The sequence below is a fragment of the Peromyscus maniculatus genome, chromosome X, assembly GCF_049852395.1.
Source record: "Peromyscus maniculatus bairdii isolate BWxNUB_F1_BW_parent chromosome X, HU_Pman_BW_mat_3.1, whole genome shotgun sequence".
NCBI classification, from domain to species: domain Eukaryota; kingdom Metazoa; phylum Chordata; class Mammalia; order Rodentia; family Cricetidae; genus Peromyscus; species Peromyscus maniculatus.
In genome coordinates this window covers 1958764-2096419 of record NC_134875.1, presented here as the reverse complement: position 1 = coordinate 2096419, position 137656 = coordinate 1958764, and the positions used below count along the sequence as shown (strand labels likewise).

The window sequence follows — 137656 nt, the reverse complement described above, 5'->3', positions numbered from 1 at the left end:
GAACCATCCTCATTGAACTGGACATCCACACTGCCCCCATAATCAGCCAGGCTGTCATCACTGCCTAGGGGTTTGATGTCTCCATTGAGAGATGGCTGGCTACTGCCAAAGGCCTTCTCTTCATTGTCACTGCAGGGATAGAGGGTGGGGTGTAAGCAGAGGTGTTGCAGGGCTCTGACAGGAGACCCCAGCACCCTGTACGTTCTTGCCCTCTTTTATTTGCCTGACCCTGCAGGAAATTCTGAGACTCATCTTGACACACTTCTGGGAAATCAGGCTGTATGCATGATGCCACAGGGCTTGTGCCTACTCCTGGGGCTTCTCTTGAGGTTAAAGGCAGCCAGGAGGGGGACAGGCAGCCCAACAAGTAGGATCTTAGCATGAGAATAGCTAGGCATATTGGCTTCTCCCCAAAAGGGTAAAAATGGGGGTCCCTCCCAGTCCCTGGGCTCTAACTGGCCATCCCCACTGTCCCACCTTACCTCTCCAGGGACCTGAAGTCACCCCGAAGCACAGAAAAGAGAGAGGGGTTGGGTAAGAAGCAAAGGTCAAGCAGAGCTGGGCCACCCCCTCCTCCTTCCCCTGCTCACCTGTACTCGCCAAAGGTCTCGTCTTTCATGGGCCGTGCCTCGGAATCCACCTGAGTGTCCTCCTTGTCTTTCACTACAGACATAACAGGAGTCAACTTCTCCTGCCCACACTCCCAGTTTCTGGGTCCCTTTGTGGTGAGAGCCCCCAGCACTGTCTTGACAGCACTTAGAAGCCTTCAGAGTGACCTACCCAACCCATGTGGGTCCAGCTGCCACTGGCATAGGCCTCTGTGGCCCCAGCCTGGGAAGAGGCAGCCTTGGCCTCTGGCCTGAACCCCACCTCTATGACTATGCTTGTCCTGCCACTCCCAAGCTTGGGCCCTTGGGGCAAGGTGGTTTTTCTCTATCCTCAGCTGTAGCACCCTACCCAGGCCTGTACATTTCCCAGAGTTACCTGAGTACTTGCCGCCCTTGCTGCGCTTGATGAAGCAGAAGATGAGCAGGATGAGGAGCAAGAGAATGATAGCACTGACAAAAGCGATGAACCAGCCCTCAGAGGCGAAGCTACCTGTGGTAGAAACTCGCACGGGGCCTGAAGGCACAGTGTGGGAAGGAGACAAAGCCCAGACCCTGGAATGAGCTATGCCGCCAAGGGCATACTACATTCCTAAGCCTGAGCAGCAGACTCTGAGTTAGGGTCTGGTGCTCAAGACTCACTTGAAGCTATAGGGGGCCCTCTGGGGCCAGAAGGTGCCACAGTAGCAGATCAGAAGGAGACAGGGAAGAGAACCCTCTGTAGATGGTGTAGGGAAAGGCACGCTGGCCAAAGCACACCCAGGTTTGGGGGAGGTAAGAGCTGTGCAATGGGTCATGGCTGCTAAGGGCTGCATGCAACAAACCCAGCAGTGGTGCCCAAGGCTTCTTGGCATTAGATGGTGGCCCCAGTGCCTCACCAGTGCCATTAGTCTTCACAGCCAGATGGTGCAGGACCACCTTTTCCTTCATTAGGTGGATCTCATACTTGGTGTCAGGCTGTAGATCCCACTGTGTATAGGAGCTCTGATTGTAACTTACATACTGAGGCTGAGGTTGGCGATCAGGGCTCACTTTTCCTTCTGCAAAGATCAGATGATCAGATAGAGTGGCAGGGGGACTTAGTTGGAAGATTGGGGACACCTTGAGGTCAGGAACAGAGCCTTGGCTCCCTGCCCCAGGGATATCTCTCTACACTCACCTGGCAAGGCTTTGAACCAGATGTGGAACCTGAAATTGCACTGGCCCTCCCGAGGGACCCAGGAGACCACACTGTAGTTTTCACCTGCTGTGGCTGAGATGTTGCCAAAATCTGGCTTGCCTGGAGAATGTAGGAGCAAAGGGGGACCACAAGGCCCTTCAAAGTCCCACTCTCCTGAGCTTAGCCTCCCAGTCAACCTCCTCCCTGGGTCAAGCACAGGGAAACCCTCAAGACTAACATCCCTCAAACCCTTGTTCCAGCTCACCAAACAGTGCCATGGTGCCTCCTTCACGCACAATGGCCTCACCAGGGCCCTGTTGGGTGGTGGCCTGAAGCTGGAAGCGGTACTGCAGATCGGGGCTAAGGTTGGTGAGATTATGAGTCCGGAGCTCTGGGTCCGAAAGGTTGAAGAACAACTGCTCCTTGCTTTCCCCATCCACTGTGGAAAGAAGCAAGGGGCTGTCTTACCAGCTCAAGAGCCTTTCTGAGTCTCCTCGCCTCCACACCAGGTACAGTGCACGTACAGGGGTGATAAGAGAGCAGGTAGCCAGTGAGCACTCCATTGCGGCTGAGCGGTGGCTGCCAGTGCAGTAGCAGGCTAGTGTCCGACTGGCACTCCAGGTGTAATGCCTCAGGGTGGCCGGGCACTGTGGAAGCACAGAAGGGTAGCAGGTTCTCACCTGAGTCCAAGGAGAAGGGGCAGGGGATGTGGGTATAGGGTGAGGTGTCAGACTCACCTCCCTCTGGGGTGCTGAAGGTCCATTCACTTGCAGGTCCCAAGCCCCGCCCATTAAAGGCCTGCACCTCCACATGATAAGAGCTGTAAGGACGCAAGCCACTGAGGACGGCACTGGTGGTGTTGGCAGGTACCACCATGTGGCTTTTGTGGACATGCCTCTTGCTGTGCTTTCTTTGACTGCCTTTCCACCAGTATGTTACCTGTACAGATGGCCAACAGACCTTATAAGGACAGAAGTCATCCACCAGAACCTCCAACACATGACCCTCACCACTCTTGTCCTAGACCCTTTTCCCCCAACCCAAGAACTTTCAGGAGAGCTGCTCACAGATGACAGACAGACTCCCCACCCTCAATCCTATCATATCCCTCTTTAGCTTTCCCCATATCCTGAGTCCTTACATTATATCCCCTGAGGTGGCCCTTAACCTGGGCCAAGTCCACAGGCCTCCACCTGACCAGCACAGTGCTTGAGTTGAAGATTGTGATGTCTTCCAGCTCAGGGCTCACCTGGGGGTCTGAAAACAGCCAGTTATTTCGAGAGACACAGGCCCTCACCTGAGCCAGCAGGCCAGATACCTTCTCACAGGAAAGTGGGCTGCATGCTACACAAGGGACTATTCAGTGAGGAATGGAGCTCTTCAAGAACAAAGCAGCAACTTACACAGAGAAATCACACAAAAAAACCTAAGTGGGTGCTCAGAATTACTGTTTAGTGATGCTCCAGACTCAAGGAAACCCACAAGGCATGGGAACTTGCTCTGGTAACTAGCTCTTAGCTGATATGCTGGGACTGAAGTGAGTTGCATTCTTTTATATTTTGGAATATTTGCATATACATAATGAGATGTTGTGAAGGTATGTTCTAAGTCTAAATCCACAAGGTTTCTCTCTGTAGTTAGGGCTGTCCTGGAACTTACTATGTATCCCAGAGTATCATCTAATTCCTGCCTCAGCTTCTGAAATTCTGGAATGATACTTTTAACTTTACACACACACACACACACACACACACTTGAGACAGTCTCCTGGAGCCCAGGCTGACCTCAAATTCTATATGTAGCTAAGGATTACAGGTATGCACCTCTATGCTTGCTTTATATGGTGTTGGGGATCCAATCCAGCCTCCATGTATGCTAGGCAAGCACTCTACCAAATGAACTGCATCCCAGCTGTATATATACTACACTATTTTTAGCAAGCCTGTGTTCTCACTGATCCAACACAAAAAATCAGTTGTGGAATTTCCCACTTAGGGTGCCATATTTCAGCTCCAATCTCAGAGTTGGGATTTTCTGATGAGGGATGCTCAGCCTATACCAAATATTCCCTGGACCAGAGAGAGGAAGTGCTGTCAAAGACAGTGCTGGTTCACTCAGCTGGAATAGTGCCTGCTATTTCTGCTAATGGCATAAATGCAGCAATTTGAGCTGTGCAGAATTTTATAACATTGCTATGGCTTTGGGAATGTATGCCCTTGCTGGTAGGAATTATACACTGAAGCACTGAGAGGTGGGAGCTGGCAATGGCAAGCGGGGAGTGAAATACACATGTGCACAAGCTGACATGCATGAGGATTCTGGCCACCACAATGCAGGCCAGGCCCACTCTAGTACTCACAGTCTTCCCCTGAGTAGCCAATGGTGACCTGGGGCTCAGGGCCCTTGCCCTGGTTGTTCACTGCCTGGACTTTGATCTCATAAGGCACAAAGGTGGAAGTGTTAGACACCACCAAGAAGGAGTCGCTCACAGTCTGTTCCTTCCAGGTCTCCTGCTTGCCCTGTGGGCGCCACTGCACACGGTACTGAATCTGGGGAGCATTCCAATCCATCCACCAGAGGGGCTGGAGAAGGCCAGCAGAAAAGAAGTCCATTGGCCAAGAGCTCCCAACTTCTGTGCCTTGTCCTCCAGGCCAGATATTCCCCAGGCATTGGCTTCCTCTTTAGCATAGTCAAGGGACAGCAAAGAGCTGGGTCCTGGCTTCATGTCCATAATGTAAATCAGGGTAGGGACCCTCACCTTCCATGTGATGACCATATTGTTGGTCTCATTCCCTTCCCCTTTCACATCCACAGGGTTCTTCTCTGGGGCTGGAAAGTAATGTGTTAACCTATCAGTGCTGCAGCAAGGACAAGGAACAAATGGTCCACTCTGGCCCCTGAAGCAATAAGACAGCAGCCCCAAGAGTGCAGCACAAGCCTCCCTGTTGCCCCTGAAAGTCTGGAAGAAGAGGGCATGGGCACAGCACCTCTCTAGGCCTTCCCCCACAGAACCCAGAGCCCAGTGACTGGTACCCCTTCCAGGTCATCTGGAAGAGGGTGCTTCCTTGGCTTACCTGCTTCAGGTGTGACCACAGTCTCAGAGACAGGGCTGGGTTCCCCAGGGCCGTATTTGTTGATGGCAGTGACCCGAAAGGTGTAGTGGACATAGGGGGACAGCTTGAGGGTGGTAGAGGTTTGATTTCCTGGCACTTTGCCCAGACTGTACCATTTCTCAGGAGCCATTTCTTTGTCCTCAAATTCAATGTCATACTCTGCCAAGAAACAAATCCACAGTGGGGTAATGAGCATATGATGTAGCTTAGTGAGGAGGGGAATAGGGAGGTAGGTGCTGTAAAGGAACACAAACCCCCTGGAAAACAAGCACGTGCCTCAGTGAGGCAGGCCATCCTGTGGCTATGGTTCTGGAAGAGAGGAGGGTCTCAGAAAGAGGGAGAGTTGTCGGGGACAGTTCAGGGGATACCACCCTCAGGTCTCTTACTCTCGATGGGAGAGTTGTGGTCTTCAGCGGGGCTCCAGGACAAGTGCACCTGGCTCTGCTTCAGCAGGTGGCGGTCAGACAGCTCCAGGCGAGGCACTGGCCCAGGGCTCCCTGAGGGCCATAGAAGGTGGATTTTCATTGAGGGTTCGCTGGTCTCCTCAAGAACCATCCACATGCCCCCAGCCCCAACTCAGAATGTCCAGCAACAGGAGCCTGGCTATGGTAGGCCAGAAGGTAGGTACCCTTTGTACCTAACACTGTATTAGGACTTACCCACCACCAAGAGCTGTGCCCTGCTCTCTACCTCGTCCAGTTCAGTGCTGACCACACAGCTATAGTTTCCCTGGTCACTGTAGTCCAGGCTCTGGATGACCAGTTGCCCATCTTCTATGAAATACCTGCAGAGGGGGCACACATGCCCCTTGGCTAGTGGCAGATGCACCACTTTTCCTGTCATTCCTGACCCTTTTCCTGTCCCACCATGTCCCACCATGTTCTCCCTCTGAGCAGGAGTGCCTCTTGCCTGGACAAGGCCAGGAGGTCTGACTCCCAGTTTTTCTCATTCTGCTCCCTTCTACCTAGCCCAGTTTGGGGCTGGGGCCCTCACTTGTCACTGTCCCCACGTTCCTGGAGGTCTCTCCCATCTCCACGCCAAGTGATGCTGGCCTGCAAAGAGGGGTCAAAGGAGGCCTGACACGTGAACGTCACCCTTGCACCTTTCTTCTCAATTGCACTTCTGGGCCCCTGTGTGATCTGGGTTGCTTCTGAGGGGAACAAAAGTGAGGGGAGGTCACTTTGATGTTCTCCACAGACTTTGTTTTGACCTTACCTCTCAGGAGGTCTAACAGTCATGTGTGGGCATCATCTAACCTTTAACCTGAAGGTTAGCTAAAATGGTCACATTGTTCTGGTCATTGGCAGCCTGGCAGAAATAGCGTCCAGTGTCGTTGGCCTGGAGGTCTCTAATACCCAGGGTTCCATTGGCATAGGGGAAAAACCGTTCGTCCTGAAGCACTGTGGTTCCTTCCTCATCCAGCCTAGAACAAGCAGAGGGCCTGTCTTGAACTAACCGGCCTGGCCTCCATGCCCTCCTGGGATCCTTAGATGAGAAGATGGCTTAGAGGCCTCTACAGGATGGGTACTCACCATTGGACACTGGGAACAGGGGCTCCAAAGGCCTTGCACAGCAGGTAAGCAGTGCTGCCCTCAACTGCCATGTATGTCTGATTGTCTTTCGTTAGGATCCTGGCTGGCAGCTCTAGGAGAAGAATAGTCTCAGGAGACAGGGTAGGTCTAGAGGTCCCAAGTATGGGAGAAGTCAGTGACTCCCCAGATGGCATACACAGACCCTTGGGAGCCATACTCATTGGCTTCCCCATTCCAGGCTGTCCCTCTCAGCCTTGGGTACATGGTCTCTTTATCCTTGCATGCACTCCAGCCACTAGGATTCTATCAATTATTGGAGACTCATAGAGAAGTCAGAGTCTTGTCCAAAGCATCCCTAATCAACCCACAATCTCTCTGAGTCTCTGTGACAGAAGTCATCAGACTATCCTGGGTTACATCTTGTCCAGGGTACATCTCTGCTCAGACATGATGACAAGACCCTGTCTATACTACAACTCCCGCTCCCAACTATTGTGAGGATGGAGGAGAAATGGGGCAAAGGCCTTATCAAGGAGCAAGGCAGGCTCAAGAAGCGATGGCCCCACCAGTTGCTAGCTGAGTAGTTTTGGTGGACTGAAGGGACAGACTGGGAGCTATGAGACAAAGATAGGCAGGTGGGTGGGAGGAAAGAAGGGACAGAGGGAGGAAAGGCAGGCAGAAGATAGGCTACACAGCCTGCTGGCACTGCACTCACGGACAACATAGATGTAGGCATTGGCTAGCAGGAGCCCGTGCTGGTTGCGGGCCTCACACTGGGTCACCATTGTGTCACTTGGCTGCACGTTACTCAGGATCAGAGACCCCTGCTCAATCCGGTACTTCTGGTCCTTGTTCACCTCTATATGCAACAAGCAGGGCCCACAGGCCCAGGTCAGAACATTGAGCTGTGCTGAGACCCCTTGTCACCCTCCTCTTCCTCCCCTTGATGTTTTCCTGTACTCCCCACACACCCGACCACTGCTGAGACCCTGCTTACTCTCCATAGACATTCCGTTGATACTCCAGGTGACCTCTGGCTGGGGCCTGCCCTGGACTTGGCAGTCTAGGCGGGCAGTCTCTCCTGGCCCATACAAATGGCTCTGGGGCTTCTGCAGCCAGTATGGGGCAGCTGAGTGAAAGGAGAGAGCCGCCTGAGCCTGAAGCCTGCTCTGGCTCTAAGTGCAGGCTCTGCCCTCTCCTGTGACAGTGGACATTGCAGGCCATCTGAAAGCCATGCTGAGGAGCCTGTGGTGGCTGGGAAAGGGTGCACCAGGCCCGTACCTTCCACAGTGACATAGTAGGTATGCCGTGCACTGCCCAGTGGGTTCTCAGCAAGGCAGGTATACTCGCCATCATCCTCCTCACCCACATTGAGTAGCTGTAGGGTCTTGTTGTGGTTTTGGTAGATAACACGATGTGCTGGCATAGGGTCACTAGGGTGCAGCCACTTGATGGTGGGTGTCGGGCTGCCCAGGGTCACAATGCCAAAGGAGAAGAGAAGGGAAAGACAACAAAGCCACTCAGTCCTGAGGCCTAAGCTTGCTGGGGCCACCCAGCCCCAGCCCTCCACCCTAGAAGCCCACACTCACAATCCCTCAGCAATGCACTCCAGAATCAATGGTTGCCCCTGCAAGGCTACTAGGTGGCTGCTGGAGTTTGTGGGGAACAGCAGGCGTGGCTTCCGGTCAATCATGCTGTTGGCTAACAGGAGAAAGGGAGTGAGTCACCAGACTTGGAGAACTCGGACATCTCAGTGGGCCCCTAGGCCTTTGTTTGCTCCTATGTTAAAAAGAATGGCTGCAATATGGCTCAGTGGTAAAAAGTTTGCCTAATGTTCAAGAGGCCCTAGGTTCCAGAAAAAAAAGGGGGGATGCCCGATGGGTGTGGTGGCCATACCTGTAATATCAACATCATTCATGAATTTGAGGCAGAAGGAATCATGAGTTGAAGGCCGGCTTGGGCTATAGAGTGAAACTATTTTTTTAAAGTGTGTCTTAGCAGCATATGGTAACACATGACTGCAATCCCAGCACCTGGGAAGCAGAAACAGGCAGATTTCCATGAGGCCATTCTGATCAACATAGCAAGTTCCAGGCCAGCATGTCCATCCCTGCCTTCACCACCTAAAAAGGGGGTCTCAGTGCAGAAAGTTGAGAGCCATGCTGCCTTTGATAATATTTGGGGTTGTGTGACCCTTTTCTTGGGGGCCAGGCTGGAAGTCAAGAAAAGAGTGGGACTCACTGGGCTTGACCCGGAGGTCAATAGGTTCCTTCTGAATGATGGTCCGGGTCCCAGGGAAGTGGGCATTGCAGATGTAGTCTGAGTGATTGTCTGAGGTAAGCACATTGGCGAAATACAGGTCTCCATTCTGGCCCATGGACACCCGCTCATCTTGTTTGATGTGCAAAATCTCTGCAGGAGAAGGGACAAGGACATAAGAGGTGAGAATCTGTCAGAGAAGACTCCCCAGCCCCCAGCCCCCAGCCCCCATGTCCCAGGCAGTAGCTCCCTGTGGCACGCACTGCTGTTCATCCAGTAGATCCTAAGTGGGGCTGCGCTGGGTGGAGGGTTGCAAGGCAGCACTACTGACTCCCCTTCCTCCACTTCCACAGGTTTTACAGTCTCCTTCGGCCACTTGGGGGCACCTAGAAAGGACAGAGGCTGGCACTCTCATCCTTGTCAAAAAAGTTGAAGACAGGAATAAGGAGGAGGGAGAACTGTCTTGGTGATTCACAGGGTGTGAAAGGGCCAAGTGGAAGTTCACATAAAGGGAAGCAAAAATTCTGGATGCCTCTGGGGCTCACAGTGGAGATGGGAACCCCACGACAAAGAGATGGTGAGCAGGAGGCCAAGTGGCCAAGAAGGGTTAATCCACAATTCTCAGCTCTCTCACCCATCCTGAGAAAGGACAAGAATGGTAGGGGAGGCTGAGGTGCAGCAGTGGGGGAGGGGAGCTGTGAAGGGATGCGGGAGTCACAGACCCTTCCATCATCTTGACACGGGAAACCATGGCAACGGTTCCCAAGGTAACTGAAGGGGCAGGGAAGAGAGAGGAAAGTGCTCAGGAGGCAGAAAGCTCAGGGAGGATGGAATGTAGAGAGAAAACCCCAGGGAAAGGGCGACACAGATAAAGACAGAGCCCTAGAGCAGGAGTCGGGAACGAGAGGGATGGAGAAGCCGAGTTAGAGATGCAGTGGAACAGAAGGAGTGGATGGCAGCAGAGACCAAAATGAGAAAGCCAAGGGAAGATGAATGGCAGAGATGGAGAGAGATGAGCTAAGAAGTGGAAGGGGAACCTAGGCAGAATCAACAGCCACAAATGCCAAGCCAAGGAGTGACTCAGACAAAGACAGGTAGGCGGACAGAAGGTCAAACACGACCCTGAGGCAGCCACACACCCATTCAACCAGTCCACAGCCCCCAGTTCACCAGGATCAATCACATGGTAGGCACTGAGAAAGACTGAGAGAAGGGAGGGGCAGTGAGGTGACTAAAAGTTCAGTGGAAAAAGAGAGGGTGAGAAGATGGAGTACACGACTAGAGAAAAGAGGAAGGGGCAATAGGAACAGCTGGGGTAGGGTGAGGGCTATCAGGGTACCAGGAACTTCAATCACCACACAACCAGCCGAGATGACAGTGGTTGCCAGCTAGGCCCCCACCCAGCCCCCAGGATCTAAGGGCCTTCCTCTCAGGTACCCCAAGCCCTCCCTGGCCCTGCAGTGCCTCGCACCCTCAGCCACGAGCTGGATCTCATGGGACATGGCAGTTCCTAGCTTATTGCTGGCATAGCAGCGATAGATGCCCTGAAACCTCTGGGCAAAGCTGTTGTTTCCTTCGATGGTGAATGAGCCAGAATTGGGTGCCTCATGCACCACCACACCCAGTTCTTCCTTGGGTTTGAAGTGGATGCCATCTTTCGTCCAGCGGAACCTGTGGGCAGAGCATGGATGAGAAGTCCTGGCACCCAAAACATGCTGCAATAGGATAGGGCTGAAGGCTCATGAAGCCAGGGAACCCCAGGGGGGGGGGGCAGAGTGGGCAGGGACTCAGGGTTACAATCCAAATCTGAGGCTTCTAGACTTGGAAGTTAGGGAGGCCTGTGGGCTAGAGGCTGATGTCCGCAGTCAGAGACAGAGGCTCAGAGGGTGAGGGCCACTTACTCCACTTGGGGTCTGCCTCTGGCCTCACATTTGAGGCTTATGTCATCTGTTGGGAAGACAACCAGGCGCCGTGGAGACTGTTCTGTGATGACAGGTGGCTCCATCACTGGAAACAAAATAAGAAAAATGGGGAAATTTATGTCTGGTTGGTGCTATGGCCTCAATCTGTCTCATTCTGAGGATAGTAGGTCCCTTAAAACCCCATGGCCAATGAGGATATGGGGAGAAGAAGAAGCTAAGAGACACAAGGAGTCAGAAATACACAGGAGGGATAAAGAAAAGATAGCAATAGAAGTTAGAGAAAGGTGAAAAAAGAAGAGAGAGAGAGAGAGAGAGAGAGAGAGAGAGAGAGAGAGAGAGAGAGAGAGAGAGAAAGAGAGAGAGAGGAAGCAATCATACAAGCAACTAAGGACAACTCCAGTCCAGCTGTAGTGGTGCAAATAATTTATCCCAGCACTCAGGAGGCAGAAGTAGGCAGATCTCTGAGTTTGAGGCCAGTCTGGTCTACAGAGAGAATTCCAGGACAGGCAGGGCTACACAGAGAAACCCTGTCTTTAACCTTCCCAACACACACACACACACACACACACACACACACACACACACACAAACAAAAAACCCAGCAATTCCTAGTGTGAGAATGGCAGAAATTCCAGCAAAAGCAGAGACAGAGCAAAAATTCTAAACTCAGGTGAGAGAAGAAGCCAAGAGGAGCCTCTGGATTGAGTTAAGGGACAAGGGATCTGAGCTACAAAAAGCCCCCAACCACACCCACTTACAGCACTAAAAGAAAGCTAAGTGTCCTCCAATATGCAGAACAGAGATGTGCTGGCTCAGCCCAAGGCCCCTCCTCCTCCCTGTTTGTGGCCTTTAAGCATCTGCTCCCACTCCTCCAACTTACCATGGTGTCCTTTATCTGAGAATCCAGACAGCAAGGGAGAAAAGGGAGAGAAATGCTGAGATCAGTCTCTATAGGGCCTGACGGCAGGAGGAGAAGCAAGCTGGAGCAGACTCCCATGGAGAAGAGAAGGGGAAGAGTTACATGGTTGGTGGTAGTTATAAGAGGGCACATGCTGGACTGAGCAATGGCAGGCCAGACTCAGGGGGCACTGGACAGAATCTCTGGATGGCACAATGTGTAAGAAGAAAGAGTCCACCAGATAGAGCCCCAGTATTTGTAGGTCCAGAACTTTTGCTTTTAGTAAAGAGTGCTCAGGCAGTGGTGGTGGCGCACGCCTTTAATCCCAGCACTCCAGCACTCAGGAGGCAGAGCCAGGCGGATCTCTGTGAGTTCAAGGCCAGCCTAGTCTACAAATTGAGTTCCAGGACAGCCAGGACTGTTACACAGACAAACCCTATCTCAAAAAACCCACCCACCCACTCACCAAACAAACAAACAAGAGAGTGATATAGTCTCTGTCAAGGTTGGGTAAGTCCCACACAACTAACTTCTTCTCCCAAGATGCCTTGGAAGGTTTGGAGGCAGACAGCCTGGCAACTAGCACCCTCCCCTACTCCAGCCCACTTCCCTCCTAATCCAATTAGTGCAGCTCAGTATTTTCAATTAGGAAGGCCCAGCCTTCAGAACATGGCACCCCTCCTCCTCAAGCCCTCCCCAAAGGCCCTGCCAGCATCTGAGTCTCCATAGCCCGCAGGACCTGTGCCAAGCCTCTTTCTCTCCTTCCTTTCTCCCAGGAGGCCACCAAGCGCCCTGGGGCAGAGGAACTTCCCCAACCCCAGGATTCAACCAAGCACAAGAGAGGTGGAGGGAGGGGAGAGGAGGGAACAGGAGCACTGGGTTGTCTCTGAAAGCTTTGTCTCTACAAAAGACTTCAGCTTCAGCATAAGGCTCCCAGAAGAGAAAAAGGATCTCCCTAGGAACAGCACAGAGGTCTATGAGCTGAGAAGGAGCCAATTTGAGAGCAAGAGAATGACAGCAGTGACAGGATGAGGGGAATCAACTAAGTGGAAGAAACAAGAAGAGAGACAAAGGGGCTGGAGAGGCTGGGGAAGGAGAGGTGGAGGTCAGGTCTCAATAGGGAGGCAATATGGCTGCCTTCTGTGTCATATCAGAGTTAGTACCAAGGGCTGGTTATTGCCCAGGGGGCCTAGAGCTGCTGTGGTCTCTAGCCTAGTTATCTGTCCTCACTGCCTCCCTTTTTTTTCTAAATTCTCCCTGCCCCCACCACACAGAGACACACCCAGGCAAGAAGGACCAGCTCATCTGGCAGCAGGGAAGGCTCATATCTAGCATAAGGCTTTGGCATTTCATATTAGGAGGCAGACCTTGAAAAGCAAGTGAAAGGCAGAGAGGGAAGAAAGACCACTACATGTCTGTGAATGTGCAGAAGTTGGGGTCTGGCACATATATGGATGCCCTGGAATGTGCATGTCCAGTGTCTGCTGGTGTATGTATTAAGGCCTTAACAGAGCACACACGCAGACTTGTCTGGTGTGCTTACATCTCAATTCACAGTGCTGTGTATACAGCCCCCATGTCTGTGTACACAACTGCTCCTTTATGTCTGTGTAGATAACTGCTCCTTTAAGTGTAAATCTTCACCTGTGTGTGTTTTTGTTGGCGTGTCCCATTACATTCACATCTCTGTGCCTAGTTGGAACAAGTGTCTGGCTCATATTTCCAACTACACTTGTAAGTCCTTCAGGAACTCTGGTGGATAAGGAATGGGTGTAAGGACCTCTAAGTGAGTGCCTAAGGGAGTAGCCTCAATCTCTGTGCCACCAGTCTCTCTTCATTTCCTCCAAAGCTCACCTCTCTTGGCTCCTATCCCATTCTGGGCACAGTCTTCCCTACCCCTGCTCCGGAGCTTGTCTCTCTTTATGTCCAGACTCAGAGACAAAGACGACAAAGTGGACAGGGATTAAAGCCATATATGGTACTCTCTGAAATGTTCTTCCCTGCAGGATGACAACCACTTAGAGCAGTGTGCCCACAACTCTTGCTAAAACTTTAGAGGAAAATCCCATCACAGTAAAAATACTCCTCATATGCAAACATACTTTGCTCACCCATACACCTGTATACCTAGCCCACTACAATGAAACGTTATAGGCGAATACCTGCACATTTCCACACACTTGACGTCTAAATAAGTTAGAGTGACTCACAAACTTACTCAAATAGGAAATTAAAATCATATTCAGCAACAGTCATCTAGTCAGTCAAAATTATACACGCACAAATGCACAACCCAACTCAAAAGCTTAGCCCCGCTCTACAGTTACACTCCATAATAGCCACACACTTACCTGTGATGATCCCCAAGCCTCACAGACACACGTTCCAGCCCTTGCCCATTGCCTCCAAATAATTACACACCAAAAAGAATCCAGAAGGCAGTTGAGTTGGGACCTGGTGTTTTCAAGGTGTCTTTCCTTGTCTCAGTTAAGAGATAAGGTTACCCAGGGCTCAAGATGGGAAAGAAATGAGATCACCCATTCTCTTGGCTGCCACATCCCTGGGGTGTGTTTGGAGAGAATGGAAGGAGAGAAGAGAGTAGGCGAGGAAGGGGTGTGCATGGTAGAGGACAGCAGGGTTAAAGTTATAGAAAAGAGGTCTTTTGTACTGTCTGCTGTCCGTGGTGCTAGAAGCATGCACATCCCTGTCCACGGTACTGACACGCCCCACGCTTTCTTCCTGGTCATCCCAAAGGACCTTGTGCTAAAGGAGTGAGGGATAAAAATGGGGAGAAAGTGAAGATAAAGAAGGGCTCAGCACAGCAGTGGTAGGAGGTGCTGAAACTCCCTCCAGCTACTCACATTCCTCAGGAATCTGTATGAGCAGGCAGGGGCTGAAGAAGAGGAGAGGCCACACGTACTGCAGCAGCACAACCATCTTCCTGGTAGGGCAATGGCTCGTGCGGCACAACTGGTCGGATTCCACTCACCCTCCCGCTGGAGGGAAGGGGGCTAGTAGTTGACTTACAGTGGTAGCTGCTGACAGTGGGGGGCACTGAGAGAAGGGAGGAGGGAAGGTGGAAGAGGAGAGAGGAAGAGAGTGCATGGAACAGCCATTAGTGACTAACATCTAGGCAAGGCCCAGATTTTGGCCCCATCCTCAGTCCCACCCCCAGCTGGCAACCTTCCCCCACTTTTCCTCCTCCCCCCTCTTTACACAAGCAATTCCACCTTGGAAGGAAAAACCTGTAAGAAACCACCTCAGTTGGGACTCCAGATTCCCTCTCATTCTTTCTCTTGGTCTGTGCTTTCCTGCCTGCTGCCTCTCCAGCACCAACTTGTTGCCCAATTAACTCCCCTGTGGGTACCACAGCCATGTGTGTCTTAATATACTTGTGAACAGGTGTCCAAGGGCATGTGTGTGGATGCAGATCTGCATGTGGGGAGTATTTATGTGGCTATGCATGTGCATGCACAAGCATATGTTGTTGGTGTGTGTCTGGAGGAATCCATGTGTAGCTACTAACTTTTTGTGTGTCTGAAAGTGCCCGTGGAGGATGAATCCCCATGACTCCTACCGAGCTCACACGCATGTTTGTAAAGAACTTTGCTTGTAGTTTCATTGTTATCTTTCCAAGAGCTGACTGAGCTGGCCAGTGGTGGCGCACACCTTTAATCCCAGCCCTCGGGAGGCAGAGGCAGTTGGATCTCTGTGAGTTCGAGGCCAGCCTGGTCTACAAAGTGCGTTCCAGGACATCCAGGGCTACACAGAGAAACCCTGTCTCAAAAACCAATCAATGAACCAAAACAAACAAAATAATAATAAAGTCAACTCCTCATGGTAGAAAATATTATAAAGGATGATATGCATACATTATCCTATTGATGTCATTTTATATAAAATAAAACAAGAGCTGACTGACCCCTAAGAGCTATTTGCACCTACAAGCTGGAGGCTTGGGGAACAGGATAGGAGAAGAGGAAATAGGCCCAAGATAGCTGTATTTCATAGAATAGACTCAAGAAAAAGAAGAGAGGATGAGGAATGAAGGCCACTTTCAAGAACTTGGAGAGGAGAAAAAAAAAAGATCTTAGATAAAGAGAAGAAACCACTACCTTGCTACTCTTCAGCCCCCAGAGGGCAATAATGGGAATTATGGCCTCCTTTCTGCTACATGCTCCAGGCCAGGGTCAAGGCAGGGTCATAGAAAGCTTTGGGACATTTCTAAGACAGTGTTTCTGACATCTCTCATGTCTGGTAGTCTCAGTATCTGGTTCTTTTTTTGTTTTGTTTTGGTTGTTTTTGTTTTTGTTGTTGGTTTTTTTTTTTTTGAGTGAGTCTTCAGAGTTTAACTGCTAGATGTATCCACTTGAAGACAAAATCATTCCAAGTGTATTTCCCTAGATGCAGTGGGGCCCAGAGACTGGGAGTCCAAGACAAGGATCAGGAGAGAAAATAAACTTCCAAAAAAAAACCAGGTCACTTTGACTGACATAATAAAAGGCATGAAAGAGGCAAGGGTGTTGAACAAATGAACATGAGACAAAGGAAAAGCTGGTGTTGGGTGACTGAGCTAGAGACCCTGGACCCCAATCTGGATGCCCTCAATAAATCCATCTAACCAGGATCTTATCAAAGTAGAGGGCCTCATCTAGAACACCCAAATGTAAAAAGCAAGTAAGTGGGGCTGATAAGATGGTTCTGTGAGTAAAGATGCTTGTCAGGTAAAGCCTGATAACATGAGTTTGATCCCTAGAACCCATATAGTGGAAGGAGAGAATTGATTCCAACAAACTGTTCTCTGATTTTCAAGTAAGCATCATGGCATAAACACACATAAATTAATAAACATAAAAGAAAATTTAGAACACCCAGAAGATAGGTCAAGAGTTCTGGAATGCCATGTTAAGGCATCTGAACTACATCCGGACATGCAGTAGTCACAAATCAATTTCACACAAGGGGTGATCTGAGAGTAGCAGTCAGCTTGTAGCTTGGTCCTCCAAAGCTAGTGAAGCTGGCAGAGCACCAGAGTGGGTTAACACAAGTGTCGTGGAGGCCAAGGGAATGACTTAAACACTAGGAAGTGGAAAATGGATTATCAGTCCAAACCTGCACGAGCTGAGCGGGGGCCCAGAATGGAAGAGAACAGTGGTTTTGTTTTACCAACACCTCCCCCAACAAAGTCAGTGCTCGCAGAGCTAGGCAGCCCCAGGAAGCCTTAGTGTTGACTTCAAGGCCTGTAGGAAGCAGTAGGAGACTCAGATCAGAGAGCAAGGGATCAAACAACAGCTTTGGGAGCTAGAAGCCCTGGTCTGAGGGGTGTGTGTGTGTGTGTGTGTGTGTTGGGGCGGGGGTGGGCTGGGGTGGGGGTTGGGAACTGGAGCAAGGGAAGCTCAAAGAAGGATTGTCCTGTCTGGGAGGATGCTTTGATGCTCTGTGTGTTGGACTGGTGATTTCTACCAAGCCATTTCCTCATTTTTCTTCCAAACCTACAATCCCATAATGGAGTTTGGTAACATGCAAAGTGAGAAGCAGGGGTGGGAATATTGTATTACCCTTGCACGTGTCCCATCCTGGATTCATCTTAATAACCGCACATTCAATTTATTTTTATGTCTCCTAGTATTTGTCATCTCTCTTGCCACTGTGCTGAGCACTCAGAGACAGGCAGGAAGGAGCCAGAAGATTGAGAAGCCCTTGACAGATGGGAGGGGGCTCTCCTCTCTCCCTTCCTACTACTGCTGGGTCTCTGATCTCTCACCATTCTTCAGGCAATTACAGAGAGAGCTAAGGTTGTTAGCTCAGCAGGCCCTGATCCCCCATCAGCACAATGGAGGGCAAAGGGAATGGTAAGTGTTCCACAGATGGAGCTAAGGCCCAGTCTTCCAAGGGTGACAGACAGAGTGAGAAAGGGGCAGGAGGGAGCAGGGGAATCTGAGAAGCAGGGATAGGGGGCTGGGAACAGATGACAAAGACAGCTGTTAGAAGATTAGATAGCCAAAAGATACAAGATGGAGAAATATAGAAACAGAGACCTGGGTAGTGAGGACAGGAAAAAGGAGGAAAAAGGAGTATAAAGGGTATCAGACAGGCGCAAAAATCACTGCTGAGAAATGGCAGAGAGAGGAGAGGGATAGGTGTGTGCTCATGTGTACAGGCCACTGCTGCCCCCTCTGCAGCAGTCCCAGTTCCTAGCGGGTGGGGGGACAGTCAAGGGCCAGGGAAGGAATGACAATGAGTCTGGGTCAAGCTGAGTGGAGGAGGAGGGCTGGGAGAGTAGAGATGCTGAGCGCTGAGGCCAGAGAAACAACAAAGCACCACAGTGACAATGGTAAGCCCCTGCCCACTTGTGGCACTGGGGCAGGAGGACAGTTGTAAGACAAGATAAATGGTTCACTGTTGGCTAATGCACATGTGCCAGAGAACAGGTAGAGGTTCCAACAGAGAGGAGGGATACGAGAGAGAGAGCAGCCCCCAGAGGAGCTCAAGATTGCCACTGAGTGCACGCCAGTGCAGAATATGCAGCCGCCTGGCTGGGGAAGGTGCACACAGAATCATAGGCACAACAGTGTGTGTGTGTGTGTGTGTGTGTGTGTGTACCAATCATATGTATCTATCACCATGTACACATACCACCATGCTGTGGAGTGTAAGACAAAGGTGAGTATGCTCCTAAGTGAAGACAGCCCTGAATCATCCTATCCACCTTGTGACAAATGTCATGAGCAAGGAGGAGAAAGGGTGTGGCAAGCATTGGGAGGGGCAAGCCCAAGAGGTGAGGGTCAAGAGCACAGGTGTACAGGGCAGGGCCCAGTAACAGCTCTTGCGGAGCCTCACCTCTGCCCTCACCTTGGCCACTCTGTGCCCTGAGTTCCATGGGGAGTCCACTTGTCTATATCACACCAAGTCATTGTATCAGTACTGTGACGTCATGGAACCTGGCTGAAACCTGGGGTCATTGCTTCAATCCTGAACACACACACACACACACACACACACACACACACACACACACACACACACACGCATGTGCGCTCCAAGGATGCCCTGCAAATGCACTTGAAATACATGCCTGACCACTCTTGCACAGCCATTGCCAGTCTTTCCCAAAGGAGAAGAAACAAGAGGGTCCTTCAAAGGTGGAGCAAATAATCTGCAAGCTTCCTACTCAGTTTCTAGAGGAATAGCAGCAGGCCAGAATGGGAGCAGTACTGGGGGCTCAGTGCTCTGGGTATTATGACAGAGCCAGAATGGGTGGCAAGTCCCTGTCCCTCAGTCCTGGGAGGAAGTAGAAGATTTTTGGTACCTCGTCAATATGGTCATGAGGGTATAGGTGTCACCTAAACCCTATGCACTATGTCCCTTTAAGTTCCCCCACCCCATAGGCTGTGGCTGTGGGTTTCTATGGTGATGGAGCCTGACAGCAAAGATGGGGGAAGCCTTGTTGTAGCCTTTTGGGTTATTTAGATAATACATAAAGAAGGTTGCTTGAGGGAGCCCCCACAGATACCTAGAAGCCCAGAAGTCTTAGACTCTACCCTATATCCTCCCTAAGGGGAGACTGGAGAGAGTACACCCCATCCAGCCTCAGCCTCCCTAATCCCAGCCCCCTCATCCTACCTGAGGCTCCTGTTTCCAAGGCAACTAAGATTCACCTGTTAAGACCATTCTCCTTAAATGATGAGAAGGGAGCGGATGGAGGTTAACCCTTTGTGAGGAAGGGAGGGAGGGTCATCATAATTGACTGGTCCCACCCTACATTCCCTCAACCATGATCTCTATCAGCTCCATTTTAAGTAAACTCATAACACTTAACACCTATCAGGGACTCTTCTAAGCACTTTTCTACAGACTCATTTCATCCTCATTAGCTCCATTTGACATGCAACAAAACAGACCCAGAGCTGAACTGTGTGCAGAACTGCCATAGGTACTCAGGAATGGTGGAGTTTTAAACAGTGTAGAGGCTCCTGAAGATGTCAAAAGCTCTTCTAGCATCCTAATTTATTCCTGCTTGAATCTTAGAGAACCAGAGGCCTAGTCAAGGATGGCCTCCCAGACATTCTGTCTCATGGGGAAGGGCCTATTTGCTAGACAAATGTAAGAGGTGGAGAGTGGAGTCTTGAGAGGGTGGACATGAAGAAGTGCCATGAAAGCAACAGTATGTCTTCATGGAGCAGGCTTGACCCTCAAACAACCTACCTGTCCCTCTACTTGGGTTCCCCTCAGCCTGAAGCCCCATGGAACTCATATGACACCCTTCATCCAAGTACTCCATTTAAGAGAAGGCCAACTGCTTTTCTTGTTGGACTCAAGAACAGGCTGGGTTTCCTTATCCTCTCCCTGATAGCCAGAATCTCAGCCTGATGTTACCTGTCTTGCAACCAAAGGCTCACAAAGGTCCCTCCCTCCAGTCAGAGCTCAGAGATAGCAATGGCTCTGTTTCTGTACTAAGGGGTGGTAGAGACCAAGATCCAACCTTCCAGAGCCCTGAAGGCAGAGCTATGAAGCAACAGAAGGTATCAAGGCTCTCCTGGCCCTGGGTTTCATTTGTCAGATAGGATGAGACATACTGAGGGGCTTCAGGGGCTAGGCCGGAGGAGACAATATGGATCCATTCCTTGGGTGAGGGGCCACCAAACAAGCAGGCAATCTATGTGAGGTAGAAGAGGTTGTGAGTAAATGTGAACAGAGCAACAGCTGACTTATCTCCAGTTCCAAAATGACTCCTGGAAATGGCTCAGACATTGCCAGGCCCCAGCAGACCCTTGGGGCTTCTATTCCCAAAGGGTTAAAGGGCAGAAGAGGCACAAGAAGCCTGGGAGTGGACAATGGTGCTTCTGTGCTCCCTATAGCCTGAGCATTCCTAAGGCATGAACGAAGCCATCTGGGGAAGGGCCCAAGGGAATAGCCCCTTCCACTGAGACCAAAGCCTAGCCTGGTCAGAGGCTTTGCCCGCAAACAAGAACCAGTGTTGCATCTGTCAGCCACCACCCCATCCCACCCTCCCAATGTAGGCCTTGTTAGGGCACTGAAGAGGCCATGTAGACACAGGAGGATATGTATGTGTGCACACTATCTCTGAAGAACATACATACAAATAAACAAATGTGCACAGACAGCCAAATAGGAGCCCAGTGTAGGCAAACAAAAAATACACACATGTGACCAGATACATGAGTCTCACACATGCAAATAAAAATACTAGAACACGTACACACAGGCCCAAAGCTTCCCAGCAACCAAACTCTCCCATGCAAACCTCCACACTAGGGCTACCCTTCCCCCACCCCATTTCTCTCTGGCACTGGATGCTTTAGACTGGAGTTCTGAGGAGGGAGGGGGCTCCTAAAAAGACAGTCCTTATCCCTCAAAGGCCATCTTCAGACCAAAATTGAGACGGACTGGATCCAAAGTTCCCTATGGACAAGTGCATATTCTGCTGCCTTCCTGCCCCACCCAGTCCCTGGTTTATGCAGCTGCCCCTGCTGGATTTAGGGGCCAGGGACTGGCACAAGCTGCTGAATGGAGACTGAGGGCCTTGCAGCTTTTCAACCTCGAAAAGCTGTGGCAAGCTCCTGGGGCCTTGGATGGGGGATAGTGGACAAAGAAAAGCTTCCAAAAGGCCAGCAGAGCAGAGCCTTCTCCTGGCCAAAGAACTCCCCGCCCTCCTCTGACTCCTCCCTCTCCCTCCAACCACAGCCTTTAGGAAGCCACAAAGACCCTGTTGATATTAGGGAAGCAAGCAGGGTGGCCACCAGATGCTCCTCTCCAACCTCCAGTTCAGACAAGGTCATATGGGAGTGTCTAGGCCCAACTCGGGGGCATGGAGACGATTAAGGTACACTAAGGGTCACCCCTAATACTAGGACTGGCAACTCAGAGCCAAGCTCACAGCCATCAGGAGCTCCTGAGAGAGGGCAACACTTTAGGGGAAGTAGGAGGTGAAGCAAAGAAATAAAAGATCAGTAAAATGGCAGGCAATCAGATCGAGCAAGGGGAACCAACTGGAGGTTGAAGGGGAAGTGGGCAGGTGGAAGCAGGGAGGAGGGAAGACAGAGCAGAGGGGAGAAGGAGAGGGCTGCATCTCCACCCTCCATGGGCAAATGAGAAAGAAAGAGAATGGCCTAGTAAGAGGATGACAAGGTGGCAGCAAGGGGCCTGGGAGAGCAGAAAAGATGACCAGATTAGAGCAAGTGACAGACAGAAAGGTTACAGGGTCTAAGGGAGGGAGCCACTGAGGGCCCATCTAGTTGACCCCACACAGGGGCCCAAGCCCTGCCTTCCCCCATCATGAGAGCAGATGACAGGGCAAAGATGCTGCCAGCTTGGGACATGTCCTGGAATTCAGACCCACTCCCAGTGCCCGAACTACAGGGTACCCCCTCACACCTTGTCCACAAAGGGAGGCCTGACAGATCTCTGCATGGGACCTCAATTCTATTTCACAGCCTGGACACATGTGGTTTTGGAATGACTGGCAGTGATAGGATCATTAGACTAGGTCATTCTGCAAGGTCATGTCATCCTCACAGTCCAGAGGAGCACCTAGTTGTTACCATTTTGGGTGGTACTAGGGACCATTTGCCTTGAAAGAGACCTTGAATATAACAGTAAACCACCACCCCTCATGTGATAGCCAGCAACGCTGAAGCTCAAGTTCAGTGTGGTGGCACAGGCCTATCATCCCAGCATTCAGGAAGGCTGAGGCAGGAGGATTGCTTTGAGCTTGAGATCAGCCTTAGCTACATATTGAGTACTAGATCAGCCAGAATTACAGAGTGAAATCCTGTCTCAAAAATCAGAAAGAAATCAGGTGACAAAGGCAAGGAGATCTCTGAGTTTGAGGCCAGCATGAGCTACAGAGAGAGTTCAAGGACAGCCAGGGCTGTTACACAGAGAAACCCTGTCTCAAGAAACCAAAAACCAAACCAAACCAAACAAACAAATACCCAAAACACAAATAAAAAATTAAAAATTTACAAGAATGAAAGGGGCGAGGGCTGAAGCTCAAAATAGGTAAGGGCCTGATTGTCTCAAGTTGTTGATCTGTGCAACAGTCAGTACGGCACGCTCATCTGTCCATGTCACCATTCCTAGTCAATCATGGTCAAGTGCTTCTCATGGAAAGTGCCTATCCTTCAGTGATAGAAGAGTACGGACTTGGGGGAGGCCAAATGGGGAGCATAGCAGGGCCCCCCTGTCTGCTGGCTTTCCTTTACATTGTCTTCCTTTTTCTCTTCAAATTATCATGGAACAAAAAGAAAAGAAAAGAAAATAGAAGAGAAGGAAAGAAAAGAAAGTAAATCTGTATTTCATAGAGACAAGGATGATATTGGTGGCTGGTTACTTACATGTTCAGTCTGGCCCAAGCAGGCACTCAGCAGTGAGAATCTGTCTAGCAAATGGCTACCCACCCATGGTTGCTCAGTTCCTGGGCAGTCATTCTGTAAATAAACCCCATGCCTGGCTACCTTGTGCCATGGTACTCTGCAGAAGGCTAGGGGCTGGGCACTGGAGGAGGAGCATCTTGGGAGTAGGTGGTAGCAATCTAGGAGGGCTGAGCTGTGCTGAATACTGAATGTTTCCCTTTCCTCAGATCACCAGCAATTCCTAATTTCTTTTGTTCTTCTCTGTCTATTTAAAATGTATTTCAATAAGTTGTTCCTATATATTTCAAATATACGGTAACAAGATGTATTGCTTTGGGGATCGTATGCACAAACAAATAAATACAGAATGGGAGACATTGAGATATGGCAAGGAAGCAGAGAGGTGAAGAGTTCCCAGTTGCAGCCTTAGCATCAACTCACCATGTGCTAGGTGACAGATACTTGAGGGTGACTGAAGGCTTGGTGCCTGACAGTAAGCTTGTATACAGTGCTGCACAGACGTACAGCCAAGTGAGAGGCTAGGCTTGGCAAGTCCCACCACCTGCAGCAAGGAACCCACCAGAGGTGAGAGGCCCTGGGCAGGCCCCACCCTAGCCACCCTATTAAAGGACCATAAAGGAGGGAAGAAAGGCTGTTGGATCTTATTCACCATAAGGGCTATGTGAGTCAGCAGAGATAACATTGGGCTGCCAGCAAACCCTACCACTGGAGTTGCACTAACCAGGATCAAGGAATCTACCTGAAAGGGGTGTCAGGCCCTCAGACAGATGGTGGTCCTGCCTCCCTGAGACAGACAGTGATGGGCAGGGGTTCTACATAGTCAGAGGCAGTGGGTTATACCTGCTGTTCTTTGCAATCCCTGTCAACCGATACCCTAAAACTCTGAACCAGACAGAAGGGAATAGGGTATGGAAAGCCCTCCCCTTCTATAATTAAACAGAGACCGTAAGATATGGCAATGGCCAAAATTGCTGCAGTCTCTACATAAAGGGTCCCAGGCAGTTTGCTTCTAGAAGTCCCTGATCCTGAGCCAATGAGGCCCTTCTTCCCTTATTCCTACCTGATGGACCCATGGTCAACACCCATGTGTACTCAGAGGCACGTCTCTCCTAGTCTTTATTGGCTAAAGAACCTAAGGGAAGAGGTTCCCTGCTGCGCCTGAGAGGAGACTGGCTTTGAGAGGATTCCCGGCAGGAATTTGGAAAGGAGCAGGTGAAGAACAAAGCCCCCTCCCCACTTTGGGGCAGAGGGGCAGGCAGCGCCCCGCCCTGTTCCCTATCCTTCCCCCACTGCTGGAGGAGCTTTGCTCAATCTCTCCCACACCATTCTAGCTACTGGGTTTTTCCAGCAAATAGGACCTTAGAATGGGGATGAGGAGCAGCCACGCCCAGAGCCACACCCCACGACGGTCGACTAGGTTAGAGGGACATTCTGCTGGGTTCACATTTCTTTCCTCACACACGCACACACCCATAGGGATATGCCAACTTCAGCCCCACCTTACACACAGAACCTGTCTGACCACCCCTGTGCCCCTCCCTAAGAGTGCTTTTGGGGTGCCGCCCAGTTACCCCTCACCTGTCGGGCTTTGGGACCTAGCCACTTTCCCCTAACCTACTACAGACCGCAGTGCTCAGAGTCAAGTGCCTAATATGGGTGGGGCTCCAGTCTCCCTGCCCTCTACCGAGGCCAGCACGAAAGCTGCTCATCCCTCTGCCCGAGGCAGGGCTGGGTCTGGAACACAGAATGGTCGCTGCTTTGGCCAAGGGGATAAACCAGCCCTCCTTACCTTCGCTGCTCAGGTTGCCAGCCTAGCATCTATGTACGCCGGCCTCGGACCCGACACCCAGCACCTCCGTGATGCCGCTGCCGATGCTGCTGCTGCTGCTGCTGCTGCGGAGGCAGCGGCGGGCGGGGCGGCGTGCGTGGAGGGGAGGGTTGGGGAAGAGGAGTGCGTGGGGGGGGGAGGGAAAAGGAAGAGGGAGGAGGGGGAGTGAGATCACCTCCCCCGCAGCAGGCCCCGCCTCGCCACACCCTCTCTCCTTGTTTCATTGGAACCTAGCCGCAGAGCCCCGCGCGTGATAGGGACCCCTCGGGAGCCCTCTCCAGGAGCTCTGCAGTCCTGGAACCCCCAAGTCCAGAGTGACCCCAGCCTCACCATCAGGAATCCCCGCCACCCTGGAGACTTGGATTCGGAATCGTTGGCAGGAGTATTCTTGGGATCCCGCGGCTGGGCAGTGGGGAAAGGATCCAGGCTATAAACCAGATTGCCCCACCTCCACTTGGCCTTCGAGGGCGCTGGCCAGTGATGGGTACTCATACACAATTAGGTCTGTACTGCGCCGTTGTCATGCATTTGAACGTCTCCGTGCCCTCAGGGAAGAACCCCATATCCTCCGGCTCCTCTTCGAACCTCTGCCTATCCAGGACGCTAGGCCAGGGTCCTTCAAGGATGTGCGCATGAACCTGAGTCCCCAGCCTGTGAAGGAGGTGTGGCGGGACATGGGCTCCTGCACACCCCACAGTCGCTACCCAACCTAGCTCAGAAGCAAAAGGTCGCAGAGAGGGCATTCTCAGACCTGCAACCCCCTACTCCCACTTCCAGCCTGCTCAGTGCCTAATTTCTTTGTCCTCGGGATTGGCCGCTTCCTGACCTTTCCTGCCCTCTCCACTCCCACTTACAACCCTTTGGGGAAAGCTTCTGGAAAGAAGGAGCTCTTCCCAGTGGTGCCCCCTCCCAGGCTCACGGCTGTGACCTCCCAAGCGAGACAAAGTGGAGGGAGCTGGAATTCCAAACTAAGTCCAGCTAGCTGAAGCCTCAGGGCAAGGAAGGCCTAGGGCCCAGATGGCAGATTGCAGCAGCCCTGGTAGCTAAGGTATTTTTATGGGCATGCCTGTTACTCAGTGAAGCATTCCCTAGGCCCTCTGCTCAGCCTGCCAACACTCCCCTAGTGGTGCAGTGCCCTGTTCCCATGAAATCACTTTTGGCACTCTGGCCTGGTCTCCCTCCTCATAGGACCACCTCCTGCCAGCTTCCTTTCTCATGAAAGAAAGAAAACTTGGGGGTTCCCACCAGCGCTCTGTGAAGGTCTTGATGCCGCATTCGATGGAGTCTTTAGGAAGAAGCAGCTGAGTGAAGGTGGATGCCTAGGCAGAGAGCTCAGAGGGTACTGCACCTTCTACAGACCTGCCACTTGGCTCAGACAGATTCACAATGAAGCTGCCAGTGTACTCACGAAGTGCCACTGGTTCACGTCTTCAGGAGACAGCAGAAGAGACTGAGTCTGCCTGGGTCATGAAGCCAGAGGCCTCTTGAGCTGGGCAGAGAAGGGTATTTTCCATGAGGCACTGAGCTGAAATCAGCTTCCTGACTGCACTGATATAAGAGCGATAGGCCACAAAATTGGCCACTCCTCTCCAGCTGCTTCCTCCTCTGCCCTACTCCTAGCCTGCACCCAAGTCCCAGCTCGACCTAATCTAGGGTTGATGCTGTCCTGGAACTCACTCTATAGCCCAGGTTCGTTTTAAACCTACATCCCCCTGCCGCAGCCTGCTGGGATTATAGGTGGTGGTTCACCACACCCAGTGTTACATGCAAAACCTACACACAAATGGTTTTGTTTCACCTCTCAAAAAACTTTGTCATTTAAATATAAGCACTTGGGAGGCAGAGGCAGGTAGGTATCTTATGAGTTGGAGGCCAGCCTGGTTTACACAGCAAGTTCCTGATCAACCAACGCTATATGGTGAGAGCCTGTCTCAAAATATAATCAATTAAAAAATAAAAATCTAGCTGGGTGGTGGTGGCACACTCCTTTAATCCCAACATTCGGGAGGCAGAGCCAGGTGGATCTCTGTGAGTTCGAGGCCAGCTTGGTCTACAAAGCAGATCCAGGACAGCCACCAAAACTACACGGAGAAACCCTGTCTCGAAAAACCAAAAAAATAAATTAATTAATTAAAATAAAATAAAATAAAAATCTGCTTGCTAGACATGATAGCACATGCCTATAATCGTGGCACTGGGAGGTGAAACAGGAATATCTTAAATTTGATACCAGATTGGGCTACTTAGTGAGTTCAAGGACAGCCTGGGATGCATTGCAAGACTCCACTTAAAAAAAAAAACAAAGATTAAATTAAATAAAAATCAGCTTTAGGGCTAGGGCTGTGGCTTACTGAGAGAGTGATTGCTTAACATGTGTGAGGCCTTCAGTTTTTTTCTCAGTTCTTCCATAAAACAGAAAGAAAAAAAAAACATAAAAACTAGCCATGTTAAAATATAACTTATAGTAAAGTTGATCCTTTTGAGGCATATAGTTTCAGGAAGGTTTTTTTTATTTATTTTTTTATTCTGGTTTTTGCGTGTGTGCGTGTGTGTGTGTGTGTGTGTGTGTGTGTGTGTGTGTGTGTGTTAGTGGTGGCGTTTTTTGTTTGTTTGGTTGGTTTCTTGAGACAGGGTTTCTCTGTGTAGTTTTGGTGCCTGTCCTGGAACTCACTTGGTAGCCCAGGCTGGCCTCGAACTCACAGAGATCCGCCTGGCTCTGCCTCCCGAGTGCTGAGATTAAAGGCATGTGCCACTACTGCCCAGCTTGGTATTTTTTTTTTTTTTTTGAGACAAGGTTTCTTTGTGTAACAGCCTTAGCTGTTCTCAAACTCACAGATACCTGTTTACCTCTCCTTCCCAAGTGCTGGGTTTAACATTTGCCACCATGACTGGCTCCTTTTTTGGAGGGGTTGTTTGTTTGTTTTCTGATTTTTTTAAAAAAAAGTTTTAATCCCAGCACTTGGGATTTTTAACCTTTTAAAAAAGATTTTTAGCCTTTAATCTCGGCACTCAGGAATTCAAGGGCAGTCTCAGGTACATAAAATGATTGAACCCAGCCTGGCCGACATGAGACCTTGTCTAAAACCAAAGCTGACAGAGAGATGGCTTAGCAGTTAAGAGCACTTACTGCTCTTGCAGAGGATAAGTTCAGTTTCCTGCACCACACATCAGGCAGCTCACAACTCTCTGAGAGACCATATAATTTCTTATCTCTGGTCTGGTCTCTGCGGACAACTGCACTGACATCATACATATACATACATACATACACACACACACACACACACACACACACACAGGTAATTAAAATTTTAAATAAAATCTTTAAATAAATAAATAAAGAGGTGAGAATGAAGACCGAGAGGAGACCCAAGTACACCTTCTTGGTCATCTTGGATTAAATTTGTTATCTCCTTGCTTTGAAGCACTGTATCAATTTTATAGTAGTTACTGAAGTTACTACCATGCACTCATCTATTTATTTATTTATTTATTTATTTATTTATTTATTTATTTATTTATTTATTTATTTATTTATTTATTTATTGTTTTTCAAGACAGGGTTTGTCTGTGTAACAGCTCTGGCTGTCCTGGAACTTGCTTTGTTGACCAGGTTGGCCTCTAACACAAAGAGATCTGCCTGCCTCTGCCTCCCAAGTGCTAAGATTAAAGGTGTGCTGTAAACGGATTTTTCTTTGGGCCACCAGCTCACAAAAATGACATGGAAGCTCATTGTTAATTATGAAAGCTCAGCCGATAGCTTAGGCTTGTCTCACTAGCTCTTATAATTTAAATTAAGCCATTTCTATTCATCTGCTTGTTGCCATGTGACTCGTGGCTTTTACCTCTCCTCCTGCATAAAAGGCCTGTGACTCTGCCTTTCTTCTTCCTAGAGCTCTCTCTGTCCAGAAGTCCCTGCTATACCCCCTGCCTAGCTATTGGCCATTTAGCTTTTTTTTTTCTCCTGAGATAGGGTTTCTCTGTGTAGATTTGTGCCTTTCCTGAATCTTGCTCTGTAGACCAGGCTCAACTGGAACTCACAAAGATCCACCTGCCTCTGCCTCCCAGTGCTGGGATTAAAGGCGTGCGCCACCACCGCCCGGGGGCCATTTAGCTTTTTATTGAACCAATCACAGTGACACATCTTCACACAATGTAAAGGAATATTCCACAACAGTGTGTACCACCAACACCCAGCTATTTTTATTATTTTTTATTATTAATTATGTGCTGACCTTGAACTCACAGAGATCCACCTACCTCTGGCTCCCAAGTGCTAGCATTAGAGGTATACACCACCAACACCCAGCTTATAACATATATTATGAGATATTTGAACGCTGTGTGAAGATATATTGCTGTGATTGGTTTAATAAAGAGCTGAATGGCCAACAGCTATGCAGGAGGTATCAGTGGGATTTTCAGACAGAGAGAGAGGAAGTAGGAGATAAATCTAGGTGCATGAGATGCCATGGAGACACAGAACAAGTTGGACAAACAGAATGGGAGAGAGGTAAAAACCATGTGGTAGAACATAGATTAATAAATATGGGTTAATTTAATTTATAAGAGCTAGTGAGACAAGCCTAAGCTGAGGCTGAGCTTTCATAATTAATAATAATAAGTCTCTGTGTCATTATTTGGGAGCTGGCTGGTGGGACAGAGAAAGACTTGTTACAAACATGCATTCTTTTTTAAAATTTTTTTATTTTATGTGCATTGGTGTTTTGCCTGCATGTATGTCGATGTGAAGGTGTCAGATCTTGGAGTTACAGACAGTTGTGAGCTGCCATGTGGGTGCTGGGGGTAGAATCTGGGTGCTCTGGAAGAGCAGCCAGTGCTCTTAACTGCTGAGCCAGCGCTCCAGCCCGTAGCATGCACTCTTAACAAAGTGTAAAGTTAATCAATATCTCAGCTCTGGTGGTTAGAATGTAGGTCTACAAATTCCTTGTTACTCTTCTCTCACAAGGTGGCACCTCAAGTGTGGCAGCATATGCCTGTAATTCCAGCACTCTGGAGGCTTGGACAGGTAAATTACAAATTTGAGGCCAGCCTAGGCTGCATAAGGAGACCCTGTCTGGAAAAACAAAGAGAGGTGGTGATGTGAGACGTGGTGATGTGGCTTTGTTAGTAGAGTACTTGCCTATTCTACACAAAGCCCTAGGTTCAAGCCCCAGTACTTCATGAACCTGGTATTGTGGGGGCATGCTTATAATCCTAGAACTCAGGGTATGAAGACAAGAGGATCAGAAGTTCTTGGTTAAGTTCAAGGCCAACTGGATATATATATTTTGTCTTTCAAAAGACAAAAGAGACCAAAGAAAGAAAGAGGTGTGTGTGTGTGTGTGTGTGTGTGTGTGTGTGTGTGTGTGTGTGTGTGCAAACATAGTATGTATCTCTAGAGACTTGTTTTGTATAGATGTGTGAAGAAGGCTTTCTAGGTTTCTAATTTGTTACACAGTCAGAAAGCTAGGGAGGATCATGAAGTGCTGGTCAACCCTTCTGCTATCTTAGAATCTCCCTTTCCTGACCTCTCCTCAGAGCTGTTCCTGGTTATTGCCTGACACATAGCCTCTGTCCTGCCTTCACACTGTGCTAGGTTTCCCTGCCCTTGGTCTTAAATACTACTGCTTCAACCATTGCAAACTTCTGCACAAAGTTCTTCAGACAAATCCAACCTCTCCTTGGAATGTCAAGTGAAGCCTGAAGCCACTATCCTGAACACTTCTCCAGGGCCAGGGATTGTTGTGAAATATTAGTTTAATGATGCAAAGATGTGTTGCATTCCTTTATGTTACATTTGTTTAACTCTGTGAAGCTGTGTTACTGTGCCTGTCTAAAACACCTGATGGTCTAATAAAGAACTGAACAGCCAATAACAAGGCAGAAGAGAGGATAAGCAGGGCTGGCAGGCAGACAGAATAAATAGGAGGAGAAACCTAGGGAAGGGAGGGAGGATCGAGAAAAGAAGGAGAGAGGACTCCAGGGGTCAACTACCAAGCCACACAGCCAGCCATGGAGTAAGGAAAGAAAGATATATAGAATAAGGAAAGGTAAAAAGCCCAGAGGCAAAATGTAGTTAAAGAGAAACAGGGTCATTGAAGTTAGAAAAACTGGCTAGAAACAAGCCAAGCTAAGGTCAGGCATTCATAAGTAAGAATAAATCGAGCCAGGTGGTAGTGTGCAGTTCCTGAAGAAGTCAGAAAAGGACATCAAATCCCCTAGAACTGGAATTAGGATGGTTGTGGATGCTGAGAATTGAACCTGGGTCCTCTCCAAGAGCAGCCAATGCTCTTAACCCCTAAGCAATCTCTCTAGCCCCTTTCTTTGGCTTTTGTTTTGTTTTTGAGACAGGGTTTCACTACATAGCCCTGGCTAGCTTGGAACTTACTATGTAGACTAGGCTGAGCTCAAACTCACAGAGATTTGCCTGCCTCTGCCTGCTGTCTGTGCCCACCTCTCAATTCCCTGTGTCTGTCTGTCTGCTGGCACAATCTTTCTTTTGTTTTCTTTTATCTCTTGCTTGTTGTTTCATTTTGAGGCAGGGTCTTGTTTAGCCCAGACTAGCCTTGAACTCATCATTCTTCTGACTCAGCCTCACAAGTATAGGGACTACAGATGTGCCTACCATGCCCAGCATCCCCAAACTATGCTAACCTCACCTCAGCTTCCTCCTCCTTCTGCTTCAATTGCTCTAATCTGTTCATCTCAAATGCTTACCCTCTGTCCTTAGCCTCATGCTGTTCCTTTCCATTCCTTCTACTCCTGAGTCTGTGTATGGCCCTGGTCCCCCATTTTGGGTAGCTGTTGCCTTGCTTGCTGACCTTGACCAGATTTCCTCCCTATGCTGATTCCCTGCCGGTTTCCTTCTTACTGAATGCTCACCAAAGGTTCTTTGTTCGAGTATCCTGCATTTGGTGTAAACAGCTTAGATGCAAGAATGTAGAACTGGAACTTCTGCCCTCCGGGGATCCTCCATTGTGCTGTAAGCCTGTATTTAAGGTTTCCTCCCTCTTTCAATAAACGGCAGGCATTGGGCATTCTGCTGAGGTGAATGACTCGCTATCTCTTGTCTCTGTTTTTTGATCCACAGCCCCTCACTCAGACATGGTGAACAGGTGGTGGTAGTGCTGGCATTACCAGCTACAAGTCTGGACCAGTCCTTCAAGCACAATCTAAGGGCTAAAAGGATGCTCTATTCAGTGTTGGCCCATTTAGTTCCTTGAGTGCTAGCAACCAGCCTCAGGCATTAGCCTAAAGATCTTCCTTGGGACTAATCCCAGGACACAGGACCTGAAGACAGCACTGAGGAAGGGTGCTATAGATTACTCCTGTGAAGGTCCCTGTATTAAAAGCTTAGAAGATTAGTTTTCAACATGGGATTCTGGGAAATAGTGGTACCCAATGGGAAGTGTTTCATACATTGAAAGCACACACTCAAAAGGGAGAGAGGGCTTGGAGAGATGGCTCAGATTTAAGATCACTAGCTGTTCTTCCAGAGGACCAGGGTTTGATTCCAAGTGCCCACATGGCAGCTCACAACCATCTTTAACTCCAGTCCTAGGGACCTGAAGCCTTCTTCTGGTCTTCATGGGCTGTGCATACACATAGCACACAGATATACAAGCAGGCAAAACATCTATAAATAAATAAATGAATAAACAATAAATACATTTAAATGTTTTAAAATTACTTTTTAAAAGGGAGCGAGAAGTCCCAGACCCTTCCTCTGTTTTGCAACCAACTGTATGGTCACTGGTTTTGTCCCACCTCATGCTCCTGTGGTCTTGCCACAGGCCACAAAGCAATGGGCCAACCAATGAAGGATCAAAAGCTCTGAAACAGTGCACCTAGATAACCCTTTTGTTTTTCTAAATTCACTATCAAGTATTTGTTCCAATGATGGAAAGCTGAGTGACAGAATTCCAAGGAAACAGCCCTGCTGCAGTTTAGCTCAGGCTCTGCAAGCCCCTTCTTCCTAGAAAGCTCTTTAATGATTCTTTTTGGTTTTCTTTTCTTTCATTTTTGGTACTCAGCACTAAACCCAAGGCCTAGCACATTCTCGGCAAGTGCTTTACCACTGAGCTACATCCCCAGTCATCTTCTAAAACATTTTTACTTATTATGTGCATGGTCCAGGGCAGCACACATGCCGTAGCATGCCTATGGAGGTCAGAGGACAACTTTGTGGAGTCACTTCTCTCCTTCCACCTGTACCTGGGTTCTGGGGCTCAAACTCAGGTCATTAGACCCTTGCTGCACTCGCCCCACTGTTTTGACTATGTGTTTGCTTTTGTTTGTCTGTTTGCTTGTTTTTGTTTTTGAGACAGAGTTTCCCTGTGTCACCCTGGCTATCCAGGCTGGTTCCAAACTCCCAGAGATCCTCTTGCCCTGCCTCCAGTGTGCTGGGATTAAAGCCATTCACCATCATGCCCAGCCTCTTTTTACTATTTTATTTTGAGACAGGGGCTCTCTCACTAAGTTGCCAGGTTGGCCTTGAACTTAAGATCTTTTTGTCTTAGCCTCTTGTGGAGCTAGGTTTATAAGCCTGGGCTACCATGGCTAGCATGAGAAAATAGCCAAAGATCACCAGACTTCTGAGGAAAGCCTCTGTCCTGACAGCATGAAAGAGAAAATACAATTATAAAGATATATATTCTTTTCTGAGCCAAGCATGATAACTCACATCTCTAATCCTAGCTGCTTGGAAGCTCAGGCAGGTGCATTAGTGTAAATTTGTTTTGTTTTGTTTTGTTTTTGTTTTTCGAGACAGGGTTTCTCTGTGTAGCTTTGGACTTGTCCTGGAACTCACTCTGTAGACCAGGCTGGCCTCAAACTCACAGAGATCCACCTGCCTCTGCCTCTGCCTCCTGAGTGCTGGGATTAAAGGTGTGCACCACCACCGCCCGGCGCATTATTGTAAATTTGAGGCCACCCATATTTTATAGATTGCATACCAGGATTATATATTGAGTATCAGGCTAGCCAGAGTTATACAAAAAGATCCTCAAAAGAAAGCAAACCAAAAGGAAAACAAAACAAAACAAACCACAAACTCTGATTCCTATCTTAGTTAGGGTTACTATTGCAGTGATGAAACACCATGACCAAAAGCAACTTAGAAAAGAAAGGGTTTGTTTGGCTTATTTATCCAGAGTCACAGTTCACTGAGGTAAACCAAGACAGGAACTCAAATCTGAGAGAGCCTGGAAGCAGGTGCTGATGCAGAGACCATAGAAAGTGCTACTTACTGGCTTGCTCAACCTGCTTTGTTATTAGATCCAGGACCACCAACCTAGGGGTGGCCCAACCCAAATGGACTGTGCCTTCCCTCATTGTAGGGGTCCCAGCAAATGCCATGGCAGGCAGAGGAATGATCTGCATGAGGCAAGAAGGAAATCCTGTTCAATGTGACTTAGTTATTCGGGTTGGTTCAAACTTCTAGAGTCTAGCTGGGTCTGGTGGTGCACATCTTTAATCCTAGCACTTGGGGGGCAGAGGCAGACGGATCTCTGTGAGTTCAAGGCCAGCCTGGTCTACAGAGTGAGTTCCAGGACAACTAGGACTGTTACACAGAGAAACCCTGTCTTGAAAAACCAAAAAACAAACAAACAAACACAAAAACTTCTAGAGTCTAACCCTGAGCAGTTTATTTTTGACATATTTAAACACAGTACAACTTTGGAAAAATGTTTTCTAGTGACAATTATCACAACAAAGCTTAAGGCGTGAATTGAAACTCCTTTGCAAAGTCCCTATCTTTTGTAAAGTACTGGTGTCCTTTTCCATAAGAATGGGTTATATTGACTGAGAAGCAATGCTCAGGATAAGGGGTCAAGAGAGGAAGGGTCTGGGGGCCGGAGAGTTGGCTCAGTAGTTAAGAACACTGATTGCTCTTCCGGAGGACCTGGAACCAGCACCCACATGGCAGCTCACAACTGTCTGTAACTCCAGTTCCAGGGAACCCAACACCCATGGAAAAACACCAATGTACACAAAATAAGAATAAATAAATTTTAAAAAGAGAGAGGAAGAGTCTGGAATAAGCATAATAGTAGAAAGTATATAGGACCTCTTTCTTAAGAACAGGTTCCATTGACTAAGAAACAATGTTCAGGACTCTAGGATAAACATAGTAGTCTGGGGGATTTGGATGAGGACTGGCTCTATAGATCCAAAAGATCACCAGATTATTAACTACATCCAATCCGTTTTCAAGGCAGAAAATAGGTATAAATCATTTCCATTAAAGAGAAAAGCCTTCAAGTTTAACATTCCTGGTTTCCCTCTACACCCCTATCAATCACTAATTTAAAAAGTGCCCTACAGCCGGGCAGTGGTGGCGCATGCCTTTAATCCCAGCACTAGGGAGGCAGAGGCAGGCGGATCTCTGAGTTTGAGGCCTGCCTGGGCTACAGAGTGAGTTCCAGGACAGCCAGTGCTACACAGAGAAACCATGTCTCAAAGAACATTTTATTTTCTCCAGTCCCTGGGAGCAGGTTGCAGTCATTTCCTCCCACCCCACCCCCCTGTTTTTTGAGGTCTCTTCTCAACACCATGGTTCTCAACCTATTTAGGGGGAAATACCATGAACAAAATACAACAGGAAAAGAATCTCCACTATTCTGTTCTAAATTCATTTTTTATCCCTTGTTGTCTCAAGCTGTGGATTCACCACCACCACTGTGCTCTGTGGGAAAAAAGAAAAGCCCTTCGGCCCCTGTGTAGTAGTACATAGACTTCTAGCTTTGTTCCTTTCTCTGTATTGGGCTCAGAGATTACACTGTGTCTCTATGTGAATACAGACAGTTAGCATTTACCAACATGTATCTGTCTACTTTCTCTCGTTTAATAAAAAGAAAAAAGGAAAAGAAAAAAAGGGCAGTATAGAAGGTCAGCAAGGGTGGATTGAAGTGTCTGGTAAATGGGCATTGTGACAACATGGCTTCTTCTTTGGCATGTTGATTGTGATGTTTAAAGGACATCCTTGCAGTTTAAGATGACACCTTTAGTCCCAGCACTTGGGAGGCAGAGGCAGGCGGATCTCTGTGAGTTCGAGGCCAGCCTGGTCTACAGAGTGAAATCCAGGATAGGCTCCAAAGCTACAGAGAGAAACCTTGTCTCAAAAAAACAAACAACAACAACAACAAAATTCTCTCCTAATGAAAAACAAATAAACAAACAAAAATGCACTACAGTTCTGCTTACAGTCCAATCTTATGGAGGCATTTTCACAATTCAGGTTCTATCTTCTCAGATAACTCGAACTTGTGTCAAGCTGACATAAAACTAGCCAGCACATTTGTTAAATTGTGTCAGGTGCTATAGGCCTATAATCCCAGAATTTGGGTAGCTAAAGCAGGAGATGACCAAGAGTTCAAGGCCAGCCTGGTCTACAGAAAAAATTCAAGGCTGTCATTAACTACAGTGTGAGACTTTTGTCTTAAAATAAAATAAAATAAAATAAAATAAAATAAAATAAAATAAAATAAAATAAAATAAAATAAAATAAAATAAAATAAAATAAAACAAAACATGAAGCTGGGAGGTGGTGGCGCACATCTTTAATCCCAGCACTCAGGAGGCAGAGGCAGGTGGATCTCTGTGAGTTTGAGGCCAGCCTGGTCTACAGAGTGAGTTCCAGGACTGTAGCTAGAGTTTTCCTGCCTGGCCCACGGTCAGGACAAATCTCTCTCACCTGCCAGTCCCACAGCCGCTCAGACCCAACCGAGTAAACACACAGAGACTTATATTGCTTACAAACTGTATGGCTGTGGCAGGCTTCTTGTTATCTAGTTCTTATATTTTAAATTAACCCATTTCTATTAATCTACAAGTTGCCACGTGGCTCGTGGCTTACCAGTATCTTAACATCTTCTCATGGCAGTGAGTGGCAGCATCTCTCTGACTTAGCCTTCCTGTTCCCAGAATTCTCTTCTCTGCTTATCCTGCCTATACTTCCTGCCTGGCTACTGGCCAATCAGTGTTTTATTTACTAACCAGTCAGAGCAACACATTTAACATACAGAACATCCCACAGCACCAGGACAGCCAGAATTATGCAGAGAAACCTTGTCTTGAAAATGAACAACACAAAACAAAACAAAAACATGGAAAAAAGAGTCCTGGTATGGTGGCACATGTCTGTAATCCTAGCATTTGAAGTGTGCTGGTTTGAATGAGAATGGCCTTCATAGGCTCATATGTTTGAATGTTTGGTTGCCAGTTGGAGACTGTCTGTGAAGAATTAAGAGGTGTGGTCTTATCGAAGGAGATGTGTCTCTAGGGGCAGGCTTTGAGGTTCCAAAAGACTCATGGGATTTCCAGTATACTCTCCGACTCCTGCTTGCAGATCATGATATGAGCTCTTAGCTGTTGCTCCAGCCACATACCTATGTGACCTTGCTTTGACATCATAAATTCTATCCCCTCTGGAACCATAAACCCAATTATACTCTTTCTTTTAAAAATTTCCATAGTGATGGCATTTTATCACAGCAATAGAAAAGTAAGACCTGAAGGCAAGCAGATAAGGTGTTTAAGGTTAGCCTCTGCTACTTAGCAAGTCTGAGGTTAGCCTGATATCTCAATTTCTTTTCAATTGCTCCGACAAGACACTATGACCAAGGCAACTTATAGAAGAGAGTGTTTAATGGGGGCTTACAGTTTAAGAGGGTGGGCTCATGGCCATCATGGCAGGGAGGATGGCAATAGGCAGACAGACAGGCACAGCCCTGAAGCAGTAACTGAGAATTTACATCTGATCCACAAGCACAAGACAGAGAAAGAGAGGCAGAGAGAGATGCTAACTAGGAAATGGCACCAGCTTTTGAAACCTCAAAGCCCACTACCAGTGATATACCCTCTCCAACAAGGCCACACCTTCTAATCCTTCCCAAACAATTCCACCTACTAGGGACCAAGCATTCAAATATATGAGCCTATGGGGGCCAATCTTATTCAAACCACCACTCCAGTGCTACACGAGACTGTTTCAAAAAGAAAAAAGAAATTTTCTTGGGTGGGGGGTACTATGACTTAGTGATAGGACATTTGCATAGCATACACAAATTCAAATGATAATTAAAATGTCAATAGGGGCTGAGGATGTTGCTCAGAGATAGAACATTTGCCTACTGTGCATAAAGACCTGGGTTCAATCCTCAGCACTGCAAGATAAATAAATGAATAAATAAACAGAAATTCAATAAACAGAAAACACTCAAAGTGTAGCCGGGGTTGTGGTGGCGCATGCCTTTAATCCCAGCACTCGGGAGGCAGAGCCAGGCAGATCTCTGTGAGTTCGAGGCCAGCCTGGGCTACCAAGTGAGCTCCAGGAATGGCGCAAAGCTATGCAGAGAAACCCTGTCTCGAAAAACCAAAAAGAAAAAAAAAAAAAGAATGTCATTGATACTTAAAAAAAAAGACTCAAAGTGTCCCCCCAAAAGCCAAAGATAAATAAAAATGGATCAAACAGAGATCAGACTGTTTGACTTTTGCTGGGGGATGTAAACAAACATTTATTCACCCAAGATAGGGTGCCAATGACAAACCAAAGCAATGAGTCCATTCAAGTCTAGCATGATGAACCAATGAGTTTAATTGTTTATTTATGAGAGCTTGGGTGACTTGAAGGCATCTGAAAAGCCCACTCCAACATGGATGAGATTAAAGAAAGCTGCAACCCCGAGGCTTCCTGCACAATTCCAAGGCAGCTTCAGAAGAGAAAAAAAAAATGTCCCCATCACTTGATTACAGCTTCCATTATCCTGGAGAAGGGTCTTGTGAATCTTGTCACTGTCTGAGCTCTAAACCTCCTAAGTTTACTTAGTTTGCCTTATGGGCATCCCTCCTTCAGAAGGAATGTTTCGATTCAGAGGAACTTGCTATACAGTCAGCATCAGGTGCTAGGATAGAGCTCACCTGAGAGCAAATGGCAACAGCCAAAAAGAGGAAGCAACTAAGCCGCTATCAGCAGCCAAGTAGATAAATCCAACAAAATACTACTCAGCTGGGGATGGAGCTCAGTTGGTGGAGTACTTGCCTATCATGTACAAAGTCCTGAGTTCCATTCCCAGTACTGCACAAACCCTGTGTAACAGTGCACTCCTATAATCTCAAGTAGAGGCAGGGGGATTAAAGCTTCTGACTAGTATGACAGTAGTGATGGCTGTAAGCCCTGTGAATGCAGGCTAGAAAAATGGTTCAGCAGTTAAAAGCACTCTCTTGCAGAGGACCCAGGTTCAGTTCCTAGCACCCACACAATGGCTCACAACCATATGTACTATTGGTGAAATTATTAAGGCCACTCCACGTAGTTAAAAGGGAGATTTATTTAATGGTGTATCCTGATCTCGAGTCTTCAGGGCCCTCCCTTGGCCCCACCTTGTAGGTGTGACAGTTACAGAAGGCTCAATGGGGATTGGAACTTCCAGACCAAAGCTGGAATGGCTACCCACTACAATGTACCTCCAGTTTCAGGGGAATCAGATGCCCTCTTCTGACCTCTGTAGGAACTAGATATGAACGTGCTGCAAAAGCAGGCATGCAGGCAAAACATTTAAACACACACACACACACCAAAGCCAAAAACATTATGAAAACAATTAATACTACAGAACTGAACATTTTAAATAGTTAAAATGTCAAACTATATCTGTAATTACCCATATTATACCAGCTAAATAAATACATAAACCATAATTTTTTTCTAGTTTTTCAAGACAGGGTTTCTGTGTAGCCCTGGCTGTCCTGGAACTCACTCTGTAGACCAGGCAGGCCTTGAACTCACAGAGATCTGTCTGCCTCTGCCTCCCGAATAATGGGATTAAAGGCATGAGCCACCATTGCCCAGCAACCATAATATTTTAAAAAAGAATTTGGGAGGGGTTCACTCAAATCATTCTAGTTCTGGGTTTTTCACAAGCTTGCTGTCCAACCAGGGCTGCAGATGAAGCAAGCTAAAGCTGCCTGGGCTTGTCTCCTTTATGCTCTCTGTAAGCCCTTCTCTGTACTCTCTCCATGATGACTGCTCAGGTCTTCTCATGGGGTGGTAGGGAAGTTAGGCAGCTAACATGGTTGTGATGGGTGAGTACACAGATAATAAAGCAGAAGCCACATGTCTCAAATTTTCTGACCCAGCCTCAGAAAGCAAGCAGCACTTTTAGCAGATTATCTTAATTACATGCAACATGCAAACCTACTTGGATTGTACGGTGAGTATTAAATTTCACCTCTTGATGGGAGATGGCAAGGCTCCAGGAGAACATGTGGGATGGAGAGATTGTTGGGGCTACCTTGGAAAGCCACAATCTGCCACACACCAGTTAAAAGGCAGAGAGTGTCAACCTTAAACAAAGTAGCTATATGGTATTTCCAAGAAGCGCTTTTAAGCATAAATACATGTTGAAAGTCAAAGTATGGAAAAAGATATACCAAGCAAGCATGGAGCACAGAAAAGCTGGTGTGGCTTTATAAACACCAGATAAAGTAGAATTCAGCATAAAGAGTGTTACCAGAAGTAGGAGGGACATTGAAAAAGGGACAAATAACAAGACTTAATACCAAATCTCTCAAATACATGAAGTAAAAATTGTTCCCTCTAAAGGGTTCTAGAAATAAACAAATCTCCCAACACAGTTTGACACTATAACATGTGTTTTTCAGGAACTGATCAAATAAGAAAGAAAAAAAGGTCAGAATATAGATTTGAACAGTATTATCAGGCAAATTAATCTAATTGATATTTAGAGAGCACTACATCTCCAAGCAGGATAAACCACTGTAGTGGGTAGCCATTCCAGCTTTGATCTGGAAATTCCAACCCCCATTGAGGCTTCCATAACTGTCACACCTATAAGGTGGGGCCAAGGGAGGACCCTGGAGACCCGAGATCAAGATGCACAGCACTCTCTCTGTTCCTGGACCCTGGAAGGTGGAGGTAGACCGAGCAGAGTTCTCCAGAGAACACCATTGGACTGCAATACACCTTCCCCAGACCCCGCAACCTACCTATCCCTTCATTTGTAAGTTACCCACTAAATAAACCTCCCTTTTTAACTACGTGGAGTGGCCTTAATAATTTCACCAATAAACCACTTTTCTTTAGTGCAGATGAAAAATTCAGCAACATCAACAAACACCAATAAAGCACAAAGGACATAGATATCTCTCCACTGTGAAGTTGAATTCAACTTAATTCAACATTAATGTGAATTAATGAGTAATAATGATGGGCTGGCAAGATGGCTTAGTGGGTAAAGATGCCTGTCAGCAAACCTGGTAACCAGAGTTTGATTCCCAGGACCCACATGGTGGAAGGAGAAAAATGACTCCCACAAGTTTTCCTCTGACCTATACACACTGTGGTGTACACCCCCACTCTCACATAAATAAATGTAATAAAATAAATTTAAAAAGAAATCTACAGTGAAGTGTGGCATGGTAGTGCACATCTTTAATTCCCACACTCAGAAGACAAACACAGATGGATCTCTGAGTTCAGGACAGCCAGGTCTATGTAGAGAGACTCTATCTCAAAAAACAAAAAGCAAACAAATCAACAACAAAAACATGTAAAGCATGGTAGCACATGCCTGTCATCCCAGCACTTGGGAGGCAGAGGCAGGTGGATCTCTGTAAGTTTGAAGTCAGTCTGGTCTACATAGTAAGTTCTAGGACAGCCTGATCTACATAGAGCGACCCTGTCTCAAAAAACAAAGGAACAAACAAACAAAGCATGGTGCTGTATGTCTATAATCTGCACTTAGGAAGCAGAGGACAGAGGATCCATGCAAGTTTCAGGCCCACCTAATTTACTTAGGGAGCTCCAGGCTTACCAGAAGATCCTGTCTCAAAATAGCAAAACCCAAAGGACCCCAAAAGCATGATAAACATTCAATATATATGTGTGTGATAGTGTATATATGTGCAGTGTGTATTGGATGATGTGTGTCCCTGTGTAATATATGTGGAATGTGGAAGTCTGAACTGCATAGCATGTATGCACAAAGAATGGAGGTGTGGTGTGTGTGCATCTGTGTCTCTTAGGAAGGCATCCATCCCATGTCTCAAGGGCAGGGCGGTGCTAGAGCCCCACCAGACTCTCTAGGCAGGAAGAGGAAACCTTGACCATTGGCAAGGTCCCTGGGCCTGGACCTGGTTCACGCTAGTGCTGTTTTGGTTGCCAGCCTTGTAGGTCAAGGGAAGAAAACCAAGAAACGGACAAAAAAGAAGCTTGGCCTTGGGTGGGTGAGCAGGCAATAGCCTGAGACTAAACCAAGCTAACTTGAACAGACAGGGAGCCATAGAAGGAGGGGGAGCTGGTGAGTTACAGGTGGCAGGAGTCAGGTATGTGGGTGATGGTGATAGAAGGTCCTAAACATCTGTGTCCCTAAGTTCTTTCCTCAGGTTCTTTCACATGGGAACTTGGATCCCTGAGCCTGCTGTTTGTGCACAAATGTATGAGTCTTCGTGTTGTGAGAAGCATGTATTTGAGGGTGTGTGTATGAAGAGAGAGAGAGAAACAGGTACGTATACTGGAGATCAGTCTGAAAGGCCTTCCTCCTGGGACAGGTGGTTGCAGGTGGGGCATGAGGAAAAGGGTGGTTGCTCCTACCGGCCCCTGGGGAGGAAGCTGAATCACATAGGGGCACATTTAGCTCTGATTTACCCCTAGCCCCACTCCTTCCCTTTCTGTCCCCCATCTCTGGGCAGCCAACTCGAATTGAGGAGGAGGGGCTTGAATGGTCTTTAGAGGTTCTCCCATCCCCAGGCTTTTAGCCCTTTGTCACCAGGAAATGAAGATAAAATAAGGGGTCTGGCTTGGGTAAAGAAGGTAAGGATTTGCCATGAAAAAGTAGTGATTCTGGGTCAGGTCCAGCCATCTCCAGCCTCAGTTTCCCACTTAGTAGATGAGGTGCTGTACTAAATAGTTTCTCACAGCACTGTCATACCAGATGTTCTAGAAAGATGGACCTGTGGGGTAGGGGCAGGCAGGATGGAGGTTGCTGCTGAACCAAGATAGGGACTGGACTTGAGAAGGGTGGTCCTGGGGACTGACCTAAGAAGCCTGGGGCAGAAAAGGAAATTGGAGGCCAGGAACTTACTTCCTGGTAGATGGAGGAAGGAGGCCAGGGGAGGCGGGAGGCTAGGGGAGGCGCGTGAGGGAGAGGAGGGGGAAGTCTCCTGTTCAGGTCATTCCCTGAGGCTGGGTTGGGGCGGGGCCGACAATGGAGAGCAGTCTGAGCACTGGGCCACCTTCACGCTGCTGCCCAGCTGCCCAGAAGCCCAGGAGCTGAAGCAGGTAAGGGGCTGTAAAAAGGCTTTGAGAAGCACACTTGGTTTCTCTTGTCCAGTCCTTAGCCCTCCAATGGTGGTTCTACCCAAGCTGCTGTTTGGGCAGGGGGAATCTTAGTGTTTACCTCTGATGCCTAATCACCACAGGCTCTTGTGAACTGCCTGGATGGAACCTGGGTTTTGTGTGTTGTTCTGTCTGACTGTTCTTTATATTCCCTGCCCAGGCCTAAATACAGCCTGGACCTCCATCCTGTGAACGCACCTTCAGAGAGGTACCTGCCTCCTGGCACCTCTATCCTGTACAGTGACCCTGGAGTGGAGGCTGACTTGGCCCCCGTGACAAGTGTGCAGCCACCCCAACCATGCTCCTCGTGTCCACCATATCTGGTAAGGTTACAGCCACTGGGTTTCTGCTACCCTTGCTTGGATGAGCCAGGTGGGCTGGGTGGGTTGGATGAAGCCGAGAAGGCCCTTTTTCTAGAACCTCTTTCCCTTCTTGTGAATGGGTAGCAGGCTGTCAGGAGGGGTTGAAGGGCAAGCACTACCTGCCTCCCAAACCACACACTTCCTTAGAAGTCCCTTTTGCTGGGAGCCAGGAAATGGGCAGTAAGACCAACAAGGGGTTCAAGGTACCAGCTGCACAGGCCACCATCCCTAGCATTGGAACTTCCTCATTCTAGGGAGCATACACAGCACCCCACTAATTTGTCCCTTGTCCCTCTCACCCTTGCCTAGCTGTGCCTGGGCCTCTTTCGCCCCCTAGCTCTCCCAGCAACAGCAGCCAGGAGGAGCTACTGGATGACCGAGACCCACTGCTAGTCCGGGCTGAACTGGCCCTGCTTTCTACTGTCTTTGTGGCTGTGGCCTTGAGCAATGGCTTGGTGCTGGGAGCCCTAATACGACGGGGCCGGCGTGGACGCTGGGCACCCATGCATGTCTTCATCAGTCATCTGTGCCTAGCTGACCTGGCTGTGGCTCTGTTTCAAGTGCTGCCCCAGCTGGCCTGGGATGCCACTGACCGCTTCCATGGTCCTGATGCCCTGTGTCGGGCCGTCAAGTACCTGCAGATGGTGGGCATGTATGCCTCCTCTTATATGATCCTGGCCATGACGCTAGACCGCCACCGCGCCATCTGCCGCCCTATGCTGGCATATCGCCATGGAGGTGGAGCTCGCTGGAACCGGCCAGTGCTGGTGGCCTGGGCCTTCTCACTCCTTCTCAGCCTGCCTCAGCTCTTCATTTTTGCTCAACGAGATGTGGGAAACGGCAGTGGAGTGTTTGATTGCTGGGCCCGATTTGCAGAGCCCTGGGGCCTTCGTGCCTACGTCACCTGGATTGCCTTGATGGTGTTTATAGCACCTGCCCTGGGCATTGCTGCCTGCCAGGTTCTTATCTTCCGAGAGATTCATGCCAGTCTGGTGCCAGGGCCATCTGAGAGAGCAGGGAGGCGCCGCAGAGGGCACCGGACAGGCAGTCCCATCGAGGGAGCCCATGTGTCAGCAGCCATGGCCAAGACTGTGAGGATGACACTGGTGATTGTGATTGTCTACGTGCTGTGCTGGGCACCCTTCTTCCTTGTGCAGCTGTGGGCAGCGTGGGACCCAGAGGCTCCACTGGAAAGTGGGTGTGGGTGTGGCTAAGGCTGGGGGTGAGGGAGGTAAGGGCTTGGCCATACATATCCAAGTACTCCACTTGCTACCTTTATGCCCAACTAGTGGGTTCACATGTGGTGCCCCCATGGCTTGCTAGCGTGAGCAAGGGACACCCTGAGCTTCAACCTGGACTCTTCTCTCCTTCATAGGACCTCCCTTTGTGCTGCTCATGCTGCTGGCTAGCCTTAACAGCTGTACCAACCCCTGGATCTATGCTTCCTTCAGTAGCAGCGTCTCCTCAGAGCTACGTAGCCTGCTTTGCTGTGCTCAGAGGCACATCACACCCAGCCTGGGACATCAAGATGAGTCCTGTGCCACGGCCAGCTCTTCTCTGACCAAGGATACACCCTTCTGAGCATTCACTGGGCTCTTTCCATCCAAAGGCTCACTGTAGCTCGAATGTCTGGAGTTGGCCCTGGGGGCACCAAGAGAGGGGTACCTTGGCTGTTCTTGGTCCTCCCTAGGTCTCATTGTCCCCAGGTATGCAAGAAGGAATGTTCCAGGACTACAAGGAAACCCTTAAGTTGGCTCCTTTGTGCCAGACATGGGACAAAGGACATGGGACAAACTGGGGCAGAGGCTTCAAGATCTAGGAGGGGAACAGTAACAGAGGTGCTTGTGCGTCTTATCCTGGCAATACCCTGTGGGTGAAGAGGAGTCCCAGGGAGCTGAAGGAAGGACCAGGATGGGGCTAGTAGAACTTCCTGTTATTCCTTCTGCCTATCTTCCTAATAAAAGTTGCAATTCATTTTCCACATGGAAAAGGTTTCCTCAGACCAGGTAAATGGTGGGTACAGAGGCTGCAATAAAGACAAGGACCCCCACAACTATAGATATACACATGGTTGGAAACCTGTGATATGAGCAACCAAGATTGCACTTTTGTGAGCAGTCCCTAAATGACAACAGGCCGAGCCATGTCAGAGGGCCCTCTTTCCCAAGAGAAGCTGCTGAAGCTGTTCAACCTTCTGTCTTGGCATCTGGCCTCTAGCAATGTAGGCTCTCAGAGCTGTACTGCACCTGACCTGTTTAGCCCCACAAAACAGAGTGTAGGTTATTACAACAGCAACCAGTGCATGGGTCTTTATGAATTGCTGCAACTTCCATCTTCCAAGATTTCCACAGCCCAAGATTTCCCAGAAAAGGCACAGAAGGGTTTATCTCTAGCCTCCTTCCTTTGTTACTTCTCAAAGAGGCCTAGAGCAGGGCTGTGGAGAGGCAACAGGCCTAGGGGATGTGGTCTGGTGACTGCTGGAGGGAAGCTGCCTCAGAGCGCCTTGCGAGTTGAGTCTGGACCCTGGGGATTGGAGACTGAGGGGGAAACTGGAGCCCCGGGGCCCCGGGAGAAAACTTTGTTTTTGCCAAAGCTGCTGCAGGCCAGGGGCTTCAGATTTCGGGTTCCTAGACTGGGGGGTGCTGTAGATGCTAGCCCATGTCCCTGGCGGACAGCAGCTTTTCCCAAGAGCTCCTTAAACACAGCGTCCATGTTCTGGGCCACAGCCTAGCAGAAAGGAAAAATGGAGGGCACAGTGAGTTTCCCCAAACTGAGACCTTGGTTACCACATCGCAGCCGCAGCCAGGCTCTCTTCTCCAGGGGACATGGGAGAGACTGCCTGAGCCTCCAGGCCACCTCCCCGACTCCATTCCAACTATGTTCCTCCAGTCACTTTGAGTGTTGCTTGTCAGACAGTAACTTCTTGGTCTGGCTCTGAAGAGAAGGCCCCTCTGAGCCCTGGGTTCCCCCTCTTCTCACCCATACTCTTTCTCTGGCTGACATCACAGCTTCCATTATGGTCTCTGGGGCTGTCAACATGCTGGGGACTCCTGGGTCAGTGTCTTCCCCTGGGTCTCCCAGCTGCCAGGCTTTAGTTCCTGTGTGTTTACCAGCCTTCCCTAGTCTCCCTAGGCCGAGGAGTGGGGACACTCTTCCTAAGACTTAGCAACTGTCTTCAAGGATTTCCTGCTTAGTTCATAGGGGCTCAAAGGATCCACTGTATAAAGGGGACTCCCCAAGTTGTGGCATTCATCAGAGCCTTGTTCTGAGACTATTTTGCTTCCTCAGTCAGCTGTCCTTTCACTCTCCCTGGCTTGCTAAGCAACTAAGCCTAGCTCTAGGTGCCAGCCTTGAAGTCTATCCTGGAGCCTCTAGCCCACACCAACCTAAACAATCTGGCTTCTCTCTAGCTCAAGAGTGTTGTGAGTTCCATACCACAACTGGGCTGATGATCTACTGCTCTCTCATCTCTGCTTCTGTGCCCCTAACCCTGTCCCACCCACCCCGCCTCTTCCCCCTTGTCCCCATGCCCCTCCCTAGATTGTGAGTTGACTTGCTGGCACCAGGTGCCCCTGGATTGGGACCAAGGACAATAACAGTGAGCTTCACCTTGGGGAGGTCAGAGACCATGTAGAAGAGGCACCCCTTCCCGGCCCCATAGTCAGTCCTGGCTCTTACCTTATCCATCTCCACATGTTGCTCAGGGGAGATGGGGACCAAACAGTGTCGTCTGTGCCCAGAGGGGCTCACAGCCTCAGGTGGGGTGCCTAATTCCAGCCTACAAGGCATAGATAAGAAGATTGGCAATGACCCTGGGAAATCCTTGACCTAAGCTGGCAGTGCCCATCTTTTAGGTATGGCCAAGGAAAGAGGTGAGCCTCCATGGTCCCCAAATTCCTCTAGAACCTCTTCCAGCCACAAATAAGGATGACTCTGTTCTGTCCACACTTAGTGTCCTTTTTTTTTTTTTTTTTTTTTTTTTTTTTTTTGGTTTTTCGAGACAGGGTTTCTCTGTGTAGCTTTGCGCCTTTCCTAGAACTCGCTTTGGAGACCAGGCTGGCCTCGAACTCACAGAGATCCACCTGGCTCTGCCTCCCAAGTGCTGGGATTAAAGGCGTGCGCCACCACCGCCCGGCCACACTTAGTGTCCTTTATGCAACAACTCCCCCAATCACATGTGGCCAAAGCCTGAGCCCACATCCTCAAGCTTAACAGTGCAGGTAGCCTCTGACCCATGGTGCTTGCTATTTCTAACAGCACACATGGGCTGAGGGGTCTTTCCAAAGGCCTGTCTTCTCCTGGCTCACCGATTGGTAAACTCCGAGGTCAGGAAGCCCTCTGGATGGCTCACAGATTCTGCTGTGGCCTGCACACCAGCTGTCTGCTTCTCATCCCTGGGAAGGGAAAAGACTGGCTTGCTTTGGAATCCTTCCTGGCTGGAGCTTGGAGGTCAATGTCCCCTTCCTCCATCAAAGGAGTTGGGAATAGTTGTTCTTGGGTGCAACCCAGGCCTATAGACTCTGTTTTAGGGTTGGGGAGGGCAGCAACCTTGGTTAGAACAAGTCCTATTTAATCATGTCAGAATGACAGTGGCTACTTCCAGAAAGAAGGCCTGGAGACTCTATGCTCAGGATGGGCTAAAAAGCAACTATGAACATCACAGGCCAGGGGATCCAAGGCAGATACAATGTGACCCTCCCCAGGGCTACAGCTCACTCACCCCTCAGGCAGTGTGATGTACTTATGGGGAATGAGTCCCTGCACACCAGCATGCTCCCCTCGCCACCAGTCACTTGATGCCCGAGCATACAGCCGTAGCACATCACCTCGCTGGAATGTCAGCTCCTGGGCTGTCCGGCCAGTGTAGGCAAAGCAGGCCACAGCCTCCACAACTCCTTCCTGGTCTGTCAGGAAAAGACGGTCAGGCTGAGGGTAGAGTGGGTACACAGGTAAAGGATGGGGTAGAGCCTCCCTGCTTGATCCCTCCTCACCATCCTCCTGAGCTGTGGTCCCAGCTTCCAACTCCAGCTCCCCAACAAGGTTCTCCAATTGGCCATCCCTGATGTTTCAAGCAGAGTAAGGCAGGCTTTCCTCCACTAAATTCCCTCTCCCCCAAGAAGCCCCCAAAGCATACCCCAGGCAGCTGGCAGAAGGTGGTGCCATGCACTTCTCATAGATGGGGCCTGGCAACATAGTCAGGGGTGGGAAAACTCGAGCTGGTTGAAGGATAAGAGTCTGCACCAGCTGGTTCACCCGGCCCTGCAAGGCTACAGGGTCCTGCCCAGCAGGCACAGGCAACAGTGTGGGCCCAAAGCATACAGCCAGGTTGTAGGAGTCCATCATGTTCTCATCGCTGTACTGGGTCAGGCTGGAGAAATGCACAGGTCATAGGCAGGGAGCTACAGCACTAGTGACCCCTTCACCCCCAACAGCCAACTGGCTCCCCAGAAGTACTCACTGGTTGAGGAAGGTGAAAAGATATCGCAGGACTACTAGCACGGGTCTGGGCAGTCTGGACAGCAGTTGGCTCACAGGCTCCACCCGCTCACCCACAGCCTCCAGTTCTGTGGTCAAGGCAGCCCAAGAGAGCAGACTGAGTAAAGTTGTAGCCACTAGCATTAGTGGGTGGTCCTCCTACCCAGCTGGCCTCAGGCCTCACCTGCTGAGGCCAGCAGCTCGTTAAACATGTCCAAGGGGAAGAGTGGGGGCTCCAGGCTCCGGAAGTACAGCTTCAGTACCCCAGCCACTGAGTCTAGGTCATGAGCAGTACAACCTTCCTTCAGAGGATCCTCCCCTGTGGAGAGTAACATGGTAAAATGAAGAGGTTACCCGTGCCTACTGTAGCCACTGCCACACTTATCCATTGGTCCTCACCTCTTTCAAAGGCATCTCGGATCTCAGAGATCCGGGCCTGGGCACCTGATACCCGGAAGATGCCTTCATGCTGCAGGCCTATGGAAGACAAGGAGCTGATAGGCAGAATCCCTTCTCTCACAAATACCCAGTGCCAGGGTGGCAGAAGATAGGCTACACTTACCATGGACGTTAATGAAACGGATACAGCTCTCCACCACAGCGGGCACAGGTTGGCCTGAGCTCTGGGGAGAGAGACCACATTTATTTCACTAGGACACAGCAAGTCCTATGGTCATTCTATCACTTTTCTCCTAATAGTGTTATAGTGTAGTTTATTGGAATCTCCATGAAGAAACTGATTTGCTGGTGCCATCACTTTACCTTTTATTTGTAAATTGTTGCAACTGTAATAAGGCAATCAAAATCCAGGTGTTGACTTTCAGTCAAAACACTGCAAAACTTATATCTGCTCATTTAAATGGTCTGATTCTTATGAATACTCTAGGTACATAATGGCACAATTGCAAATGATACTGTTATTTTGCTTCCCTTCTGTCTGAGACAGCACCTCATTAACCCCAGGTTGGCCTAAAACTTGCTATGTAGCTGAGGCTAGCTTTGATCTCCTGATCCTCCTGCCTCCAACCATTAAGTGCTAGATTACAGGCTGCACCGCCACACCTGGCTCTTTCAGATCTCCACTGCATTCCTTTTTTTGCTGTTTAGAATTGTCAAGGCCATACGGGCTAGAAGTATGGCCTATAAGCATCTTGTGCTGATCCTAATCACAGGGGGGGAACTCTGGACATCTTATCCCTAAAAATGTTGCAGCCCCAGGTTTTCTTTTCTTTTTTTCTTTTCAAGTATGTATTTAATTTTTAAAGATTTTATGTGCATTGGTGTTTTGCCTGCATTCATGTCTGTGTGAAGGTGTCGGATCCCCTGGAACTGGAGGTACAGACAGTTATGAGCTGCCATGTGAGTACTGGGAATTGAACCCAATTCCTGGAGCTCCAGGTTTTCTGAGTTTAAGAGTTCCCTTTAAAGCTAGGTGGTGGTGGCACATGTCTTTAGTCCCAGCACTTGGGAGACAGAGGCAGGCAGGTCTCTGTGAGTTTGGGGCCAGCCTGTTCTACAGAGTGAGAATCTGTCTTAAAAACCAAAAAGCAAACAACAGTAACAAAAAAAAAAATAGTTCCCTTTAATTGTGTACAGGACACTGGGAAGCCCAGGGAGACCTCAGCGGCACTGGCAAATGGCCTGCATAGGAAGAGGCACTTGAGCTCCACCCAGGAAGGTTGGGACTAGAGAACACTGGGATTAGGCAGTTGCTTGGGCCACCAAAGCTAGAGAAAGACCAGAAGGGACAGGGATGGCCTCCAATGAGTTGGAGTGTGGGGCAAAGCAAATACCCGGATAAACTTCTCCAGATCACCTCCAAAGAGTCTCTGGTTACACTGGGAGCTAGGAAGGGGATGGACGCTCTTGTGGAATTTTCTCTCTGTGCACTGGGTCCTGAAAAGAATGGGAACTTCCTCTTAGGGGAACAAGCCATGGAGAAGTCTTCCCATCCCTAAGCCAGCCAGGTCACAGGGTGCTGGCAGTAGAGCTAGAGCTAGACAGTAAGAATAGGGAGATGGGGACCTCTATATATTCCAGTACCTCATCAAGGACTCACCAAGATGTTTTTCGCCCTTCCTTGTTACCTGGAAAGGAGAAAATATTGGTCTGTCTCTCAGGCTAGGGATCTTCAATTAACCCCAGAGAGAGGAGGCTTGGACTGAAAGCTCAGGATGGTAAAAGGATCAAGGGGTAGAAGAGAAGTCAGTACCTATGCTTGGTTAGTCCCTGCATGCCAAACAACCTCTCTGGTCAAGGAGGAGCATGGATCAGATCAGAGGGAGGAGGACAGGGGCAGCTTTGGGTCCTAGAGAGGGTGTACCTGGAGCAGGACCCACCTCGTTGTATGGCTTCCTGCAGCTTTTCATGCTTGGCCTGCAGCTTGGCAAGAATGCTCCGACCACTCAGATACTCCTGCAGCTTCTGGAAAACCCAAAGAAGAGTCTCTAGTTTGAACCTCAACTCAGCCTCCTTTCTGCTGCCCTTTGTGGCCTTGTTCCACCTGTCCAGCCCCACCGTAATGTAGAAGGTCTCTGTCTCCTGCTGCTGGCTCCGTCTTCGGCCTGTCTGTCGGGTGCCCGGGTCTGAGTTTGTGGACTTGAGGGACTCAGTGGAGGGGCTGGCCTGCAAAGAGTCCAGCATGTCCCCATCCTCTGATGCCACCACCTCTAGCAGAGCCTGAAGTGTTGCCTTCAGTGTCTTATTCACCTGAGGGGACAGTGCCAGGGCAGTGAGTAGAGGACAGTGTGAGAGGAAAGGAGCCTAAATCTGCAGAAAGAGGAAAGAAAAGCTACTGCCAACTAGGAAGGAACTGTCAGGGCAGCAGAAGCTGAAAAAAGCTCTAAGGCCTGTTCCCACCCCAGGCTTGGCCATTCATGCCTCTTCTGTCTCGATGGTCTTTTGGTCCAGGCGACTCTGGATGTTTTGGGCTCTGGGCAAAATCTCATCCCGAAGTTCCATCTCAACCTGGATCTCAGCCACCTGCAGAGGGTAGTACCAGGGACTAGGCCAGGGCACAGAACTCAGACAAGGCATTAAGGATAGGCATGAGGAAACATGGTACATCTCTGTTGCTTGCCTCCAACTCCTGAGTGCTAGGATGAGAGGCATTTGCCACCATGCCAGGTTTATGAAGTGCTGGGAATAGAACCAAGGGCTTCTTCATGCATGCTAGGTAAGCACTCTACTCTAAAAGTTTATGAGATGAGGACAGATGTCAGGTTAGAAATGATGCTGTATGCCTGATGTGGTGGTGCACACCTTTAATCTCAGCAGTCAGGAGGCAGAGGCAGGCAGATCTCTGTGAATTCAAGGCCAGCTTGATCTACAGAGAGAGTTCCAGAACAGCCAGGGCTACACAGAGAAACTCTGTCTTGAAAACCAAAAAGAAAGAAAGAAAGAAAGGAAGAAAGAAGGAAGGAAGGAAGGAAGGAAGGAAGGAAGGAAGGAAAGAAAGAAAGAAAGAAAGAAAGAAAGAAAGAAAGAAAGAAAGAAAGAAGTGATGCCGTATGCCAGGTGGTGGTGGTGCACGCCTTTAACCCCAGCACTTGGGAGGCAGAGGCAGGCAGATCTCTGAGTGCGAGGCCAGCCTGGTCTACAAAGCAAGTTCCAGGACAGCCAGGCTGTTACATAAAGAAACCCTGCCGGGCAGTGGTGGTGGTGGTGGTGGTGGTGGTGGTGGTGGTGGTGGTGGTGGTGGTGGTGGTGGTGGTGGTGGTGGTGGTGCACACCTTTAATCCCAGCACTTGGGAGGCAGAGCCAGGAGGATCTTTGTGAGTTTGAGGCCAGTCTGGTCTACAGAGCGAGATCCAGGAAAGGTGCAAAGCTACACAGAGAAACCTTGTCTTGAAAAAAAACAAAACAAAACAAAACAAAACAAAGCAACCCTGTCTTGAAAAATCAAAAAAACAAAACAAAACAAAAACATCCAAAGGAAGGAAAGAAGAAATTATTCTGCATGCTATATTTCCTCCCAAGTGTTTATTATGAAATTTGTTGGTGGTGGTGTCAGTTTGTCTGTTTGTTGACAGGTTTTTACACTGAAGCCCAAGCTGTGGGTTTCATTATGTAGTCCAGGCTAGCCTTAAACTTAGGGTAATCCTTTTGCCTTCATTTCCCCAGTGCTAGGATGACTGACATGCACTACCATATATGGCTACAAAGAGTTTTCAACGAATAGTGTATGGACAGCCATCTGGACTGCTGTGGTTGCACTGTGTTTGATGGCAGCCCCCTAAGTGAACTGCCACAGCAAACTGTTCTAATGGGCCAGAGGCCATGCATTAAAGAGCTGAGAAATAAGGACCTTCAGCATCCTAGAATTTCTTGTTTGTTTTGTTTTAGCAAAGTGTAAATTATGTGACTGACCCACATTAGCATTAAGTCCAGAGAATGTGAAGCCCTTCGAAATCATGCTTGGGCTTTAAGGATAGCAGGAGTAGGGGGTGGAATAAACTAACCCTCACCTCATCACCTTCATGGGGCTGGTAGTCAAAGTGTGGATCGGGACAGAAGGCCCTGGCATGAACCTCAACCACCTTGGCCTTGTCCCCTGGAGGATCTAGGGCCTCCAGGGCCTCTTCCAGGCTGCCCAATCCCTGCATCTGGGAGGCTTGGGTGCGGTTCTCAGCAGCTGTGTAGCTCCGGAGGGCCTGCCCCAAGGCCAAGTGGAAACCTGTGTCACAGCACTGGGAAGAAGCAAACAGACACTGTTGTGGGCCTGAAGCCAGAGCCAACGGCTCCAAGCATTTAAGCTCCAATACCAAGGTCCACTTGCCTGCCCACACAGGACTTACATCCATGAGGTCCAAGATATCATGCAAGTAGTAGTTGCTGACAGCGGCATTGACACTGGCCAGGCTGAGCAGGTACTCGTTTCGGGCCTTAGTGCAGTTAAGTTTGTGCTCCAAGAACTTGGCCTGACGCTGCTCAAGACACCAAGGCACACCAGGGTCACCCATATGGAGCCCACTCTTATCTCTACTTTTTCACATTCCTTCTGCCAACAAGCATGCCCAATGTGCCACAGTCCCTCATACTTAACTTGACACGCACTTCTTTATGCTGCCACACACCAACCCTTGGTGCACCCTCAGTGCTCAGTGCTACTGTGAAGAGTCTCCTACACAACTCCCAGAACCTGTCTTGACTCCCTAGGTCTTAACTGGCTACTTTTGATCTCTTGGCAAGGGCTGATCCCCTCACCCCCGCCCTTACCTTGGTTTGAGTCCCCAACATGCCTCACCGTCATTCTCCAAAGAAGTAGAAGTAGGACACATAGAAACAGATGGCTAAATAAAAGGCATTCATATTCAGACCCTGTGACAGAGGTATGAACTAGGAAAAAGTATGAGAAAGCCACTTAGGCTCCACATGGGGGTGGCACAAAACAAAAGCCATTGCTCTAAGCCCCACTTAGCTTGGAGCCTCTCCATTCTTTCCATGGGGTCCCCTTGAATGCTTCTCCCGGAATGGCACCCAGTCTTACTCATCCCGAGTTCTTGTGTTCCTAAAAACTCCTAAAAGCTAGCTAGGAAAAAGTCATCCAGGCTTAGAGTACTACAGCTCTGTGCTCTAGCAGGGCTGTGGGACAACATGCTTGGAGCATAATGTGATAGAATCAATCTTTCACTGTGTCTTTCTTTCCCTATCTTTCAGGTCTGTTGAAGTCTCTGTAGCATTGTCTTTCTACATCTCAGAGCTATCAGGTCTGACCAGGAAGAAAAAAAATCTTGCTAGAGGCCTATGGTTCTTCCCCCACACTTTTGCCCCAGGGACAGCCAAGAGCTTATAGAAAGAAAGGCCCCCTGGACAAAGGCCAGAGCCGTCCGAGCTGGACAGAGAGGGGGCCCATAGCTTTCCAGGCCCACCTTCTCCACTAGCCGCCCTCCTTTCTTGAGAGAGCTCTTTCGTAGGGGCCCTGTCTCAGTGGTGGTGACAGTAGTCGTGGTGCTGGCAGAGGCAGCAGTGCTGGTGGACAGGGCATTCCGGCCTGATCGCTTCTCCTCCTGCCGCTCAGCTTCCCGGAGTTTGCTCTCAGCATTCATGCTCTCCAAGTGGTACACATGATACGTCTTCTTGGTCTGCAGGGAAGCCCAGGAAAGGAAGCCCTGCTGAAGGTCATGACCAGGAACAGTACCCCTTAGCGCCCCTGGGATTCAGATCTGAGGGTTGGGCCATTTCACCTAAGTATGTTGTCATCTAACCACTCTGTCCCCAGAGCATAGAGGCCTGCTGTGTCCGTTGCCGCCCCCCCCCCCCCCCCCCCCCCCGCAGGGCTCAGGTCATCATCCCTGAGCACCCATTCTCTTGAGCCTCACTGGGAGATGCAATGGCATGGGACTGTTCCTGCTTCCCCCTGATCAGCACACAGTGGGTCCTGCTTACTGTCTGGAGTTCTGAGACCATCTCCAGGAGCTCATCCTGAAGCTGCTGCACCAGGTCCTTACTCTAGAGATGAAGGGGTATGTGTGACCATAGCATTGCCTCCCACCATCCTGTGACAACCCATCCCACCTGAGATTGGTACAAGCCAACCTTGAGCTGCAACTTCCACCTGGCCCCCCATGCCTCTTAACCACAGTACCTCCAGATAGATCCCCATGGGCTTTGTTACATCCTGAGGCCCTCCACAACTTGTGTTACCCTACCTTTTTGACTATGCGTCCCACATCCTCAGCAATATGACTCAGGCGCTGAGCCAGGGGCCCAGCCAGCACCTCGCTGAGGGCGGCACTTTCTCGACTCTGCTGCCGTGTGTGCTCCAGCAACACAGACCAGCAGTGCAAGGGTGACAGGAGAGTCGGCTCCTTCCTGTAGCAGAGGAATACTCAGACCAGGGAGCCTAGGTCTTAGGCCCTGCAAGGCACTGCTGCCAGTGTGGTACCTACCGGAAGCTTTGCTGCTCCCGGCTGCTGCCCCCCAGGCGACCACTGCGGCTGGCAAAGCGTTCAGCCAACTTGTCCAGGCCCCGAGAGTACTCCAGCTCCACCTCTGCCCGGCGCCGCATGAACTCAGCTAGCTCCTGCAGCAAATCTCGCCGCAGCTCTCCCTGAAGCTCCAGGCAACGGAGCTGCTCACTCAACTGTGAGCGCATCTCTGTAAGGGGACCTCGGTTCAGGCCTGGCCGATATGCACGGTGTGAACCAACCAGGCCAGTAAGAGGTAAGGGAGGCAAAGACAGACAGACAGACAGACAGTCATCCTGTCCACACCAAAGGTTCCTTGGCACCTGACTGAGCTAAAATCTGGAACTAAATGCAGAAGAAAGAAGGGTGCCCTGAAGCAAGGTACCCAGGCTCAGCAGCCCTTGTGCACTTGGGAAGGGCCCTGAGGCAGAAAACTCTGCTGTGGCTTCTAAACAGAGACAAGAAGCTGCTCAGGGGCAGGACTGCTGTGGCACTCTGCCAAGCTTTCAGGGACTTCAGGCCAGGTCAAACTGGTCCCATAGTGTTCTGGTAAAGGTTGATAAAGTGAAGGGACAGAGGAGCTGGACTAAGTTTTCTGTTTGTTGTTTTCTACTGGCAGTTACCCACCCCAGAGTTTTTCCCTCTATCTTACAGGGGAGTCATAGCTGAGGGCCCCACACCACCACAGGCCTTTTGACATCTTATCTCTGGCTTGATTTAGCAATACTTCCCTCACCCATATCTCAAGCAAAAGCTGCCTGTCTTGCAAGCTGCTAGCAACATTATGCCCCACATCCCCAGACCAAAGACCCAGATGAGCACCACAACCCACGTATCAATACATCAAACAAAAAGACACACTGTCTTGGCATCTAGAAAGCAGGATGTCCACAGATAGGTCTTCAGCCATATCCTTAGAGCAGAACACTAATTGATTTCTTCATTTAGTGGAATGGTGACTTCACATCTATTTCATTCCAGGCATATTCTAGACACAGTGCCTGCTCCGTTGGAGTTGGGACCATAGTGGGGGACAGATAGCACGGGAAAAGAGCCATGGTAGATTGGGAAGAGAGCCATGGTAGAATGACCAGGAGCAATGATTGGTACTTATAAGATGCACACACAGGCCAAGTGTGGTGGTGCACATCAGTAATACCAATACTCAGAAAGTACAAGCAGGAATATCCAAAATTCAAGATCATCTTTGGCTACATCTTTGAGGCTTGCCTGGGCTACAGGAGACACTGCCTTAAAAAAAGTATACAAGGGCTGGAGAGATGGCTCAGGGGTTAAGAGTGCTAACTCTTCTTCCAGAGGACCCGAGTTCAATTCCCAGCAACTGCATGGCAGCTCACACCTGTCTGTAACTCCAGTTTCAGGGGACTCCGACACCCATGGCAAGACCACAAATGTACATAAAATAAAATAAAATAAAATAAAATAAATAAAATAAAATATATTTTTAAAAAAGTATATGCCGGGCGGTGGTGGCGTACACCTTTAATCCCAGCACTCGGGAGGCAGAGCCAGGCGGATCTCTGTGAGTTCGAGGCCAGCCTGGGCTACCAAGTGAGTTCCAGGAAAGGCGCAAAGCTACACAGAGAAACCCTGTCTCAAAAACAAAAACAAAAACAAAAACAAAAGTATACAAAAAGCAAGGGGGAGCCAGGCAGTGGTGGTACACACCTCTAATCCCAGCACTCGGGAGGCAGAGACAGGGGGATCTTTATGAGTTTGAGGCCAGCCTTGTCTATAGAGCTAGTTCTAGGACAGCCAGAGCTGTTACAACAGAGAAACCCTGTCTCAAAAACAAACAAACAAACAAACAAACAAACAAAGCAAGGGGGAGGAATCTGGAAGGAGGGGAGGGGAGCAGATGACCAAAAACTTGTGGTCCAGGATTCCAGCTGAATGCCCAGGAAAAGGCAAGCCAGGGGGTAGAGCCCTGTGGACTCGTTTCATTTTCAGGGTCCCTCTGGCTACTGTGTAGAGCCCAAGGGGCAGCTACTACACTTGTCTAAGGAAAATATGGTGGGTACTGGGAGCCAGTCTGAAAGGCAAGCCCCAGAGATAGCTGTTCAATAGAAATACACTGTGACGAGATCAAAATGGGTGGACTTTTGTCTTGACAGTGACTTTCCTAGGGCTATGAGATGAAAGGCCTCCTTAGGTATCTCCTGCCCAGACCTCCCCATGTCCCCTTCTCATTTCCTTTCTCAGTATGTTCCCTGCCTGCTCTCAGACTTCTTTTCCTGAGTCCAGGTGCTCCAGATCCAGCTGCCTGCATGACCTACTCATCAGCCTTCTACCCTACACACTGGACTCTCTTGGGGTGTGCTTCTTAACCTGGTCACTGGAATTGCTAAATTTCTACCATGGGGACAAGTCAGGCAGAAGGGAGTGTGTGTATGTGTGTGTGTGTGCGCGCGCGCGCAAATCCCCAACACTGAAGCCAAAGCAAAGCCCACAATACCAAGTGTCGCTGTCACCAGCCTCCTGTGGTTGAAGTGGTGTATGCCAGCCAGCCACTCATTAGGATGAGTGTTAATGCTGCTGACTTCAATTAGGGGAGTCTCTATTAAATGAGACTAAAGGTTTTGAAGAATGGCAATTTAAGTTCATTCCAAGCAGGGTCTCAAGAGTCCCCAGCAAGGCCTTCCTTGTAGGTTGACCTGCCCTCCAAAAAGGATGTGCTGCCAAGGAGGGACCTATTACAGCTGCACAATGCTAAGTGCATCAGCAGACCACAGTATTGTATGGGTTCTTCACCAGTAGCAATAGCACTTCCGGTCTGAACATGCACACCAGCCGGTGTCACAGAGCTATAGATTGCAAGCCAATTGCATCTGAGGTCCACAAAAGGCAGGAAACTGCTGCCCCAAGACTCCAGGCTGTGCCATGGCAGAGCTTTCAGATCTCAGCTCAAAGAGATCTCTACCAAACTAGCTCTGGCCCTTGTCTAGCCCCCATGTGCTCTTGGCACCTTGGCTGTCCTTTGCAGTAGTTATCATCATACATGAAATCAACTGTGTACAATTTTTCTCTCCTCAGGCCTATGAACCACCAAGAAGGACTGCTTCTCTTTTATACAATAAAGTATTCCCAGAGTCTAGAGCAAAACATGTTAAAAAAAAAAAAATCTGGCAGCTGAGTGTGGTGGCACAGGCTTGCCATCCCAGCCCTGGAAGGTTGAGGCAGAGGATGCTGCAAGTTACAGACCAGCTTGAGTAAAATAATGAGTTCAAGACTAGCCTGAGCTACAAACCAAGCTCCAGTCCCGCCCACCCAAACAAACAAACAAAAGAACTGCTGGCAAAAACGAGTGAGAAATCCTGCATATTTGCATTGCAAAGCTGGGACCCAGGCCCCTCCAGCACTTCCTGTGAGTCAGGCATTCACTCTCACTTCTGCTGACCAGTGGAGTAGAATAGATGGCCTCCAAACCGCGACTATGCTGACCTTTCAGAATTTAAAGTCTGAAGACAGTGCTCCTGTTCCAGCATAATCGGAAGACCTTTTTTCCTTTCTTTGAGGGAGGGCCATGAGAAATAAAAGCCACAAAAGCTAGACACTCTGAATGAGCAAGGGCTATCTTAAAGACAGTCTTGTGCCAAACTTCAGTTTCTTGGTGAGAACTAACTGACGTGTGTTTGCTGATTGAAGTGATTGAAGACTTTTCAAGGTCCTTGGGCTTCATGACAATGTTGTTTTTTTGTTTGTGTTGTGTTTTTTTTTTTTTTTTTGATACAGGGTTTCTCTGTAGCCCTGGCTGTCCTGGAACTCACTCTTTAGAACAGGCTAGCCTTGAACTCAGAGATCCACCTGCCTCTGTCTCCCAGAGTGCTGGGATTATAAGGCATGCACCACTACCTCCCAGCTGCTTCTCAACATTTTGAGGAAGTAGGATAGGATCTTTGTCTCCACCTGCTGGCTCACCCTCTGCAGTCACCTCAAGCTGGCTCTGGACACCAAGATGAGGACTGGGTCAAACTTTCAAAGGCAGCTATGCTCACCACTATAGCAGCAACACATCACTAAGGCACACTTTGGTATAAGTTGCTTGCACCAAATAAGAACATTGGAATTGCACCTACAGGTTGGAAAACTCCAATGGTCATTTTATTCCTCTTCTTGGGAGCTGTTGTGCTATGTGACACTGCTTCTCTGAGCTTGTATCCACAACAGGTTAAAAAAAAGAGTGGTAATGGGCGTCAAGATATCAGGAGGCAACAAGAAACTGGGGGAGGGGCAGTTAGATGCTGCCTCCTTTCCTGTGCAAGAGTTACCTACCACACCCTGAAGAAATGAAGCTGTCAGCTAAGAACTTACAAAGCTTATTTGCATGTGATTTGCATCGACCTGTTTGCCAGAATCCAGAGGTCTAATATCCTAAGGCTGTAAAGTCAGTCCAGCTGAATTTCTCTAACCCACATTCAGTCTTTCAACTTGACCCAGGGCCAACAACCCTAATCCGCAAGCAATTTAAGTGCCAAAGGGAGGTGAAGGTGCTAAGGCTTCATGGATTCTAGTGGTGTTAAGAGTGAGGTGTCAGGCCACCAGCAAAGTCAAGGCGGCCCATTACATCCAGCTAGAAAGCCACCCTCTCAGTCTGCCCTTCCCTCAGGCTACCAGAGTCATTGCTGCCTGAGTGAGCAGCAGGCGAGCCAAGTTGAGTACAGAGGCGGGAGGAAGGGCATGGGCAGGCAGTTGAGGCCAAAGGCTCCAAGAAGCAGGGCCTGTGCTCCCTCCTCCACCCCGTTCCGGGGATATCTGAGGTTCAGCAGCGGGCACTCGGGGGTCTACGCGGTAAACCAGGCCTGAAGCGCCCTCTCACCTTTGACTTGTGCCTCATACTCAGCCTGCGGCCCCCGCTCCCGCCGCAGCTTCCCGTGCGCCGCCATGGTCGAGGGCTCAGTGCGCCTTCGAGTCCCGATGCTTCCACGCGGCGGCAAAGCGAGACCGCGGAGCACAGGGACCAGGGGCGCCAAGGCCAGCACAGTCCGCCAGCTCCGCCCTGCCCCGTCTCGCCCCGCCCCCAGCACGGTCCCCCGGAGGGGCGGGGCGACCAGGACCAAGCGCTGCCTGCTGCTTGAGTGGGCCTCTTAAGGACAAGGCGCCCCTTCCCAACACACGGCTCTTGAGGCAGGCTGTCTTGCTCTGCTCCTCTACATAGATCACCTTGAGCCCTAAGATTCAGCATCAAGCAGCCAAAGCAAGAGAGCCCCATCATGCCTGGGGCCACCTATTGCTGTTCCTCACCATCTGCACAAAGCTATCTGTGGTCCCCAAAGTCAGACCACACCCCTGTGCCCACTGGCCCTCAATACTAGTGGACATTGGCGCCATAGCTGCTCCAGTCCCAAGACTGCCCCTAGATGGCCTCACTCCCCCAGCCTCCCTGAACATCAGATGCCATCCTCCTTCCCGGAGTCACAGCCCTGACTGAGGCCTAAGGGAGCCCTGATAGCTAATGGGAAGTTCCCCAGAGAACTGCAGGCCTGTGTTCCTTCTGGGCCCCGAGGGGGAGGAATAGTGTTCAGCTACAGTTCCCCTTCTACTTAGCACCAAAGGAAAGAACTAGCCTCATTTCCCCATAGGTAGTTACCACTTCCTGCTGCCGGAAGAGACTCTTTTTGTCTCTTTTCCCTTGCATCTTGCACCTGTAGGGACCTATACTCTGAGACAGCCTTGGAGCAATTCCTATTGCCTCTTTTATCTATGGATAAAGGGGATTTGCCCCACCCCCACCAACTCTAAGCCAGAGGGCAAAACCTACTCATCAGTCAATTTGTGATGTTTTGTATTACAAGTTTTGAGATAGGGTCTCATTCATAGGGCTTCACTCTGTAGCCTTGGTTGGCCTGGTACTCCTTACACAATCCAGGCTGGCTTCAAACTTGAGGCAATCTTTCTGCCTCTGCCAAGTACAAGAATTACAGGTATGTACAATCACACTAGGCTTTTCTACTCAGTTGTGAAGGCAGGAGGCAGATGACAATCCACCTGTCTTCAGTTCAATGGAGAGAAGGCCCTGGGTGGGGCATACAGATAGTAAGAGAAAGGCAAGGAACTTAGGTACTAAAATACAAAAGGAGTCCAGACCTGTACATGCACAAATGGATATCAAAGTGCATGTGAACACATATGACACTGACCTGGAGTTCTGGCAGGAGGGGGAGACTATTCTGGCTCTTCAATTGTGTGCAATCAACTTTCTTGGCCAGAAAGAATACTTACTCCCTAAGTTCTTGGTCTCTACTTGCTCTTAGTAACGAAGCCTTTCTCTAAGATGCTGCCAGGTGCTCACAGAGCCTTGAAGAAAAGGCCTGGAAGCTAGCTAGAAGTTGACAGGCCCAAGTCTTGGACTTCCAGAAGCTGGTATCAGAAGTAGCAATGTTGGAATCCTCCATCAAGTCAAGCAAGCTTGTATGTCTTCTCACAACACATGAATGGGCATGCATCCATGTGAGCTGCTTTGTCAGGAGACACATTCCAACAGTGCCTCACACAAGTCCCCTTATTTGTCAAAGCAACCCACCCTACCTGCCTTCCATTCTATCTGAGCCTTGACTAATCCTCAGAAGTCCTTCATCCACCCAGCAGAGCCCAGCCAGGGCAGGATTCAGAAATCAGGCACATAAGAAATGGCCACTGAACTGACCTTCCAATGTTCTCAGTCCTTCCTCCAGGAATCTGAATGGTGCCCCATTCAGTCCCTTGGCATGAAACTGAATGAAAGGCAAAATAGAAAAGTTGAGTGATTGCCCTGGCTCTTAGGACACTTGTTTGGCATCTAAAGCCATGAGTGAAACTGCTTTTTGTATCTTTAGCTCATGTTCCCCCTTTTTTGTTTTTTTTGAGACAGGGTCTCACTCTGTAGCCCTGGCTGTCCTGGAACTCACCATGTAGACCAGGCTGGCTTTGAACTCACAGTAATTAGCCTGCCTCTGCCTCCTGAGTGCTGGGATTAAAGGCATGTGCCAGCACACCTGGCCTATTCCTTTTTGGCTTAAAAAAATCTTATTAGATTTATATTCACTTAATTTTATGTATTTTGCTTTTATATGTGCAATGTGTGTGGGGGGGGGGGAGGCACGCGCGCTTGGTGCCCATGGAGACCAGAAGGTCTCAGATACTAGATACTGGAATTACAGATGATTGTGAACCTCCAAGTGGGTGCTGGGAATTGAATTGATCCTCTGAAAAACAAGTGCTCTTAACCACTGAACCTTCTCCTCAGCTCCCTTCTTTTTGGCTTTTTGAGACAGGATCTCATTCATTTGCTGTGGTCAGACTGGAACTTGCTATGTAGACCAGACTGGCCTTGAATTCATAGAGATCTGCTTGCTTCTGCCTCCCAGTGCTGAGTCTAAAGGCATGCACCACCACCTCACCTGGCTAGCTCCTGCTTTAAGACTCCAAAACCTGCAGGGCAGGGTGAGAGTTGGTGAGTGGTGGTTCAGAGGCAAGCCAGGGTTGCAGGGTGACTTCCAGGCCAGCCCTTATAAGCTACAGAATGAAACCCTATCTCAAAAATGAGATAAGCTGGGTGAGGTGATGCTCACCTAGAGGCAGAGATCAGGGTTATATATGGAGACTTTGTCAAAACAAACAAAAATAAAACCCAAAAAAGATAGGCAATGGAGATGGTTCCAAAGTAGTTAAGAGCTCTTCCAGAGGACAAAGTTCTTAGATTCCAAAGGCAGCTCACAACTATGTAATACTTCACTTCTAGGGGATCTAATGCCCTCTTCTGTACTCTGAGGGAACACACACACACAAACACACATAGACACAAAAATAAAAATAAATATTTAAAAAGAGAGCTCTTAAATATTTTTTAAAGGGGCTGGAGAGATGGCTCAGCGGTTAAGAGCACCGTCTGCTCTTCCAAAGGTCCTGAGTTCAATTCCCAGCAACCACATGGTGGCTCACAGCAATCTATAATGAGATCTGGTGCCCTCTTCAGGCCTACAGGGATACGTGCAGACAGAACACTGTATACATAATAAATAAATAAATCTAAAAAAAAAAACCAAAACTCTAAAAAAATATTTTTTTTAAAAAGCTAGATCTACAGGATTATTTCTGGCAGGGTGTCACTATGCAGACCAGTCAGAAATCCAACTGTTTATATTCAACATGAAACCATAATGGTCAACATATTTGACTTTATGCACTTATCAGAACCTATAGAAAAAATAAAATACTCAGAGCTGCCAGATGGTAGCAGAGAGAGGGAGAGGGAGAGGGAGAGGGAGAGGGAGAGGGGGGGAGAGGGAGAGGGAGGGGGAGGGGGAGAGGGAGAGGGGAGAGGGAGAGAGGGGGGAGAGGGAGAGGGAGGGGGAGGGGGAGAGAGGGGGAGGGGAGGGGGAGGGGGAGAGGGGAGAGGAGAGGAGGGGAGAGGAGGGGAGGGGAGGGGAGGGGGGAGGGGAGAAGGGGAGGGGAGGAGAGGGGAGGGGAGGAGAGGAGAGGAGAGGAGAGACACTCTGTCTCAAAAAACAAAACAACAAAATCACAAAGAAACCCAAAACACAAACCACTCAGAGCTGCCTGCCTCTGTCTTCCGGAGTGCTGGGAGCCCTTTCTGTTTTGTTTTGTTTTGTTTTTAAATTTTTATCTTATGTGCATTGGTATTTTGCCTGCATGTATGTGTCTGTGTGAGTGACGGTGTCAGATCCACTGTAAGTGGAGTTAAAGACAGTTGTGAACAGCTATGTGGGTGCTGGGAATTGAACCTAGGTCATCTGGAAGAGCAACAAGTGTTCTTAACCATTGACCCATTTCTCCAACTCCGCAAAACCGTTAAAAAAAAAAGACCTTTTTAAATACATGGAAAAATGTACACTTGGTCCTGAGGGATGACCACACGGCTGATGTAATCAGACTGCTTGGCTACTGTGGACAGAGGGAGATGACACGAACCCTAAGGACAGTGGGGCTCCAGAGAGAAAAAAATGATTAGGCAGTGAGGGTACATTCTGGAGCAGCGTCCCTAGAGTCAATCCCAGCCACCCCACCCTCTGCCTTCCAGCCTCAGCTCACAAAAGCACCTAAGCCGGTGCTTCCAAGAGACGGATGCCACTGAAACAAAGGAAGTGCTGGGCCCCCAGGCCTAGCAGGCCTGCGGTTTCCCCCTCCACCGCTCCTCCCTCCGCCCAGGAAACCTAACCAACTAGGGGCGGAGCGGACAGCAGAACTTCAACCGGCCGCCAATGACACCCAGGGGAGAGGGTGGGCTTCCGCAAGAGCCTTAGGAAAATTGGCGCGCTCCCTCCCACCAACTCTGGGGCGCCGCCGAGCCCGCCCGCATGTTCAACTGGGCGTTTATTTTGTTGTTGTAAAACCAATCAGAGCCTGGGAACTAAGAACGTCACCGGTTTATGAACCGGAAGAGAATGAGCCTCAGACTCGTACAAAGGAAGTACAATCAGAACGCAGTTTCGCTTGAACTAGAGGGGGGACGGGGACGGGGGACGGGACGGACGGACAGCCATGCGCAGGCGCAACTTTTCTTCACAGGCTCTGCCCTTCAGCTTTCTCGGTTTCTGAAGGATCACTTATACAGCCAAAAGAAGAACTAAGCTCCAGGACAAATTATTCAACCTAGCGACAGACCGCTGTGTCACTTGCGGGAGCAGGGAAATTGTTAGTATAGTGACAGCTCAGATGTTAGGTGCTCTTGGGTCACCCCTGATGGTTTAAAAGCCAGAAAGCACATTTAGGAGTAAGGGTGGGGTTGTGACAAACCGTTTGGTAGTGAGGTTGACTCACCTTTTCCCTTTTTTTGCTTAAAAAAAAAAAAAAAAAAGCTGGGAATGGTGACTCACACCTGAAATCTCAGCACTTGGAAGACTAAAACAAGAGGATTAGGATGTAAGGCCAGACTTGGCTACGTAGTACATTAGTTCACGACCACCCTGAAATACTTGAGACCCTGTAAAAGAAGGGAAGAGCCATGTGGTGGCGCACACCTTTAATCCCAGCACTGGGGAGGCAGAGGCAGGTGATCTTTCTGTGAGTTTGAGGTCAGCCTGGGCTACAAGCAAGTTCCAGGACAGAAAGGACTGTTACATAGAGAAACCCTGTCTTATGCACTTACCAGAACTGTCTCAGCATAGCAACAAATACAGAATATTCATGGGGCAGCTGGCTGGGATGGCTCACACTTGTAATCCCAGTACTTTGGAGCCTGAGGCAGGAGAATTACCACAAGTTTGAGGCCAGCTGGAGTACATAATAAGTTCCGGGCCAGTTTGGGCTAAGGAGATCCTGACTCAAAAAGATGAATAAGGGACTGGAGAGATGGCTTAGTGGTTAAGAGCACTGGCTACTCTTCCAGAAGACCTGGGTTCAATTCCCAGCACCCACATGGCAGCTCACAGCTGTTTGTAATTCCAGTTCCAGGGGGATCTGATTCCTTCACGCACATAAAATAAAGTTAAAGATGAATAAACAAAATAAAGGAAATGAAGCTGGTAATGGTGAATGTCAGTATGCAAAGGACATGCAAAGAACACCTTAGAGGATCAGGACTTTGAGGCCAACAATTAGTACTAGGAATGTGGTTCAGTTGGTAGAGTGCTTGTCTAACATCCAAGAGGCCCCCGAGTTAGATCTCCAGCACTGTATGAACTGAGTGTAGTGGCACAAAGACCCAGCCTAGCTAAAATTAAAAAAATATATATGTATTAATGTGATTGAACCCACAGGACCTAATGACTGTTGGGATGGTATGGAGGAAAGAATTATGGATAATGAAGAAGGAAAAGCCTGAGCAACTGGGTAGCTAAATAGGCCATGATCCGGCTAGGACATCTGCAGATGAGAGCAAGTATGACCAGGAGAAAGGGCTAAAAGTGGGACATTAAGAGGGCAAAACAGCGCAGCAAAGAGTATCATGATGGGAAAGTTGCCTCTGAAATGCAAGGCTGACTAGAACCAAGAAGTCATTTAGTTCAGCCCTAGAAAATTTTTAAGGAAGTCAATGAGGCCTGCAGGCCAGGAAGGTGACAGCAGAATAGGGCACCCAAGTCAGTTTATCTGCCAACCCCAACTCAGTTGCTGAAGGTGGCCAGATTCTCCAAATCCGTTTGACTTGTGAGCTGAGTAGGCTCTGGTTTGTGAAGATGATACCCCTGCCATAAAGGAGCTGGAAAGAAGCACACCCCACCATGCACATTCACAAATTCCCCAAGGCCACAGGGTGACATTTATTGTAAAAGCACATGGGGTGAGGCTTGAACCAGGTGGGGCAGGGTCTAGGAGGCAGAGTCAGAGGCCTCTGAGCTGTCTTTGACATCTGTGCTCTCTGTGGTCTCACTGACCTCGCTGAGGTCCTTGCTGTCCCCACCACTATCCTCAGCAGCCAGGCCCTTCTCACGACAGGCCTCTCCCGAGCTCAGAAGCATGTTGCCTTTGCTCTCCGCCTTGTTCTCCATGGCCGCCAGCACCATGTGCCTGCCCTTTTCCTTCAGCTCCAGGTGCCGTCTCAGCTGCCGCCGGGAGCCCAGAGGGAAGCGGGTGGAAAGAGACAGGGCCTAAGTCTCCAGACAGGAGACAAGAGCCAGGCCCTGGGGCTGGCTGGGGGAAGGGACACAGTGAGAAGTGGTAGGGCCAAGGCAGGAAATAGGACTGGATAGAGATGTAGTTCAATCCTAGCTCTGCCCTTAAGCCTGTTTCCTCATCTGTAAAATGACAAGGGTCCAGCTGCACTCAAATGGGCTTCTGGGGAGCTCCCAAGACACAGTAGTGCCCCATAAATTGCCCTACCCCAGGAGGCTTGGTCAGGGACCCTTTCTCCCCAGCTCAATTTGGTCCTAGATCTGAGCAGGCTGGCCATGACTGCCCCAACCCTAGTAGTCCCAATCCCTCTGTAGAAAAATCTTTTACTACTGTCTCTATTCCACCTCCAGGCTTCTTCCCCCAGAGAACATCCCATGGCCTCTTCTACAGTCAACCAAGGCCATGCCTATATTTGTTGGCTTAGGAAGTGAGGGAAAGAGGGACTCTGACTCCTAGCTCTATATCTACAAGGGCTGCCATTCAACCTTGGTCTTACTTCCAGCCACCACTGCCCCAACTTGCAGCTCTTAAGTAGCCAACTTTCCCAAATGCAGAATCCTCTCTAATGCTGGAATTGCTGCCCTGACCTGGCTGAACTCTTACCTCATCAGCCATCTGTGTAAGGTCCCGCTTCATTGCATATGCATCTTCCCCATCTGCATAGTATTTGGGCTCCACTTCACTGATCCTGGGGGTAGGATGAAGACATACGCCTGGGGGCAAATTCTCCTGGTTCTTAGGCTACTGGGGTGGGTATCATCTCCCCCTGCAGGGGGTGAGGCAAAAGGCCAGGCTGAATGGATTCCTTTTTTGTTTTTCATTTGAGTGGACTCTTTCAACAGCCATGATAGCTTTCTCTGCTCTCTCCAGTGAAGCCAAGCAGCATGTAGCATCCAGGATACTTTCCATCCCTGGACTTGCCACCACTCTGCCCATAGCCTGACTAGCAAGGACTTGTGTCTTTTGAATTGAAGCCCTTAATTCTGCCTCTTCCTCTCTCTGACCTGCTCCCTGTCATTTACTGAACATATAGCTAATTCCTCTGCTAGGAAAGAGGGACACTGTACCTGCATATAGGTGGCCATCACAGACAACCTGGCTACTGCTGAGGGGAGATGTGTGTGAACACTCGAGTAGCCCTGACACTTGAAGGGAAGCCATTTGATGGCCTAGAAAGTTATTTGTCAGCCTAAGACATTAAAGATGAGAATTGGGGTGTGTGTGTGTGTGTGTGCACGTACATGCTCATGTGTGCATGTGGAGGCCAGTGGTATATGTTGGGTATCTTCCTCAATTGCTTCCCACCTTATTTTTTTCAAAATAGGATCTCTCACTGAATCTGGACCTTGCCCATTCAACTGGGCTGGTTGGTTAGTGTACCCAAGGATTCTCTTGTCTTAACCTTCTCAGCACTAGGATAACAGGTGCAGGACACTGTGGCTTTTATACATGGGTGCCAGGGATCAAACTCAGGTCCTCACAAATAAGCTATCTCCTTGGCACCCCCCTCTTGAGATAGGGTTTTGCCGTGTGGCTGAGACTGAGCTGGAACTCCCTATGCCAGGCTCCTAACCCACAGTCCTGCACCTTCTGAGTACAGAAATTGAGGCATATATCACCACATCTAGTGGTGGGAAGTGCTGACTTAGCATGTGAAGCAGTTCTCACCAGAGGCATCCTTAACTAGGTCAAAGATCCCTCCCTGAATCTGGGTATTGAATCCAGAAAAGCCTGAAAGCCACTGCCCTGTCCCAATGGTCTCATATCCACTCTACGCCCTCAAAGCCTAGTGTGACTCAATGGGTCCTCCAATCAGTTCATTCCAGTCCCCTTTTATGTGGCAGTAGGTCCTCTCTTCAATGCTAGTCTCATGGAGATGCCCATGTCTTGAGTAGACCTGCCCTCAGCCATCAGGACATCCAGAGCTATAGGTCCCTCATGGCTTTTGCTCAAGGCCCCTTTTCTCTGCAATCCCCTTTCATCTGCTCTCACCTGCTGCTTTCTGGTGCTAGTCACTTCTCAGCCTTTGCTCATGCCCCTAGCCTATCTCTCTTTACTCCTAGACCAGCACTAAGAAGCCTTGTGTGTTCTTTACCACACTGCCCTTCTTCACCAGCCTCACTAGTACCAAGCCATTCTTCCTCCACCCAGTAAGATGTGTTGGACCCCTGCTCTACCACACACAGAGGAAGCAGGTGTCTTCTCCATGTCAGCTTGCCAGTGAACAGCCACTGAGTATACAGAAGGCCTCCTAGCAATGTCTGGAGTCCCTCCACCCCTTTCTCAGCCCACCCCAGTCAAATGGATGGATCATGCCACTTAAAAAAAAAATCTTGATCTACTTACTGAAAGTTGAGAGTGTTGGAATAGAGATGCAGGGCAGCCCGGTTACTGCAGGGGAATAAGGCACTTCTGAGCTTCACAAACTTGGCCAGGCAGGTTGGCAGGCCATATCCAGGTCCTACCTTTCCCAGTCCTCCTTTCCCACTAATGCTACTTCCCATCTTCTTCTGAAGGTAGTAAACCCCAGAGCCCCTATCAATCGGGTACCTCTTCCTCCCCACTCCCCAACATTGCCCTTTCCCCCAGCTTGGCTTCCACCTCTTTCTGACATGCAGGGAGACATATTTGGCATTGAAGTTCTCTATCATGGCTCGAGAGGCCTGGTCCATCAGCTTCTGAGCAAGGCCAAGGCGCCGGTGGGAACGCTTCACAGCCTGAAGGAAGAAGAATGGGTAGAGTGGAGCCTTGGGAGGCTACCTTCAATTACCTCCAGTCCACCTCTGCCAAACCCTCAGAAGCTCTACTCACCAGTGAGGTGATATGTCCATGGGGTACATCATCTGGATCCTCTTCCCTAGAGGAGAAAGCTAGAAAGGAGCCTGGTACAGGTGCAGTCTATCTGGGACACCTGTGCATAGCAAGTGTGTAGACTTTGTAGTGGACCCTATAGCACCCCAGATCCAGGCAGAGGAGAACTAGGAACTTCTGAATCAGAATAACCAATCACACCCTCCTCAAAGCCCCATGCTACACCCACCAGAAATGTGCAGTGTCAACAGAACATTGCCCTATGATTGACCAAAAGAAAAAAAGTCAGCTGTTAAGCCACAAAAAGAGTAGTGCTGAATGATGCAAAGCACTAAGTGAAGGGATCCAGTTTGAAAGAGCTATCAGTTCCTATTCCAACTCTGCAACGTTCTGAAAACGTGACCTTGTTGTTGGAGGTTGTGAGAAGTATGGAATACCCTAAAGGTGGACAGACACTCTTCAACTGTCCCACTCCAGAGGGCGTGCAACACAGACAGAAGCTCAACAATGAAAACACGAATGTAAACAAAATCTGTGTTGGTTTCTCACTTCTAATAAGTGTACCATATATGGTAGTGAGAGAACAAATATGGAGGAGGGGTGTATGGAAATACTCAGTACCTTCTGCTCAATTTTTTCTGTCAACTTAGAGCTACCCTACAAACAACCTGTTAATTTAAAAAAAAAAAATCCACAGCAAACTGGGCATATTTAATTCCAGCATTCAGGAAGCTTAGCACGAAGACTGCTATAAATTTGAGGCCAATCTGGGCAAAAGAATGAGAACCCCTCTAAAACTAATCCATAGCAGCATTCACCAGACATGGGAGGTATTGGTTTCCCAATCCCTTCTCCAAAGCTTTTCCCCCAGCTCATCAACACCCAGTCTTAGCATTAAGCTCCTTTCTTCCTCCTTGGTGACTCACATTTTGGCCAAGACGTACCCCACAATCTTCCCATTCTCATCCTCAGCAATGTAAGAGAGCTGGTAACAGACAAGAAAAGGAAGTCAGGCAGAGCAGGCAACAGGTTAGAGCTCATCACCAGCCTCCTGCTTTGTGTAAGTTAGTAGGAAGCTGCAAAAATTGTTGAGTTGTGACAACTGGTGACCTGGAATGCAAGGGGCCCAGTTTCCCTACTCCACACTTGTGGCCCCTCTTGGAAGGGCACAGGCACAAGTGGGAATCCCATCTCCAACCTGTGTCTAGCTTACAGTTCCTACATACACCTTTTCAATTTGCCAGGCATCCCCATCAGCCAGGGCCTCACTGTATGTACCAAGGCACTGTACCTCACTGCCCACTGCTTTTAGCCCACTCAGATCCATGTTTCCCTCCTGTTGTCCCTTACTCCCCTACAAAACGCAAATGCTGCCTACCTGGGGCCACGACAGGCCGTGGTAGAAGTAGTACTTCATCTGGTAGTTCTCCGGCAGGCAGAGCAGGTTGCAGTGCTGCATGTTCATCAGGTCCTCGGGCTGCGTGACAGTGGGGACACGGTTAGTCCAGGACTTCAGTGACTAAGAAGGCCTTACGCACTCGAGACCCCTGTTCTCTGTTATCTCTGGACCTCCCCTTCCCCCAGGCAGGGCAGGGTTGTGACTATCTATCTGACTTTGCACAAGCCTGGTTTCAATGCGCTGTGCAAAACACGCCAGGTTCCAGGATCAAGTAGCAGCGCCTGGAAGTTGTGGAGCCCTGACATCAGGCAAACGCGGGATACTATAATCCCAAGATGTCTAAAGCAGGTTGCAGCAACTTTAAGGTCCAGCAGCCGCAGACGTTCGGGGGCCACAGCACCAGGTCCCTCAATAGCATGCGCACGTGGTCATCAGGCAAGGAGCCCACGCGGTGCGAACAGGCTGGCTCCCCATCACCTCACCCTAGCATTGCGGATGTTCATCACGGCGGCGGAGCTCGCGGGTCCTCGTGGGTTGTGAACGCGCACGCTCAGCGGCCACTCAGAAGCACGGCACGGACGTTAGGGGCCGGGGCTGGGACAAGGGCCAAACTCCCAGGAGGCGGTGGCGGAAGAGACGAGCTGCTCCGACTAGTCTGCAGCGGAAGTGCACGGCTACAGGATCCGCCTCCAAACCTCAGAGTTAGTGAGCGCTCACGGAGCCAATGGGCTCGGTGGAACCGCGGTGAGGTGGCGCCTTCGAGGCCGCCATGAAGGCCCGGCAAACCTGGCAGTGTGGAGAGTAGCTATTCCCTCCCACATGGCCCACAGAGGTGCGCACACAAGCAGGTGGAACAGGATCAGATTTATTTGGAGCCTCCGAGGCTGGGGACGGGGGTGGGTCCGAGGCGACGGAGCAGGGCTTCCAGAATCTGCTCACACATGGCCAGGCACCGTGACACATGGAAGCAGCCTGTGAGGAGAATGGATGCTGTTGTTGGGAGGGTCCGGGGAACCACAAACCCTTGCAGTCTCACCTGTTCCCCGCTCACCTTTAAACGGACCTCCCTTGATGGTGAGGGCCACCTTTCCCTCTCGGTTCAGATAGCCAAACCATTCCCCGAACTCAGGATCACGAAACTAGAATAAGTAGACAATGACAGCTAATATCTGGCAGGACCCACCCGAATGTCACCGGCTGAGGAAGGGGCACCCCTTTGCAGTGCTACCAGTGGTCAGAGTTCAAATGGCGTGATTTCAGTACTTTTAACAAACCACGTCCTGGAAAAAGATGAAAGCTGAGGATGGTAGGCAGTAGGCCTTCTCAGCCTGTAACCCAGTGGGGAAGGGGCTGCAGGGGGGTGTGCTGAAACGCTAAGAGAACGGGCTCTCTATATTTGATTGGTATGTTACCTAACACTTTGAATTGAATACTTTAGAAACAAACATTTTACCTCATTTAAGTTAAAAAAGAAAGAAAGAAAGAAAGAAAGAAAGAAAGAAAGAAAGAAAGAAAGAAAGAAAGAAAGAAAGAAAGAAAGAAAGAAAGAGGGAGGGAGGGAGGGAGGGAGGGAGGGAGGGAGGGAGGGAGGGAGGGAGGGAGGAAGGAAGGAAGGAAGGAAGGAAGGAAGGAAGGAAGGAAGGAAGGAAGGAAGGAAGGAAGGAAGGAAGACTCTTGCCAGCAAACTTTCCAACAAGTGACTTCTCTGCAGTTCATGGTCTCTACTTCACAGGCATTTGGTCCAAAAGATCTTTGGATTATCAAACAGAGACACATTAGTCCTATCCTTGTCTACTGAGGTTTTTATAACAGGGTCTCAGACTTTCCTCTAACCCTGTGTGGTGGGGCATGCCTTTCCTTAGCCCCAGCCCTCAGGATGTAGAGGCTGACACATTTCTGTAAGTTTCAGGCCAAGCTGGTCTTCTGCACGCCTTCATCATGGATTCTGACCCTGTCCAGTGGATCTGATGCTTTAGATATGGGGTCCAGCATCTGAGCTGCTGGACAGACCCTTTGTATACCCTATCCCATACCTGTCTTACTGAGGCTTTTTCAGTTCCCCAAAATGTATCCCAAGTCCTTATCCAAGGCCCTTCCCATTTTGTTCTCAATGATAAAATAGTTAAGTAGAACCCCTTCTTAGAAGGCATTAAAGTTTACCATCAAAATGCTCCCTTTAAATTGTGACATATGAAGCTAGGCAGTGGTGGTGCACGTCTTTGATCCCAGCACTCGGGAGGCAGAGACAGGTGGATCTCTGTGAGTTTGAGGCCAGCCTGGTCTACAGAATGAGTTCTAGGACAGCCAGGGCTACACTGAGAAACCCTGTCTCAAAAAAATATTGTGACATATGACTTGTGAATTTTAAGCTGTGTAATGATTCATGTCTGTAATCTCAGCACTCAGGAGGCTGAGGCAGGAGAATTGCCTCAAGTCCAAAGCCAGTCCAGATTCTGTCTCAGAAAGAGTGGTGGTGGTGTATTCAAGAGAGGTATAAGCAGTTCTGTATCTAATCATAACTTTTGAGTAGTCTTGTCCTTATGTATTTATTTTTGAGAAGGAGTCTCACTTTGTATTCCTGACTACCCTAGAACTTGCTATGTGGCTCAGGCTGGCTTGGAACTCAGTTGAAATCTTCTTACCTCCACCTCCCCAGTGTTGGAACTAAAGGCATGGACCCAAACTGGCTCATGTTCTTTTTTTTTTTTTTTTTTTTTAAGTTTCTTTGAAACAGGATTTATCTTTGTAGCCTTAGCTGCCCTGGAACTCACTTCCCTCTGCTTCCCAAGTGCTGGGATTAAAGGTGTAATAATAAGTGTCTGTGTAATTTATTTGGGAGCTGGGTGGCAGGCCCCCAAAAGAGCAAAGAGCGAAAACAACCAACAACAGCCTCAGAAACTCATCTGCTGGGCCAAGAGTCAGTAAAATACCTTGTAAACTAGTTTGGCAGTGGTGATGAACACCTTTAAACTCAGCTCTTGGGAGGCAGAGGCAGGCTTATCTCTGAGTTGGAAGCCAGCCTGATCTACAGAGTGAGTTTCAGGACAGCCCAACCATTGCTACACAGAGAAGCCCTGTCTTGAAAAACCAAAAAAAAAGTGCCTTGCAAACATGAGAACCTGAGTTTGGTCTCAGAACCCATATGAAAAAAAGACAAGGATAGCACGCTTGTATTCCCACCACTGGAGAAACAGAGATAGGATGATCCCAAGGGTACGCCTACTAGTCAACATAGCTAGTGAGTGACTGTCTCAACAAAAAGGTATGTAGTACCTGAGAAACACCACCTGAAGGTGTCCTCTGACCTACCTATACTCTCTGTCTCTGTCTCTGTCTCTGTCTCTGTCTCTGTCTCTCTCTCTCTCTCTCACACACACACACACACACACACACACACACACACACACACACACACACACACACACACACACTTGGGGGAGGTTCCAACTGCTGATTCACCAGCCTGACATACTAGCTGTTGGATTCCCTGTCAAGGCTCAGGCTGCTGGACCTGGCAGATCAAGGATGTTCCTGCTACATGGAGCTCATCTGGCTGGACCCTCCTAGGTTCCCTTCTGTCAAACAGACATACCCTGCCCTCCACTGCTTTGGATCCTTGCTCATAAGGTCTTCTCTGATCCCTCTATAAGAAAGTTCTGGCCGGACAGTGATGGTGCACGCCTTTAATCCCAGCACTTGTGGGAGGCAGAAGCAGGTGGATCTCTGTGAGTTTGAGGCCAGCCTGATCTACAGAATGAGTTAGAGGACAGCCAGAACAGTTTTCCACAGAGAAACTCTGTCTTGAAAAACCAAAGTGAAAAAAAAAAAAAAAGAAAGTTCTGTATCATTTGCCATCTGCTTTGTTTCCCACAGCTCATTGGTCTCTACATCTGCTTGTTTACTTGATTAGAATCTGACCACCTAGAAAGATGAGTTCCTTGAGGCAGGGCTTCTTGTTTTACCAAACAAAAGGCACTCTTGGTACCCTCAGAGCAGCTGAGGGTAACACCTGATGAATAGGCTAGGAGTGGCTGAGGGAAAGCCTACTGGACCCTCTTATATAGCCCATTTCTTCCTTTCCTGCTGTCTGTCATATCCTTCAAACCTGAACTGGGCTTCCAGGAAGCAAGGAGATAGCACTTACATGGCAGAAGGTGTACTCAGCCACCTGATTGAAGATCTTTAGCAAGGTAGGGTCCCCACTGTCACTGTAACCCATGAGGAAGGCAATCATGGCTTCACAGTGTGGCCACCACAGCTTCATGTCCCACTCCAGCTGAGAAGAGAGCAGAGATAGGCAGCTAAGGTCCTTGTTGACTTTAGGACACTCATATCCTCTGTTCTGACTCAGTCTGTCTGGCTCAGGACTTGGTTCTTAATCATGAGACATGGGGGATAGAGTTAGATTAGTCCTTAAGAGTAGAGCTAGCCTTCTGACCTGAATGTACCCCAAGCAGCTCCTTAAAAGGACAAGTACTGGGACAGACTCCCTTTATCCCTTAAGGTGGAATGCTGTCTGCCTTGTCATGTCATCTTTAAGCCTCTCGGACATTGCTGCTACCCATGGCTGGTAGCGTACCCTCAGCAGATCTCCAGCAGGATCAGGACACAACTGATCAGAAGAACAATTTCACTCCTGTCTGCCACCAAGTGGGAAAGTGAGAATCACCCAAGAACCCTTCAAGCCACTGGCACCAGACGAAGGGGATGTGTGTCTTGGCATCAGCATTTGCACACTCTCTCTTCTCTAATGGCTTTCACGGGATATATGACGGGGAAAACTGGACTCTGGGTTCAAATTTTTTTGTTGTTATTGTATTTTCAGATAGGATCTCTTTACCTTGTCCTGGCTGTCCTGAACCTCACTATGTAGACCAGGCTGGCCTCGAGTTCACAGAGATGCTTCTGATCTGGCCCCCAAGTGCTGGGATTAAAGACATGTGCCACTACACCTGGCTCTGAGTTCCCCTATTACATGCCAGGCTTCCAGCAAGTTGCTCTGGGCATTCCCACCTGGGTGGGGCAGAAACCATCAGCATCCTGGAAGTAGAAGAGGCCTCCGTGCTCAGGGTCCCATCCAGAGTAGAAAGGCAACAAGAGAAACTTGTCAATGATGTGCATTCGAAGTTTGATGTCACCTTTCCTGCGGGCATACTGGAGCAGGAACCAGCCAGCTTCTATTGCGTGGCCTAGTGAGGGTTGAAAGAAAGTTAAGGCAGGAATTAATTCCCTTCCCAAGCATCTGAGGGCTTGAGTTCCTGGAACCTCCCTTCCTCCTCATGGGTGAAAGATGCTTGAACTCTGTCACAGGATACCCTGCCTTTCTGCCTGGACTCCATTCCCTGAAAAAAAAGGCCCCCCCAAAAGACACTTAAGTTCCTTCAGCCAATGCCCAGTCCTGGGCAGACTTTCCCCTTCCTCTACCTGGTCTTTGGTGGAGGGAGGAGGGCAGCCCCTCCCATAGGAGACCCCAAACTGAAAGCTGAGTTCTTTTTCCTGATATGCCAGCACACCTGGGTTCTGATGTCTTCCAAGGCAACCAGGAAGTTCTTTGCCATCCTCTGATATATTCTCTAGCACAGCTTTCCCATCCCTCTGCCAGAAAAGGAACAAAAGACAGATGTTTCCATTCCCTCTCATCTAACCAGAAAGATCTAACTTCAAAAATCTCTCCTGCTGGGCATGGTGGCCCACTCCTTTAATCCCAGCACTGGGGAGGCAGAGGCAGGCAGATCTCTGTGAGTTCAAGGCCAGCCTGGTATACATAGTGAGTTCCAGGACAGCCAGGACTGTTACATAGAGCCCTTTCTTGAAAAAATGGAAAAAACTTTCCTTCCTCCACCCTTGGTACCAGCCATCCACCTACTCAGTAGACCCAAAGGGGGCATTTTTGGTTGTTGTGTGTTTTGAAACAGTCTTGAGTAACCCAGGCTAGTCTCAAACTTAGTATACATGCAAGGCTGACCTTGAACTCTAGATTCTCCTGCTTCTACCTCTGGAGTTCTGGAATTATAGAAGAACATTTTTGGAATGGCTGATTGTCTCCCATGGGCCTATAGGTTCTGATCCTTGCTTTAGATCTGGATCTCTCAAGCAGAGAGCATAAAACACTGAATGAGGAGGCAAGATAGAGTTGGATGTCCACAGAGGCTGAGGAGGAACATAGATCAAGGTCTCAGGATGTGCTTGGGGCTCTGGCCTCTTTTTTCTGCCTTAGGACCCACTCATCTCTGCCCCAGCATGCCAGGCTCCACCTTCCTGAGGACCCTGGGCTATATTTCAAATGAATGTGCTTCCTTAGATCTACCTGTCTAGAAAGCTGAAGAACATATTTCAGGTAGAGGGCCCTTGCAGAGTGGGAGAATAGGGTTCACTCCGTCCCTCTCTCTGTGCCTACCTGGACGTGCTGCAGAATCCTGTGGGCACACCAGTCCCCTAGTTCTGCGTACTTGCTGGTCAGTGCCTTATCTTCCTCTCCAAGCTGCTCCACCAGGTGGAGCAGCATCATGGGCACTGCCAAAGCCTCTGCCGCAGGGGTCCCTGAGAGCCTAGTCTGGCCTAGATCAGATGAGTCCACCTGCACCCAGTGGACGATCTGATCCATCATCTCCATAGCTTCATTCTGTGGGGAGACAAGGCAGAGGCTGCATACCTTGTCCCATTTCTCTCCCCGAGGAAGGACCTAGGATTCAGCTTGTTCTCCAAGGATACCTGCTCTTTCTGCAGCTCTCCAGGGCCAGCCCTACATACAGCCAAGTACCAGAGGCCAAGTGGATCCACCCAACATTGCTTGTGGGGTGAGGGGGAAGCTCTGGGATTCAGGCAGGAGGGCCCAGGGAGGAAAAAGGACCTCTTCTACATGGACACAGGGCATTGACTGATAGATCCCTGTTTGCTCAGGGTTCCTATGGTGGTACAGGAATTGGGAGAGAGCTGAGGAGAGAAGGTAGTCACAAAATGGTAGGACAGGAGTGAATGGGAGTTGTGGCAAGCTCTCAGGTCTCTCTTCAGAGTGAATTCATACCCAACAGCCTGTGGCCATCCTTCCCACACACCTGATAATGTGTTTCCCCTGTTACTTTCCAAAGCTCATTCATGGCCATGGTGTAGAAACATTCGCTGAAAATGGTCCGCTGCACCTTCACTGGATGGCCATCCCGAGTCAACACGAAGGCACACTTCTTGGCAGGTGGTGCCACGCGGGCATGACGCAGCAAAAACTCACCACCTGGTGGTTGGGGAGTATGCATGCTAGGTAAGGGCTCATAATATACTGTCTCTTGGAACATACCAGTCCCTTTTCTTTACCCCTTTAGATCCACTGAATAAATGACCCACTGAAGCTCCTGAGGAGATGGGGGTAGGAGAGGGTACCTGCTTTTGCTGCATCCAGAAGCTCAGCACGGCGGAAACGCTCAAAACTGCGGTACAAGTGACAATACATCCATACCTGTGAGGGAAGAGTTTGAAGAGGAGCAGCTGGGGTGGGGGGGGGATCTTAAGTATCCCTGGGTATATCCAATTGTGTGACAGCCTTAAGTGTGCAAACTGACCTGCCTCCCCTGCAGCCAGACATATTTGAGGTGATCATAGACCTGCCCATTGCGGCCAAGACATGTGAGGAAGCCCCTGTGAGACATATTGTATTGTTAGAAAAAGAGGAGACTTGCACCCTTCTCCAATAGCTTCACTATTCTCCTGAAGCCAGTAGATCTGTGAGTCGCCACAGAGTGAAGTAGGGGTTTGGGAGGGGCAAAAGCCCTGGGAGGATCATCGAGGGGTAGCTAACCCGTGTTCCTGGTCATGGGAATGCTCCATCCAGAAAGCGACCACATTATCGAGCTCCTGTCCCACACGTTCCTTCCAGATCTGCAGTGTCTCTCGTTCCTTCTCCATATCCTGTGAAGTGATTCAGGTCAGGGCATGCATGGAGGCACAGCTCTTCACAGGGACTTCCTGAACCAGCTCAAGTGGGCCCCAGAGCTGTTTGATCGCACCCCATCCCCATAGGGCCTTGAGCCAAGGATCCCTCTCGCCTTTGCGACGGGCTTCTGACCTCACCGTTTGCTGGGACCCTCCAGAACAGCACCTCTCCTGCCAAAGAGACCACTGACTTTTAACACTCAGTCCATTTATTAGCTCTCCTCCAGGAAACCAGAGTTGGTCAAATCCCGTGACCGTCACTCAGCTGACCGAGCAGTGCCCCACCCACCTGATCCTCTTCAGGGTTCGGACGGGGCCGAGGTGGGGGCGGGGCAGAGGGCGGGGTTTGAAACCCCACCTCCTGCCCATCAAGGCCCAGGGTGAGCGCACTCTTGCTCTAGATTCTCCTGGTGGGAAGTGGCTGAGGACAGTCTTGTCACATGGAGAGGAAGTAGGGAGGAGACTGAATTGTGCCTGGCAGCTGAGGTTGGTGATCCCAACAGATGTGTGGGGTTGGGGTGCCCCTGGAAATGCCTGAATCCTGAGACCATATAGTGGGCAAGTCTTCTCTGCCAATTTGGTCCTTTAGCTTCGTAAACTGTCAGTATCCAGTAATTTACAACCATTGGCCTTGGTTGCCAGTTCCTGGATACTTCACCCCAAAGGCTGCTTCTGGGAAAACAGGTGGTAACCATGCAAAGCAGAGTGGGCATCCTCTAGATCTCTGGGCCTGCCTTCTAGCTACCCAGTATTGGTTGGCTCTGGGACAGGCTGGTTGATCTGTTCCTCCCATTTTTGTTACCCACTGGGCACCCTCATTGATCAGCAGAATTCTGTGGAGGGAGAATTGCAGCCAGAATTTCTGAGGTACTTTGGGGAGCTTGAATATGTTCTGAATCTTTTTGTCCCCATTTTATTTTATGTGTATTGGTGTTTGCCTCTGTGTATGTCTGTACACCACATGCATTTAGTATCCTCAGAGGCCAGAAAAGGGCACTGGGATCCTCTGGGGCTGGAGTTACAGATGGTTGTGAGTCTCCATGTGGGTGCTGGAAATCGAACCTGGACCCTCTGGAAGAAAAGATAGTGCACTTAACTGCTGAGTCATCACTCTAGTTCTTTGAATATGTCCTTAAGGATAGACTGCAACCCAGGAGTGTAAAGTAACTAGACCTTCTGCCTCATCAATGCTGCTCTGGGAGTTGGTTAGTAAAAAGAATCCAGTTCCTGGGCATGGTGATGTTCTTGTGCCACTCCATCCCCCAGCTGTGTTCTGACCTTTGATTTCACAATGACTGCTACCTTCCAGGCTATGGCTGCTGGTTAGCTCTGCAGGTTGGAGTGGTTCTTTTAGCCTGAAACACTTCACCTTTGTGGTGCTTGGAGTGAGCCTTGTCCCCATGTATGTTAGGTAGGTGTCTACTGCAGCTGCTCTGTGTTCATATTTACCCTCAGCTTAGCTCATACCCAGGGGACCCTAGACCTGTATCCAGGAAGGCTTGTGTGCCATTATTTAAACTGTATTTATCTATGTCCGTCTTCTCCCCCGCCTCCCTTGCACACATACCATCTCCCTCAAGCTCAGCCAAGGACAAGCCTTGGTATGATACTATAGGTGATTCCCTGGCCCTGGACCTCATGGGAGGAGTGTTAGGCAAGGCTGTAATGCCTCTTTCTGCCCTCAAGCTCAGTTTGCTTGTTTGCAACAGGGTCTCATGTATCCCAGGCTAGCCTTGTACTCTCACTAGTAGGCAAGGATGGTTTTGAAGTCCTGATCTTATTGCCTCCACTTCTCAAGAACTGGGACTACAGGTGTGTTACATCACACCCAGCTTCAAGCTCAGTATTTGTTTTTGTTTTCACTGTGTAGTTCCTACTTTCCTGGAACTCACTCTGTAGACCAGGCTGGTCTTGAACTCATAGAGATCTGCCTGCCTCTGCATCCCCAGAGCTGGGATTAAAGGCGTGCACCACCACCACCACCACCACCACCACCACCACCACCACCACCACCACCACCACCACCACCACCCAGCTCAAGCTCAGCATTTTGAGATCTGTGCCAAAGCACTTCTGGTATAAATCCTTAAAAAAAAAAGATTAATTTTTAATTATGTGTGTGTCTGTGTGAGTGAGGTGACCATGGAAGTCTGCTCAGCAAAGATGCTAGAAACTAAACTCTGGTCCACTGAGCTATTTTTCCAGCCCTGTATATTCCTTGAGTTCCAGAGTGGTATGAGAAGCTCAGCACAGGGGAGGAGGGAGGGTAGACCCATAGGTAATGGCTATAAGAATAGTGTGTTGCTGGGCGGTGGTGGCGCACGCCTTTAATCCCAGCACTCGGGAGGCAGAGGCAGGCGGATCTCTGTGAGTTCAAGGCCAGCCTGGTCTACAGAGTGAGTTCCAGGAAAGGCAAAGCTACGCAGAGAAAAACCCTGTCTCGAAAAAAAAAAAAAATAGTGAGGGAAGAACCTTTGCACTTCTGCCAGGCTAAGTGTCTACATGTTAACAAATCTTCACAAACCTCTCCACTCGACAATTCACCTCTGCTGATCCATGTCTTCTCATCCTTGGACATTGCTCCCACAGCTCCTATCTGGAGGGCAATTTATTGTTCCTCTCCTGGGCCTGAGGCAGGCTAGTGGAACTTTTTTTTTTTTTTTGGTTTTTCGAGACAGGGTTTCTCTGTGTAACAGTCCTGGCTGTCCTGGAACTCACTATGCAGACCAGGCTGGCCTTGAACTCACTGAGATCAGCCTGCTTCTGCCTCCCAAGTGCTGGGATTAAAGACGGGCGCCACCACCGGCGGCTGCCAGTGGAACTTTCACTTGCTCTCTTTATTGGCAGGATACCCTCAACAAACCAGAAGCCTTGGAGGTTGTGGACCCAGTGAGGCTGTGCTCCCTGTCCCAAGTTGTCCTTGAGCTGGCCTGGGCTGGGCTCCATCTGGGGCAGGGAACAGTCTGGGTGGGAAGACATAAGGATGTCACATGCTAGGAGGTGCTGCTTTGGAGCCGAATGGTTGTGTGAGCACCAAGAAAATGGCTTCTCAGAGGCCCTCTACACTGGGCCTGCACTCAGGCATCAGCATGCACTGAGTGCACACATCTAGGTGCACATCAGCACTGGCTTCATAGGAGGCCACTTTTGGTACCAAAATGACTGAGAGAAATAGAGGGCTGGAGAGATAGCCCAGTGAGTGGTTAAGAGTGTGTATTGCTCTTACAAAGCACCCAAGTTGGTCAGCTCACAGCTGCCTTTAACTCCAGCTCCAGAGGACCATGTCTTTGGTGTCTGAGGAAACCTGCACATACTTATCCACCCACCCACCTACATATAATTAAAAATAATAGAAAGTTGGGTATAGTAGCCTGTAATCCAGCACTTGGGAAGCAGAGGCAGATTTCTGAGTTTGAGGCCTGCCTGGTCTACACAGTGAGTACCAGGGATACACAGTGAGACTATCTCAAAAAATAAATCTAAATAAAGGTAGTAGCAGCGGAGATATCAGAAAGGAGATGCTGAGGAAACATATACCCACACCCCTTCTTTCTCTAGCTCAAGCACCAGGGGCCTGGAGATGCATGGAGGTGGTATGCTTGCTACTCTCAGCCTGCTGGCACCTAGACCTGCCATCACTGAGCTCTGGCTATAGGCCAGGGCTGCCTTATTTCTAGGGTGTCTTTAGCCTTCTGCCCAGATAGCACCACTCAACTGGCTGTTAGACTGCCAAGGTCAGTAATTCTGCCTCTCTGTTTGGAGGCTTGGCTTGTACATAAAGCTAGAGGACTTGGTCCTACCACATTGAGTATCCATCACATGTCAGACACACCTGTTGTGCCCGAGCTGACACCCTGGAGTCTCCTGAGCTTATGTTGGGGAGAATATAGAGGCTGTGGTTCACTCACATGTCTGCAAATGGCCAGCCAGGCTTTTACCTTAGTCTGTCCCTTAGTGGGAGAACAGGTGATCTGGCTTCCAAATGCAGAATCAACAGCAAGTACTCAAGAGGCCCCTCAGCCTTGGGCCTATAAGGTAGCATGGCTCTAGAGAGGCCCCAGTGGTGTACTTTGCTCTGAAGCCTTCTTAGAAGGGCAATTGAGAATCGCTCACCTATGGTTCCTGGTAACAAAAGGCCTCCAGTGGCTCAAGTGAACCTTGGGCAGGTCCCAGCTTCCCCTTTCCAAAGGTCGAAAGATACTCTTGACATGAGTAGACAGACACCAGACAGTTATTTCAAAAAAAGTCTTTTAATTGTTCAAAATAGCACAAAACAACATCGCACTATGGTAATATTGAGTCACAGGGTTACTCTACAATAGATGAACGGGGTAGTACTGTTCTCAGAAGAGAAATCAAAGGGTGCTTGGGAGAAGGGATAGGGAAAACAAAGGGACCAGGCGAGTGGGCTCCAACTTGACTAAACATGACAGTTTTCCACAGAGAAATATGATACAATACACTAGAGGCTCCAGGGGGTATGGGCCTGAGCAGCTGAACACATTGGCTGTCCATTTTTAAATCCTTCAGTAACTTTCTTGCAAGTATTACTCACCGCCTAAAACTTGGGTCCCGGAGAGAAAAATCCAGAGCTTGGGGACAATGCTATGAAATTAATTACTGAGTTTGTGTCATGTACCTACTCCCAACCTCTGTGGGATATATAGCATACCCCACACACTTGGGGCTGCCTTCAAGGTGTCCAGGTCCCACCTGTTCCCTGCCCCTGCTGTTTTGTTCAGGGTCAGTCCTCTGCAAGTGATGCTAATGAAGATGTAGAAGCCCAAGCCTCTACATGTTAAGTGCTAACCCACAGGGAATAAAGGTCAATGTCTCACACTGTTCCAAAAGCAGGTAGGGGCTAGCAACAGGAAATTAGGCAGTGTCTATCAGGTCCTACCCAGGACACTCTCTCTCCTGCCCTAGCTGCTCTCTCAGCTTTTTCCCCAGAAAGATCCTTGCCAATGATTAGCCAAGAGGGGGGAAAATGGAAGAAAAAAAAAATACGATACACATTCTGTACACAGCTAACAAAAAGGGATAAACCCCCACACGCTAAGGCTAAAATTACAATAAAAATGTTATACTTCATTAATTTCAACTTAAAAAATACAACAAATGCAGCAGTTGGTGATGTGTCCCCCAGGCTCAAGCAAGGTGGGCCAAAGCCAGGATCACTGGGGGCCACTCTGTGCCCAATAGGATTTCACAGCCACTGCTCAGACCACCCAAGGCTCCTTTTCCCTCATCTTTTTTGTAAAGAGGAAGGGAGAGGTGTTAAGTGGTAGCACAAAGGCCTCTGAGATGTGTTCTGCTTCTGGTGGGTTTGCTGGACAAGACAGATTCTACGAAGCCTGAATAAGGGATGGGACGTGGCTGGAAATAAAAGGTGGCTGGAAACAAAACAAAAATAGAACCAGACAGACACCCAGGATGGGGTACCTGCTGGGGAAAGCCTCTGAAAGAACTCGGGGGATACTCCTCCCCACTCCAGCCCTTGGCTGCCTCTCAGGCCAAGGGTGATGAACTACAAACAAGTGCAGGCTTAAGTGTGGGTGCTATCTCCTTTGTTTTTTAGTTTTTATTTCTCTTCCCAAAGTCTCTGAACTGTCCAGTTGTACTCAGCTCAGGGAGGTCACCAGGTAGGGAAAAGAAAGGAGCACAACTTGTGCTCATTTGTTTACTCGCCGGTCTTTCCAATCTGCCTTCTGCTTCCTCCCAACAGCAATGGTAAAGTGTGCTTTCTTTATTGTAAAAACAGAGGGAAAGGGGGAGACTGAATGGTAGCCAGGTCCTGGTGAGGGTGAAGTGCAAAGGCTGGGTAGGCAGGGTGGGAGGGTGGGCCCTATAGGGCGTTCCTGAAGCAGAGGGGTCTGGAGGATCCAGATGCTGGCCAGCTTCCTCACTGACCATCAGCCTTAGACTTCTTTGGAGCAGATTTCCTTATGTAAGAAAGAGAGGAGGAACAGTTACAGAGGATCCCAAGAGCATCACAAAAACACTGACTCAGGACCCTATGTAAATATAGTTCCAAGCAGCTGATGAGAGGTGAGGCCTATTTCAACTCTAAGTAGCCCCCAGAAGATTCCTGAAAGAGACTCTCTGCTTACATTTCTGGAGACGACATGGGCCTCTTGCTGGCTGGCTTGGTGCCCGAGTTGTCTTTACTGGTTTCTGAAAGGAATGGGATAGATGGTGAGCAACCCAACAAAAGGCAGGGAACACTTGGGTTTACCCTACTTGTCATGGTCCTGATTGCCCATGTCATCCTTCAGGTCTCTGATCTTGGCAGGATAGGAGTCAGGAATCCTTTTGGCCCAGCTCCTGCCCTCAATGCCCCCGAGACAGATGCTTCCTAGAAGCTGGCCTCAGCTTAGGCTCCCCATCTTAATGGCCCTGAGATATGCTGTTCTTGGGCCTAACAGCTTTTGCTTTCTTTAGACCTCTAACCTTTCTTACTTTTAGACACCCCAGGGTATCTTCTATGCACCCAAGAGCACGAGAGGCTCCTCTCTCTATAGCATCCTACACCCGTATATCCCAATCTGAAGCCCTCCTAGTCTACCTAGGTTAGGTATCTCTGCTCTCCCGTGCCTTCCCTAAAAATTGCCCCAAGAGGCTTATGAATACTTACTTACCTTGCAACCACCTCACTTGTGTAGCAGGGCCATAGCCCTTTTCATTGCGGGCAGCAATGCGGAAGATGATGGCAGGCTTGGTGGTGTAGTCAATGTGGGCATTGGAGAGGCTGGAGGACTGCACGAGGCAGGAAGGGCTAGGCCCACAGTACACTCGCATGAAGGCTAGCTGGGCTGGGGTGGAGCTCTTGGGCTCACCACCAGCCTGTGAGCTCTGGATGGCCAGGTACACAGAATACTCGATGATCTTGCCGGAGGTCACAGATGGTGGCTCCCAGGTGAGGTGAGCACCATCTGGGCTCTAGAACCCAGGACATAAAGTCAACCCTTGTCTTCTTCAGCCACTGTGGATTCAGCCCACCCTGCCTGTGCCCAGAGCAAGAAGGCTAGAAGTTTCTAAGGACTGCTAATTACCCCCATAAACAATCTCCCCCAACACAACAGATAATCCAAGGGCTGGTGAGATGGCTCAGCAGTATGGTAAAGGTGCCTGCTGACTGAGTTGATCTCCCCTTCCCACATGACCTCCTTTGACCTTCACATGAGCAACACACACACACACACACACACACAAATAAATAAAAATTAATACAAAATTAACCAAAACAACCCAGATAGTCCACACCAAATTTCAAAGGACTGTAAGAGAGCCTTTTAACACCCCCAACTCATTACCTAACTCATAACTTGTCACTTAGCTTCTTGGTGCCTCAGTTTCTGCATTTGAGAATAGGACTAACAGAACCCAGACCCCCTTGGGATTTTCAGGATTAGACAAAAGATTTATCAGTGAAGAACCTGGCACATCACCTCTGTCTACTAAGGGTGAGTGTGGCTACTTTGCCCTTATCTGGTACACTCTCGGTCCAGCCACCCCCTGGGGCTCTGTTCATATGTACCTCCTTAGAGCAGAGACAGCAGACCAATAGGGAACAGAAAGGCAGCCCATAGAAAAGACTCACCTTGCTGATTTTAATGGCACAAGGAGCCCCTGGGAAACCAGGCAAACAGGTCTTAAAGGCTGAGATCTCACTAAAGGGCCCCCGGCCACAAGCATTGATTCCAGCAACACGAAATTTATAGGCAGTGCCTGGCTGTAGCTCCTGCTTCTTCAGCTGGTTATAGTCTGGGACCATGCCTGAGTCATCCTAGGGCAAGAAGTGGAATACCAAGGAGGAAGAAGAAAATGGCACAAGGCCTACAGTCAAAAAGAATGCTATAGAAACTAGGGGCAGTTCAGGGCTATAGTGCTTGTCTAGAATGGCCAACGTCCTAGGGGGACCATGGAACCCAGACTTCTGTTCAGTGATGGCTGTCCCTATAGCAAGGCCCTAGGGACATGGTGAGGTTCACTTGGTGCTATCAGGAAAGAATCAAGTTTTTACTTTCTTACTCTCTGAGAAGAAGGTCTCCATCTGGCTGTCCTCTCATTTCTTAATTGTTCAAAAGTGGCACAAAGGTGGGATTCTCCTGTGAGCCCCCTTGCAAAGTTGTAAAGCTAAGTTTATTTCTATGATAGTTGTCTCACAGGCAGGGCAGGATCCACCCCATCACCCAAAGGTGCCAATTACTGGGTATACTTACATCTGACTGAACAGCATCATCTGGTGGCAGAAAATAGTGTGTCACCATTACACTGGTACCCTTAATGACCCCCACATCAAACCACTGGTTCTCCTTTTTCACAGGGGCTTTGCTGGGTGGGGGTGGCAAGTCTGGTTTCTGGAGAACAGAAATGAGATGACATCAAGTCCTTGGGGCCCAAAAGCAGTGCTGTTCCTATCCCCTGGGGCCCACTGCACTGGACTCACCACACCCAGGGACTCGATGCCATTGGCCACTTCAGTTAGGGTAGCTGCAGCCTGCATCTTTGCTGGGCTGGCTACAACAACAGGCTGGGGAGCCACAAATGTGTTGGATGGAGCCAGGCCTGGGAAGAAACAAAGTTATCAGTCGGGAGACAGTTCTGTGTTGAGCCAGAACCTCCTGGAACCTCCATGCCACCCTTGCCACAGTGTCCATCTCCCACCAGTTCAACTCTATTAACAATTTACCCCTGCCAAAAAGCAGCCCAGCTTACTCTCAGTGGCTGTTGAGGGTAGCAAGGCCACAGTGCTAGGGACGGCACTAGCTAGCTCGTTGAGGCAGTTGCTCTCGATGGATGGATCATTGAGACTGTCAGCTGGGGCCAGAGCCTCAGTAGGGAGGTGGTGCTGCTGCTGGGCTTGAGCTTGAGCCTCCTGGAGCTGCTGCTGCTGTTGCACCAGGGCTGCAAGCTCCTGCTGTGTCAGCACAATGGGTATGGTGGTGGCCTGACCTTCTTGGCCCTCAGCTGAAAGGTGACCCAGCTCTGCTTGTGTCACTGCTGCTGCTGCTTCAGATGTATCCATGGGTTCCCCAGTGCCTGCTCCAGGACCAAAAAAACCCTACTATTCAAAAGAATACTAATGTGCCTGGCCCAACAGACAGCAATGGTGTTCCTGAGATCTTGTTTTCCTTAGCTTTTATCCTGCTCACACTTTACTATACCCTCACCACTGGGCCCTGTGTCTCCTTTCTAGGACCACCTGTCCTACACAGGCCTCCCTTGAGGCACTCTATGTACTCTCATAGGAAGCATGTCTTCTCATCTCAAGTTGTCCCCATATAGTGCCTTAGCCCTCCCTATTAGGCTGTCACTCATCCCAAGGGGCCTATCCCTCAAAGCTCTCAGTTGATACTTACCCATGACAGCTTGCTGTGCAGCCTGGAGCACAGCCTGGATGGCCAAGGCTTGAGCTTCTTCAGTAGCTGCAGCTTGGGCAGCTGCTTCAGCAGCAGCAGTCACAGCTAGCTCCTCTGGGGTGAGCCCTGTTACCATAAGGGTGGTGGTGCCTGCCTGGGCCTCAGCCATCAGTTCTTGGGGAAGTGATAACTGGTCTACTTCAGACTGTGAAGGTGGAGGTGGCTGGACCACCACAGTGGCCACAACAGCAGAGCTGGCAGGCTCCTGGACTGAAGATGGGTCCCCAGTGCTGCTCAGATCCACGGCGGCCTGGAGTTCAGGGGTCTGGGAGGCTGACAGGACCTCAGCGGACTCCCCCATCAGAGGGGTAGAGGCAGACTGAAGGAGTTGCCGTGGTGGCAGCTGCTGGCGAGGCCCTGGTGAGACCTGGAGTTCCTCTGGGGGCTGCAGGATGTCAACAGCAGAGAAGGGCATGTCAGAAGTTTCTGTGTTGGCTATGGTCACTGTTATCGTGGCTGGGATGGGGACTTCGGAAGTCAGAGCCCCTGGGGTAGTCTCAGTCAGTGATGAGATGTTCTAGAAAGGGAGAGAAGCCCCCGTCAGAGGGAGAGGGGAGGAGACGGAGGCTAGTACTAGGTAGTGGGGATGGAAAACAAGATGACCTTTATTTTTTCCTGTAGGCCTATGGTATCAACCATGACAGGCTGGCTACCTTTAACCCCATGCTAAATGTAGATGGGGAAGGTGGGTAAAAGAGCAGCTTGAAGGGTGTCAAGTTTCAACTCATGCTCAGAGAGGTTTCACTGTAGAGACAAATTATGGAAAACAGCCAAGATGGAAACCAGCATCAGAGACAAAGTACCCAGATACCAAGACTGCCCTTTTATGGTCTGGAAGAACCAAGGAGCAATGCCATGTCTGGTATAATAGCGCCATCTGGTGTCCATCTCTGGAACAGCACAAATAAAAGGCATAGTGGGCAAAAGACCACAGAAGGGACCCTTTGGGAAGCTTACCGGCACAGAGGGACCTGGGACTGGTGTAGACTGTGTCACAGTGGTCACTGCTCGTGGCAGTGTGGAGGACACTGTTGTTGTGATACCACTGGCGCTGGTGATGTTTGTGCTGTCACCTTGGGTGCTCACCACCTCTCCCTGGTCACTGGCAGCTGGTGGAGGGTCTGTGGGTGTCAAAGGGGGGACCAGTTGACTTCCACTTGCTTTTACCACCACAGGTTTCCTAGAAATTGCCACCCCCCACTATAGCTAATATAGCCAGAATATCTGTACCCTACTATATTAGGCACTTTTCACTCACCTTGGTTTGAGCTCATGTTAGAGGTGACAGTGGTAGCTGTGTGTGTGGTGCCTGTCTCGTGGGTCTCGCAAGGAGGGTTGGAGCACACCCTCTGTGTTGAGAAAGAAGCCAGCAATGTGGCACCAGCCTGGGAGGTGACGGTGGGCACTGCTACAACCTCTAAGCCAGACTCCAGGGTTCCATGAGCAGGAGTAGCATCAGGAAGCAGGGCATCCACACTGACTGACATAGTGGTGCCAGTGGAAGTTGTCTGGTGTGTCTCACAGGGACGGCCACCGGCAGGCTGTTGTCCACCCTCAGGCTGGCCTGCACTTCCATTTGATGTGGCAGTAGTGGCTGTGTGTGTGGTTCCAGTCTCATGAGTCTCACAAGGCGGGTTGGAGCATACCCTCTGGGCACTGCCCGCATTGGAGGTAGTGGCAGTGTTGGTGGTGCCCGTCTCATGGGTCTCACACGGTGGGTTGGAGCAGACTTGGGTCACGGTAGCTGAAGGGCACAATAGTGCCTCTAGGGCTGTCATAGTCATGGTGCTGCTGGGAGAGCTTGCCTGGAGGCTCTCATATGTAGATGTGGGGACCACCCGAGTTGCACCAAGCTCCCCAGCACCCATAATCGAGAGGGCTGTGGTTGGGGTATTGGTTGTATAAGTATGATATGTCTCCAGCTGGTGCCCTGTGGGCATGTCCTTGTTGCTAGGGCCACTTGGCCCAACTCTAACATTTGGAAGGGCTAGCTGCACAAAGGCAGGGCTGTGGCTCCCAGCCTCCAGTGCTACACTTGGCCTGAGCAGTGGGCTAGCTGGGCATGGAGCTCCGGTGGCCTGCACAGTCATGGTGGTGCTGGTCATGTTGGTCTGCTGTGTTTGGCACTGAGGCTTCATAGTACTCTGGGCTCTCTCCAATGCCCCAGGAGCCACAGTGATCCGCACTACAGTGGGGGTGCTAGAGGCATGACGAGTGTCTCGCTGCTGCCCAGTGCCAATGCTGGACATTGCTGTAGTAGCAGTGCTGGTGGTACCTGTCTCATGAGTCTCACAAGGGGGGTTTGAGCAGCCATGCTGACCAGCCATGTTGGATGTGGCTGTTGTGGCAGTGTTGGTGGTGCCTGTCTCATGGGTCTCACAGGGGGGGTTTGAACAGACACGGACCACATTACCATTCTGTTGTCCCACAGCTGAGGACACAAGAGAAGCAGCTGCCTCCTGTCTGTCACAAACAAACTGCACCTGGGTAGGCTGAGGATGTCCCCCAAGGTTAGCCACAACAGTGGTGGTGGCTGTGTTGGTGGTGCCTGTTTCATGGGTTTCACAGGGTGGGTTGGAGCACACCAGTGTCACAGTGCCAGGCTGTACATCACCCTGGCCCGAGTCAGCGATGGTGACTGTTGCTGTGGGCTGCTCTGTAGTAGGTGAGGCCAAAATGGACACAGGAAGGTCATGTACAGGCTGGGCCTCAACCCCACTGGGTGCTGTGATCAGAGTAACCTGGGTAGGCTGGGAGACAGGCTGGGGGACACAGTAGAACAGAGGAGTTAGTGTCTGAACTATGTGATTTCTCATTTGACTCTCCTACTAGTCTATGCTTGTCCATTCTGGCTGGGACCACCAACTCTGCTAACTAGCCCAGGCAAATCTAAGACTCACTTGCCCCATGATCTCAAAACAATGACTTATTCAGACTAAGATGGAGGGGCCATGAGGCAGAGCTGGGGCAGGAGAGGGGGCTGGCCTATTTGCTGATACAAAGGCCAGCATTAGATCTCTTACCAGTTCTTGTCTAGTTTGAGAGAAAAAAAAAAAAACATGTCAGGAGGACAAATACTATATGCACACACAATACATTATGAGATCCTACTGTCTGCAAACGAAATAGCTCAAATAAGATATGTCACTGGAAAAGACTAAAACAGAGATCACACACACCACGTGTGGAAAAACTCACAGCTGCACAGGGCTGCAGAACAGCACCTGGAAAGGGGCGAAAAGACGAAGTGCCTCCTACTTTGATGTGGGAGTACTGCTGTATGGTGGTACATCGTTGGAACTCACTTACCTGCATTGTGATTGTGGGTGTAGTAAGCCCACCAGCAGCTGTCAGTGTGGTCTGTGCAGCTGATACTGTGATGGCAGTAGGGTTGATCACCTGGCTTGAGAGAGTGGCAATGGTGCCCAAGGTGGTGATAGGTGTGGCCAGGGAGGCACTGGTGCTATGGGCCCCAGCTCCTGCAAGGCTAGTAGAGACAGTGCCTGTCACTGTGCCTAGGGTTGTGACACCTAACAGGAGGAAGAGGCAGAAGTAGAATGAAGCTTATTGCTATCACTTTCTATATAGTAGCATGTCTCTGGAAAGGGCTGGGGAATGGGAGCTTTGCCACCAAGGACAGAAGGCTCTGGAGAGAGCACCTGTCATCCTCCCCCAGCCAGACTAGAGGTTATGTCCAGAAGAAGACTGGAGGGAGAGCCCAGTCACTGCCAAGGACCTGGCCTGTGGGCTACACACCTGTGGTGCCCTTCACAACCAATGTGGTGACAGCTGGCTTGACAGCGGAGACGGTGACAGGGGTGACCAGGCGAACGCCGCCCATGGGCACTGTGCGGAGGATGGTGCCTGGCTGTCCAGGGGCCCCCTTTAGCACCACCTGGAACACCAGAGCAAAGTGCCACCAATGTCACTTTCAGGCTGACTGGACTATGCTGCCCCTCTCAGGCCTGTTAGGAGGACACATGTGGTCTGCACTAGAATGAGGTGAAAAGGAGCCTCTTGTGCCTCACCTGGGTCACTCCTTGCTGTCCATGGCCAGTAGCAATCTTGGGGACAGCAGTGATGATTTTGGCAGGTGCTCCTGTTCCAGAAGTCATCACCTTGGTGGTGATAATTGTGATGGGGGACTTAATGCCAGGACTGCTGGTAACACCTGCATTGGGGAAGGGTCCAGAGAAAATAAGCTCTGTGAAAGCTTCCTATCTTCTTCCTGAATTACACTCACCAGCAAGGGCCTTTTGAAAGCTGTATGTTTACCTGTGGCGCCTGCCTGGGTGATAATGGCTGACATGGGAATGGTCTTGATAATGGTAGTCGTGCCAGGTTTGGTGGTGCTGGGAGAGACACTACTGATGCCCAGGATCGTAGGCTTGGTCCCTGCTCCACTAGCCTGTGTGGTGGTGATGATGGTTGTGGGCTTGCCATCTGCTGATGTTACCAGCTTCAGGATAGTCCCCGCTGGCAGAGGCCCTTTGGTCTGAAAGGGAAAAGCTGTGAGTGAACAGGAACTACTGCCAAAAAGCAACAATAGGTGTAGCTACTCTAACTCAGAATATTCTGATTATTGTGGGTGCTATGGTATCAGCAGGCCTTTGAGCTACTTGTGCTTATGGGACCTTCTGTCCTTATTTCTCAGTGCCCATTCATCCCTATAGGCCTGGAGTTTAGGGATGACTTCTGGGGAGACAGTGAGAGCTCACCTGGATGATCTGAGTCACAGGGCCTGTAGAGGCTTGGCCTGTGACTGCTGAAGTCTGAACTGGTTTGGTCTGGACCACTGACATCACTTTTCCCAGATTGGAAATCTAAAAAGGAAAGAATGGAGCAGGAGTGATCTGGAACCAAACAAGGGCATGGCCTGGGCTAGGACTATACTGGAGTTAGCCCATGACAGTAAGTCACCAGTGGCATTCACCATAGCCTGGCAGCTGTCACACACAGCCAGATGGTGCCTGTCACTCACCAGAGCACTGCCTCCTGGGACAGAGATGGGGCTCTTCACTAGGGTGATGGTTTTGGTGACTCCGCCTACCACTGTGGTCACCACCTGGGCTTGCTGGGCCACTGTCACAGTGCCCGATTTGTGTACCGTGATGATAGGACGGGTAGACGTGTTGGCAGCAGAGGACACAGATGTCCCCACTTGGGCAGCTGCAGTCTTTAGCATGCGAGTGGCTGGGTTGCTCACCTGGAGAAGCAGAGATAAATGATGAGAATAGTGGCAACATAATGGCTCTATCTCTGATGACCACCTGTCCACCTAACTTGGTTGGCTGAGCACCAAAAGAGCAGCCTGAACTCCCCACCGGTCTAACCCAAGGCTGCACACGATTAAAGTAACTACATATTCCATAGCCCATGCCAGTACCAATTATAAACCAATGGCCTGAAGGGTTGGTCCAAAGCCTGGAACACATGGCCACTGCTTGTTCGATCACAGTGACCAGAAGTCACCAGCCCCAGGGCTACAGGCTCAGAACCAGACCCAGAAGATAAATGCTCACCATGACAGGGGAGGAGGCCACCTTCACAGTGGCTGGAAGAGTGGTTGTGCCAGGTGTCACAGCCACTGTCTTGACAATGGTGGTGCCTGCTGGGACACTCAGCACTGTGGGTGCTGAGGAAGGAGGGATTTTCTGTGTGGCAGCGGCAGCAGCAGCCAATGCAGCCATTCCACTCATCTGCGGGTTGCTGCCAATCACCTGTGGTAGGCACAAAGCATGTGAGCTACAAGGGTTCTGTCTGACCTGCCTCCCAAACTCCATGACCCTTTCAGAATCTGTGGGGGAGGGGAGCCTCAGTAGCATCCCTTGGTTTTTCCTAATGTTGGATCCTCTCTCCTAGTGCAAACAACAAGTAGGCAGGTGCTTGCCAAGTGCCTTTTTTTTTTTTTTTTTTTTTGGAGAAAGGGTTTCATTGTAGCTCAGACTATTCTCAAACTCATGAAGATGACCTTCAACTTCTGATCTTACTTCCACCTCTCAAATGTTGGGATTACTGATATGTAATACCACATACTTGGCTTATGCAGTGTGACGAACTGAATCTAGAGCTTCGTGCATGCTAGGCAAGCACTCCACTAATTGAGCTATACCCCTACAGCCCCAGAGAAGATTTTTAATCAAACAGTATAGTCAAGCTAGCCCTGGGGCACAATGCTTGTAGTACCAGCTACTCAGGAAGCTGAAGCCGAAAGATCACAGCTCACAGCAGTCAGTATTTGAAATACTTCCCTAACAGGGTTCTGTCCCCAGTACTGCAGAGATAAAGAAACAGACCAGAGCCAAAACTGTAGATGTATTTCAGTACAAGAACATGTGCTGAGCACACAGGCAGTAATGAGTTTCACATACAACACCCATCAATACTACCACTGCTGCTGCCGGGTGTGATGGTTCATATGCTTATAACTCCAACACTTGGAAGGCTGAGGCATGATAATCTCTCTAAGTGGTAGATAGCCTGGGCTACAGAATTACTCTGTCAAAACCCAAAATGAAACAAATACAACCCTTGAGTTAGATACAGCTCATTCTTATAGGCCTGGGTCAAACCCAGCTAAACAGATTTTCCCCTTGGCCTTCCAAATCAGGAAGTTCACACTGAAAATGCCCCCAAGGAATACATGGAGCATTAGGCCCCCTTGAGGCATTATTTTCAATGCAACAGCACCTTACAAACAACAAAGGCATATGATGTCCAGTGTGGGAGATGGTGGACTTCATGCATGCTAGTCAAGCATTCTATCAACTAAGTTACATCCCCAATCCCAGAGCAGTTATATTTTTTTAAAGATCACACAAGAACTCTGTTTATGCTATTGGGTTACCACAAAACCCCACTCAGTAACAGATCCTCACCGCCCCCTGGGCACTCTGTGTGGGTACAACCATTCGCACACTAGCAGGCAGAGAGGTCACAGTGACAGGGGCTTTTCCAGACTGGCTGGCAGGTCTCATGGTGACCAGTGGGGTTCCTGTTGTAGCCTGAGGACCAGTCACTTTGAGAACAGCAGGAACACCTGATAAGAAAAGAAGGTTGATCATCAGGAGGTCCTCTTCCACAGTTATCCTGCCACTCTGCCAAGTTTAAGGCAGACTTGAGCTACTTACTCCTTGACCTGCCTATTCTTTATGTGTGGCTCTTCTATGTCCTCAACACAGTCCCTGCCAGCAAGAGCGCGCACTCTTATCCTCTAATCCTCAATAAGCCTGAAGCTAAAATCTACCAATCAACAAAGCAGCAGCTACGACTCAAGAAATGATTGTCTCCAGTGACTAGGCCCTACTCCAAATACCTTTAGTCCTTGTGGCTTACCTTGAGTCCTGGCTGCAGTGGGCACAGAAATGGAGCTGCCTGGCACTGTCGGCAAGACCTGGATTGTGGTAGTGCTTGGGGGAGCAGTGGCAGCCTGGGGCACAAGTGTGATGCCTACTTGGGTCAGTGGCTGCACAGCAGGTGCAGCTGCTGCAGGCGCAGGGCTCTTGGGAGGGTTGGCAGGCACAGATGGGACTGGATTGGGAGTGGGGGAGGTAGCCGTAGCAGCCGTGGCAGGAATGTCATATTTCTGGAGCTGCAGAAGGTAACTGTCGGCTGTTGCCACTGCACCCCAGCTAACCTCCAGTGAATTGGTGTTGGCTCGTACTAGTTGTACTCGGGCTGGGGGTGGTGGCTTTTCTGTAATACAACAATACAACTGTTAAAATAGGGAGTGAAGAGGCCTCAGCATGTGGAACTACCAGTGGCCTAGCACTTACCTGTCTCCAGATACCACAGGTCCTTGCAGCAGACCTGGTTGTTCCAGGCTTTGCGGTAGCCATCACGGCCACTCCAAATATACAAGCGAGTATTGATGGCAACAGCACAGTGACCAGCTCGAGCTCGAGGAATGTTGTCTTCCAGTGTATCCATTAGGATGGTTTCCCAGGCCATGGTATCTAGAGGTACACAAGTGTTGGAGGTCACACAAGACAAAAACCAACCAACCAACCAACCAACCACCCCCCCAAGCCCCCATACAAATGTCCCCACCCCTAATTCCCAAGTTTTTCTCTATTCTTCTTTCACTGTTGGGGATGGTAAAGTTATTGGAGTAACAAATTAAAAGTAAACAAAAATAAGGCAAAAACAACATAAAAATTATGGTGGGAAAATTAGGAGGCAGAGGTAGATGGATCTCTGAGTTCAAGGCCAGCCTGGTCTACAGAGTGAGTTCCCAGGACAGCCAGGGCTACAAAGAGAAACCCTGATTTGAGAGAAGAAAAAAAAAAAAAAAAAAAGAAGGAAGCAAGGAAAAAATTAAGCCATAAACTTGGGAAGTATTCTGAAGATATAGCCAAAGGTTTAACTCCTTGCACATAAAGTAATACAATCCTAAGAAAGAGGAAAAGAGAAACAATATATGGAAAAATGAAGTAAAGATCTTAAGAAAATGCATGCATCGTCAGTCAAAATAAGAGCAACTCAAATTTTTTGTTTTTGTTTTTGATATGGGGGTTTCACTATGAAAGACGGGACTAGTCTCAAACTCAAGAGATCCATCTACCTCTGCCTCATGAGTGCTAGGATTAAAGTCATACGCCATAGTAAAAAAAATGTGATACTCATCGTGCAGGGATATGAAATGATCGCCAAGATATAGTAAGGGAAAAGGGCCACTTGGCCCTGTGTATGGCAGGCTAAGGTCCTAGAGCTACTGCCTGTATAGAAGAGTCCCTGCAATGGGGTATCAGAAACATATCCTCTTCACTGTATGTGCTTTTGCACTTGTGGATGTCAGGCACATATGAAGAATCTATCCAAACTAAAAGGAGTGCTGCCTGAGAGTTCTCTACCTATCGGATACTTCTGGGTGAATTCTAGAAAGATCCATGAGCCCAGGTTTGCTCCTATACACTGTAAAAATCTCCCAGTACCACTCCCAAACCACCCCACACCACCCCTGGCCACTCTAAGCCAGAGGAGGCCATACCCAGGTTGAGACAAGCCAGCGTGTTGGTACACTTCCACTCCTTCTCGTGTGTGGCCACTTTGACATCGTCCATGACAAGAGGCACCCAGCCACCAAATACATACATTCTGGGAGGGTGAAGGAAAAGCAAGAGAGTTTTGAAGAAGAAGTACCAAGCTAGAGGCTACCTCTTTTACCCAGAAAGTTCTGAATATGCTCAGTTCTCTAGAAGGTCCCAGGAGTCCCTGAAGATTCATGAAGCAATTTAATATTGCACTGCCTACCTAATGGTTCAACTCTTACGAAGAACTATCATTTATATAGCAGGAGAGTATTGTTTGGCTTATCTAAGGTGTACCTGAATCTCTATGGACCCTAGACCTTGGCATTCACAATGCTATTTGTGTGAGGAGCTACAGCAGTCTTACTGGCCAAGAAATGGTCTCAGGTTGAGTTACATGCAGTTCTTTCCACCCTAAATCTGCCTTCTCTATGTTATAATAAGGTGGGTATGGGGCAGCCAAACGTCAGACCTGCCAGAAAGAAGTCTCCTTGGGATTGAAGGACAGTTGACAAAACTGACTTGAGAACTCTTCAGGCGCCAGGGGCAGCTCAGGTCAGGGAAGAGCAGAGCAGATACTTACTTGTTTCCTATAGTGGTTGCAGAATGGAGGCTTCGAGGAAGGGGTGCCACCCCGCTAAGGCTGGGCTTATTCCATGTCAGTGTCTCTGCAGAGATGGAGAGAAAGGGATTACCTATGCTGGATCAAACACCATAGTTCAGGACTTGGGCCAAATGGAGCCTAAGCCAATGTAAAAACTGCATTCCTGTTGCCCTAAATCCCTCAGCAGGCCCTCCAATTTATTGCCCTAACAGATAGGTTTCAGCATTTCTAAAGCTGTTTGTATGATTTGGGCAAGGTTTCTTCCCAAATGTACTGGGCACCTGCTATAAGGCAGTAGAGCTCTCAGGGATGGCACAGGGGTGTCAAGCTCACCCTAGCTTCTCCTTTACACTTCTACTCCCTGCAGAACACATTTACCCCCAGGCCATTTTAGTAGTGGACAGGACCACACTTTAGAAAACATCGCTACTCAAGTTTTGCTTATGTTCAAATACTTGGGTGCTCTGATCCACGGGGCAATATAACCAAGATCTACGCCCCCGCCCCCCAATCCATCAACCACTTCACAGACAAAGTAAAAGGTATAATTAATTGGTCTATGGGTAAAATTGGTCAATTTTACTGTGTTAGACATATCACAATACACCAATCCACAAAGAGACTGTCCACTGAAGAGTTAGTAGGGACTCTGCCCAATTTGAGAGAATTCCATTCTAAAATGATTGTACTCTCTCCCTATTCTCCAGACAAGCCCAACTGAGCCTTACTGTTTCCTATCCACTGACAAGGTCAAGAAGGACACTAGCTCCCCATGAGCCCCACCTCACCAGTCACTCAAGGCCAGCTACCCAGAAAACTAGCTTTATTCTGAAGCTACTGGAACTGTAGCAGCTTCTTACCGATGTCTAGAGTCCAAAGGTCCCCTAGCCTGCAGCCACTCATCCCTCCATAGATCACCAGCTTGGATTTCTTGTTATCTTTTTCAGTGTAGACCACGGCAGTATGTGACTCCCGAGGTGGAGGCAGGACTCCGTAAGTGATGGGGATGTCCCAAGCTACCACTCCAGAGCCTGGCCGTAGTTCGAGGATATATAAGTCATTCAGGTACCTGAGGAAGATAATTTATAGCAAGCCTTGAGCATACGCACCACAGGCTTTACTGGGTGTCTCAGAAAGCAGTAGATTCGTTAGAACATAAGAGCAAAGGCCAGGACCAGGCGTGGTAGTGGTGCACGCCTTTAATCCCAGTACCCAGGAGGCAGAGGCAGAGGCAGGTGGAACTCTGTTGAGTTTGAAGCCAGCCTGGTCTACAAAGTGAGTTCCAGGACAGCCAGAGCTGTTACACAGAGAAACCCAGTCTTGAAAAACAAAACAAAACAAACAAATGGAGCAAAGACCATGGAATCTTTGTTCCTGAAGAGGGGACTGACTGCCAGAAGCTTACCAGGTAAGTACAATTGGAGCAACGGAAGGGGTGTATGTGTGAAGCTATGATGGCAGCCTTAAGTTCAGACTCAGTGGCAGGTCCCTTCAGGATGTATACAATGTCAGACATTATACCTGGGCCTCTCTAGAGCAAGAGGCCTTAGTCAAGCTTAGAACTACCTCCAGACAGTAAGGCCTTTGGCTAAAGGCCTTAGAAAATGCCCATACAGGAAATGTATAAGCAGCAAAAGCTGCAAAGGAAGCAACCAGGTCTAATTTGGTCTGAGGGATAGGGACTAGTCTAAGGTAAAGCAGACTTCTACCTCTTGCCCAGCTTTCTCCTATAAGACCTACCCAGGGGTTCAGATTCAACGCTGGGAACTTCTTAAAAGGGCACTGAATGCATTCTCTCATTGACAACCCAGCAAAGGAGAGAAACATGGCTCTGTACCTGGAGCAAGTAGACCCACCCTGGTGGTATTCTCTAAAAAAAAGGACAAAGTCTCACCTCGGAATGTTGTTCTTGGGGTCCTCACTATCATTGGCCAGACCCCCAAAAAGGTAGCATTTGTTGCCCACAAGGGAGAAGCTGTGTCCAAGTCGAGGACACGGAGGAGGTCCATTTTTGGGCGTCTTTGCTTTCAGTCTCTTCCATTCCCAGCGACTGGCCTGCAAAATCAAGACTTAAGAGAATGACTACCAAGATGAGAAGGCCACTGGTAGGGGGCCTAGGGCAATTTGTGGCATAAGGAGAAGGTGGTCTTGAGTGAGGGAGCATATTGCTGGAACATGCAAGTCCTAAGGAATTTGGTCCTGTTCTCTCCTCTGATACTGTTCAAGATGATAACAGCCTTGGCAGACTCTTAACTGATCCCTTCCACTGCCTCTCCTGTCTTAACCCTCAAACACTATAAGGAACACTATGGAGAGTTCCATGTGGGCTGAGGCGGTGTATTAACCCAGGCCCAAAGGGGCTCTATGTTATTACCTGAAGTTCATAGAGGTCGTTGCTGTATTTTCCATACTCCACCATCCCACCAAACACCAGTAGACGAGTACCATCACACACAAAGCCATAGGCTGCACACCCTGGAGGGATATCCCCTCTCACAGCTGGGATAAACCACTGGTTGGTTGCTGAAGAACAAAAGGAAACAGTAGTCAAAACATTCAGGAGCTTCTTAGAACCTGAGCCCTTTTCTGCTTCTTCTTATTCTTTAAGTCTTATACTCTCCAACTCCTAGTCTTCAAATGTAACCAAGAGAGGAGAGGCTAGGCCAGTTTACTGTCCCTTAAGAATACCATCACCCCAAATCTCTAGTCACTCTAGCCAAGCCATCTGCAGAGCCCTGGCTTTCAAATTGCTGCACCACTGCCTGCTTCTCATCAAGGTCACCTCAGAAGACAGTTAAGTCACCAAAGATAATTCATCAGCCTCTGGGAATCTAGTAGTCGTTGACTTCCTTCCCCTACTGCTCACATGATTATCACAAACTTCTATACCCCAAATGCCCTCTAGGGCTTATGTTCTCCTCTTCAGAGCCCATTGCTGCAGTTTTAGGTGGTCCTAGAAACATCAACTGTTACAGGCTGATGCCTTCCCTCCAAGTAGGCAGTTAACAGGGAACAGAGGTCATAGCTTACTGGCTCAGAAGAGCATGAGGCAAGAATCAGTCTCTGCTAACCTCCTAGGCCTAGCTATCTCTGCTTTGACTTCTCTACTGGCTTGTGTCCTAAGTGATGGTCCACAGGTTCCATGGCAGTGCCCCCCCCCCATGCCCGCACAAGTCCAGAATATTCTCAAGCCTGAGGTGGCAACTGCCGTAGAGTTTCTGTGACAGAAATTTCTCAGGAGCCCCTCATACTTCTAGCAGGGGGTGAGGTGGGGAAGTCACCAAGAAAGGGCACCTCCTTGCTCCCTTAGGATGATACAAGATGATGGTTAAGCCTTCAGCTGGGACAGAGCCTTCCCTAGCTTGCCTGGCAGTTTGTTCTTTCACCTAGGCTCCTGTGTTCTTCACATCAGCAGTGGCAAGGTTTCTGGGAATGTTACAGGCAAGTATGTTTTTCTGCCATGTCATATATTTAAAGGATAAGCCACTTTCTCTCCAAAATCTCCAAGACTGGGGCCCAGAGGCAGACCTGCCACATGTACATGTCAGTCAGGTGAGATCTGAGAGGGCTGTAGCTGCTGTAGGGAAGGACTTCAAAGTCAAGACCAGTCTCCCTCCTGGGAGCTGATGGGAGGTCAGGTTATGTTTTGGAGGAAGTGACACAGGAGGCATTTGTGGACCAGTCTAGACTGTTCATCTGCTTCTTAGCCATACTGTTCACACAGGGAGGCAGGCATACTACTACAAGTTAAGAAATAGATGTTCGATTTGGAGACCAATGTCTGAGAAAAAGAGGGAAAATGCTTGTTTTGCTTCCCCAGCCTTTATTCAGATGTATTTGAGATCCCCCCCCCCCCGCCATTTATAAATTCCTGTGTTCTCAATTCTAAGGCTCTATAAGCAACAATTGCACCCTGCTTTGCCTTAGGGGGGAAAGTCTTCCCAGGTGCCCCCAGCACAGCTATTGGACTCCTCGGGGGTTTAGGTGAGTCACTGAAATAGGTTGCCTAGGCCCCATCCTCTCTGCCATTTTCCTGTTGGAGTGATGAACTGCTTGTGCACATGCATTCATGTGTCCACACACCCAAATGTTGGCTCTTGACCTCATTTCTCATTCCTAGTGCAAACACGAACCAAGAAATGTAGGAGTTTTCAATACTGAGGCAAATCAACCTTACATAAGTTGAAAGAGATGGTGTTAAACAATCTGTGGAAGGAGTTTTTCATCCAAGTTACAAAGGTAAAGCCAACAGGAACCTCTGAGGAAGAACCAATCCAGCTCTCAGTTAAAGAAAAGAGCCCAGAGCATGCCTGTAATTCCAGCACTTCAAAGACAGAAGTAGGAGGATCAGTCAGGGTTAGCCTGGGCTATAAGAGATCTTGTCTCAAAACAAAAACAGTCACAAACAAAAGACTCCAGAGCCCAAGAAAGGAAACTCACCTGAAGTCAGAGTAAAACCCAACAGGGGCATGAACCTGATTCACTGTCTATCTCATGTCTCTCACTTTGCTGAGAACCCTTGTGTTGACAGCATATAGGTAGTGAGTCATGAGACAAGGCTTAGGTGAAAGCTAAATGGCAAACGGGATTGACTTACAGCTTTCCCATCATGCTGATTCACTGACCCAGCTGGCCAGGCAGATGTTAGCTAGGATGTTCCTGGCCTCCCAGATCATCAGCTTCTCCTATGAGACCTAAGAGGTACTAATTTGGTTCTAGAATGTTTCTTCTGGCAAGAAGCCCTTCCCAACTCCCACCAGGAGTATATCAGGGAGCAAAGTTCCTGGTATGAAGATTAACATCACCTCTCCTTATCTCTTCTACGAATCCTTGTTTTAGAGTGCAAATATGTGAATTCCTCTCTCCATCTTACAAATCTAACAGCTGTTCTCCCTTGCCCTCAAACACCCAGTGGGGTATCATGTAACCTAATCCCTGGGTCCCTCATTCTTGATATGCCCTGGCATGTCCCTGGCTATTTCCTAATCAGAAAAACTAACAGGCCAATCAGGAAGTGAGCCTGCTAAGAAGTAAAGAGGGCCTGAAAAAGATGGGAGAACAGAAATGATACCCATCTGACTTAGTGAAATTTAGGTATAGGGACAGAGGAAAAGGGGTATGTTTCTAAGATGATGGTTTTCAGACTATGAACTGAATTAAGAAATAAGTGGTACAGCCGGGTGGTGGTGGTGCACATGTTTAATCCCAGCACTCAGGAGGCAGAGGCTGCTGTATCTCTGTAAGTTTGAGGCCAGCCTGGTCTACAGAGCAAGTCACAGGACAGCTAGGATGGTTACACAGAGAAACCTTATCTTGAAAACACACACACACGAGAAAAGAAATAAGTGGTACAGCAGTCCCCATAAAGGTTCACACTCTGGCCCACTTCTACCAATAGCTAGTGCAGTGTCCCTGGATTTGACACTTCCCCTCTTGGATTCCAATTTCCTTATGTGTAGGAAGTCCCTTTAAATATTTTCTTTTTTCTTTCTTTCTTTCTTTTTTTCTTTTTTTTTTCCGAGACACGGTTTCTCTGTGTAGCTTTGTGCCTTTCCTGGAGCTCACTTGGTAGCCCAGGCTGGCCTCAAACTCACAGAGATCCACCTGCCTCTGCCTCCCAAGTGCTGGGATTAAAGGCGTGCGCCACCACCGCCCGGAAAATATTTTCTACCACCAACTCTCAAGAGTCTATTGTAGGACTGGAGATGTGGCTCAGGGGTATAGCACTTGCTCAAAGCAATGTTCCACACCCAACCTTGGGGGGTTGTGGGGGGAAGGTTGGTGACATCCAATATCCAATGAGGCAAAAGCAGCCTGGGAGAGGGAACAATCACACACACCCAGCTTCAGCACAACACAATCCACCCCAGACTCTGGATCCTTGAGCTTGAGGCCTCTTGAATAATCTGAATTGCCTCATGGAAATAAAATTTCTCCATGGACAATTGCAACCATAAGACCTATCAAAAGACAGTAAAGGGGCTCTCAGACCGTGGTGACTGCCACTAAATGGGGAAACCCATGCATGTGTGCACTCTCTAGAACACACAAACCCGATTATTCCACTGGGTAACCCCTGGGTGAATTATACTCCATCCCCCACAAACTGAAGAGTTGAACAAGACAGCCAACTACACATACACCATGGAAAAGAGAAATGTTTCCAGATCAGCCTATTCTATAAAGGGGTAAAGACCAATCCCACAAAAGCAAAGGGATACAGGCAGAGGCATGAACACATTATGAACTCAGGCTTCTTTGGAAACAAAACCACGGTAAGAAGAGGCATCTGTTGGGAGGGATGAGCAGCAAGGGCAGCATCAGGACTGCTAGAACTTGGGAGCTTGCCAAATACATGACACACCCAGAGCCCATCAAAACAAGGGGTACACCTTTTAAGGTGAAGAACAGGGTAACAGGGCCAGCTAGATGCTTTCTCAAGTCACCTAAAAATGATCAGGACAATTTGAAAACTGTTACTCTTGGAGGATTTCAGGCCTTTGCTGTAAGCTGACTTGTAGAAGGCTGGTTACCTACACAACCTCTTTGCAAAATGATAACAAATTAATACCAAAGTAGTCAATTGGTTTCAATAAACTAATGAATATGTAGAGATCCCAGGAAGCCATGACAGAGGCCTGCAGTGGACTTTGGTGCTGACTGTAATTAGGCCCCTGTCCTACTTTCTAAAATTGTATTTTCCTGCCAGAAAGTCTGCTCCAGGCCTTAGTAGAAGAAAGGCGTTCCAGGGTAGGGAGAAGGTGCTGCTGCTCCTGTAGAGGGCATCTCTAAAAACAGCTCCACAAGTTGCATCCCTGCCCTTGTCCTTACCTTACTGGGCTAATTCTTGCTACCACAGCTGTCTGGGCTGGCACAAACATCACCAATCCCGCCCCCCCTTTCTGAGGGGGCCCTGAGAAAAGCCCTGCTCCCTAGAGGCAACAGGTGCTGAGAGGCAAGGAACTCAGAGCGTCATGAACCACTCACCCATCAACTTGGAAGGGGGAATAATTCAGAGGTGCTGAGGCAGGCCTGCACACACAGCCTGGTGGGGGAGGTGCTGGGGAGCTGTGAGAAGTCTGGCTTCAACCCCCACTCCATGAACTACCTCAGACCACGATCTCCTGCCTGCTTCCTACCTTATCAGGCCAAGGAGGCAAGGGGGTAGGGGTGGGTTGTCAATAGAATGGCCTTGCTGCACACTTGGTCCCGCCCTCACATGAAGAAAAGGTGCCTGGGATGGTAGGGGCCCAGAAAAGATGAAGGTATATGGAAGAGGGAGGCTAAAGAGCTGACAAGGGAGGAAGCATTGCAGGCTGCACCTCCTGCAAAAGAGGGAAGCTTCCATTCTACCACAGGCAAGGGGGGCTGGCTCTGTCTGGCTACACTAGTATTCCAGGCTCTCACCTAGACACAACTGGTACATATTTCCGGCCTTAGCAAGTCCCAGTTCTCTCCCTTAGGGCAAGGCAAAGGTCTTAGAGGCCTTTGGGCAGTCAACCGACAACTAAGGACAATCCCATGTACTAGATGTGCAGAAAGTACTGCCACAGGGGAAGGATTCGACAAAGCTTTCTGCCCTAGAGGCAGAGCAAGGGAAACAAGCAAGGAACAACATGTGGCTTCCATAAGGGAGGGGGCAGAGGCCAGCCTGCAGATCAGCCATACCTGTAGACAGAGAGGCTCCTCCCAATTTGCAAAGGTTTTGGGGAGGGAGGTATTAGAAAGGACTGGTTAACCCCTTCAACCTCACAGGAAAGGAGGCACTGAGCTCTCCGGCCTGCTATCGCGGAGGGGGGGCGTTTAGAAGAACCTCAGCTGTTAAGGCACAGGAAAAGAAACAGTTTGAAGGGAAAAAAAAAACCACAAAAATCCACAACTCGTACAAGTAAATACCTCCAACTGTGTGTGGGGGGGTGGGGGTGGGGTGGGGAGGAGACAGCATAGCCATCCTGCCGTCGGCACTTGCCACAGGGTCGCATTAAACTATTAAAAGTCTGCCCCTTAAGGGTGCTTCCCTCTTTCTGGGTGCATAGAACGGATCTGTGATGTAGAAATTGTCTTTTCTCCTGAACGAGCATGGGCGCTGGAGATGAGGACGAGCGCAGGATGGGGGAGGATTCCGCCTGCGCCAAAAGAACACATCCGCTGCCGCGCCAGCCCCAGCCCGCCGGGTAACGGTGTACGTCTGAAGTCACCATCACAGGCGACATCCCCTCCCCCTCACAAGTCAGACTAGAGGGTTTCTCTAAGTACCAAATGCAATCTTTAAACAGAGGAGAGTCCGGGGGTGTAGAACGGGGGTTGAAAAACCAGGGAAAAGCAAAGATGGCAAGCAGAGCAAAGAAGGAGGAAAGGACAGCAGGGGAATGAGAGAGGGAAGGAAAGAGGGGAGAAGATTGCGACGAGTGAAGGAGAGTGAGAGGAGATGAGAAGGCTTTGAGAACCCAGCGGGCTTACACTCACCAGTGTTGTACACGTGTAGTTCGTCCACTATCCCTTCGTTGCCGCCGCCAAACACCACTATGAGCTCCTTGATAGCCACGGCACGGTGGCCGTGGCGGGGTCGGGGCACGGGACCCGACCAACCCACCACTCGCTTCCAGCGGGGCTGCAGAAGCACCGCTGGCAAGCTGGCAGGAGACACAGCCGAAGCCATAGTTCCGGTTAAGAATGCAGTGGGAAGAAGTCACTGAGCGGGAGGGAGACCCTTAATTCTTCACACACCCCTTTTCGTCTAAGGTAGCTCTCACGGAGAAGCGGCTCCTTACACAGCGGTGGACGACTCCATGGAGGCCGCCATCTTAACTATCCTCCTTCCCTTTGGCTCTTCCCCCCTTCTCACTCGGCTCGTCTCCTTTAAAGCTTCTCAAAACTGCAGAGGACTTACTCCCGAGAAGCTGGAGGCCACTGAGCACTGCCGCTCTAACTATTTGCCCGGGTGCTCCCGCTTAGAACCTCGGGCAGGAGGCTCTGGGAGCCGCCATCTTGAGACGCCTCTCTCTCCTCCCTTCCTCAGTCGTAGCCCTCCCCCGCCGGAAATGGCGGAGCCCCGGCCCGGTTCCCACACCCCCCAGTCCTCAGCACTGGCTGGCTTCCGGGGCGGGTGGAAAAGAGCCACAAATGCCGCGGTTGTCTAAACCCCGTCGGCAGTCAGACCACAATTGTGGAAGCCGCCATCTTGAGACCGTCCTGCTTCACCGCCCAGTACTTAGTACAGCAGCCGATCGCAAAACAACCCCAACGTTCCTTAAAAAGGCGCGTCAGAGCCTGGCAAAACCGGCTTGAACTGTTGGGGGCCCCGCGCCGTACAGCTCGTGAGGTTTCGCACCTCTCCCTTGAGTCCGCCTCTGCTGTTCAGGCTGTGCCTGCCGCTCTGGGAGCCGCCATCTTGAGACTAGCTTCCCCTTCCCCCTACTCTCTTCTTCCTGGACAGTTCTTCCACAGCAAACCAAAAGCAAGGCAGCGTCCAATCCTCGCTTCCTTTCTTATGACTTTCCCACAGGAGCTGCTCGAAAGAGCAGGAGTTAGGCCCTGAAGTGACAACTGTACGGCAGAAGAAGCGGTAACGGCAGGGCGCTCATGCCTCCTCCCTGGGAGCCGCCATCTTGTGTGAAGAAGTAACAACTAAACATGGCGGCGGTCGGGCGAGGGGGCGGAGTCAGGAGACGTCACCGCTCTCTCACGTCTTCATCTCTGGGCTCAAGCGTCTTAAATGACTCAAGGCTCATAAAGAATTAAAGCTTCTTAAAAGTGCAATATGCTGTCTGGTTGCGGGCGAGTTGGCGATGCTGCGCAGTAGTCTAGAGAAACAGCAGAACTCGGGTCAGGTGCAGTAGCGCCCCGCCCTGCGTCCCCCCTTAGCTCTCCTCCACGCCTCCTCCCTGGGAGCCGCCATCTTGCCACTTCCCCACGCCGGCTGTCTGCAGGCGTCAATAGCGACTTTCAGCACAAAACAAAGATGGCCGCAGCACCCGGGAATGCCCGGATGAAAATGTAACTCTCCCTAGACTCGCTTGGCCACGCCCCCCTGGGAACGGTCTCCCGGGTCGCTGAAGGGACTGAAACCCGAGAAACAGCCTTAAACTAGCTGTGGAGATAGGGCACATGGTGGTTAAGGGTGGTAGAGAGGACACACTGCGATTGCACCCCTGGGTGAGAAGCGGCTGTTTTCCCGCCCCGAATACTCAGCAGACAGCCAGAGCCCCGCCACAGTGGGGAGCTGGAGGCGGGGCGAAGTCGAAGGTGACGCCATGAGCACACAGGGGCGGAGCTACTGCCCGCTCCCAGGCCCGCCAGCACCACCCCGGGGCGCTGCCGCCTCCGCCGGGCCTCCGAACGAGCCCAGGTGCGTGCTCCAATTCGCAACGCGCCAGGCCACCCTCCCACACCGGCCCAACGGCACAGCACCGGAGTCAAGCCAGCGCGGGTGCAGCGCGCCACTCGCGTCACTTCGCGTCATCTGCCCCGCCTGCTTCCCAGGGCTCCTCGCCCCGCCCTTGCGCAGGCGTATAGCAGCTTTACGGGTCCGCCCTTTTTCGAGATTTGAATTTTCCCTAGCAAACCCAGAGAAGCAAAATACCCGGATGTGAACGCTGTCCTTTTCGCGCCAATATAGTAAATTCACACAACAACTTTGACAAGGGAACGTTACCGTCTTTATTTCTACGTTCTAAGTCTCCCAGCAGGCCAGTTAGGCATTGCAATATCATCATTATCATAAGCAAGCACAATGGTCCTAAACTGATGTCCCAGAGCCTAGACCAAGAACAGATTATTTCTCCACGTTAGTTTCCCCTAATTTCATCCTTATTTTAACTAACTTCTGGTGGAAATTTGGCATTTCCAGTAATTACAAATATAGAAAGCAGAACATAAAGAGTATCACACACCTGTGACTTTGTCATCAAAGGACATGTACAGATCATTACAAGTCCTGTAGCTGCTTTGTACAGATCTAAAAATTAAATTACAAGCTCTACCGGCAGTCTGAATTGTAGCATGAATCTCTAAAGGGTCTTATTAATAAAAACAAACTTGGAGGCAGGTATTGGGGTGAACACTGGAAGATCAGAGAAACAGAACAAGCCACAGCCACTTCACCTTGTCAATTCCTCAGCTGATCCTGTTTCCTCAGACTGGAAGCCTCTGAGCCCTCATCCAGAATGAATCTCAGCTAAACTGCTGCTAAAAGCCTAAAAGCTTAATCAGCCTAGTTCCTGGTTTTCACACCTTATATACCTTTGTGCTTCCTGCTATCACTTCCTGGGATTAAAGGTGTGAGTCACCATGTCTGGCTATTTTCAGTGTGGCTTTAAACTCACAGAGATCCGTATGGATCTCTGTCTCCCAAGTGCTAGGATTAAAGGTGTGAGTGCCACCATTTTCTGGCCTCTATGTCTATCTAATGGCTCGTCTGTTCTCTGACCCCAGATAAATTTATTAGTATGCAAAATATATTGGGGGACATATATCACCACACTGAATAATTTTAACTTTGATGTTACTGTATTGAGCCTGCCAGTAGAACTTGTAATTTGTTAGCAATAAGGCATGCAAATTACCTTGTCACTTTATAAATAATGTGTGTAACAATCCTGTTTTCATGTATTAAATGTATTTATTAATTCTCGGTTTTAGTTTATCCAGTTGCAAGTACTCATTTCGCAAAGGCCAGAGATGAGCCCCTGCTTATATGGTTGTACCACCAATAGCTATGTGACCCTGACCAATCTCTTTTATAGTCCCAGGTCCTCCCTGCAAAATAAGGGAGCTGACCTGCTGGTCTCCCAGGGCCTTGACTGAATTTAGCATGTTTTGCTCTCAAATTCAGAAACTATTTGGTTCCTCTGGGGTTTGTGAGCTTATGAATGGCTAAGGTCATTCAAATATTTGGTAAGTGTCTCATGCTATGCCTTCATATCTTCAGAAAGATCGAAAATGACAGTTCTGGGGCCCAACAGAATGTTCTCATTAATGCTGCAGGCCAAAATACCACCTCTGTTCCACTGTCTGGAGGTGACAGTGGCTGCTGCTTAAATCCATACAGCCACAGGAAAAAAGCAAGTGTAAGGAACACAAATTTTTTCTTTCTTTTTTTTTTTTGTTTAAAAAATTTTAAAATTCATTTTGCATACCAACCACAGATCCTCCTCTCATCCCTCCTCATGCTTCCCTATGCCCCCAACCTGTGGTGATATATTGGGTACCCTAATAAAATTTGACTGAAGATCAGAGAACAGAACAAGCCACTAGATTAAACATAGAGGCCAGACAGTGGTGGCACACACCTTTAATCCTAGCACTTGGGAGGCAGAGATTCGTCTGGATCTCTGTGAGCTCAAAGCCACCCTGGACTACATGAGATTGATTCAGTCTAGGAGAGAAACAGCCAGGTAGTGGTGGCATACACCTTTAATCCCATCACTTGAAATTCATACCTTTAATCCCAGTATTTGGGAGGCACACAAGCAATTAATCCCAGCACTAGGAAAGAAGTGATGTCTGGGTAGAGAAAGGTATATAAGGCATGAAGAGACAGGAACTAAGGATTTCTGGCTGAGGAAACTCATTCAGCTAGAGGCCTATTGGCTGAGGCTTTTTCAGGCTGAGGAGTTGGTGAGGTAAGAGGTGGTGGCTGTGGCTGGCTCTGCTTCATTGATCTTCAGGCAAATTTTATTAGGGTACACAATATATCACCACACCCACCCACTCCCCATCCCCTCCTCCTTAATGGTAGGAACACGAATTTTTGAAGGAAGCTCCTTAGCTTGGAAATTGTTACACTTACATGGACATGGTGGTGGAAATATCAAGCCAATGCCTGCTATATAGCTAGTTCTGTAGAAAAGTAGAGGGAGGGAGAGGCAAAATACATTGTCATGCTTTGCAGGATGTTCCCAAAATACCCAAGAACCCTGTCAGTTGCTAGGGGGAAGCTCTGAAGATCTGTTCAACCTGGAACAAGGATCATAGCAGTTCAAGAGTACAGGGGAGTTAAGGTACAATGTAACCAGCCTGGTTTTCCTGGCAAATTTGGGCAACTGGTTTCATTGTATGTGACTTTCATATTGGACCCAGGTAGACTTTGATCCCATTGCAGGAAGCTTTATCTATACCCTTCCTGGATGTCAACTGTGGTGATATATTGTGTAACCTAATAAACTTGCCTTAGGATCAGAGGACAGAGCCAGCCACTAGATTAGACATAGAGGTCAGGCAGTGGTGGCACACACCTTTAATCCCAGGAAGTAATATGATAGGGCAGAGAAGTGTATATATGGTGTGAGGAAACAGGAACTCACTCTCTTTAGGCTGAGGATTTTGTAGAGATAAGAACTAGTTGCTGGCTGTTCTGCTTCTCTGATCTTTCAGCTTTCACCTTGATATCTGGCTCTGGATTTTTTATTGTAAGACTGTTTAAGATTCAAACAACAATTGGCCTTTATTCAGTTGATAGGATCTGACTAATGTCCCCAGTTCACCATTATTTTTGCTGGAAGATAGAAGAGTCAGTCTAATATGGGTGTCATTGAGCTATGGGTACAGGGAAGGATGTAGAGACACCGGGTAGGGCCTCAGCTTGTGTCCCAGATGAAGCCTTTTCAGGGATACATGTGGATGGCACTTTGAGTCCAGCCAAAAGGTTGGCTAGAAGAAATACGATGAGATCCAAGTGTACTTAAGGAAGATTCAGGGCCTTTAAATACAGACCATGTTAACCCTGGCTTGGAGGTAAGAATCCCAGAGCAGAGGTGGCCCCCAAACAAGGAGACAAATTCAAGATGAAAGCTTCAGTTCCCCGGTGGTGGTAATGAGTTTGGGAGAACAGTGGGACCCACACACTAGACCTAGTGGTACTTCTTAGCAACAGATACTGAAGGCAAGCAAGCCTCATAATTAAGCCCAGCAGCCCAGAATCCAGGCGACTCCAGGGCATATCTGAGAAGACAAAGAGGAAATGGGTCTAGTGAGAGGGTAAGGGAAGAGAGTAGAAGCCAACTAAACTTCAGGAAGGGAGTTGGATATTTGGCCTTGAAACTAAACAATACTTCCTTGTGCCTGTAATTCCAGGACTTGGGCGGTTGAGGCAAGAGGATGGGAATGGTAAGCAAGACAGGCTGGACTACAGTAGGAGAGTCTGTCTTAGAAACAAACAACAAATATATAATGTTGGTAAGTAGTCTGGTATATAATAGCCCATTCTTGGGCTGAAAGTGAAGCTCTGTTGTAGAGCCCTTGCTTACCTAGCAGTCATGCATAAGGCTCTGGGTTCCATCCTCAGTAGTATAAAACAAAAACAAAAAACAAACAACAACAAACAAGCAAACAAAAAAAACAGCAGAAGAAGCAGAAACAGAACCAGTTCTATATAAATAATTCTGTGGCTTCCACGTTTTATTGTTTATTTTTATTTTTATACCACTGAGAATATTATCCAGGGCCTCATATATTCTAGGCAAGTATCCTATCAGTGAGCTATATCCTCAGCCATTTTTAACTTTTTGAGTCAGGATTTCATTCAAGCAGGCTTCCCTTAAATTTTTAATCTTCCTGCCTCAGCCTCCCTATCAGCTAGGATTACAGATATGAGCCATGAAGCCACACTTTTTTTTTTTTGGTAGCAGGCTTTTTCGGACTGCCAGCCCCCAAATCATGACATGGAGACTTATTATTAGTTATGAATGCTCAGCCTTAGCTTAGCTTGCTTCTAGCTAGCTTTTTAAATTATCCCATTTCTCTTCATCTACGTTTTGTCTTGGGGCCTTTTACCTTTCTTTCATTCTGTGTGTTCTACTTTCCTATTTCCTCTGTGGCTGGCTGGCCGCTGCCTGGATGGCTAGCCCCTGGCATCACTCCCTTCCCCCATATTCCTCCTCTTACTTATTTTCTCTGCCCACCAGCCCTGCCCATCCTGTCATCTGCCTAGCTATTGGCAATTCAGCTTTTTATTAGACCAATAACGTGCTTTAGGCAGGCAAGGTAAAACAGCAACACATCTTTACATAATTGAACAAATGCAGCACATCTTTACATAGTTGAAGTAATATTCTACACCATAAACAAATGTAACACATCTCTACGTAGTTAAACAAATGCAACATACCTTTACACAGTTAAAGTAATATCCCACAACATTAACAAATGGAACACATCTTTATATAGTTAAAGTAATATTCCACAACATTTTTTCTTCAAGTTGAGCGTTTTTGCTTGTTTTAAAATATTTATTTTTAGGCATTTAGGCAGTGGGACCAAGTCCTGTGCTCATTCCATGAGTTGGCTGTTTGAAACCAGGAACTTATGCAGGGACACTTGGCTCAGTCTGGGAGGAAGGGACTGGACCTCCCTGGACTGAGTCTACCAAGTCGATCACAGTCCTCGGGGGAGGACTTGTCCTGGAGGAGATGGGAATGGAGGGTGGGCTGGGGGTAAGGGGAGGGCGTGGGAGGGGGGAGAATAGGGGAACCCATGGCTGATATGTAGAACTGAATGGTATTGTAAAATAAAAAATATATATCACAAAAAAAAAAACACAAGTCACACAAGGAAAAAAAAAAAAAAAAAAAAGTCCAATTTGCAAGGCCAAGTATGGTGGTGCATGCCTTTAATCTCAGCACTCAGGAAGCAGATACAGGTGGATCCATGTGAATTTGAGGCCAGCCTGGTCTACATAGTGAATTTTAGGCCAGCCAGGACTATAGTAAGATCCTATCTCAAAACAACAACAACAACAACAACAGAAAACTCACCCCTAAAAACAAAAACAAACCAACAAACAAAAAACTCAATCAAATTGCAAATGAGAAAACAGGGATGTCAATTACCCAGTGTGATAAAGCCTGTAAGAATGAGTTTACTCATCAAAGTAGTTGTATATTCTAAGAGAAAAGTTAGCAAAAAAAAAAAAAATATTTATTTTTAATTTATATGTATAGCTGTTTAACCTGTATGTATGCCAGTGCATGGCACACATGGAGTGTCAGGCCAGAAGAGGGCATTGGATCCCCTGGAATTGTGGTTATAGCTGGTTGTGAGCTGCTTTGTGAATGCTGAGACTCAAACTCCAATCCTCTGGAAGAGCAGTCAGTGCTCTTAACTGCTGAGGCATTTCTCCAGCCTAAGTTGAGAGTTTGTTAAATAGATAAGAGATAGCCCTGAATTGCAGAGTTGAGGGCCAGGGTAGAGGAGGTTACACTTGTAACTGTTAGGAAAAGGACAGTAATAAACTGAGTATAGCATAAGTGAATTCCAGCACTCAGGAAGCTGAGAGAGGAGGAGGACTTCTGCGAGTTTGAAGCCAGCAGCCTGGGCTATGTAGTGAGATTCTGTCTCAAAGAAAATAAGTATAAAGGTTTTTCGAGACAGGATCTCTCCGTGTAGTTTTGGTGCCTGTCCTGGATCTCACTCTGTAGACCAGGCTGGCCTTGAACTCTCAGAGATTCACCTGCCTCTGCCTCCCGAGTGCTGGGATTAAAGGAGTGTGTTACTGCCACCCGGATAAAAATATATTTTTTAAAAATTAAAAAACCTGGGTGTGGTGGCTTATGCCTGTAATTGCAGGAGGCCAGAGGATGAAGCAGGCAGATTATCACCTGTTTGAGGTCAGCCTGGATTATAAATTGAATTCTAGAACAGCCTGGACTACAGAAAGAAACCCTATTTCAAAGGAAAAAGAGAATACTATGCACCGAAGACATGGGTGCAGGCTTCAAGAAAGAGCTGCCAATTTCCACATTTTATGGGTAAGCAAACTTGTTCTGGTCCAAGGTCATACTGCCGAGGAAAAGCCAGGGCTGGGAGGCACATAGCTTGGCATTAGAGTATAGAGAGCTTGAGGCCTCTCCTTGTGTTCTCTCCCTCATCTCTTCCACCTCTTGGCTGTGATTGGCTGTGTGTCATTTTCAGAGCATTGAGCTGAGCCTATTCTCCCTTCAATGATAACGAATACATTTCTCACTGGGAGCGGTGGGACATGCCTCTAATCCCAACACTTGACAGGTAGAGGCAGGAGTAAGTTTATTAAGTCAGCCTGGGCTATAATGTGAGACTGTCCCTTCCTGCCCCCTACCCCCACAAAGAAAGCAAGGACCTGTGGATTTGATTGAGATATACTGTAACTGTATACATGTATTGAAAGTATCAAAGAATAATAAAAGATTAAAAAAACCCAAGTGCTGTGGAACAATCCTTTTCTACACTATGAATATATATTACTCTAATTGGTTAATAAAAAGCTGACAGGCCAGAATGGCTACGATCAAAAACACCAATGACAGTCAATGTTGGAGAGGATGTGGAGCAAAGGGAACACTACTTCACTGTTGGTGGGAATGTAAACTTGTACAACCACTGTGGAAATCAGTATGGTGGTTTCTCAGAAAATTAGGAATCGAACTACCTCAAGACCCAGCCATCCCACTCTTGGGCATATACCCAAGGAATGCTGATTCATACCATAAAGATACATGCCCAGCTATGTTCATAGCAGCACTATTTGTAATAGCCAGAAGCTGGAAACAACCTAGATACCCATCAACGGAAGAATGGATGGAAAAATTGTGGTACATATACACAATGGGGTACTACTCAACAGAGAAAAACAATGAAAGCATGAAATTTGCAGGCAAATGGATGGAACTAGAACAAAATCATCCTGAGTGAGGTAACCCAAACCCAGAAAGACAGTCATGGTATGTACTCACTCATAAGTGGATTCTAGATATAAAATAAAGAACAATCAGACCACAACCCATAGAACCATGGAGGCTATATATATATAGCATGGAGGTCCCTAGGACGACTGTGGCTTATAATAAATTTTGGTTTTGCTCAATTATTGAAAAAAAATAGCCAAATGAATGGAAACACATGAACTATGAACCAAAGGCTGAGGGGGCCCCAGCTGGATCAGGCCCTCTGAATAGGTGAGACAGTTGATTGGCTTGATCAGTTTGGAGGCAACTAAGCAGTGGGACCAAGTCCTGTGCTCATTGCATGAGTTGGCTGTTTGAAACCTGGAGCTTATGCAGGGACACTTGGCTCAGTCTGGGAGGAAGGGACTGGACCTGCCTGGACTGAGTCTACCAGGTTGATCTGTCCTCGGGGGAGAATTTGCCCTGGAGGAGGTGGGAATGGGGGGTGGGCTGGGGGTAAGGGGAGGGGGTGGGAGGGGGGAGAATAGGGGAACCCGTGGCTGATATGTAGAACTGAATGGTATTGTAAAATATAAATAAATAAATAAATAAATAAATAAATAAATAAATAAATAAAGCTGACAGGCAGGTAGCTGGGCAGGAAGTTAGGTGGGAAAGCCAAACCGAGAATGATGGGAGGAAGGAGGGCAGAGTTAGGAGAGATGCCAGCCAGTCAGGTGCTGAGCAAGCAGGATGTATAAAAAAAAAAAAAAATGGAATAACATGCCATGAGCCACGTGGCAAGCATAAATAAAAATATGGATTAATTTAAGTGTAAGAGTTAGCTAGTAACAATCCTGAGCTAGTGACCAAGCATTTATAAGTAATAGTAAGCCTCTGTGTAGTAATTTGGGACCAGACAATTGGGACAGGAAACGTGTTTACAAACAAGGATCTAGCAGGGTGTGATGGTATACCTCTTTAATCTCGGCTCTCTGAAGGAAAAGAAGGTGGGCTTCTGTGATTTAGTTTCAGGACAATCAAGGATACACAGTGAAATCTTGTGGCAAAAAAAAAAAGACTCAAGATAATTTATGATTAGGAAGTAAAAGTGCTTGTTGTGGAATATTATTTTAAGATGTGTTACATTCGTTTATGCTGTGGAATATTTGTTTTAATGATGCAAAGATGTGTTGCATTCCTTTATGCTGCATTTGTTTAACTCTGTGAAGCTGTGTTACTGTGCCTGTCTAAAACACCTGATTGGTCTAATAAAGAACTGAACAGCCAATAGCTAGGCAAGAGAAAGGATAGGTGGGGCTGGAAGGCAGAGAAAATAAATAGTTGGAGAAATCAGGGGAAAAAGATTGAGGAGCAAGAAAAGGAGGAGAGGAGGACCTCAGGGGCCAGTCACTCAGCTACACAACCAGCAACAAAGTAAGAAAGAAAAAAAGGTATATAGAACAGAGAAAGATAAAAGCCCAAAGGCAAAAGAAAGATGGGATAATTTAATTTAAGAAAAGCTGGCTAGAAATAAGCTAAGCCAAGGTGGGGGCATTCATAAGAAAGAATAAGCCTCCATGTGTTTATTTGGGAGCTGGGAGGCAGCCCCCCATCAAAGAGCAAAGCATCAAAACAGGAAGTGTAAAAAGTAAACAACACCCCCCCCCCAAAAAAAAACTAACAACAAGCGCTAGCCACCAAGCTGATGACCTGAATTAAATAGCTCTATGAGACCCACTCAATGGAAGGAGAAAACTGACTTTTGCATGTTGATTCTCTGGCTCTAAATGTATGTGTATACATGATAATATAAACACACATGTAAATTTAATATTTTTTTAAATTAAAAAAGTATGCCTTTGCTGAGTGTGGTGGTGCATGCCTTTGATCCCAGTTCTCAGAAGTCAGAGGCAGGAGGATTGTGGTGATATATTGCTTGTAATAAAACTTACCTGAAGACCAGAGGGCAGAGCTCGACACAGAGTTAGCCATAGAGGTCAGGCAGTGCTGGCACACACCTTTAATCCTAGTATTCAGGAGGCAGAGGCAGAGATCCATCTGTAATTCTGTGAGTTCAAGGCTTCATTGAGCTACACGAGATTAATCCAGTCTAAAGGAGAAACAGAGCCAGGCAGTGGTGGCACACACCACTTTAATCCCAGTGATATGGCTGGGCAGAGAAAGGAATATAAGGTTGGAGGAGACAGAAACTAAGGCTCTTTCAGGCTGAGGAGTTGGTCAGGTAAGAGGTGGTGGCTGTGGCTTGCTCTGCTTCTCTGATCTTTCAGCTTTCACCCTGATATCTGGCTCCGGGTTTTCATTATAAGACCATTTAGGATTTGTGCAACAGTGGATCTCTGTGAGTGTGAGGCCAGCCTGGTCTATGTAGCAAGTTCCAGCACCATCCAGGGCTCTATAGATCCTGTCTCAAAAAACCAAAATAATAATAATGTTCCAAAGGAAAATCTAGACTACAAGATAGATTTGAAGAAGTCCAGCTTTCCTGGCCCCATCCAACTCAATTGTTTCCTTCCCTGTTTTCCTTACAAACTTTTTGCCTGGGAGTTCACTTTTGCTACCTTTCTCTTGCTAATCTCTTTATGAATCCCGTTCTACTACTTTCAAGCAGGAGGGACAGGCTGCTCTGGTGTCATTGCTAGAGGCTCTGGTCCCCCTCCTTGACTGCTGCCTGGTCCTAGCTAGTCCTTACCCACCTTTGTCAGTGCTCTGCCTGGTTTGGAGTCTATCATCTGGAAAGGGTGCTGGCTTAGAATCTGTGACATTCAATTGCTCTAACCTCTTTGCTTGTCTATAAACCAGAGGTTCCAAATACCACCAGTTCCCCCTGCTCTGCTCCAGTTCACCTGCTGTACTTTCTCAGGGGAGATACATTGACAGTCTGAGGGTTCTCTGTTCTGGGGTCTATTAAAAGGCCCCAATTGTTGTTGGTTTTTTATCTTACTCTTTTGGCTCTTTGGAGGCCTGCCACCCAGCTCCTAAATAAATCACACACATGGAGATTTATTCTTTCTTATGAATGCCTGACCTTAGCTTGGTGTGGTGATATATTGTGTCCCTCAATATATTGTGCATCCTAATAAACTTATCTGGGGTCAGAGAACAGAACAGCCACTAGATAGACATAGAGGCCAGAAAATGGTGGCACTCACACCTTTAATCCTATCACTTGGGAGGCAGAGATCCATCTGGATCTCTGTGAGTTCAAAGCCACCCTGGAAACAGCCATGCATGGTGACTCATGCCTTTAATCCCAGGAAGTGATGGCACAAAGCAGAAAGATATAGAAGGCATGAGGACCAGGAACTAGACCTGGTTAAGCTTTTAGGCTTTGAGCAGCACAGTTCAGCTGAGATTCATTTGGATGAGGACTCAGAGGCTTCCAGACTGAGGAAACAGGATCAGCTGAGGAACTGGCAAGGTGAGGTGGCTGTGGCTTGTTCTGTTTCTCTGACCTTCCAGCGTTCACCTCAATACCTGGCTCCAGGTTTGATTTTATTAATAAGACCTTCTAACAATTCGTGCTATAGCTTGTCTTGTTTCTAGCTAGCTTTTCACAAATTATTCCATGTGAGTTATTACCTTTATTATGCCTCTGGGTTTTTACCTTTCTCTATTTCTGTATATCTTTGCTTTCCTTTTTATTCCATGTCTGGCTGTGTGGCTAGGTGGCTGGACCCTAGCATCCTCCTCTCCTTTTCTTGTTCCTTGATCTCTCTTGCTTCCTGACTCCTCTTTTTCTCCTTCTATTATTCTCTCTGCCTGCCAGTCCCATCTATCCTTTCTGTGCCCAGCTATCAGCCGTTCAGTTCTTTATTAGACTATCAGGTGTTTTAGACAGGCAAAGTAACACAGCTTCAGAGTTAAACAAATGCAGCATGAAAGAATGCAACACGCAGGCGCACGCCTTTAATCCCAGCACTCCGGAGGCAGAGCCAGGCGGATCTCTGTAAGTTCTAGGCCAGTCTGGTCTACAGAGCGAGATCCAGGAAAGACGCAAAGCTACACAGAGAAACCCTGTCTCGAAAAACCAAAACAACAACAAAAACGCAACACGCAGGGCAGCAGTGGCACATGCCTTTAAGAATCCCAGCACTCAGGATGCTGGGATTAAAGGCACTACTACCACCGGGCTCAAAAGTTATATTCTTAATGGAAAGCTGCATGTGGGTCTACCATCAGGTGTGGTTTAATACCCTTAGAGGCTTAGGCCACCTAAGGGTCATGAGTCTGTTACCATTGGAGAGACCTAGAATTTGCAAGTGTCAGGATTTTTATCGCTATTGTTTATTTCTAAGTTTTATTCATGAATTCATAGAGAATATTCCAGATTGATAAGAGTTTGACTCCTCTTCCTCCAATTGTTTCTCTTGGTTAAAGTGGAAGTGTCATCTGTTGTGATTCTCTTTGTTGTTAGAGATTATGTATAACCAATCACATAGATGATTATTTGTGGTGATATTTTGTTTGTGCTCTAACAAATAAAGCTTGCCTGGAGATCAGAGTATGGTGCAAGCCACTAGTTAGCCACAGAGGTCAGGTAGTGGTGGCACACTTTTTTAATCCCAGCACTTGGGAGGAGGAAACAGGAAGTGATAAGGTGGGCAGAGACCAGAGCTCAGCCCCCTTTCAGTCTGAGGATTCCTAGAGGGAAGAAATCTTTCTAGTTGCTGGCTGCTCTGCTTCTCTGATCTTTCAGCTTTCACCCTGATATCTGGCTCTGGGTCCTCAACCATATTTTGGAGCAGTCGTGTTCTCATTTCATTTGCCCACAAGCCCTTACCTTGTTTTTTGAGACAGAGTCTCAAAATGGCCTGTCCAGCAAACTTGAGGAATCCTCCTGTCTCTGCCTCCCCAGCCCTGGGATTACAAGTGTACAGCACTACACCTGGCCTTTTACTCGGGTCTTCATGCTCTCACAGTAAGTTCTTTACTGACTGAGCTATCTCTCTAGCCTCCCTTCTTTTTCTTTTGATTTTTTGAGACAGGGCTTCATGTATCCCAGGCTGGTCTCAAATGTACTATGTAGCTGAGGATGACATTAAACTTCTGATCTTCTTCTTCCACCTTCCAAGTACTGGGATTAAGGATGTGTATGCTACTGTGCTTGGTCACTGAATATTGAGAAACCTTTTACTGTTGCCAAATTTTTGAGACTGCCACATTTGGTTAATTAACTCCATATGGGGTCATGACCCACAGTTTTAAAAAAATCGTGCCCTAGAAAAAGAAGGCTTGTGGGCAACCCCAGGAAATCACCCCATCTCAGATCTTAGGGAAGGTGAAGTTGTGCCTCCTTGGTGGCTCACAGACAGGTTCCCAGGGCAAGAGAACCTAAGTCTTTGTGAATTAAGTAAGCTCTTCATCTAGGATCTAGGAACCCCCCCCCCCCCATCAGAAGCTGTCAGGGGGTGAGTCTGCTGAGAACTGTGAGGCCTTATTTATTCCACACCTTTGAGTTGCAAGGACAAAGAACAAGTACCACTATTTCATTCTACTTTTCATTGTTACTAATATATATTCAATAATTCTGAGAAACTTCTGGTTTTCATTTAGCTCCTGTGTCAGGCAGAGTCCTCATCAGAAACAGGTGGCATGCTGAGATTTGGATGACTCGAGGCAGGCAGTTGCACAGAGAACTACTGGGTAGACACACACATACACACATGGAAACCACACGGGGCCTTAACTACTCTAGGACCCTGAGGGGTGTGTAGCCACAAAAAGAGGGAAGGTCAGAGGTCTTGGGATAATCATCCCTTCTCCTCTCTCTGTTTTCTAGATTATATGCAGGCTTGATGAGTAACATTTTATCATGTATCTCAAGGATTACAGGAAACATATTGAAAAATTCTTCAGTGCCTATCTGGGCTCTCCTGTATTTTATTTTCTTTATTTTTGCTAAAGCTAACAACCCTACAGTGAGCCAATTCAAACACAGCTATAAGCCCTAGAGCCTATGTAGACTGAGCAGAAGGGCTGAAAGGGCTCTGGTAGACCAGGGCCTGGAATCCCCACTCCATTTTGATTGTAGTTTTTCCAGGTATGATCTGCTTTAGCCATGATGCTTCCTTCATTCCTCCTAAGCCAGTGGGCCTGTCCCAGATCCTGTAACTGAGACCTCAGAGTGCCTCAGTCAGCCCTGGCCTGGAACCAGTAGGTCCCAAAGAGCTGGAGAAAGAGAGCTTCTGGCTAAGCCTCCCTTGGCCTGTCTTCAGCCCTCCATCCATAGTACCTCCACCGGGCTCATCTTTGCTGTAGGAAGGGGTTGTTGCTGAGTCCTCTTGACTATTGATTTCTGTCTTGCTGTTCCATGTGCCCCCTATACAGCTGGGGAGCCAATGGTTGGTTGCCAGATAGGGCCTCTCCCATCTTTGACCTGACAGTATAGAGGTTCCTAAGCTAGTGGGGGGATATCTCAGAAGACATCTGCAAAAATTTCTTACTTCACAGAATAAGAAACTGAAACTAGAGTGCTTGAAAAACACAGCCCAGACTATCCGAAGGCCAGGTGTCTAGCATCAGGGCCAACAATCTCTGCCTGGAAAAGTGCTTTTAGGTGTTATTGCTGAATATTTTCTCCCTAGTGGAAAGAAATGTTTTCTTGGCTGGGCATGGTGGCACACATGCTTGGAATCCTAGCCCTCAGGAGGATTTGAATCCAGCCAGAACCACATAGCAAAACCCTGTCTTAAAAAGAAAAACAAACCAAATTGTATTGTTTCTGCTCTAATTATGTGGGTGATTGTTGTAGTATATTATTTTAAGATGTATTATATTTGTTTGTGCTGTGGAACATTTGTTTTAATAATGCAAAGATGTGTTGCATTCCTTTATGTTGCATTTGTTTAACTCTGTGAAGCTGTGTTACTGTGCCTGTCTAAAACACCTGATGGTCTAATAAAGAACTGAACAGCCAATAACAAGGCAGGAGAGAGGATAGGCAGGGTTGGCAGGCAGAGAGAATTGATAGAAGGAGAAATCTGGGAGGAAAAGAAAAAAGAGCAAGAGAACAAGGAGACAGGGATGCTAGGGGCCAGGTGATACAGGCTCATAGGGCAAGGAAGTGAACAACATAGAATTTAAACATTACCCACAACCACCTAAAATTACTTCCAGGATTCTGACCACTTCTTCACACACATCATTCACAGTTGACTGGTATGCATGCAGTCTTAAGGAGCATACAGGGTCTTTGTTGCTGACTCAAAGGATCCCACATTGCCTTGCAACTGTGCCTCTAATCTCAATTAGCCTTAAAGACACATGGTGCTGGAAATTGCGCGTATCACCTCTGTATTCTGTATGTAGTACCACTTCCTTGAGTACAAGGAGGCAGATAGCAGGTGGGTGGACAAGTAATTATGTTTCTGATCCATGTATCACTTTTCCCAGTGACTTTCACAATTCACATTTCTACCAGCAACTTTAGGCATTACTTCTGGCTCTTACCCAATAGCAAAGGTTTGAGGCTCTTTTCATGCTATGCCAATCTCAGGGAGTTTGATTTGATTGTGACTAATAGCCCACACATGAAGATTGTGGAATATGTCTTTACAATGTGTCACTATGATTGGTTCAATAAAAAGCTAGGCAGGAGGTATTGGTAGGACTTCTGGATGGAGAGAGCTCTGGGAAGAAGAAAGGAGGAGTCCCCAGTCAGACGTTGAGAAAGCGGGATGGGCAATACAGAGTAAAGGTAACCGAGCCATATAAAAGATCATAGATTAAAAGATATGGGTTAATTTAAATAAGTTATAAGAGCTAGTGGGACAAGCTTAAACCATTGTCTGAGCTTTCATAGTTAATAATAAGTCTCTGTGTCATTTTTTGTGTGTGTGAGCTGGTGGCCCAAAGAAAAATCCATTTACACTGGTGTGTGTACATTTGCCTGTTTCCAGTTTGTTTTTTTTCTGGAAATGTTCTTAGTGGGGAGTGTTTGTTTGTTTTTGTTTTTCTTCTGTTATCAATTTGCAGGCATTCTTTTTGTTTATTTTGAGGCAGGGTCCCATGTAATCCAGGTTGGCACAGAACTCACTATATAGCTGAGGATGACCTTGGACTTCTTGTCTTCTTACCTCCACTTCTTGTATGCTGAGATTATGGGTGTTCACCACACCTCTGTCTTGGTGCTGGGAATGGAACACAGGACTCCATGCATGCTGGGCAAACCACTCATGATGGATCCTTTTCTATCCCTTTCCTACCAACTGATGTATGTTCTGAGCCCCAGGAGCTCTTTTTATATTATAGACATTAAGCTCTTATCTCCTATACGATAACAAATGTGTTCTTTTTAATATCTATTTTAATTTTAATTATGTGTATGAGACTGTGTGGGTATGTGCACATGAGTGTTGGCCAACAGAGGCCAGAAGTTTTAGATTCTCTGGAATGTAGTTATAGGTAGTTGAACCACCAACATAGATGCTGGGGATTTGAACTTGGGTCCTCTGGAAGAGCAGTATGTGCTCTCAACTTTGGAGCCATCTTTCCAGCCCAAATGTGTTTTAAAAATCTATTGCTTGTTATTTGGCTTTGTAGGCATCTCTGTTTGTTTTTGAGATATGGTCTCACTAAGTTACCCATGCTGGCTTGGATCTCACTGTGAGGCACTAGCAGGCCTTGAACTACTGATCTTTCTGGATCAGCTTCCTGAGTGATTACAGATGTGTGACATCATGTTCAGCTGTGAGTATCTTAAAGCAAAGTGGTTGAAACTTTACATCCTCATGTTTACCTTTTTCATTATAATTTGTAGGTTACTAGCCTTGTTTAGTTTCTTTCCTTCTCTCTCTCTCTCTCTCTCTCTCTCTCTCTCTCTCTCTCTCTCTCTCTCTCTCTCTCTTTGTTTTTTGAGACAGGGTTTCTCTTTGTAACAGTCCTGGCTGTCCTGGAACTCCCTCTGTAGCCCAGGCTGGCCTCAAAGGTGTGCACTAGCCTTGGTTTAGTTTGTTGGGTGGCTAGGTGGTACTTGCCTACACCTCAGCTACTTTTGTTAAAATCAGCATGTCCTCTACCGGTTGCCTAATACTTTCCAGCATAAGTGTTAAGTATAAAGTTAGTCTTGAGGCTGGTGAGATGGCTCAGGCGTTGGAAAGTATTTTCTGCTCTTCCAGAGGACCAGAGTTTGGTTCACCCCTATCAGGTAGCTCTCAAACATGTAACTCTAGCTTTAGGGGATCAGATGCCTCTAACATCCAAGGGCACCTGCACTCATGTGTACATAACTACATATAGTCACACTGTGGACAAATTGCTAAATGGTCTTAATAAAAACACGGAGCCAGAAATTGGGGTTAAAGCTGAGAGATCAGAGAAACAGGAGAAGCCACAAGTCAACCTCACATCACCGAACTTCAATCTCCAAAGAGACCTACTTCCTGTATACCCACACCTATATGCCTTTCTGTTTTGCCTAGCTACATCACTTCCTATATGTCTGTACAGACCTTTATGGTTAACTGGTGTTGGAATTTAAGGCATGTGCCACCACACCTGGCTTTGTTCCCAGTGTGGCCTTGAACTCACAAAGATCCAGACAGATCCCTGCCAAGTGATAGGATTCTTAATGTGCTGCCACTGCCTGACTTCTATGTCTAATATAGTGTCTGGCTTTTTCCTCTGATCCTCAGATAAACTTTATTGGGGACACAGATAAAATATCACCGCATCACACATCCCTACACATAATTTAAAATAATAAAAACAGAGGGCTAGAGAGAATTTTCAGTAGTTAAAAGTACTTGCTGCTATTCCAGAGGACCTGGGTTTAGTTTTCAGCACCTATATGGTAGCTCACAACCATCTATAACTCCAGTTCCATAAGGCCCAATGCCACCTTCTGACCTCTTTGGGTGCCAGGCACACACATGTTACACATACATACATGTAGGCAAAATACTCATACACATTAAGTGAAAATAACACCCCCCAGGCAGTGGTAGTACATGCCTTTAATCCCAGCACTTGGGAGGCAAAGGCAAGTGGAACTCTGTGAGCTCAAGGCCAGCCTGATCTACAAAGCAAGTTCCAGGACAGCCAGGGCTGTTATACAGAAAAACCCTGTCTCCAAAAACAAAAATAAGTAAGTAAATAAAGAAATCTATGGCCGGGGCGGTGGTGGCGCACGCCTTTAATCCCAGCACTCGGGAGGCAGAGCCAGGCGGATCTCTGTGAGTTCGAGGCCAGCCTGGGCTACCAAGTGAGTTCCAGGACAGGCACAAAGCTACACAGAGAAACCCTGTCTCGAAAACGGAAAAAAAAAAAAAAAGAAATCTAAAGATGAAAGTAGAAATAAATCTTTTTAAAAATATCATTATTCTCAGGGCTGAGCTCCCTCTGAGTATACTCCTCAGGAGGCCCTGTGTTTCATCTCAGCACTGAAACAATTTTTCTCAAACAGTAATTGTTCCAAAGGAGTCACTATCACTGTTGTCTTGAGATCGTGTTTCACAGGAAAAATGAGATAGGTACACACTACACCACAGCCTGGGAGGACAAGGGAGGTGTTTCTGCCCTTAAAGCCAGGCACATCAACCAGGTATGTAAGGCCTTGCCCTCCCTTTGAAGGTCTCTAATGGTAGAAACCCCAGATAATATAAACAAGGCAGTTTCTGCCCTCAAGCAAGTCCCTAAATAGTTGTGTGTTTGGGGAACACTTCTTTCTTGTCACCACAGGTTTCAGCCCAGGTGTCTCCTCAGCTTTGATCTATTTTTACATTCCTGGCATTCTGTGCTGGTAAGCATCCTCTATTCTGGGTGGCACGTCTCTGCTAAGTGACTCTGTAGCTAGTATGCTTGTGGCCATCTTGATGCCAGTACTGGACCTCTGTAGGTCTGAAGAATCAGGGGCCTGGTGGGTGTGGTGGCAAGCCTAGTCATTTTTTTTAATTTGAGATATGGTTTCTCTGTGTAGCCCTGGCTGTCCTGAAACTTGCTCTGTAGACCAGGCTGGCCTCAAACTCAGAAATCTGTCTGCCTCTGCCTCCCAGGTGCTAAGATTAAAGGTTTGTTCCACAACCACCTGACATGTCTAGTCTTTTTAATCTTCTTGTATTTTTCTGGTAGTTTCTTCCATTGCCACCTTCTCTTTTGATTTTTGCCCTCTGTTTCTCTCCAGAGCCTGACTGCTGTGGAATAATCCTTCTGTACACTGTGAATATATATTACTCTCATTGCTTAATAAAAAGCTGACAGGCCAGTAGCCAGGCAGGAAGTATAGGCGGGCCAGCCAGACACAGAAGACTCTGGGAAGAAGAAGGGTGGAGTCAGGGGAGATGCCAGCCAGCCAGCTAGCCAGCCACAGAGAAAGTAGGATGTGTAGAAAATGAGGCATCAAGCCATGAGCCACTTGGCAAAGCATAAATAGAAATATGGGTTAATTTAAGTATAAGAGTTAGCTAGTAACAAGCCTGAGCTATTGGCCAAACATTCATAATTAATATTAAGAATCTGAGTGATTATTTAAGAGCACCTGTGGGACAGGAAATCTCTGCCTGCACCTGACTTCAAGATTTACTTTGCTGCTTCTTTCTATGGTGCACCTGACTTCCAGCAGGGTCTCAGCTAGCGTGTCTACAGTTACCACCACCTCAGCCAGATCAGATTCCTTTTCTTGAAAGACACTGTGTTAGTTAGGTCATGCTGTGATAAAACACCATGACCAAAGCACATTGAGGAAGAAAGGGTTTATTTGGCTTATGCTTCCCCATCACAGGAAGTCAGGACAGGAAGTCAAACAGGGAAGGGCCCTGTAGGAAGGAACTGATGCAGAGGCCATGGAGGGATGCTGCTTACTGGCTTGCTTCCCATGGCTTGTTCAGCCTGTTTTTTATAGAACCCAGGACCATCAGCCCAGGGAAGGTACCACCCAAAGTGGTCTGGGCTCTCCACCATCAACCACTAATTAAAAAAAAATGCCTTCCAGGCAGATTTTATGGAGGCATTCTCACAATTGAGGTTCCTTCCTCTCAGATGACTTTAGGTTGTGTCAAGTTGACATAAAACTATCCGGTACAGACATGAATCTATGTGCAAGGCCCTGGGTTCTATTCCTAGCACCAAATAAACCAAGAGTAGTGGCATACACATGAAATCCTAGCACTCTGGAGATAGAGACAGGAGGATCAAAAGTTCAAGGTTATCCTCAGCTACATAGCCAGTTTGAGGCTAGCCTGGGACACATAAGCTTCTGTCTTAAAGTAAATAAATTGATAAAAAAATAACATCTGGACAGTGATGGTGTAAGACTTTAGTCCTAGCACTAGGGAGGCAGAGGCAAGCAGATCTCTGTGAGTTTGAGGCCAGCCTGGGCTACAGAGTGAGTTCCAGGACAGCCAGGGCTACACAGAGAAATCCTATCTTGAAAAACCAAAACTCAGTCAATAAACAACAAAAAAGAAAGACATGAATCCTTGCAGATTCAGTACTCAAACTTATCCTCCCAACATATAGTGACCCAACATACCTCCCTTCTTGCCCCCTTCTCACCTGTAATATAAACTCTGGTGTTCACCATGTCAATATCTTCTATGTGTGTTTCCCAGCTCTTTATTTGCCACTGCTGTTCAAGCAGCATCCCTGGGTCCATTCGCTTGCCTACCTGGTGCTTATGGGTGAGAGTACTGAAGTTTAGGCAGAAGATGCCAAGCCCCTTTCCAAAGGGCTTACTGAAATGACTGCCTCCAAATTTCTAGCCCTGGTGTGGCTACAGGATTTACCATGTACTGAGGTGGTGGGGGTAACCTCAAATTGCCTTTTGTTCTTTTTTTTTTTTTTTTTTTGGTTTTTGGCTTTTTGAGACAGGGTTTCTCTGTGTAGCTTTGCACCTTTCCTGGATCTCGCTCTGTAGACCAGGCTGGCCTCGAACTCACAGAGATCCTCCTGCCTCTGCCTCCCGAGTGCTGGGATTAAAGGTGTGCACCACCACCGCCCAGCTGCCTTTCGTTCTTGTTTGACTGTCTCAGCTTTAAATCAAGGTAATAGTAATAATGTGCCCTGATAATTAGTTTCTCTGCCAACGCACTAAGCCAGGTCAAGCCAAGTTGAAAAAGTATAACAACAGGTTTATTTGAGCAAAGCAACTCCTAGGGTTCTCCAGTCCCAGAGATTGAGGCTGGAGAAGCTGCACCCACAAACGAAAGCAGGGAGACTTTATAGGTTGTAGACAAGGGGGGATGATGTATCTGCCACAAGCTTGGTCATATTTGTGCCCAAGTATGGTCAAAAGTGGAGCACTTTAGGCGAGGACTTGGGCAGCTGGTAACTCCAGGGGAGGAAGTTGCAGTAGACACCAAGAATGTGGAACCAGGCTTTTAGCACCCATCCTTTGTTCAGAGGCTCTCTGAGTGGGTGGGGTTTAGGGAGAGAGAGATAGGAATGGGGCTTTCTGGATCATGCAGGAGTGAGCTGCAGGTTCCAACTGAACACAAGGCTGCCCCCCAAAATTAATAATGTGCCCCATGATATAGCAATCCCACTTCTGAGAAATTTCCTGAAAGACTTTCTCTGTCCCTTTAAGATTGGGACTTCTCACAACAGGGATGACCCTTAAGGACACCATGCTCAGTGAAATCAGTCAGGCACAAAAGGACAAATACTGTTCTGATACTGCTTCTGGAGATCCCCAGAGCACTCAGATTGAGACACACAGAGTGGTAGGTGGCAGAGATTGGAAGGAGAGCTGAGGAGAATCATGATTAATGGGCAGAGTTTCAGTTTTGCAAGATGGACAAGATCAAGTTGGATGTGCTGACTCACACTTAGAATCTCAATTTTTTTTTTAACTCTTACTCTTGAGGGACCCACCACCAAGCTCCCAAATAAAAAGACATGGAGACTTATTACTTATAAATTCCCAGCCTTAGCTTGGCTTATTTCTAGCCAGCTTTTCTTAACTTAAATTATCCCATCTATCTTTTGCCTCTGGGCTTTTATCTTTCTCTATTTCTGTATCCCTTTCTTTACTTCTTACTCTATGGCTTGCTGTGTAGCTGGGTGGCTGGCCCCTGATGTCCTCCTTTCCTCCTTCTCTGGCCCCTTGATCTCCCTCTCCCCAGATTTCTCCTCCTATTTTATTCTCTCTGCCTGCCAGCCCCACCTATCCTTTCTCCTGCCTCACTATTGACCATTCAGCTCTTTGTTAGACCATCAGATGTTTTTTTTTTTGTTTTTTTTGTTTTTTGTTTTTTTTTTTTTTTTTGGTTTTTTCGAGACAGGGTTTCTCTGTGTAGTTTTGCGCCTTTCCTGGAACTCACTTGGTAGTCCAGGCTGGCCTCGAACTCACAGAGATCCGCCTGGCTCTGCCTCCCGAGTGCTGGGATTAAAGGCGTGCGCCACCACCGCCCGGCTAACCATCAGATGTTTTAAACAGGCACAGTAACACAGCTTCACAGAGTAAAACAAATGCAACATAAAGGAATGCAACACATCTTTGCATTATTAAAACAAATATTCCATAGCATACACTAATGTAACACATCTTAAACTAATATTCTGTAACATCTCAGTCCTCAGGAGGCTGAGATAGGAGGATTGCCATGAGTTTAAGGCCAGACTGGACTTCATAGTGAGATTGAGTCCAAACTGAACTCCAGAGTAAGGTCCTGTCTCAAAAACCTAGAAAAAGAAAAGGAAGATGAAAAAGCTCTCTAGATGGTGGTGGTAACTGCACAGTACTGTGAATATAATTCATGCCATCAAACTATATGCACACTTCCAAGGGTTAGGATGGCAAATTCATGCTATGTGTATTTAGCCTCAGCACTGGATGTTGAACCTAGGAGGTTTCAAATGCTAAACAAACATTCTATCACTGACTTAACATCCCTAGTCCCATTAACGATCTTTTTATAAAAGTTGAGATGTGGGCGAGTGAGGTGGCCTGGTAGGGAAAGGGGTAATGCCAAGGCTGACAACATGAGTTCAGTCCCTGAGATTCATGACACCAATTTGTGTTCTGACCTCCACACATGTACCATGGAATGTAAGTGCCACTCCAATAAATGTAATGAAACAATTGAGACTAATCTCTGCTATTCAGTAATAAGAGGTGTTAGGTGAGCTTCCTGAGAACTCAGAGCCTCACTTTCCTCTTTTTGTGGGGTACCATCTAGAAGTGTGTAGATAGTTTAATAAAAGTGTACACTAAGCTGGGTGGGGTAGCACACACCTTTAATTCCAGCATTCGGAGGCAGAGGCAAGTGGGTCTCTGAGTTCAAGGCTACCCTGGTCTACAGAGTGAGATCCAGAACAGCCAGGGCTACATAGTGAGACCTTGTCTCAAACAAACAAAATTTGACACTAAGGCAGTCCTTCCTATCCCACTTCTGCCTCTTGTGAGGAGGAAGGCCATTCCACTTTTGTTGGCTCTATGACTGATGAGGGGACCCAAGTCATGCTGGTAGCAGCTTACAGTGATTGGGGACTTAATATCAAAGAAAATAAGTTTAGAGAAGCTGAGTGACCTTCAACTTCATAGAGGTAGGAAGAGGCCAGGATGAGGTTTACCTTGGGGCTTTGGACTTCTATCTCTGTCACTTTTGTTTTCCATTATATCCCAGAGAGTACTTGTTGCAATATCCTTGGGTTTAAATTTCACTTGAAAAAAATTTTTTTTCAGTGCTGGGAATTGAACTTGGTGCCTCATGAATGTTAGATAATTGCTATACCCCTAGGCCTAGAAAATACATTTCCAAAATAAAATACAACATAAAACTTCAAAGCTAGCCAGGTGGTGGTGACGCACATCTTTAATCCCAGAACTTAGGAGGCAGAGGCAGGTGGATCTCTGAGTTCCAAGCCAGCCTGGTTTGCAAAGTGAGTTCCAGGACAACCCAGACTAAACAGAGAAACCCTGTCTCTAAAAAAAAACCCAAAAAAACCAAAACCAAAACAAAAAACAACTTCAAAGATGAGTGGTGGTGGTGCACACCTTTGAATCTAGCACTCGGGAGGCAGAGGCACGTGAATCTCTGTGAGTTCGAGGCCAGCCTGGTCTACAGAGCCAAGTTCCAGGACAGCTAGGGCAGCACAGTGAGAGCCTGTCTCAGAAAACAAAACAAAACTGTTTGGGGATATTTGTTTACACTGTATGAAGATGTGTCATTGTGATTGGTTTAATATAGAGCTGAATAGCCAATAGCTATGCAGGAGGGAATAGGTGGGATTTCTGGGTAGAGAGAAGAATGTTGGGGAAGAAGAAAGGTGGAATTTCACCAGTGAGACACAGAGGAAGTCAGACATTCAGAATGGAGGAGAAGTAAAGAGCCATGTGGCAGAACATAGATTAATAGAAACAGATTAATTTAAGTTATAAGAGCTAGTTGGGGGACTGGAGAGATGGCTCAGAGGTTAAGAGCATTGGCTGCTCCTCCAGAAGACCCAGGTTCAATTCTCAGCAACCACATGGTGGCTCACAACCATCTATAATGAGATCTGGTGCCCTCTTCTTGCCTGCAGGTGTACATGCAGGCAGAACACTGTATACATAATAAATAAATAAATCTTTAAAGAAAAAGCTAATTGGGAACAAGCCTAAGCTAAAGGCCAAGTTTTCATAATAAGACTCCATGTCATTATTCGGGGGCTGGCAGTCCAAAGAAAGTTCAACTACACAAAACAAAACAAAAACAAAAAACTTCATCACTGTGACAAAAATGCATCTGAAAAATAAGAGAAGAATCTGGACATGGTGGTTGCTGTCTGTAATGTAATTCCCACTTTTGAGAGGTGGAGACAGGAGGATCAGAAGTACAAGGACGTCCTTGGTTTTTGAGTTTGTGGCTAACTTCAGATACATGAGATGCTGTCTGGAAAAAAGGAGAAAAAAAAAAGACATGATAGGCAACAGGTAACCAGCTGGCTCAGCTATCTGTATTAACATCAGATAGAATGAATGCTGAGACAAAACAAAAACATCTTAGGGATTGTTAAAATAAACTCAAAATAGCTCAAGCAAAGCTGGGTGTGGTGGTACGTCTTTAGTTCCAGCACTTTGGAGACAGAAGTAGCTCTGTGAGTTCAAGGCCATCCTGGTCTACAAAAGAGAGTTCCAGGACAGCTTGGACTGTTATACAGAAAAACCCTATATCGAAAAACCAAAATCAAACCAACCAACCAACCAACCAACCAACCAACCAACCAAACAAACAAACAAACAAAAAGCTCAAGCAAAAACTGACAGGCTGCCAGGAAGAAACAGACAAATCTGGCCTGGAAGAAGCAGAACGATAGCTACAAGCTACATCTGGTGAAGCAGACAACTGCTCTGACTAGAGGTTTCTGCCAGGCAGCTACAGAGCTCACCTCTCACATCTATGGGTTGTACCTACACACAATGGCAGCATCTAAAGCCGCAAAGTGAAAAAAGACTACCCCCTGCAACTGTAGGGTATGAGAGCATATTGTGTGACTCCAGGACTTGGAAGGTGGATGCAGGAGGGTCTGAAGTACAAGGCCAGCCTCCCTCCTGAGTGTGGTAACAGAAAGCACCTGGTCACTTAGCTAGAGTCTGTAATACCTTCTCCATACATCACAAAAAATAAAAAAAAGGAATTAAAATACTCTCAGGTTCTGGGGCTGGGGCTCAGTGGTAGAGGTGTTGCCTGACATACCTAGCATCCTAGGTTCAACCCCCAATACTACAAACAAACTAACCAAGTAAACAAACTCTGTAAGCAGCGCTCCTCCAAGGTCTGCTTCAGTTCCTGCCTCCAGGTTCCTACCTGCTCGACTGTCAGCTTTGGCTTCCCTCAATGATGGATTGTGATGGGGGACAAGTAAGCCAAATAAACCCTTTCCTCCCCAAGTTAAACAACCACAGAAGTACATTAATAAAATATATACTTGAAAAATATATGAATAACAGTAAAAAGAGGTCTTTCAATGAAATTCATATTTTTAAAAAATTCCACAGATGAAATTTTTATTCTTCTATAAAATATGGGCCAGCAAAGTGTTCACATATTAAGTATATAATTTAAATTTGTCATATATGTGGTGATATATTGTATACCCTAATAAACTTTGACTGAAGATCAGAGGACAGAGCCAGTCACTAGATTAAACATAGAGTCCAGACAGTGGTGGCACACACCTTTAATCCTAGCACTCGGGAGGCAGAGATCTGTCTGGATTTCTGTGAGTTCAAGGCCACCCTGGAGTCCATGAGATTGAGTCAGTCTAGGAGAGAAACAGAGCCAGGCTGTGGTGGCACACACCTTTAATCCCAATACTTGGGAGTCACATGCCTTTAGTCCCAGCACTTGAGATACCATGCCTTTGCTTGGGAAGCACACACGCCTTTAATACCAGCACTAAGAAGGAGGTGATATGGTGGGTGGAGAAAGGTATATAAGGTGTGAGGAGACAGGAACTAAGGCTTTTCAGCTGAGGAAGCTCATTCAGCTAGAGGCCTATTGGCTGAAGCTATTTCAGGCTGAGGAGTTGGTGAGGTAAGAGGTGGTGGCTGTGGCTTGCTCTGCTTCTCTGTTCTTTCAGCTTTCACCCCAATATCTGGTTCTGGTTTTTTTTTTTTAATTAAAAGACCATTTAGCATTCGAGCTACATATATACACATGGTAGTACAAACCCAGCCCCCAAAGATGAGTGCTAGGACAATCTTTCCCAAATGATCTTTCACTGCAGATTGGTTTTGTATGTTCTAGAACTTCATAGAAACCATTGTGTATGACACGCATCTCTCAGGTCTGATATCACTCATTCACTATCTTGTTTTGTGATTCAGCTCATGCCCACATTTTTTTTCATGTCTGAGCAATATCCCATGTAATAAGGAGTCATATTTTTGCTTACCTGTTCATCTTGGGGTTTTGTTCTTTTTTGAGACAAGGTTTCACTATGTAACCCTAGCTAAGATGGAACTCATACAGAGATCCACCTGCTTCTGCCTCCTGAGTGCTGGAATTGCAGGTGTGTGTGTATCTGGTTTCCATGTGCTATCATTCCTGGCTTCAGTTCCTTTGTTGCCAGCCATTCAGTCTGTGTCTATTGTTGTAATAAAATATTATGATCAAGGCAACTTATGAAAGGTTTTATTTGGGCTTATGCTTCCATATGGATAAGAATACATTACCATTATGGTGGAAAAGTGTGGCAACAAGCACCAGGTATGGTGGCAGGAGCATCTGTTGAACTGCAAGTACCAAGCAGAGAGAGTGAACCAGAAATGGTGTGTTGCTTTGAAACCTCAAAGTGAAGTGTTTATCTAATTATTCTTTGTCAATAAAAAATTTGGGAGTCAGATATTGGGGTAAGAACTTGAATGATAGGAGAAGTGACAGAAAAGCCACCAGTGATCTCCTATCTCTTCCATCCCTCAATCCAAAAGGGTTGAGATCCTCTCTCAGCCCTGCCTTAGTACTTCCTGTCTTCTATCCTCAGTCCTACAAGATCTCTATGGTTAATTTTGGTCAGCTAGTGGCTAGCTCTGCCCTCTGAACTCAAAGCAAACTTTGTTGTCAGAATGTAATCAAAATATCACACATCAAAGCCCACCCTTAGTGACACACTTCCTCCAGCAAGTTTACACATTCTAAGGCTCCCCAAACTGGGAATCAAGATTCAAATGCCCAAGAATGTAGGGGACATCTCATTCAAACCACCACAGTCTGTTTCTAGTTCCTGGCTTGTGTTAGTACTTTTGCATAGCTATGAGAAGAATTTTAAGAAGAGAATATTATTTTAGCTTATTTCAGTCTGAGTAGTCCTCGGCTTTGTTTATTTTGTCGAAGTGGTGAGAGCAAGGAAGGGTGCTGCTGCTCATCTCATGGCAGACAGGAAACAAAGAATGAAGAAGGGACTGCAGACCAGGTGTGGCTATTAAGAGTGTACCACCATGAACTTTGGGACTTAAGTAATATACTTGTTCCCATAGTGAGGGGGAGACAAAAGTGGCAAAAGACAGGCCAAGTAAATTCTCATATGAATTATTTCCAGACTTTAAAGTAACAGATAGCTGGGTGGTGGCGCATGCCTCTAATCCCAGCCCTTGGGAGGCACAGGCAGGTGAACCTCTGTGAGTTTGAGGCCAGCCTGGTTGCCAGGACAGCCAAGGCTACACAGAGAAACTCTTTCTTGAAAAAAAAAATAAAGTGACAGGTAAAGTATGGCCTAATGGCATAGTCTTGTAATCACAGCTACCTAGGAGTGTGAAGCAGGAAGTCACAGTTATCAGGCCACCTCAGACTACAGAATGCATTCAAGACCAGACTGAGAAATTTAATGAGACCCTGTCTCAAAAGTTCATAAAGATGTTAGGGGTAGATCTCATGGGTAGAGTGCTTGTAAGCATGAGGTCTTGGGTACAGCAGTGTACACTTATATTCCCAGCACATGAGAGATGGAGGCAGAAGGATCAGGAGTTCCAGGATAGTGTAAATTACATAGCAAGTTCAAGACTAGCCCGAGCTGCAGAAGATTATGGTGGTATTCTAATTGTACTGAAATGTGATTTTGATTGTATGTTAATAAATAAAGTTACCCGGGGGTCAGAGCTATTAGAGCCATAGAAAGAGTGTGGCGGTGGTGGCGCACGCCTTTAATCCCATAGATCTCTGTGTGTTCAGGGATACAGCCAGCATTGGAGACACACGCCTTTAAGACCTGGGGGGTTGTACATACAGGCAGTGATGAGGCAGTCACGTGTTTGGGTTTACAACCAATGGGAAGGCAGAACAAAAAACTATGAAATGACGTACACACAGGGAAATAGCTCTCTTTCCGGAAGCTAGGACCACCGCAGGAGGAAGGGTGAGATTTTAGCTCTGAGCTCTGACCTCTTGGCTTTCTCTTTTACATTGGTTCTGTGTTTCTTATTTAATAAGATGGTTGGTTACATCAACAGAAGATCCTGCCTCAAAAGAGCTGATAAGATGGATTAGTGGATAAAGGTGATTGCTTTCAAACCTAATGGTTTGAGCTTGATCCCATTGTGGAAAGAGAGAAATGACTCTCAGTTTGTCTAGCTTTTTGTTGGAGCCCACTAGGTTTCATAATGGCTATACCCAGCAGGATTGCATAAGAGGTTGATTGGACCACAGACCTGGGTACCAGGTGTTTGGAAGGGTCTAACTAGCAAGGGGGAGGTCTTCTGCTCCACCCCTTGGCATTGTTATAAATAGACCTTTGGAAGAAAGTTCTGGCCCGGTAGATAAGGATCCAGGACCACCTGAGTCTATCCTGTGTTTTCTCTCTGTTTTTCTTCTATTTCTAACTAAGTCTATTATCCCTCATTCCTCAAGAGTTCTTGGGGTAAATAAGTGTGGGTGCTGGTCTGCCCCATCTTTTGCTTAAAAAAAGGATTAATTTTTATTTTTTGTGTATAAGTGTTTGCATGCATAAGTATCACATGTGTGCTTAGTGCCTGTGGAGAACAGAAGAGGGTATGAGACCCCCTAGTACTA

General features: G+C 48.2%; 6 protein-coding genes across 19 annotated transcripts in view; 1 reads left to right on the top strand and 5 right to left on the bottom strand.

Annotated features, from left to right (window-relative positions):
- The window catches only part of L1cam (L1 cell adhesion molecule), a 26134-nt gene extending 1337 nt beyond the window's left edge, over positions 1–24797 (bottom strand). The window contains exons 1-28 of one of the 2 annotated variants that reach the window (XM_006992464.4): positions 24674–24797; positions 14350–14542; positions 11471–11485; positions 10570–10675; positions 10140–10339; positions 8932–9054; positions 8651–8821; positions 7999–8110; positions 7691–7875; positions 7407–7538; positions 7125–7268; positions 6410–6521; positions 6134–6300; positions 5871–6027; positions 5537–5661; positions 5264–5374; positions 4839–5036; positions 4523–4593; positions 4124–4346; positions 2906–3021; positions 2502–2703; positions 2289–2411; positions 2030–2203; positions 1765–1884; positions 1484–1645; positions 985–1122; positions 591–663; positions 1–129 (exon numbers count right to left, since the gene is read on the bottom strand). The exon at positions 1–129 is cut by the window's left edge and continues 1337 nt beyond it. In XM_006992464.4, the coding sequence (XP_006992526.1) occupies positions 1–129; positions 591–663; positions 985–1122; positions 1484–1645; positions 1765–1884; positions 2030–2203; positions 2289–2411; positions 2502–2703; positions 2906–3021; positions 4124–4346; positions 4523–4593; positions 4839–5036; positions 5264–5374; positions 5537–5661; positions 5871–6027; positions 6134–6300; positions 6410–6521; positions 7125–7268; positions 7407–7538; positions 7691–7875; positions 7999–8110; positions 8651–8821; positions 8932–9054; positions 10140–10339; positions 10570–10675; positions 11471–11485; positions 14350–14425 (3665 nt within the window). In that variant the 5' untranslated portion in view covers positions 14426–14542; positions 24674–24797. The remainder of the gene's footprint in view (positions 130–590; positions 664–984; positions 1123–1483; positions 1646–1764; positions 1885–2029; positions 2204–2288; positions 2412–2501; positions 2704–2905; positions 3022–4123; positions 4347–4522; positions 4594–4838; positions 5037–5263; positions 5375–5536; positions 5662–5870; positions 6028–6133; positions 6301–6409; positions 6522–7124; positions 7269–7406; positions 7539–7690; positions 7876–7998; positions 8111–8650; positions 8822–8931; positions 9055–10139; positions 10340–10569; positions 10676–11470; positions 11486–14349; positions 14543–24673) is intronic. The other variant, XM_015986116.3, reaches the window with a different exon arrangement.
- Positions 24798–43318: 18521 nt separating this feature from the next.
- Avpr2 (arginine vasopressin receptor 2) lies at positions 43319–45157 on the top strand. Of its 2 annotated transcripts, none has more exons than XM_006992461.4 (3): positions 43319–43396; positions 43745–44629; positions 44811–45157. In XM_006992461.4, the coding sequence occupies exons 1-3, from the start codon at positions 43372–43374 to the stop codon at positions 45014–45016; spliced, it is 1116 nt and encodes a 371-aa protein (XP_006992523.1). In that variant the 5' UTR covers positions 43319–43371; the 3' UTR covers positions 45017–45157. The 2 variants fall into 2 exon arrangements, with proteins under 2 accessions (XP_006992523.1, XP_076418471.1); XM_076562356.1 differs by having other exon boundaries at positions 43745–44541; positions 44811–45128.
- A 572-nt stretch (positions 45158–45729) lies between these two features.
- On the bottom strand, positions 45730–61158 carry Arhgap4 (Rho GTPase activating protein 4). Of its 3 annotated transcripts, none has more exons than XM_006992460.4 (22): positions 60656–60842; positions 55801–56008; positions 55561–55723; positions 55298–55360; positions 54781–54993; positions 53707–53835; positions 53377–53598; positions 51791–51892; positions 51428–51619; positions 51250–51334; positions 50970–50997; positions 50704–50806; positions 49473–49533; positions 49310–49387; positions 49095–49229; positions 48894–48999; positions 48570–48803; positions 48427–48494; positions 48156–48339; positions 47743–47829; positions 47114–47213; positions 45730–46162 (listed from the first exon to the last, which is right to left on the bottom strand). In XM_006992460.4, the coding sequence occupies exons 1-22, from the start codon at positions 60720–60722 to the stop codon at positions 45929–45931; spliced, it is 2862 nt and encodes a 953-aa protein (XP_006992522.1). In that variant the 5' UTR covers positions 60723–60842; the 3' UTR covers positions 45730–45928. The 3 variants fall into 3 exon arrangements, with proteins under 3 accessions (XP_006992522.1, XP_042124774.1, XP_076418469.1); XM_042268840.2 differs by having other exon boundaries at positions 55801–56032; positions 60656–60839; XM_076562354.1 differs by lacking the exons at positions 55561–55723; positions 55801–56008 and having other exon boundaries at positions 60656–61158.
- Positions 61159–66998: 5840 nt separating this feature from the next.
- Positions 66999–72313, bottom strand: Naa10 (N-alpha-acetyltransferase 10, NatA catalytic subunit). 5 transcript variants are annotated; one of them, XM_076562598.1, is made up of 8 exons: positions 72079–72313; positions 71576–71674; positions 71124–71182; positions 70198–70243; positions 69988–70103; positions 69733–69777; positions 67990–68074; positions 66999–67404 (listed from the first exon to the last, which is right to left on the bottom strand). In XM_076562598.1, exons 1-8 carry the CDS (start codon positions 72097–72099, stop codon positions 67201–67203), a joined length of 675 nt encoding a protein of 224 aa, XP_076418713.1. In that variant the 5' UTR covers positions 72100–72313; the 3' UTR covers positions 66999–67200. The 5 variants fall into 5 exon arrangements, with proteins under 5 accessions (XP_076418713.1, XP_076418711.1, XP_076418712.1 ...); XM_076562596.1 differs by having other exon boundaries at positions 66999–67316; XM_076562597.1 differs by having other exon boundaries at positions 66999–67316; positions 71142–71182.
- Positions 72314–72445: 132 nt separating this feature from the next.
- Positions 72446–79795, bottom strand: Renbp (renin binding protein). 3 transcript variants are annotated; one of them, XM_076562593.1, is made up of 11 exons: positions 79658–79795; positions 79386–79495; positions 79150–79225; positions 78971–79046; positions 78652–78824; positions 77994–78218; positions 77110–77191; positions 76610–76785; positions 75741–75872; positions 72648–72735; positions 72446–72568 (listed from the first exon to the last, which is right to left on the bottom strand). In XM_076562593.1, the coding sequence occupies exons 2-11, from the start codon at positions 79490–79492 to the stop codon at positions 72462–72464; spliced, it is 1242 nt and encodes a 413-aa protein (XP_076418708.1). In that variant the 5' UTR covers positions 79493–79495; positions 79658–79795; the 3' UTR covers positions 72446–72461. The 3 variants fall into 3 exon arrangements, with proteins under 3 accessions (XP_076418708.1, XP_076418709.1, XP_076418710.1); XM_076562594.1 differs by having other exon boundaries at positions 79653–79785; XM_076562595.1 differs by lacking the exon at positions 77994–78218.
- A 3955-nt stretch (positions 79796–83750) lies between these two features.
- Positions 83751–108546, bottom strand: Hcfc1 (host cell factor C1). 4 transcript variants are annotated; one of them, XM_015986085.3, is made up of 26 exons: positions 107041–108546; positions 100949–101097; positions 100469–100629; positions 99435–99643; positions 98554–98638; positions 97931–98037; positions 96717–96896; positions 96277–96636; positions 95820–95980; positions 94464–94661; positions 93923–94147; positions 93660–93764; positions 93217–93436; positions 92970–93112; positions 92698–92836; positions 92251–92471; positions 90200–91703; positions 89899–90062; positions 88882–89458; positions 88238–88564; positions 87969–88087; positions 87742–87879; positions 87120–87305; positions 86158–86458; positions 85630–85693; positions 83751–85461 (listed from the first exon to the last, which is right to left on the bottom strand). In XM_015986085.3, exons 1-26 carry the CDS (start codon positions 107231–107233, stop codon positions 85422–85424), a joined length of 6276 nt encoding a protein of 2091 aa, XP_015841571.1. In that variant the 5' UTR covers positions 107234–108546; the 3' UTR covers positions 83751–85421. The 4 variants fall into 4 exon arrangements, with proteins under 4 accessions (XP_015841571.1, XP_015841572.1, XP_015841573.1 ...); XM_015986086.3 differs by having other exon boundaries at positions 88238–88561; XM_015986087.3 differs by having other exon boundaries at positions 88882–89326.
- Positions 108547–137656: the final 29110 nt, after the last annotated feature.

What these genes read in the sequence shown, in the direction of transcription:
- Avpr2 (XM_006992461.4), top strand. Translation starts at nt 43,372, where the DNA reads ATGCTCCTCGTGTCCACCATATCTG. An exon ending in CCTCGTGTCCACCATATCTG is followed by an intron (nt 43,397 to 43,744) that starts GTAAGGTTACAG and finishes ACCCTTGCCTAG; the next exon opens with CTGTGCCTGGGCCTCTTTCG. An exon ending in CCCAGAGGCTCCACTGGAAA is followed by an intron (nt 44,630 to 44,810) that starts GTGGGTGTGGGT and finishes TCTCCTTCATAG; the next exon opens with GACCTCCCTTTGTGCTGCTC.
- Arhgap4 (XM_042268840.2), bottom strand. Translation starts at nt 60,722, where the DNA reads ATGGCGGCGCACGGGAAGCTGCGGCGGGAGCGGGGGCCGCAGGCTGAG. An exon ending in AGACCATCGAGACAGAAGAG is followed by an intron (nt 51,620 to 51,790) that starts GCATGAATGGCC and finishes CTGTCCCCTCAG; the next exon opens with GTGAATAAGACACTGAAGGC. An exon ending in GACCACAGCTCAGGAGGATG is followed by an intron (nt 48,340 to 48,426) that starts GTGAGGAGGGAT and finishes TTTTCCTGACAG; the next exon opens with ACCAGGAAGGAGTTGTGGAG.
- Naa10 (XM_076562596.1), bottom strand. Translation starts at nt 72,099, where the DNA reads ATGAACATCCGCAATGCTAGG. An exon ending in ACGGCCTGTCGTGGCCCCAG is followed by an intron (nt 71,183 to 71,575) that starts GTAGGCAGCATT and finishes GTCTGTTACCAG; the next exon opens with CTCTCTTACATTGCTGAGGA. An exon ending in GGGTACGTCTTGGCCAAAAT is followed by an intron (nt 70,244 to 71,123) that starts GTGAGTCACCAA and finishes TTTCTCCTCTAG; the next exon opens with GGAAGAGGATCCAGATGATG.
- Renbp (XM_076562593.1), bottom strand. Translation starts at nt 79,492, where the DNA reads ATGGAGAAGGAACGAGAGACACTGCAGATCTGGAAGGAACGTGTGGGA. An exon ending in TCCCATGACCAGGAACACGG is followed by an intron (nt 79,226 to 79,385) that starts GTTAGCTACCCC and finishes TATGTCTCACAG; the next exon opens with GGGCTTCCTCACATGTCTTG. An exon ending in CAGGGGAAACACATTATCAG is followed by an intron (nt 78,219 to 78,651) that starts GTGTGTGGGAAG and finishes GTCTCCCCACAG; the next exon opens with AATGAAGCTATGGAGATGAT.
- Hcfc1 (XM_015986085.3), bottom strand. Translation starts at nt 107,233, where the DNA reads ATGGCTTCGGCTGTGTCTCCTGCCAGCTTGCCAGCGGTGCTTCTGCAG. An exon ending in CACAGAGTGCCCAGGGGGCG is followed by an intron (nt 94,662 to 95,819) that starts GTGAGGATCTGT and finishes TGCCTACCACAG; the next exon opens with GTGATTGGCAGCAACCCGCA. An exon ending in GGTTGTGAAGGGCACCACAG is followed by an intron (nt 92,472 to 92,697) that starts GTGTGTAGCCCA and finishes TCCTCCTGTTAG; the next exon opens with GTGTCACAACCCTAGGCACA.